The sequence below is a fragment of the Gasterosteus aculeatus genome, chromosome 20, assembly GCF_964276395.1.
Source record: "Gasterosteus aculeatus chromosome 20, fGasAcu3.hap1.1, whole genome shotgun sequence".
Lineage (NCBI taxonomy): Eukaryota > Metazoa > Chordata > Actinopteri > Perciformes > Gasterosteidae > Gasterosteus > Gasterosteus aculeatus.
The window spans coordinates 960,843-1,077,293 of NC_135707.1; the positions used below are offsets into that span (position 1 = coordinate 960,843).

The 116,451-nt window shown below is 47.6% G+C and overlaps 15 protein-coding genes, 1 long non-coding RNA gene and 1 other non-coding gene across 27 annotated transcripts; 6 read left to right on the top strand and 11 right to left on the bottom strand.

Moving 5' to 3' along the window:
- Positions 1-7,655: 7,655 nt before the first annotated feature.
- On the bottom strand, positions 7,656-13,781 carry LOC120810949 (beta-2 adrenergic receptor). The gene is made up of 3 exons (XM_040165982.2): positions 11,083-13,781; positions 10,785-10,843; positions 7,656-9,457 (listed from the first exon to the last, which is right to left on the bottom strand). Exon 3 carries the CDS (start codon positions 9,424-9,426, stop codon positions 8,392-8,394), a length of 1,035 nt encoding a protein of 344 aa, XP_040021916.1. The 5' UTR covers positions 9,427-9,457; positions 10,785-10,843; positions 11,083-13,781; the 3' UTR covers positions 7,656-8,391.
- Positions 13,782-13,937: 156 nt separating this feature from the next.
- plekhf2 (pleckstrin homology domain containing, family F (with FYVE domain) member 2) lies at positions 13,938-21,071 on the top strand. The gene is made up of 2 exons (XM_040165128.2): positions 13,938-14,113; positions 18,445-21,071. Exon 2 carries the CDS (start codon positions 18,456-18,458, stop codon positions 19,188-19,190), a length of 735 nt encoding a protein of 244 aa, XP_040021062.1. The 5' UTR covers positions 13,938-14,113; positions 18,445-18,455; the 3' UTR covers positions 19,191-21,071.
- A 1,418-nt stretch (positions 21,072-22,489) lies between these two features.
- wdr73 (WD repeat domain 73) lies at positions 22,490-25,013 on the bottom strand. Of its 2 annotated transcripts, none has more exons than XM_040165126.2 (8): positions 24,879-25,013; positions 24,519-24,586; positions 24,286-24,371; positions 24,116-24,204; positions 23,847-23,914; positions 23,472-23,645; positions 23,017-23,364; positions 22,490-22,792 (listed from the first exon to the last, which is right to left on the bottom strand). In XM_040165126.2, exons 1-8 carry the CDS (start codon positions 24,947-24,949, stop codon positions 22,566-22,568), a joined length of 1,131 nt encoding a protein of 376 aa, XP_040021060.2. In that variant the 5' UTR covers positions 24,950-25,013; the 3' UTR covers positions 22,490-22,565. The 2 variants fall into 2 exon arrangements, with proteins under 2 accessions (XP_040021060.2, XP_040021059.2); XM_040165125.2 differs by having other exon boundaries at positions 24,459-24,586.
- LOC120810528 (uncharacterized) lies at positions 24,365-25,142 on the top strand. Its single transcript, XR_005710242.2, has 2 exons — positions 24,365-24,597; positions 25,007-25,142. It is a non-coding gene; the product is annotated as an uncharacterized LOC120810528 (long non-coding RNA).
- A 4,036-nt stretch (positions 25,143-29,178) lies between these two features.
- cfap418 (cilia and flagella associated protein 418) lies at positions 29,179-32,690 on the bottom strand. 2 transcript variants are annotated; one of them, XM_078094321.1, is made up of 8 exons: positions 32,564-32,690; positions 31,970-32,220; positions 31,533-31,611; positions 30,967-31,031; positions 30,526-30,591; positions 30,363-30,458; positions 30,050-30,236; positions 29,179-29,719 (listed from the first exon to the last, which is right to left on the bottom strand). In XM_078094321.1, the coding sequence occupies exons 2-7, from the start codon at positions 32,104-32,106 to the stop codon at positions 30,077-30,079; spliced, it is 603 nt and encodes a 200-aa protein (XP_077950447.1). In that variant the 5' UTR covers positions 32,107-32,220; positions 32,564-32,690; the 3' UTR covers positions 29,179-29,719; positions 30,050-30,076. The 2 variants fall into 2 exon arrangements, with proteins under 2 accessions (XP_077950447.1, XP_040021063.2); XM_040165129.2 differs by lacking the exon at positions 32,564-32,690 and having other exon boundaries at positions 31,970-32,426.
- On the bottom strand, positions 32,543-32,624 carry trnas-aga (transfer RNA serine (anticodon AGA)). The gene has a single exon. It is a non-coding gene; the product is annotated as a tRNA-Ser (tRNA).
- Positions 32,691-33,704: 1,014 nt separating the features above from the next.
- Positions 33,705-37,582, bottom strand: LOC120810269 (CD83 antigen-like). Its single transcript, XM_040164672.2, has 5 exons — positions 36,708-37,582; positions 36,167-36,285; positions 35,207-35,435; positions 35,019-35,113; positions 33,705-34,926 (listed from the first exon to the last, which is right to left on the bottom strand). Exons 1-5 carry the CDS (start codon positions 36,748-36,750, stop codon positions 34,750-34,752), a joined length of 663 nt encoding a protein of 220 aa, XP_040020606.2. The 5' UTR covers positions 36,751-37,582; the 3' UTR covers positions 33,705-34,749.
- A 339-nt stretch (positions 37,583-37,921) lies between these two features.
- Positions 37,922-50,719, bottom strand: LOC120810363 (uncharacterized). Its single transcript, XM_078094312.1, has 28 exons — positions 50,604-50,719; positions 50,369-50,536; positions 49,660-49,922; positions 48,614-48,698; positions 47,960-48,019; positions 47,454-47,626; positions 47,084-47,197; positions 46,821-46,874; positions 46,554-46,607; positions 46,240-46,293; positions 45,654-45,707; positions 45,455-45,508; positions 44,672-44,725; positions 44,284-44,337; positions 43,977-44,030; positions 43,589-43,633; positions 42,278-42,331; positions 42,133-42,186; positions 41,507-41,560; positions 40,971-41,042; positions 40,814-40,849; positions 40,301-40,345; positions 40,177-40,209; positions 39,857-40,003; positions 39,556-39,732; positions 38,836-38,926; positions 38,647-38,724; positions 37,922-38,515 (listed from the first exon to the last, which is right to left on the bottom strand). The coding sequence occupies exons 3-28, from the start codon at positions 49,678-49,680 to the stop codon at positions 38,310-38,312; spliced, it is 1,977 nt and encodes a 658-aa protein (XP_077950438.1). The 5' UTR covers positions 49,681-49,922; positions 50,369-50,536; positions 50,604-50,719; the 3' UTR covers positions 37,922-38,309.
- Positions 50,538-54,001, bottom strand: snrnp48 (small nuclear ribonucleoprotein 48 (U11/U12)). Its single transcript, XM_040164671.2, has 8 exons — positions 53,604-54,001; positions 52,653-52,713; positions 52,050-52,130; positions 51,727-51,909; positions 51,484-51,605; positions 51,233-51,363; positions 51,029-51,151; positions 50,538-50,734 (listed from the first exon to the last, which is right to left on the bottom strand). Exons 1-8 carry the CDS (start codon positions 53,862-53,864, stop codon positions 50,656-50,658), a joined length of 1,041 nt encoding a protein of 346 aa, XP_040020605.2. The 5' UTR covers positions 53,865-54,001; the 3' UTR covers positions 50,538-50,655.
- A 175-nt stretch (positions 54,002-54,176) lies between these two features.
- On the bottom strand, positions 54,177-57,517 carry LOC120810270 (uncharacterized). Of its 3 annotated transcripts, none has more exons than XM_040164674.2 (4): positions 56,822-57,517; positions 55,268-55,525; positions 55,048-55,117; positions 54,177-54,360 (listed from the first exon to the last, which is right to left on the bottom strand). In XM_040164674.2, exons 1-4 carry the CDS (start codon positions 56,979-56,981, stop codon positions 54,342-54,344), a joined length of 507 nt encoding a protein of 168 aa, XP_040020608.2. In that variant the 5' UTR covers positions 56,982-57,517; the 3' UTR covers positions 54,177-54,341. The 3 variants fall into 3 exon arrangements, with proteins under 3 accessions (XP_040020608.2, XP_040020607.2, XP_077950446.1); XM_040164673.2 differs by having other exon boundaries at positions 54,177-54,365; XM_078094320.1 differs by having other exon boundaries at positions 54,177-54,422.
- A 36-nt stretch (positions 57,518-57,553) lies between these two features.
- On the top strand, positions 57,554-61,446 carry sri (sorcin). Its single transcript, XM_040164676.2, has 9 exons — positions 57,554-57,670; positions 57,812-57,883; positions 58,973-59,023; positions 59,119-59,188; positions 59,423-59,466; positions 60,234-60,381; positions 60,680-60,793; positions 60,896-60,954; positions 61,178-61,446. Exons 2-9 carry the CDS (start codon positions 57,842-57,844, stop codon positions 61,202-61,204), a joined length of 555 nt encoding a protein of 184 aa, XP_040020610.1. The 5' UTR covers positions 57,554-57,670; positions 57,812-57,841; the 3' UTR covers positions 61,205-61,446.
- Positions 61,447-61,814: 368 nt separating this feature from the next.
- Positions 61,815-68,457, bottom strand: LOC120810266 (uncharacterized). The gene is made up of 11 exons (XM_078094313.1): positions 67,083-68,457; positions 66,491-66,856; positions 65,237-65,596; positions 64,689-65,042; positions 64,594-64,611; positions 64,171-64,234; positions 64,043-64,086; positions 63,700-63,844; positions 63,485-63,598; positions 63,020-63,087; positions 61,815-62,111 (listed from the first exon to the last, which is right to left on the bottom strand). The coding sequence occupies exons 1-11, from the start codon at positions 67,458-67,460 to the stop codon at positions 62,088-62,090; spliced, it is 1,935 nt and encodes a 644-aa protein (XP_077950439.1). The 5' UTR covers positions 67,461-68,457; the 3' UTR covers positions 61,815-62,087.
- On the bottom strand, positions 68,156-72,288 carry mettl25b (methyltransferase like 25B). The gene is made up of 8 exons (XM_078094314.1): positions 71,589-72,288; positions 71,030-71,148; positions 70,715-70,922; positions 70,561-70,623; positions 70,163-70,300; positions 69,220-70,016; positions 68,942-69,126; positions 68,156-68,833 (listed from the first exon to the last, which is right to left on the bottom strand). The coding sequence occupies exons 1-8, from the start codon at positions 71,676-71,678 to the stop codon at positions 68,745-68,747; spliced, it is 1,689 nt and encodes a 562-aa protein (XP_077950440.1). The 5' UTR covers positions 71,679-72,288; the 3' UTR covers positions 68,156-68,744.
- Positions 71,319-76,386, top strand: isg20l2 (interferon stimulated exonuclease gene 20-like 2). Of its 4 annotated transcripts, none has more exons than XM_078094317.1 (4): positions 71,319-71,634; positions 73,382-74,175; positions 74,812-75,012; positions 75,406-76,386. In XM_078094317.1, the coding sequence occupies exons 2-4, from the start codon at positions 73,516-73,518 to the stop codon at positions 75,520-75,522; spliced, it is 978 nt and encodes a 325-aa protein (XP_077950443.1). In that variant the 5' UTR covers positions 71,319-71,634; positions 73,382-73,515; the 3' UTR covers positions 75,523-76,386. The 4 variants fall into 4 exon arrangements, with proteins under 4 accessions (XP_077950443.1, XP_040021047.2, XP_077950444.1 ...); XM_040165113.2 differs by lacking the exon at positions 71,319-71,634 and adding an exon at positions 72,314-72,397; XM_078094318.1 differs by lacking the exon at positions 71,319-71,634 and adding an exon at positions 72,345-72,732.
- Positions 76,387-78,738: 2,352 nt separating this feature from the next.
- Positions 78,739-91,012, top strand: bcan (brevican). Its single transcript, XM_040165115.2, has 14 exons — positions 78,739-78,907; positions 82,193-82,275; positions 82,601-82,996; positions 83,590-83,764; positions 84,677-84,804; positions 84,961-85,254; positions 85,551-86,129; positions 86,523-87,713; positions 88,128-88,232; positions 88,317-88,475; positions 89,281-89,363; positions 89,584-89,728; positions 89,822-90,004; positions 90,260-91,012. The coding sequence occupies exons 1-14, from the start codon at positions 78,882-78,884 to the stop codon at positions 90,373-90,375; spliced, it is 3,663 nt and encodes a 1,220-aa protein (XP_040021049.2). The 5' UTR covers positions 78,739-78,881; the 3' UTR covers positions 90,376-91,012.
- hapln2 (hyaluronan and proteoglycan link protein 2) lies at positions 90,725-96,868 on the bottom strand. 4 transcript variants are annotated; one of them, XM_040165117.2, is made up of 6 exons: positions 93,738-96,868; positions 93,468-93,579; positions 92,909-93,265; positions 92,136-92,252; positions 91,879-92,061; positions 90,725-91,446 (listed from the first exon to the last, which is right to left on the bottom strand). In XM_040165117.2, the coding sequence occupies exons 2-6, from the start codon at positions 93,547-93,549 to the stop codon at positions 91,166-91,168; spliced, it is 1,020 nt and encodes a 339-aa protein (XP_040021051.2). In that variant the 5' UTR covers positions 93,550-93,579; positions 93,738-96,868; the 3' UTR covers positions 90,725-91,165. The 4 variants fall into 4 exon arrangements, with proteins under 4 accessions (XP_040021051.2, XP_040021050.2, XP_077950441.1 ...); XM_040165116.2 differs by having other exon boundaries at positions 93,468-93,585; positions 93,738-93,878; XM_078094315.1 differs by having other exon boundaries at positions 92,909-93,268; positions 93,738-93,876.
- Positions 96,869-99,979: 3,111 nt separating this feature from the next.
- Positions 99,980-108,537, top strand: rhbg (Rh family B glycoprotein). Its single transcript, NM_001267652.1, is given in 10 exon segments — positions 99,980-100,272; positions 102,888-103,074; positions 103,280-103,430; positions 103,588-103,735; positions 103,986-104,152; positions 105,786-105,923; positions 106,296-106,429; positions 106,540-106,661; positions 107,091-107,164; positions 107,915-108,537. Coding segments are annotated over 10 exon segments (1,371 nt in total). The 5' UTR covers positions 99,980-100,094; the 3' UTR covers positions 107,987-108,537.
- The last annotated feature ends 7,914 nt before the right edge of the window (positions 108,538-116,451 follow it).

Here is a 116,451-nt window from a genome sequence, read left to right on the forward strand (position 1 = left end):
TGGTCGTTCTATGAGGTGGGGGTTCTATCTGATGGTGGTTCTATGGGATGGTGGTTCTATCTGATGGTGGTTCTATGAGGTGGTCGTTCTATGTGATGGTGGTTCTATGAGGTGGTCGTTCTATGTGATGGTGGTTCTATGAGGTGGGGGTTCTATCTGATGGTGGTTCTATGAGGTGGTCGTTCTATGTGATGGTTCTATGAGGTGGTCGTTCTATGTGATGGTGGTTCTATGAGGTGGTCGTTCGATGTGATGGTTCTATGAGGTGGTCGTTCTATGTGATGGTGGTTCTATGAGGTGGTCGTTCTATGTGATGGTGGTTCTATGAGGTGGTCGTTCTATCTGATGGTGGTTCTATGAGGTGGTGGTTCTATCTGATGGTGGTTCTATGAGGTGGTCGTTCTATGTGATGGTGGTTCTATGAGGTGGTCGTTCTATGTGATGGTGGTTCTATGAGGTGGGGGTTCTATCTGATGGTGGTTCTATGAGGTGGTCGTTCTATCTGATGGTGGTTCTATGAGGTGGTGGTTCTATGTGATAGTGGTTCTATGGGATGGTGGTTCTATCTGATGGTGGTTCTATGTGATGGTGGTTCTATCTGATGGTGGTTGTATCTGATGGTGGTTCTATCTGATGGTGGTGGTCCCTGCAGTGGTCCTGCAGTACACCTGCTCACTACTCCCATTATTTGAATCATCTCTGTCATATGAATTGAATGTATCGTTCATCTTCCACATTGTTCATTCTGTCCTCATGACGTCATCGTAGTCTGTCCATCAGGAGACGGATCCTCCTCTGACGTTCTCACTGAGGGTTCTTCCCTTTTCTCCCCATGGAAGGGTTTCATTGTTTGGGGAGTTTTTCCTGTGAGGGTTTCTGGACAGAGGATGTCACATGTGTACAGACTCTAATACCCACTGAGGCAAATTTGTAATTTGCAATTTTGGGCTCTACAAAATAAAATAAATTGAATTGAATTCATTATTTTCTAATTGATTTGTGACTTGGTCAACGTTTCTCTTATATCATAATCAATTAGATATTTTTATAGCTCAACAATCCAAAATCCCACATTTCCCTTAGAGGGATTTTAGAATCTGTTTCAGAACATAGAGACATGATGGAGCCTCACGTCTCTCATCCGATCTCCTATAATAATCTACAATAATACAGGAGAACTCTATTGGACCGAGCGGATGTGTTTTAGTGATAAACCACACAGGTGACCTCAGCAGGTCGCAGGTCTGCCGTGCGTTCATGGTCCTCTTGATTGTTCACCCTACAGATGACTTGTTAGGCCACAATTAGGCCTGACCTCTGACCTCACCTGCCACCAGAGTGCCATTCAGGTTCCATTTAAAATCATTTAAATGCCTTTTTAGTAATACACCAATCATATAATAATACATACGTTGAGGTTCAAGGAGAAGAGGTTTACATTACGTTTCCATGAAATATGAGATCATTCTGTCAACACAGTTGACAGAATGATCCATAAAGAAGAAAACCCGTCTGTCTTCCCGCAGCCTGACCCTGCTCCGGTGCGCTCTGTTAATGGGCCCTGAACGCCTCACGGGGCCCTCTCTTTGTCCCCTCCATCTCACCGCCTCCGTCTCTGCAGAGAAACACCGACGCTGAGAGCACGCATTAGTCCACAGGAAGCGCCTGCTGGTCACTAATGTATGACCCGCCGACCTGTAATGGAGGTCTGTTTGATACGCGCACGGGGGCCGCTCTCCAATCACAGCCCATTAGACACGAGGGTGCCACACGAAAATGTAGTACTGCATCAGTACCTGCAGAAAGCTGTATGTTGAGGGCTCTTATTGTGAAAGGACAAAGTGGATCCGGTCTGCCCGAGGTAGAAGAGATAAAGATAATGTTTCTTTATACGGACTGAGAGGGAACTTCTAGTTCGTTTTGGTGAAGCTTCATCTTTAAAATCTGCATCCTCTGTAGTGACCAGCAGGGGGCGACTCCTCTGCTCCCATAGACGTCTATGAGGAAATGACTCTACTTCTGTGTAGTGACCAGCAGGGGGCGACTCCTCTGCTCCCATAGACGTCTATGAGGAAATGACTCTACTTCTCTGTAGTGACCAGCAGGGGGCGACTCCTCTGCTCCCATAGACGTCTATGAGGAAATGACTCTACTTCTCTGTAGTGACCAGCAGGGGGCGACTCCTCTGCTCCCATAGACGTCTATGAGGAAATGACTCTACTTCTCTGTAGTGACCAGCAGGGGGCGACTCCTCTGCTCCCATAGACGTCTATGAGGAAATGACTCTACTTCTCTGTAGTGACCAGCAGGGGGCGACTCCTCTGCTCCCATAGACGTCTATGAGGAAATGACTCTACTTCTCTGTGGATTTATTCCCTCAGTAAACGTTGTAAACATGAGTTTATGGTCTTAGTCTCTAGTTTCAAGTCTTCTTCAACACAACATGATGTTCATTTAGTAAATTAAAGTCCATTTAGAGTCAAACAGACCATAAAGAAGAGATGCTTTAGGGCGGGGCTACAGGCTGATTGACAGGTCAAGACGTCCTGCTGAGTTCATAACGTTCACTTCCTGTTCACTGGTTGTAAAATGATTTCACACACTGAATAAAAAGGAAATAAAGTCGCCGGTTTGTCGACTGACATTTTGAAGCGTCGAGGCGCAGATGAACCCGTCCTGCAACCTGATTGGTTGATGATCGTTCCACAAACGTCATCGTGCAGAATCCTGACTTCGTCGCTTCAGGCTCGTCGCTCGGACACTTTTAATTGGACCCTCCGAAACATGTCGACATAATTGCTTAGATAAGGCGCCTTTGATTCTGACACGCAATTATTTCCACTCTTTGTGTTTCATTCAAAGCGCTTCCACGTAATAAGTCACAGGAGCCGCGAGGCCTCGACGCCGGTACATTAAAGCATCGCAGTGAGAGGAACCGGTAGAAAGCCTCCCGCACTAGTGAGGGCTTTTCCGTAATGAAAACTCCATTTCTGGCTCTCATGGCTGCAGCCGTTGAGTCAGAACTAATGTGCAAACACATTACGGGTAAACGAGTGTGAGGAAGCTGCTTTTTACTCCTAATCAGTTAAAGTGACCCTTTTCTACCAAAGTAACAAGTTACAAAGACTAAACCCGGAGGAACACAGTGTTCACAGTATTAGCTTTTATCACACAATGTAGAGGATGAAAAACATATTCAATAGACTTTAGACCCTGAAAGCATCCCAAACACACCACCTGCGTCTGGTAGCACCTGAAGAGACGCACGCTCTGTGAAGACATTCTTCTACAGAGTCCTGGGAATCTAAAAGTCAAATAAAGGTTCAGGCTTTCAGTGTATTTCCCTTCTTCTAGTTTATGAAATACACCCTGGACCATCTGAGAAAAGGAAGGCGGGGTTAAGTCAACAAAAACCAACAACATGTCACTAAATATTATAGATGTTACAGTCAATGAAATACTTTAAAATCATTTGGAAATCTACAGCAAAAATATCGGGACTGCGACTCTAAAAAAAACTGAGTTGAGAAAGTGAAGCAGGAAAAGTGAAGAAGAGCTGAACATCTGCTGGAGGTCGCCAGCAGTTTGATTCATTTATTCAAAGTTGTACTACTGTGAATACAACGTATCTTGTGTTTTTATCTATACTTGGGTGTAAAATACTAGTTGCATTAATAATAATTGCATTAGTATTTGAACAACTGATCTCTTCTGGTTTCACTTGAAGGGAGCGATCGCCTCTGAGAAGCCACTTTGCGTCTCACACCTTTGTCCCTCAGACTGGAAGAAGGAGAAGAATCGTTGCTCTGTGAGATTTATGGATCGCTGGAATCGAACCAGCAGCACGATGCTCTTCAGAGACTCTCCATGGCTGCTGGTTTAACAGAGTCTCCTTCTGCCACTTGATCAATGCTGCCTCCCAGATGAATAGCAGCTCCCTCCAGGGGGGAGCTGCAATGATCCTTCATTGTTTGGTGTTTCAAAGCCACAAAAATCTATGAAACACATCTGAAAGATGTAAAAGGTTCTGCACTGAACTCGTCTTATAGACTTATAGACAAACTCACTGCGTTTAGGGGACAGACTTTAACTACCACACAATGTCACCCGGCGAAGGAAGCTGCATCGGCCAATCACAGTCAAGCCTCCCTTTGATGTGAAGTAAAACATGGAGTTCTGTTAACCACAGAGCCTGTTCGCCACGGGAAACACGACGGCAGAGACCTGTCAATCAGCCTTTAGCCCCGCCCTAAAGCATCCCCTGCATTATGGTCTGTTAGAGACCTGTCAATCAGCCTTTAGCCCCGCCCTAAAGCATCCCCTGCATTATGGTCTGTTAGAGACCTGTCAATCAGCCTGTAGCCCCACCCTAAAGCATCCCCTGCTTTATGGTCTGTTAGAGACCTGTCAATCAGCCTGTAGCCCCGCCCTAAAGCATCCCCTGGTTTATGGTCTGTTAGAGACCTGTCAATCAGCCTGTAGCCCCGCCCTAAAGCATCCCCTGGTTTATGGTCTGTTAGAGACCTGTCAATCAGCCTTTAGCCACGCCCTAAAGCATCCCCTGCTTTATGGTCTGTTAGAGACCTGTCAATCAGCGTGTAGCCACGCCCTAAAGCATCCCCTGCTTTATGGTCTGTTAGAGACCTGTCAATCAGCGTGTAGCCCCGCCCTCAAGCATCCCCTGCTTTATGGTCTGTTAGAGACCTGTCAATCAGCCTGTAGCCCCGCCCTAAAGCATCCCCTGCTTTATGGTCTGTTAGAGACCTGTCAATCAGCCTGTAGCCCCGCCCTAAAGCAGCCCCTGCTTTATGGTCCTTTTAATTTATTTTCCAGATTAAAGAGAAGTTGTACAAGCTCAATATTTGAGTTGCTTCTTTCTCAGACTGTAATCTTGGCTTCACCAGGCGCAGCTTAAAGTCTGTCAGTCAGATTTAAATTAAACACATGACTGACGAAACTCCCCGTCCCCGACATCTCTGTGATGTTTCCAAGAGCTGAGAGCTGTTTGCTGGAGCTTCTTCACCAAACTCCACCCGGACGGAGCTCCGCTGCTCTGTTGCTGGAGCACATACACAGCACATGTTCCGTCCTCTTAATCCGAACCACCTCAAATACACATGACTAAGTATTTCACCACCTCAAATACACATAACTAAGTATTTCACCACCTCAAATACACACAACTAAGTTGTTTCCTCTGAAGACAGACTTTTATTGTGAAAGGTATTCACGTAACGAGAAAGACTGGAAACGTTTTGCTGGATTTTGAAGAGACGTTGACACCGGATGTCAGTACCGGCCCTATCGATTGGTTGTTGGGTTGTTGATTGGATCATTGATCAGCTGAATTCACACGCTGAGGCCTCGTCTGCTTGCAGGAGGTTCACTCAGTTGAAATGTAAATGTGACCTAACAGGATCTTAATCATAAGATCGTCTGAGAGTCACTGGCATCATTTTGTCCTCAGGATGCTTTGTTGGACGAAGACAGACTTTTCACAGAAAGTCACTCACGTCTCTGCAGGATGTAAGAAGCAGAGTGAAGTGAAGTCCAATGGAACTAGTTCATTGATTTGATTGAAACGGACTGAGAGATGATTTAAAACAAAGTTGATTAAAGCTTTAAATTATTCAATAACAATATTAATAATCTGCAGCAGGAGGTGCTTTAGGGCGGGGCTACATGCTGATTGACAGGTCTCTTCCATGTACTCCGTCATTTCGGCCTCCTCAGTCCTTATTTGCTGACTTCCTGTTAATCGGTTGATTGACGTCCACTTCTTACACACAGTGTGTGTTTGCGTCCAACGTTCCTCCCACTGAGGTTGCGAGGAGCATTTATGGAACATGGAAACATCTTGTTATTGAAAAATGTCTTCTACGATGTTTTTTTTTACCATTTGTTCCGGTTTCTAAACACTATTTCATTTGTTTCATCGTTCTCATCCTTCGGCGGTGAAGTGAGAGCGCGGTGCTGGAGGTCCATTCGCTCAGCTTTCTGCTGCGTTAGGGTTCATCTTCATCATCATCGCCCCCTCCATGGAATCCCCTCATCCACTGCAGTGGGGTCTGAGGGTCCGCCCCTCTCGCTCCTGGTCCTGGTCCTGGTCCTGGTTATGGCCCTGGTCCTGGTTCTTGTCTTGGTCTTGGTTTGTGACCTGGTTATAACCCTGGTCCTGGTTCAGTTCATGGTCCTGGAACTGTCCCTGGTTCTGGTCCTGGTTTTGGTCTTGGTTCTGGCTTTAGTTCTAGACCTGGCCCTGGTTCTGGCCCTGCTCCTGGTTCTCGTCTTGGTCCTGGTTCTTGACCTGGTTCTAACCCTGGTCCTGGTTCTGCTCATGGTCCTGGACCTGTCCCTGGTCCTGATGCTGGTCCTGTTTTTTGTCTTGGTTCTGGTTTTAGTTCTGGACTTGTCCCTTGTTCTGGTCCTGGTTTTGGTCTTGGTTCTGGCTTTAGTTCTGGACCTGGCTCTGGTTCTGGCCCTGGTCCGGGTTCTTGTCTTGGTCTTGGTTCTGGCTTTAGTTCTGGACCTGTCCCTGGTTCTGGTCCTGGTTTTGGTCTTGGTTCTGGCTTTAGTTCTGGACCTGGCTCTGGTTCTGGCCCTGGTCCGGGTTCTTGTCTTGGTCTTGGTTCTGGCTTTAGTTCTGGACCTGTCCCTGGTTCTGGTCCTGGTTTTGGTCTTGGTTCTGGCTTTAGTTCTGGACCTGGCTCTGGTTCTGGCCCTGGTCCGGGTTCTTGTCTTGGTCTTGGTTCTGGCTTTAGTTCTGGACCTGTCCCTGGTTCTGGTCCTGGTTTTGGTCTTGGTTCTGGCTTTAGTTCCGGACCTGGCTCTGGTTCTGGCCCTGGTCCGGGTTCTTGTCTTGGTCTTGGTTCTGGCTTTAGTTCTGGACCTGTCCCTGGTTCTGGTCCTGGTTTTGGTCTTGGTTCTGGTCCCGGTCCTGGTTCTACGTAGGGCTTCCCCGTATCAAAAGCGCCCTGAGCGGATCTCTTGTCTTGTGACCCCCAGAATGAGTCATCGTCTTCATCCACGTTGAAGCTGAATGTCGCTCTTGGTCTTTCATCTCCTCTGTGAGTCACCGGCGTCGACCTGCGCGACAGGAAGCCGCTGGCGGCGATGGGCGGCTTCCTCCCGTCCTCGCTCCGCGGTGACTGCGGGATGAAGGTCACCGCTCTGCTGTGACGGGACTCGTCGTAGCTTGTCGAGTGTTGAATCAGAAAATAAAAGAGCGAGAGGAATGTGCTTTCAGGGCCGTGATCGAGTGTTTGAAATAATTCGACAGCCTTGATGTTTCTCCCAGAACATCAGAACACACAAGATGCTGCACGGGTTTATTTTCATGGTCTTTTTGAGCACATCTGCTGATATGAGCTCGTGCGACTTGTGCTTCACAGCCTCCTGCTGACTCTATTTCAATGCTCTAACAGTAAACTCTGGGTCACTTCGACACAAAGATCTGCAGCTTCTTTCTCCATCTTCCCAACATTTTACCGGCGGCGGGTAAATGTCGTCGCAGTGTCATGGGCGTGAGAACAGAAGCTCACGTAGCCACGCCGTCCCGACCTCGTCTAGTGTGCTGATATCTGACACCGTTAACATGATCGGCCGCTGTGCTTCGTGCTTGAGAGACAATCACCTGACGCGATGAGACAAAGAGATGAAATTCAAACTTTCAGTTTAATGTTGAAAACACAAAGTGTACATTTATTATCCGTCGCTCAGCCAAACTTAACAATGTGCTAAACAAATTCAACAAAAAGTTGTGTTCAAGGTACAGTGTATTTAGGGGATCTATCCAAAGACATTGAGTAAATTATCAACAAGTTTCCTTTTCAGGAAACCTGGATTTTGTTTTGTTTCCTTGTATCTACATACACAGTTATTCTTTTCTAGTCCGCCACCATGTTTGTAAAGTAATCTGTTTGGTCTTTTCACTCCAAAGAAAGTGCGCTATGAAATGTACATGCTTCCATGAATAACGTTAATATAAGAATTAAGTATAAGAATGTATTCCAATAAGTATGTCACATGTATTTACTCTCATGTGTTGTCTGATGGCTTAAAGAAGTCAGTTAACCCGCCTGTCCGTGTGTCCTTGGGCAAGACACTTAACCCACATTGCTCTTGCGGCTGTGAGTGTTAGTTACTGACGGCGGGTGTCACTGCGTGTGGTTCTCCTGTCATCCGTGGGTGAATGATGTCATGTAGTGATACAGTCCATAAGGATACAGATTTGGTCTAAAAACATGCTTTTTATCAAGGTATGTTCACAACAGCAATCCACAAAACATGCAGACTCGCCCCTGAACCCGACAACACAACACGTGTGTGTGGAGCAACGACTTTGAGTGACAGGTGAGCAGCTGAATGACGCTCGACCCGAGTCGTCCGATTTCAGCTCACTGTTGCATCGTCTCTCCGGAAAGGCACGAGGAGCTTGTGGGCGCAAAGTCTGAACTTCTGATCCCTCACGCTATAAATGATGACATTCCAGCAACTGTTGGTGGCTAAAATCCAGAAGGCAAAGAAGGAAAAGTTGCACCATTTATTCCCCAAAACGTTTCCGACCACGAAGACGGCGATGGGGGCGAAAGACGCGGTGAACGCCACGGTCAGCGTCCCGATGGTTTTGGCCGCTTTGATGTCAGAGAAGGTGGGTTTGGTGGTGCTTTGGTGGTCCCTCTCGGCCAGCTGCTTCCTCCGCCTGGAGTGCTGCCTGATGCTGGACATTGAGACCACGTTGATGACCACCGTCCCACCGAGGAGGGTGAAGTCAAACACCGGGAAGAGCAGCAGGATGTTCCAGGCCGGGCTCGGGAACTCTCCGATGGTGCCCAGCGCGTAGTTGCACATCCGGCTGCAGGAGTTGTACTCCAGGACGATTTCGCCGCTGAAGACCATGGGAGACACCGCCAAGAAGAAGCTCCCCACCCAGGAGAGGACGATGAGGATCGTAGTCCTTTTCCGCGTGATCACGGAGCCCTTGTGCAGCGGCCTCAACACGGCGATGCTCCTCTCGATGGTCAGCAGGAAAATGGTGGTGATGGAGACCAGGGTGCAGCCGGCGAAGACGGGGCCGATGACGTTGCACGGGTGGAAACTCGCCGACTGCGAGTTATGCAAGGTCCACTCCGGCGCCGAGTCGGTCGCCATGAGGTGGACCTCGGCGTAGACGGAGAGCGGCACCACGAACATCCCCACCGCCAGGTCGGCGACGGCGAGGGACGCCTTCAGGTACCCCTGCGGCGTGTGGAAGTGTTTGGTCCCGAGAACCACCGCCAGAGTCACCAGGTTGCCGAACAAGATGGCGAGGATCAGCAGCGCCATGAAGACCACCATGAGGACTCTGTTGGCCAGAGTGCAGCAGCACACGGTGCAGCGCGCCGGTTCGGTTTGGTCCATGACGGTCGGAGTGCCGGTACCGATCATCGGCTGAACCCGACGCTGCAACGATGGTAACCTGAAGTTAAAAGCAACAGAGACACTAAAGTCACACAACTGGTGTTTTTACCACAAATAAAAGGAGCAAAGAGAGAGTAATGGATGGATGGATGGGTTGTTGATGGTTGGATGAAGGATGCATGATGATGGATGGGTTGTTGATGGTTGGATAAAGGATGCATGATGATGGATGGGTTGTTGATGGTTGGATGAAGGATGCATGATGATGGATGGGTTGTTGATGGTTGGATGCATGATGATGGATGGGTTGTTGATGGTTGGATGAAGGATGCATGATGATGGATGGGTTGTTGATGGTTGGATGCATGATGATGGATGGGTTGTTGATGGTTGGATGCATGATGACGGATGGGTTGTTGATGGTTGGATGAAGGATGCATGATGATGGATGGGTTGTTGATGGTTGGATGCATGATGATGGATGGGTTGTCGATGGTTGGATCAAGGATGCATGATGATGGATGGGTTGTTGATGGTTGGATAAAGGATGCATGATGATGGATGGGTTGTTGATGGTTGGATGCATGATGATGGATGGGTTGTTGATGGTTGGATGAAGGATGCATGATGATGGATGGATTGTTGATGGTTGGATGAAGGATGCATGATGATGGATGGGTTGTTGATGGTTGGATAAAGGATGCATGATGATGGATGGGTTGTTGATGGTTGGATGCATGATGATGGATGGGTTGTTGATGGTTGGATGAAGGATGCATGATGATGGATGGAGGGATGATGGATGTGTGACGCATGGGTAATGGATAGATAGATAATGTGAAATGGATGGGTGATGGATGATGGATGGATGATGGACAGCTGGATGGGTTGTTGATGGATGAAAGATGAGTGATGACGGATAGATGATGTAAAATTGATGCATGATGGATAGATGATGGATGACGCATCCAATGATGGAAGGAGGATGGATGGATGATGGATGGATGGTGGACTCTACCAACATCAGCAGGAGGACAGATGACATCATAATCCGGCCTTCAAAAACAGCTGACGTAGTAAACAAATCACAGCTGGCCATGGGGGCGTCTTTAATCCGGTTGAAGCGGGTCCCAAACATCCGTCAATGAATCTAATTTTATAAATATTTAACAGCCAGCTTGCTTATTTAGTGTTGAGGATCAGCAACATTTACACCAGCTTTTAAAAGCCTTTCACAGAGCACAATTTGATTTAAAATATCCTGCTTATTAATACTGTTCAGTCAAAATGTCCATATTTCTTAAATAAATGTTAAATAAAATGTAAACGTAGCTCTCTGTGTGTAGACAAATACAAAGACGCAGCTTCGGGCTCTGCTGCCGTACCGTGTTTGTCTTTTCACTCGTCGTATCCTCCAGCTTTTGTTTCCCTTCCCATCCGTCCGCTGAAAAGACCAAAAGATAAATAAAACCCTCGTCTCTGCGTCTCACTGGACACTTTAAACACGTGACAGTGACATTACTGAACACAACTCATCATTAATAACTTATTACACGTCTCTGCATTCCAGTGAGACTCTCTCCAGAAGCAGATTTTATACACGATGACAGAAGGTAAAGTCACACACTTACAGTCAGTTCGAATATAACAGAATAAATCTAAATCAATAACAAATCGACTCACTTCCGTCTGTCGAGCTCCTCAGTATTTCCCTTCTGACAAAGAGTCTGTAGTGACGGCGAGGAGGTGGACGAGGAGACGCTCGAAGTGTCTCCACTGGCTGAGGGTGCTGATGACAGAGGACCCCCCCCCCCATCCCTCACTGGGTGTCAGAGGATGAGGATGGTGGTTGAAGAGTAGCAGCCCTCCTCCTCCGAAGCCTCTCGCTGCATCATGCAGAGGCTCCTCGCTGCTGCTGACCGGCTTCAAAGTTTCCTTTTCTCCTCGGTGACGTTGTGGCTTCCCCGTGAATCACCCGGACGTTTACGTGCATATTTGTAAGGCAACGCAGTCACATGATCACATGCCGCATGACTGCAATAGAGACGCATGCAGGGGGGGGGGGGGGGGACACATTTTCTGATCATCTTTAAAAACAAAAACCCAATCAACCGCTCCCACCTGGAGAGCTCGTTCACCCAAAGTGCTCCATAGCAGTTGCAGTGTCAGTGAGCCACAAAACACCGAAAAGTCACAAGGAAGTGGAATTTAAATGTATAGACAAACAGACAACAGCGTTTAGACAAATTCAACGTGCACGTGGTGCCAGAACATTCCAGCTGCCTTCGCAGAGAATGTGGATCTGCTAAACGAGGTCCACCTTTGTGGAGTTACACAGTCTGCTGCTTTGACTGCTCCGTTTATTAAAATGAAGAGGAGGCGGGGCCTACCTGCCTGCCGACGTTTTCCTCCGAGTAGATTTACAGGGAAATAAACATATGGTGCAAATTATTTTTGAGATTGTGCAGCAGGTTTGTGTTTTCATTCTACCAGAGAGGAATAATCCTCATAACTTATTAATTTGCCCCCATGTGTATTAACGACGCCCTCGTGTTTGTGTGTGTGTGTGTGTGTGTGTGTGTGTGTTCTCCCTGTTGACTATTTAATGTTAAATTAAATAAATAAATAATAAATAAATATTTAATTAATTAATAAATATTAAAATAGGACAAAACAAACTGTCGACTCTTCCTTTGAGTCAGTGAGACGGCTGGAGAACAAAACAAATCATCACCGTTATTATTTTGCACACACGGTCACATTTTGGGAGCGGACAGCTGAAGTAGCAGGTGTGATGAGGAAGAACCCACTGCATCCACGGAAAGAACACACACACAATTTCACAGACACACACCATCACATCTTCAGAATAGATTTTATTACTGAGCAAAGACGCAGAATCATTTCACCGTTGCCATGACAACAGAAAACAGCGATTGACGTCCACCTGGAGGTTCAAAACATCCTCTACTGGACGAAAATACAGTAAAATAATAATAATAAAAGAATTCAGGTGAAATTTTGCGGGCACAACGAGACCCAGTAGGGAAATGGACAGCTGTGTGTTTTATATGTTTTATCATTTTTATAGTGGGAAATAAGACGTCTTCTTTTCATATAAGAAAACTAAGGTGTCTTCTCTTAATATGGAGGAATATAAAACCAGAAGAAAATACTTGTTGAAGTGAATAATCACATAATCAAGTGGAAAAAGATGTTAATCAAGACTGAAACAAGAAAAATACAAAAGCTTTCATCGACAGATTCCCCATTGGAATTTAAGTGGTTTCTGTTATCCAACAAAATAGAGCTTTAACCAGCGTGATGAAAACTTTAGCACGGCGGTCACTTCCGGTTTGGTGTGTGTGTGCGTGCGTGCGTAACTAAATTGTGCGGCTCCAATGCAGACAACATGGTGAGTTTTCTTTTGTTTTAATCGGAATTATGCGAAAATACCACCGAGGTCATTCAGACGCACCTGAGGAGATGCGCTCTCTGCACAACTTGCCACTTTTTAATACATTGTATTTGTGTCCAGGTGACGGAGAATAAAACACCACTGAGAGAAAGCGAAGAGGAGGCCGCGTGGCTCTTTATTTGACTGTAGTTTGGCGTAATTTGAGGCCGCAGCGGGTCCTGTTCTCCTCCGATCCGGGATCAGGTCTCCACCCAGTGCGCTGCGTTCACGGGGCGTGGGAATAAGTGAGCAGAGCATTTGGTGCCGCTTGTTGGGACTCGCTCCGATGCGTCAGGACGCAGTGAAGAACTTCTGCTCCTTCACTCCCGCGAGAAACGCGAGGAGATCTGTCCCAACGCGCCGAGTTATTTATCAAAAAGAGATCTTGATCTTCACAGTGCTGCTCCCACATCGGAGGATTAGAAGTTCTTATTAGTCATTCGAGAAGAAGGGCGGTAAAGCAAACCTCTACAGAAGTATTTGCTCCCTGATTTAAACAGGGCTCTCACTCACGCCACACATCCAATTCCTCACAACAAGAAGTCGGACTCCGGTCCGACCCCCCCGACAAAATCTCACTCCAAGTTTACTTGAAAACTTGAGAGCCCTGGACTCAAATAATAAATAAATGTATAATTCTTGTTGCTGATCGGTGCAAATACTTTGGTTAATGTTTTTCCACCGATATAATGTTATTAGCCGGAATAAAATAAACACTGCTGAAATACTGCTCGTCCGGGAAATGAGAACATGTTACTACATTTGAAATGTGTCGACGAGAGCTACAAAATAAGATATTAATTATTATGAATTACAAACTTTTATAAATAGAAATACTAAAACTTAACTCTGACCCACTGCGCAATGTATGCTTTTACCATATAGCCAATAAAAATACCCCAAAAGGGATGTCAAATATTTCAATACCCCTTCCCTTGTTGTTGTTTTACGTTGCTTGGATTACGTAAAAGTTTGAGCGTGAGATTAGAGTTGTTAAAAAAAGAGCACCGACGTTGATATCCTACTACATCGAAGCGAGCAGCTGAGTACTCGTATTTCCCGACTGTCCAGCGTGTGCCCTGAACGCGGCGCTGCCATGTTGTCGTCCGTTTGGTCGGTCGGAGCTTCCAGCCGCGGTCGCTGTCTGCGGTCTCTGAAGGGGGGAGAGGCACTGCTTCACAGCCACTATCTGGAATTACAACCGGGCGTCAGGTCGCCGACTAAAGCCATCGGAGCGACAGAGCAGCCGTCGCGTGTGTAAGTCTATTCTTTCTCTACTTTACAAACTTTGCCGCAGTTATGCCACTCGATGCTAAAGGCTAGCTTGAAGCTCCCTCCGTGTGTCGCTGCTACTTTTCCCCATTCATGCTAACGGCTAACTAGCTCACAGAAGCTAGCGGGGTTGAAGTCCTTCACTTCCTTCACGCTTCTTTAAAGGTGTCAACTTTGAGGTGGAGATACCCGGATGTGTATGGGGGGGCGTCAGAATATCGCGTAGCTTCGATGCAAGTAGCAACGAATGAGTTTTGGCATGCTAACAGCTTTGCTAGCGCGGCTAACTGACGTCAAAGTTGGTCGATAACTCTGAAAGTCCACGAGGAGACTTCAGATAATGTTGTTGGCCGAAAGTGTGAATATTTATGTCTATAAACTGAGACGTTAACTCGCGATGACTTTACGTGCCTCTCTCTTCGCTCGGTGTGTTAAAAGCGTTATAGTTTGGTCAATTACGACACTTCTCGACGGACTAAAACGCACCATTCGTGTGGATTGTGAGTACTAATGAGTACTTTTCAAAGTAACGTTACGGCGAAGTTGAGTGTCTGTGCGCCCCGCCCACCTGCACGCCACTGCACAGGTAAGCAGTAAGGTCTCAGGTGACCTTTCCACCGTTTAAGTAGGCTGTTTTAACTCGAGGTCAGATTTGTCTGAAGGCCTTTTCACTGGAACTCTCTCGTGTGTTTGGGCCAAAGGTCAAAGGTCGTTCACATTTAGTTTACCCAGCTGGCTTTAATCTGACCTAAAACAGGCTTTCTAATCAGTTTGTTTTTTTCATTTCCAATCATTTTATTGGAAAAAAACAAATTACACACATAAGGCTTGTTAGACATAAAAATATGGAAATGCTTTATTTAGTTCTACTTACTATTAGTTTAGTAGTACTATTACTACTACAGTATCTAATTTATATTCCATTTTCCTCTTTCTTTAATTATATTCTTGTTTTTTTGCAGCACTGTGGCTGTGTTTTAATGACCCCTTAATGTTTATTTGATGTCAAAGCTCTTACCTAACCGGACAATAAACGTGCAATGAGGCGTCGCTGCATTGAAGTGCTTGTGGTAATGAGACTGAAACCACCCTGTAGGGGTCAGTTTCTGTTTTAAAGCTGCTGCCTGAGGCCTTTAATGACGTAACCGCTGTCCCACGTGACTCACCTGGTTGCTTAGCCAGTAACGGGCATCCAACCTGTGACCTTCCTGGTTTATGAGCCCTGACTACCGGATATTTATTTTATAATTGTACTGATAATACTGTTTGTGTTTCATGTTGGGCTGAAAAGTGAGCTGCTTTTCACTCACTTTACATCTTCAGATAATCAATTAACGGGGATTTAAGAACAGAGATCAGAGAGAGTCAAGAAACCTCCAGACTGAAGAGTCCGGCGCTCGTGTCGTGCTGTGGAACCAGTTCTGCCACAACTAAACCGGTTTAGGCCGCGAGAAGAGAACTACTTGTCGGATAATCCCCCCCCCTCCAGGTTCTTCTCCCTCCTGTCATCCAACACATAATCCAACATGTGCCTGTTTATAAATGGATGCAGATTAGACGCGTAAGAGGAGCAGGTTACTTTCCGTGTGACGCGTCAGGTGGTTCTCAGGTAAATGGAGCGGGGAGCGCTTCATTCGATTGCGCTTGTGTGTGATTGGCTTCTTGGATATAAGCAGTGGAGGCCCTAATAAGGGCCGTCCCTGAGGACTTGCCACATACGGACACTTCTGCTTTCAATCTGGCTGCAACGCTTATTTAACAACAGCTTGTGTCGTAGTAAGTCCCACTTTCACTTCTTTATTTTGCTTCTCATTCAGAGAGAAACGCTGAGGACGACGACACGTCTTCTCCACATATGAACACGTGTTCTCTTACTTGTGTCTTAGCGGCGACCATCACGCTCTAAATCGCATTAAATAAGAAAACCTCCGTGTCTTTGGGCCGAAAACATTATGTGAGAAACTCAACATTGTTCTTCCCTCATGCGTCCCGTCAGGACTCCCAGTAGAAACTCCAGAACCAGTAAGGCCTTAACCTTCCATCGGGTGGAGGGTTACTTTGTATGTTAGTACGTGGTGACATGTTGGAATGAATGTGTACTGGGAGGAGGTGAACGCAGCGGTTGCTAGGCAGGATAAGCGCCTCCTGCTGGTTGCTAAGCAGAACAACATCTTCAGCACAAACACATATTTGAGAAAAACATTACGGCCGATCCAGGCTTGTCTTGCAAAGAGGACGGTTTCCACGGTTACCGGCAGGTTTGTGGGGCTGTTCAGGTCCGTGTTTTACTGAACTTCTCACGGTGAAGCTTGACGGGACGTTATGAACACAGGAACATTCTATAAACAATTAAGAAAAGCTGCTACAGAAATACTACAAACCACTTGAGTTCATATTCTTTTACAACCGTCAATAAAGGATTATTTAAAAAATCAATGGTTTTTAGTAACTTTGAGTAACCCTTTGAACCGATGATTTTAAGATATTATTTAGAATATTCTAAAGTAAATCATTAATAATCGACAATGAGGCTTTACTCTTTCACTCTGATTCGGATTCAGAACCACCAACAAACAGCCTTTTCATTTTGTGCCTCTGCTCTTTTTCTGAATTGTTCAAAATCAACGGAAGCATCTCTGCGGCTCGTGTTGTTGGATAAAAGCTGCTGGATTCATACTATGAGCATAATAACAAATAGTGATTGAGCTTGTCTAACCTTTATAAGATAACAAATTCATCGTTTAAGTCCTCTTAAATGTTGTTTTTTTTAAAAAATTTTAAATATTGACCTTTGAAAAAGAAAAACAACGTGCACTTGTAGAAGTAATAAAATATTAGTTTTGTGTATGTACAAACATACAGTCTATTTTCCTCTTGGGTGGATGCCACTCTGCCTGTGATGACTGCGGTTGGGTTCTGCCGGCTGTGTTCCCCTCGGGGTCTGTGTGCAGATCACTGGGCATCTACCGGCGACTTAGCGTTCATTTAGCTCTGCGGTTTGTGTCGAGACGGACGAGAGACCAAAGCGCCTGACAGGCTTGTTGCGTTGCCGGGGGTTAACCGTGGTTACCGGTGGTTACCAGGGTCACATTACTCCCACTGCCGCCCGGTGTCTTTATAGAAGAAGTGAAACCTTTTAGTTAGTTTTTATGTTTCAGTGCCGTGTTCTTCAAATATAGATCTCCTAGTCCGTCCAAGATGGTGAACACACCTTAATTGTCAGGTTTAGGGCTGCAACTAAAGATTATTTTGATAATTGATTAATCGATTAAAAACAACATTAAACCACTTTTTAACCCTTCATTCTAAAACAGAGCTGCAAATTCACATTGCAAAAATACTTCAGAAAGTACAAGTTGCTCCTTGAAGATAAGAATTTATAAAAATAAAGAAAAATACAAATCAGAAAATTTAACGTCAGAATTTGTTCTCTACACTCACAGACGACACTCAAAGTGTATAAATGTATACACCCCATCTAAGTACAGCTAAAAAACAACCACGTGCTATGAGATGAATTTCAAATGGCATTTGTAAATAAATGTATTAAAGGCGTCTTAGTTGCCGCGCTGGTTTAATGGATCACAGTGTAACACTTATAACACCTACTACCGTAAAACCCACAGTATGTACACTACCGTATGTGACAGCACTAAAAGGTACAACACACACAAATACATTGGTCAACAATAACCAAAAATATAAACAAGACAACGGATTGAAAAATAAATCCAAAAGAGGCGAGTGAACAAAAACGTGTCTTAGTCGTGCTAACTGCTTTACTGTCGTTGTTAGCGAGCTAACGCTAGCTTGTTGCCTGCTGGAGGCTCTTTATTTTCCTCACGTCAAAAACATCACATTACAGGTCATTTAGCTGATGCGTTTATCCAAAGCGACCTACATTACATTTTTAACCCGTGGCTTTTTACATTTTTCCTGGGGAGCAATTAGGGGTTTGGTGTCTTCAGGCTCAGGGACACTTCTTTCCTCTGTCGGTTCGCCTTTTTATCTCTGCTCCGCGCGCATCTCCGCAACTCATTGAGTGACGTAATAATTGCGCGACACAACGAATCAATAATGATATTCATTCGATTTGTTTTGGCAACTAGTCAGGTTGAAGTTATTCAAGGAGCTAGCAATGTTAGCTTACCGCTAAGAGCTAACCAATGGCGCTTCAGTTGCTTGTGATGCGTTCAGGCTCTGCTCAGGTTTTAGGCGTGCAGCGTGTTCTCGGTGTTCTTCAGTCTTCCCTTCGAATGCAGCCTCTGTGTCTTCGGGTGTTTTCAGAGAAGTCTGATCTCTCTCTGCGTCTCCAGGTGAGCTGAAGATGGTGGACCGGCTTGCCAACAGCGAGGCCAACTCCAAGCGCATCGCGGTGGTGGAGGGCTGCTTCGGCGCCGCCGGCCAGCCGCTCGCCATCCCCGGCCGCGTGCTGATCGGCGAGGGCGTCCTCACCAAGCTGTGCCGCAAGAAGCCCAAAGCGCGGCAGTTCTTCCTCTTCAACGACATCCTGGTCTACGGCAACATCATGATCCAGAAGAAGAAGTACAACAAGCAGCACATCATCCCGCTGGAGAGCGTCACCATCGACAAGGTGCCGGACGAGGGCGACCTGCGCAACGGCTGGCTCATCAAGACGCCCACCAAGTCCTTCGCCGTGTACGCCGCCACCGCCACTGAGAAGTCCGAGTGGATGAACCACATCGGCAAGTGCGTGGAGGACCTGCTGCTGAAGAGCGGCAAGGCGCCCACGGGCGAGCACGCCGCCGTGTGGGTGCCCGACTCGGAGGCCACGGTGTGCATGCGCTGCCAGAAGGTGAAGTTCACGCCGGTCAGCCGGCGCCACCACTGCAGGAAGTGCGGCTTCGTGGTGTGCGGGCCGTGCTCGGAGAGGAAGCACCTGCTGCCCAGCCAGTCCTCCAAGCCCGTGCGCGTCTGCGAGTTCTGCTTCGTGCAGCTGACGGCGGAGGGGGCGGCGGCGCGCTCGGACTCCCTCGGCCGCCTGGGGTCAAAGTTCCACAACATGTCGGACGACGACGACGATGACGACAGCAGCGACTGAGGATCCTTCTTCCTGTTCTTCTCTGCCCGAGTCACTTCGAACCAAATACACGTGACCTCCTCCTCTCGTCTCGGGACTCCTGATTGGACGATGAGTCACTACAGAAGCTAACGGTCGAACCCTTCCTCCTCCAACTATTACTTCCTGCCCAGACCCCCTAAAGGGCTCCTTGTGTCGGGGGGGCATGCTGGACCCTTCGTCCGCCGTCACTCCGGATGGTTCGTTATTCATTTTAGACGTCGGTTTCTATTTCTCTATTTTGTCAAAATGTAGAGATTTATTTTTCTAAATAACAGAGTAGAAGCCGAAAATCCACCGCTCGCCTTCCCCCCTCCCTCAAGAGAGAGAGGGAACATCAGCAGCAGCTTTCAACCAGGGAAATGGACCAGCACGCCGTGTGCCCCCCCCCCCTCAACCCCGCAGGTTTCAGTCTAATAGTTTGCGCCAAATGTGTGTATAATTTTATAGTTCTTAGTTGATTTACCATCAGGTCTGTCAGGTTATTTATATTTGATTTAATCATCACACAAAAAATCCCAAGTAAAAAGTTGTCGTCGATGCAGGCAGCCAATCAAATTGAGCGGGAGGCGGGCTTTACCGCCTCACTTCCTGAGAGACGCCGGTCTTTATATTAGCCGGGTTTTTTTTTTCACAATGAGCTACATCGTGTTTCTTCTCCACGACAACCGTTATCTATATTATATATTATGAATAATATTACTTTACCTTTAGTCGTCTCAGACCAGCCCAACTGATTGTTTCCATGACGACGCTGAGATGATGGTTGAGCCTCCTTCATCACTAGAGGAGAATTGAAATCCAGGTGTTTAATGATGTCAGAGATGGATCCTTCCTTCCGCCTCGATTATCTGCAGGATTCATCGTTGACGCTTTCAAACGTTTATTTTTTGCTGTTTTTATCTCCACTTTCTTTAAAATCCCATCGGCTTTTTACAGGTTTAATGTTGATGGAATCAGAACTAACAGCTGTCCTGATGAAGATGATGACGATGGAGGACTGCATGTCAGTTGTTCCGATGACTTAGACTTTTTCTCAGTGACTTTAATCCTTGTTTTTGTTTGTACATTTGTACAGAATTAGGTTTTGTTTTGTTTCTGTTGTACAGTTATGATCGGCTCTCAAATTACGTTGTGTCATAATTCTTGCTGTTAAATTTATTTGACTAAACGTTTGTTAAATCTGGAGCTTTTCTGCTCCTTCTGAGAAACCTAAATAAACACAAAGCGGAGGGATTTACGGGCTTCCCAGAGTGCACATGAACGCACCGTCTGTCTCCTCACGTTAATGATCTTTTCAGTTCTAACTAAATTTTCTTGTTAACTTTGTTTGTTTTAACTGAAGGGGGCGGGGCTTTACTTCTCTATGGCGAGGAACTACATCAGGGGTGTTTCAGGGTGCTGCTCCCAGCACCCTTATCTCCTCACTGGGGGGGGTCGTCCAAAGTTTCCTTAAGCCCCGCCCCCCGAGGCCCAGCGCCATCCTTGTCAACGCAATGATGCAAAGTCAGCGTTTAGTGTGTGTGGGACGGACTGTACGACTACAAGCTGCTGGAGGTCTGAATTAGTGCAAGTCAACGGGTCCTCTCCTGATCCTCAAATAACAACCAATGGAAGTCAACGGCACGAAAACCACAAATTACAGCTGCATTTCATTGAGTCGAGTGTGTAAACGGGATGTTGTTTTGTTGATTTGTTGTTTAATGTTTTGTCTTTGTTGTCATTTTTTCTCTTTAGTTTTATCTTGTATTTTGTAAACAAAAAGGGCTTGAATCAGAATGTAACCCAGAATATCATTGTTTGATACTAATTCCTTCAGAAATCTTTGAGTATATATTATATATAAATGCTTTGCTTACAGAACGGAGGTGTTTTGGTGTTTTCTTAATTCAGGTCTGTTTAAGTTAAGAGAAAAAATCTTTTTACCAACTAGACTTAATCTAAAATCCAACAAACTGGGATTGCTTGACTATTTCTTTGGATTTTTAATCATAACTAAAAACAATAATGAATGTCTGAGAGAACAAAAGAATGATCAATAAAATAACCTTTAGACATAAATCGCACAAACTAAATGAATGTGATTTAACACTTGAATATATAACTAAGAACTATTTACTTTACACACACACACACACACACTGTGTGTATATGTGTGTGTATATATATATATATATATATATATATAGGCACGGTTGGCAAAGGAAATTAAAATTATTTTAATTAAGTAAAAATAGTAATGCTAACAAAACAGTCCTGCATCCAAAACAGTACTTTAGATAAATATTAAACGTTAGCTTCTAAATATCTTTAATAAAAGATAGTTTGCAGACGTTATCTCACATGGATTCAAAATGTTTCCACAGTGAGTCACTGCTTTAAATATTAAAATGACTGTAAATGAAGAGGATTTGGCGGTTGGGTGAGCTAATGGAGGATAATAGCAGTAATCACACAGGTTATTTTAAAGGCATGTTAATCATACATTACACAACTGCTGGATGATGATGATGATGAAGGTCACTCAGCGGTCACATTTTCTGCAGCAGTTATGAAGTGTTACAATTTCCACAGAACTGCTTCTCTTCAAATATATTCATTTTCCTCTGAGGCCAAAAGTTCTTCTACCGATGAGAGTGTGATTACACTTTTATTTAGATTAAAGGTTTAATATTCAACATTTCCCCATAATGTCCATAAGAAGACTGGACCTGCGTACATATTGTAATGAGTTTAGGTAAAGTTACATTTTATTTGGTCATATTTCCATATAATTGGTTAACAAATTGCATTAAAAAGCTTAACATGTTGTTGCATTGTGTGTGTGTGTGTGTGAGAGAGACTAACTTTTTCCTCTGTCAGGAATACAATGGTGGCTTTAGTGAAATATTATATATATATATATAATATATAAAATATATATTATATATAAAATATATATATATATATATATAATATATAAAATATATATTATATATAAAATATATATATATATATATATATATATATATATATATATAATATATATATAGGTCCAATATTTTAAAACTTGAATATATATATATTCAGGTTTTAAAATATTGAACCTTTATTATAGTAGACGAATCCCTATGATATTCCCAGAATAAATATTAGAAATATCATTAAATTATGCTTCATGCATTGGATTTATCTGTTGAAAGGACATTTATTGTTTGGACACTTTCTAGACTTTTTCGTGACCTTTTTGACCTCCAGAGAATATTGAACAGTGACTCATGAATGAACTCAGGCTCCTTTCGTTACATTTTCATTACAAACTTTATTTTCATCCCTCTTTAATCTTTCTCTTCTCATTGGACTTTGATGTTCCGTTCTTCACTGTGACCCGTCGATCCAGTCCCACAGGTGGACCGACCCGTCCGAGGCGGCGGAGAGCAGCGTCCGAGGCCGCTCGGGGTGCCAGACGTGGGCGGTGACGAGGACGGCGGCGGCAGCGGGCTGTGAAGAAACGGCGTGCCCGCGGTGCTCAAACAGCGGCGGGACGTCCCGTGGCTCAGTCGGCCAGGCCGAGGTGTCGTAGATCCGGACGGCTGCACCGAAACCTGCACGGAGAGACGGGGAATCGAACTGACGGGTCACGTCTGGGAGGTTGATCCAAAAATGTGTGGATTTGTAATAAATAAGATCGTAGCAAAAGTTTATATGAGCAACTTTTCTCTCTAGCTTCATTTTTATACAAGTCAATGTTTGCCTTTGTACGGGACAAAGCTAACCCTTCCCTTTGTTTCCAGTCCCTATGCTAAGCTAACTAGCTGGTTAAACTCACCCGACACCGCGATGCAGCCGTCCAGCGCCGGGGCCCACGACACGCCCCCCTCCGGGCCACGGCCCCCCGGCGGGACCTCCAGCCGAGCCCGGCCGGCGGCCCCCCCGGGGCTCCTCGTGTCGGACACCACGGCCCGCCCGCACGCCGACAGCCTGACGACGGCGCCGCCAGGGGACGCCTCCGTCTGCCAGAGGGCGGGGTCACCCGGGGACGTCGGTGGGGGGTGGAGCCGAGGCGGGGCGGGAGTCCGGGTGTCGGCCACGTAGACGTTCCCGTTGGAGCAACCGGCGAGGAAGACCGCGTCGCCCACGAAACGCAACGAGCTCAGAGGTTCGTCCGAGTCCGTCTCTGTGCGTTCATCACAGAGCGTTATGGCCACGCAGACAGACGCTGCGCTGGAATGTTTTACCGTCACGGGTTCATAAACTCTTGTTACGTGTAACTGCGAGCGTTACCCAGCGTGTAGAGGACCTGACCCGAGGTCAGCTCAGTCAGACGCACGTCGCCGCTCGCAGCGCCGTGAAGAACCTGAGAGGAGCGTGTAGCCGCGACCCTGCAGACTGCGCCTGGTAAGCTCCTCCTCCTCTGGTTACTCCTCCCCTTGACACGCCCCGTCAACTTGATCGCGTCTGTCATTGGACGAAGAGACGCAGTTTTTATTCCACATTATATTATGAATTTTAGGCATTTCTTATTGACTTTCTATACTATGACCTGTTTTATTAAAGTTTACGAGATAATGTATATTATTACTTTTCCTATTTCATTTTAAATTGTTTTGTATTCTGGAAACTTCAACGTCAAATTATCTTCTGTTGACTGGAACTAACCGCTGTCGTCTCCTCCCACGCTCCACACCTGCAGGTCGGAGGTCAGCCCGTCGTTGGTGACGATGCACCTGCAGGAACAGCGTGACGTGAATCCAGGAAACACTTCAAAGTTTTACTAAATTACATCTAAATGAGTTTGCATATTGTGTACAATATCTGTCCGTGTATACTTTCTATTTGTTTGCACACACACACACAAACACACACACTAAATGTGGCTTTCAGAATAAAAGCACAAGCTTATAACGAATAAACGGAGGGAAACTCGCCTGGTTCCTGGGACGTGAGTGAGGCAGCGGACCGGACCGTCCGTGAACCCACCGTGGACTACTTTGAAGTCCCGCTCTGCACAGAGACCCTGAACACAACAGCACACAGATTAGAGGCATTAACCCACATAAGGACGTTGTGTTTGCACGTGTGCAATAATCTCTCTTACCTTATTTTCATCAGCCAACAGTTTCCGAGGCAAAAGCAGCTGGAGGATTTCATTCTTAGAGGGATGGAATCCTGCGACGCACACGGCTGGAAACACAAAGAGCTTCATTACCGTTCACATGCAACGCTCGCAAAACATTATTATTACAAGAGAAACAAATACAGTCTGCTTACTTTTGAATTTGCATTGAGAGGTTTTTGAAGTGTAATATTTTCTGTATTTAATGAACTCACTCTTCCCTGAGGTCCACTCCAGCACCTGAGTGGGATCCTCCAGCTGATACACATGGAGGTCTTTGTACCTACAACAAGAGTAAGCACGTTATCTACACACTTTTACAACATTACACTAATATTTCCAGATGTACGCGCCATTGTTAGCTTGAGTTAAGTCTATATTCACATTTGAAGGTTGTATTAATGATGCGCTACTTCAGGGACAAGTAAACACACCGTAACTATGGAATACGGTTTATTTTTCTTAGCAATATAATCCACTCTACAGATCGTAATGCATTTAATGGGAAGATTCATCGTCAGGTTTCATAACTTAATAAAAGCCGGACTGAAGGAAACGGTTCAAACTCTTCTCACGTCTTCATGGACTCCATGAACCAGTCGTCCAAAGCATCCTGGAAGTCGGTCGCTTCCATCTCGCTTCTCATTGCCGCTTCGGTCCAAATCCGTTCATCTGTTCACTTCCGGGATTTCTTCTTCTGCAGCTGCTTCAGTGGTTGATCCAACCGGAAACAGCGCCGCCTGCTGGACGGAAGCTACCGGATTCATTTATATATTTATTGTTTAAAGAGGGAATTGTTTTACCTTTTAACAGTTTTCTACATTAAATGTTCAACTACCAGAGGATTATTATTACGGGAATAGTGTATTAAATAGGACAAGTACTAAAATACAAATACATACATGAAGTACCAACATGTTTTACGTAGAATAATGTCTGAATATTATCATTACATTACATTACATTACATTACAGGTCATTTAGCAGACGCTTTTATCCAAAGCGACTTACATTACACTTTAAACCCATGGCATTTTTCACATTTTTGCCCGGGGAGCAATTAGGGATTAGGTGTCTTGCTCAGGGACACTTCGACATGGAACATGGGGCAGCCTGGAATCGAACCAACAACCCTGTGCTTCCCAGCACACCTTCTCTAACCCCTGCACCACGACGACACCATCATTATCACTTTAATGATGAAGGAAAAGTGGAGCTCAATTTAATTAATTCATAGGCTGCCAGATAACTTGATCTTATTTAGTATATCAGAATGAACTGTTTAGTTCATTTTCCATTAATACAAATCTGTAAAAAGTTACTAAATATTACAAGTAGAATATTAAATACGATCAAATATAAAAAGCAGCTGAAAAGTATAGTGAAATAATATGAACAGAACTTGATATTATGATTCATAGTGTCACGGTGTGGTTCACTTCCTGTCTTATTTTGTAGTTTTCTGCCACTCGTGTCCCCGGGTAACTTCACTTCCTGCCTTGTCTCGTCATCCCCTGTGTTCGTCTAATAGTTTCCACCTGTGTCCAATCACCTGCACCTCCCTTGTGTATTTAAGCCGTGTGTCTCTTGTGTCACTTGTCGCGTCATTGTCTTTCGCCACGCATGTCTTTCGTCTTGGATCGCCGTAGTCTCTTGCCTGTGTGCGTTTGCCCCGTTTCCTGTGTTTTTTGACCCTTGTGACTATTAAAGTCTTTTGTTTCCCGCAAGTCTGCGTCTGAGTCCTGCATTCCACCCCCATCCCTGACAGAATGACGCGACCAAAGAAGGGCTCAGCAGACCCGCTGCCAGACTACGGTCCGGACTACCTGGACGTAAGGAGTCCCTTCTGGCAGCGGAAAACAAACTGTGTTTTTGGTCCCAGGAGCTATCAGCTCGCCTGCCTCGAGCTCCGGGACCTCCTTAACCCTAGGAGGAGCAAGCGGAAGAAGCGATCTCCCGTTCCCGCTGGGCCGCCGCAGCGTTCTCCCGTTCCCGCTGGGCCGCCGCAGCGTTCTCCCGTTCCCGCTGGGCCGCCGCAGCGTTCTCCCGTTCCCGCTGGGCCGGCCCGACTCTCAGCCATGCCCCCGACCCGACCAGTTCCGGCGCCACGCTCCATGCCCCCGACCCGACCAGTTCCGGCGCCACGCTCCATGCCCCCGACCCGACCTGTTCCGGCCCCACGCTCCATGCCCCCGACCCGACCAGTACCGGCCCCACGCTCCATGCCCCCGACCCGACCAGTACCGGCCCCACGCTCCATGCCCCCGACCCGACCAGTACCGGCCCCACGCTCCATGCCCCCGACCCGACCAGTACCGGCCCCACGCTCCATGCCCCCGACCCGACCAGTACCGGCCCCACGCTCCATGCCCCCGACCCGACCAGTACCGGCCCCACGCTCCATGCCCCCGACCCGACCAGTACCGGCCCCACGCTCCATGCCCCCGACCCGACCAGTACCGGCCCCACGCTCCATGCCCCCGACCCGACCAGTACCGGCCCCACGCTCCATGCCCCCGACCCGACCAGTACCGGCCCCACGCTCCATGCCCCCGACTCGGCCAGTCCCCGCTCCGAGACTCAGGCTCCCTCCCTCCCATCCCATGGTCCTCTCCCACCCTCCCGTTGGTGATTTGAGGGCCGTCTGGGATCCGGCCCTTGAGGGGGGGGGGCTACGGGGTGGGTTATGGGGGGGGCTGAGCCGCCGCCAATTGCGGAGGTGTTCCGTGTCCCCGAGGCGGAGCCGACTGCGGAGGTGTTCCGTGTCCCCGAGCCGGAGCAGACTGCGGAGGTGTTCCGTGTCCCCGAGCCGGAGCCGACTGCGGAGGTGTTCCGTGTCCCCGAGCCGGAGCCGACTGCGGAGGTGTTCCGTGTCCCCGAGCCGGAGCCGACTGCGGAGGTGTTCCGTGTCCCCGAGCCGGAGCCGACTGCGGAGGTGTTCCGTGTCCCCGAGCCGGAGCAGACTGCGGAGGTGTTCCGTGTCCCCGAGCCGGAGCAGACTGCGGAGGTGTTCCGTGTCCCCGAGCCGGAGCAGACTGCGGAGGTGTTCCGTGTCCCCGAGCCGGAGCAGACTGCGGAGGTGTTCCGTGTCCCCGAGCCGGAGCAGACTGCGGAGGTGTTCCGTGTCCCCGAGCCGGACCTCACTGCGGAGGTGTTCCGTGTCCACGAGCCGGACCTCACTGCGGAGGTGTTCCGTGTCCACGAGCCGGACCTCACTGCGGAGGTGTTCCGTGTCCACGAGCCGGACCTCACTGCGGAGGTGTTCCGTGTCCCCGAGCCGACGACGACTACTAACCCGGACGTTTCCCGTGTCCCCGAGCCGACGACGACTACTAACCCGGACGTTTCCGGTGTCCCCGAGCTGCCGACGACGACTACTAACCCGGACGTTTCCCGTGTCCCCGAGCTGCCGACGACGACTACCCCAGACGTTTCCCGTGTCTCAGAGTCTGCCATTCTAGAGACGTTCCGTGCCCTGCAGTCGCCGCTCCGGAGCCGGATTGGTGACCGCCCGCCGGGCCGACCCCCAGAGGCTCCCCGCTCGTCTGGCCGCCCGCCGGGCCGACCCCCAGAGGCTCCCCGCCGGTCGGGCCGCCCGCCAGGCCGCCCGCCAGAGTTTCCAGGGTGGTCCGACCAACGTCTCTGGTTTCCCTCCCCACCCACCCCTTGTTCGCTCTAGTGTTGGCCGTCTGGAATTCGGCCCTTAAGGGGGGGGTACTGTCACGGTGTGGTTCACTTCCTGTCTTATTTTGTAGTTTTCTGCCACTCGTGTCCCCGGGTAACTTCACTTCCTGCCTTGTCTCGTCATCCCCTGTGTTCGTCTAATAGTTTCCACCTGTGTCCAATCACCTGCACCTCCCTTGTGTATTTAAGCCGTGTGTCTCTTGTGTCACTTGTCGCGTCATTGTCTTTCGCCACGCATGTCTTTCGTCTTGGATCGCCGTAGTCTCTTGCCTGTGTGCGTTTGCCCCGTTTCCTGTGTTTTTTGACCCTTGTGACTATTAAAGTCTTTTGTTTCCCGCAAGTCTGCGTCTGAGTCCTGCATTCCACCCCCATCCCTGACACATAGCATCATCCTTCCTGCAGAGCTCCATGTCCTTTTCTCCTCCTCCGGTTGTCCTGCTCCTCCTGCTGTCTGAGAGGAGCGATGTTGAGTCACTCTCAGAGAGACGACAGCTGCTTGATTTGTAACATATCTGTTAAGGTTTTATGTGTTATTGAGTCAATTGTTTACAGATAATAAACAGAAAATATAAAATGTATAGCATTTTATGATGTATTTTTTAAGTGTATATTTACAGCACTGTCCTGGGATTCCCAATAATTATCTGTAAATACACACGTAAATATTTTACAGTAAAACTGTTAGTTATATTTAGTAAAACTACAGGAGGATTACTGCGAAATCATAATACGCTGTAAAACTATCAGAAATTAATCTCAAATTTACCTTTAACATTCTTTTTCTACTTAATGTTGTTTTGGGAGAAGTTGTGAGAACATCCTGTCAGGTATTTATGTTTTAAAAAAGAATTATTGAAAAATCAGGTCGATAAGTACTGGAATCCAAATTCATTGGAGAAGATCTAACACACCTGAATTATGACGACCAATCAGAGAAGGGCATCTGTGACGAAGTACTCTGATGTTAAAAAGAAGACAAATACCACAGTGTAGAAATACTCTGATACTAGCAAAGAAACAGTTTTACTTGCATTCAGTGTTGGTGTTGGTGCCCCCTGTGGATCAACGTGGTATTGCGCCACAGCGCAACTGCAGCAGGTTTTTTCATTATAATCGGAAGCTACAAAGTAACCAGCACACAGGATGAAATAAGAAGTTAAAAGTATTAAGTATGACTAAAACTACAAGTACCTTTCTCCTTTTATTCGGTTAACGTACAAAAAAACTCACCAAAAGAAGACTTCAGGCCACAAACACAATGCTGCTCGAAATCAACAAAAAACACAGTACACATTCACTCATATTCTAATTTATAATAATCTGTACCGAGAGGATCCTCTGAGGGACATGAATGTTCAGAGTGGATTCAGTAAAAATCACGTTTTGACCAAGTTGATCGATCCAAAAACTCAAGTTTTCAGGCTCCTTTGCTCTTTAAACTTGGAGCCACACAACATTTGTAGCGCTAGGCACACAAATCGTAGTTAATAATACAACTTTTACTTTTTCAATTCGGCATCTGTACAACTAACCCAGTCCAAAAATGTGTATTACTTATAAATGTTCATCTTTAAGGGAAAAAGGGGGTTTGTAAGTCTAGTGAAAACGTGGCTGAACAGCTGCTCGCTCTTCAATAAACACGTGTGTGTTTTTGAATCAGCGTCACACGCTTCTTCTCGTCAGGTGACGTGAGGTTTGCTGGAGCTGTCCTCCGGCAGAGCGTCAGTCAGTCCTGAAACAGAGTGCGATCTTATAATGGATCCTCTTATAATGGATTTTTTTAAAATACAGAATTTTGATAGTAATTTTGATCATTTAGTGTTTTGATTTTTCTAAAATAATACAATAAACAAAAATGCTCTTGGTCTCCATTTGATCTATTTATCCCTGTTATATTACTGTTTAATAGCTTTTTATAGTTTGATTTCACCACATGTTGGTTAACTTTCTAAATGTGTTCTTCTTGTTTAAAAATCTAAAAAAAAGAAAGTGTGAAAAAAGTCACAGCCTTTAATCAATAAAAAGGAGACAAGAGGAACGTGCCCTTGTTACGTTCACTGACCCGTGGGACGTAGCAGACTCTCCGGCCTCAGGCCTGGTGCTTCCCACAGACCCACCGGAGCCGAGGCTGCTCCCTGAGGTCCGTCGGCTCGTCGGCTGAGAACCAGCTGCACTGGCAGGCGAAGGCCCGAGAGCCCCCGCTCCTCCTCAGCCGGGCCCCCAGCTTCTCCCGGTCCGGGACGTTGTTCCTTCACAACACACACGCACGCACACACAAACAAACACACACACACACACACAAGTTTGCGTCTCGCGTCCCAAGGGGAACTCAAACGGGAGGGAAAAGAAACGGAGACACATGTCCTCAGACCCACCTGAGGAACAGGTAGTCGCAGGACGGGTCCCACGCGCGGTCGTCAAACGTCAGTACCCGGAAGTCGCAGGACGTGCACCTCAGCTGGTCACATGACCTGCGGATCCGCGATGGTGAGATCCGTGTGGCGACGGGAGCAGAAATGGGGCGGGGCGGGAACTCACCTCTTGGACGTTGCCGTGCCAACGCCGCTCGCGACGGCGCTCCCGCCGACGAAGACGGGGCAGCACCTGGACGAGCAAAACAAAGACCGAGTCCCACTTGTTTACGATGCGCACGTGTTTACAACACAAAAAAACTCTTTGGGAATAACAATCGTTCATCATTATGAGTCAATGATTCATTTTACTTCGGTTCATTGTTAAAAGACAATTATATTCTACATAAATCCAATAGTTTATAACATGCTATTGTGTATGCACAGTGGTTTCTCTGTTCATTCTTGCTTCTATGTTTGTATCTTATTTTATTCTTATATTGCACCAATGCACCAAGTAAAATTCCTCTATGTGTAACATATGTGGCAATAAATGGCCTCTGATTCCAATTATTATTCCCACTTGTACTTCTTTTATATCTTATTTAGAGTTGATTGATGAACTCACTTTCTCCCTCCTGACTGAGCGGAAGGCTTCGTCTCTACTTGGGGTCCTTCGGGAAACGCTTCCCTCTGGAATGAAACCGCACAGTAAAACAACACGTTTGTGTTCTAAAAGGATCTCAAGTTGCATTTACTTTCATGTTAAAACTAGTGACTTTATTTTTGCTGCAAAGCGAAGGCAAGAAAGAAAAACCTTTAAAATACTCAAAGATGTCTAATACTTTACGGGGGAGAACGTGTACTGCACTTGTTTGTGAGATGCCAAAGTTACTTCATGTAGTTGTATTTCTTTGAAGTGAATGAACAACAAAAAAGGGAACTATTAATAACACCTAAATAAAAAACAACAGGTGATTCCCGTTATTTTGAATACTTTTAACTTCACTAAAAATGTAACTTGGCTTCTTTCAATTCACTTTTATCTTACGTGCATATTTAGAAGCTGACCACGCGGAGAGAACTAGAACGTGACAGCGTGTATTTGTACGTCTCGTACAAGAGGTACACGTGAAGTACACGGTGGGGTACGCGTGAAGTACACGGTGGGGTACGCGTGAAGTACACGTTGACCTTGAGCTGAGGGAAGTCCTCCTCCAGGAGTTCCTCCAGAAGAACGTCGATGTCGGCGGCGAGGCCGGGGCTCGTCGTCCTGAACCAGAGGAAACGGAACCGGTCAGAGAAGCTTCACCACGCAGTAAATTCCGACGTTCGCTTTAAAGGAGCCTGCGTTACTTTAGGGTTTATAGAGCATGATACAGACTATTATATTATGAACTATACAATGACAAGGTTACTATTAGTCTAGGATGTAGTTATAGAGGCTGATGAACAACATTATAACATATTATAAACTGTATAATAAGGTGAATCTGCGTTTAGGATGCATAGAGCCTGATACACAACATTAGTTGACGTTGAAGAACTTAAAGCCCTAGAACATACAGTTCATTATCGAGTGTTATAGTTAGCATTAGCTAGCATTGGCTAGCTAAATTATCATTGTTTACTTGTGTTTTATTCTTCCTGCGTTGTCTCTCCCGCATTCTCCCGCCGTCACGCGAGCCGAGGACGAGACGGAGACGTTGCGACAGAACTTTTGTTCGACTTCGTCCAGCAGTTCGTCCAGGTCTGCGTCTTCGTCCATGTTCAGGGGAGCTAACCCCCGCAGCAGCTAACGCTAGCCAGGCCACCCGCTAGCTCTCCCGTAGCGTTCGTCGTTGCTCGGTAACGCGAGAATGGACCGGAAACGGAGCGACGCCTTTCAAAATAAGTGTGACAAAATGATTGTGACGTCAGCTCCGACGGAGACGGACTTTCTTCGACAGTTTTGTTGCCTTAATAAAAAGCTCGTGAATTAAGACTGTATGACCGCTGGATTCCTGTATCGTTACATTCGGCTGTTGGCGTGACTAAACGTTTCCTTACATTATTGTACATATAAGTCATGTGGCATTAAGGAAATACAGTCACTCGTTAAAGCCGACGAGCTGCCACGTCTGAAGAGACATTTAAGGTTTAAATGTCAGCGAAACACTATCGGCAACGTCCGAGAGACAGAAACAAGCGAGAAAAAGATCCGTCGTTGTCGGCAGGATTCGAACCTGCGCGGGGAGACCCCAATGGATTTCTAGTCCATCGCCTTAACCACTCGGCCACGACAACCAACGACAGAACCTCCCAGATGGACCAACTTGTCCCAACATGGTCCAACTGTTCTTCAGGCTCCTCCTGATGCTGCGATGCTTTCTGGTGTTTGGAGGAAACTGTGACGCATGCAAATCAATTCATCTTGTTCACACCTGCTCAAAATATGACATTAGCACTGAATATTGTACAGAATATTTAGTGTATTGACTGGGAATGCAATTAATCCAGTGTCTCAAACTGGGGTTAGCAAGTTATATTAAATACATACATACATACATACAATACATGTGCATACAACACATTCTGGTGAAAGATAATAAGAGCTGAGAGAATTGAGAGAATCAGAGAATCAGAGAATTAATAGAACGTAACAACAGACACAAAACCACCACAAAGAGACACGGAACCAGAACAAACAGGTCAACAGCTGTAGAGTAACGTATGTATACATTGATAAAGCTTCAATTTATTTTATGAATATTATTGATTTTATTTTGACAGTTTAATGTTGTATAATGTATCATGTATTTTTTAAGGATGAATATAAACATCAAGAACGCTTTTATAAAGGTTATAATAGTAATACCATTTTGTAAAACTGTTAATTATACCATTTAACCACCGTTAAACATTAGTTGGGTCTTTTATACTAAATGATAAGACTATTGTTACAGACTATACGGCTGGGATGTGTGTGTGTAAAAGTCACAGAATGTGTCACATGAGCACACAGATTAAAGAAAAGATATAAAGACATTGGGATATAATGTTCTTTATGCTATTGTGAGTTTTAAAGCGTGGGTGGAAACTAAACTATGTTTAGAAGGAAAGGGAAGAAAAAAAGGTTTTACTTCCTGTTAACTTCATAAACATTGCAGGTTTCACATCTCCAAGAACCTCCCAAAGGTCACCAGGCTCACGTTGCTCAAAGGTCAACCGGGGACTTTAAGAGAGAACAAAATGAAACGGTGACCCTTGAGCACAAAAACTGGTTCTATTAGTTATCCACCAACTGTAGCTGGTGAAAAGGTTGTCGTGTTGCATTGTGGGATATGTAGTATGCAGTGTTTGTACTAATGACAAGTGAACACACTTCAAATACAGATTTACGTTTTATGAACAAACAGCTTTTTCTTCTTCAACACACTTCGTCTTTATGGGGTCAGAATGTTAAAACTATTCAAACGTCAAACACAGTTTCTATGCTAGCGTCTTTAATTCAACGTGATTTCTAGATTCAAATCTCAGCCGCCACCATGAAGACAAGAACACGAGGTCACACCGATCACAAATAAACAACAATGATGATGAGGAGTCCAAACGTTTCAGCGGATCCTTTTGTGCAAAACTACGTAACCTTGTTCCTCTTCTTCTCTCCTTATTAATGCTCGACATGCAAAGTCAAGCAGAGAACACGAGGACCAGCAGAAGTCACACATTTTACATTCATGGGATCACAAAGGTCCCCCACTGAGGGGTCTCCCCACTGAGGGGTCTCCCCACTGAGGGGTCCCCCCACTGAGGGGTCTCCCCACTGAGGGGTCTCCCCACTGAGGGGGTCCCCCCACTGAGGGGTTCCCCCGTGGCCTCCTCCGAGTTCCCCTCTGCTTCCCACACAGGGAGTTTTAGAGAACATCATAAAACATAAAAGTCTGGCTTCTGTTTGGAGACAGGAAGTAGAGTAGTAGTGATACTTAACTACTAACATTAAATAGCAGCGTCTCCTGTCTGTGGTCCCTTCTGCAACGTCTCTGATTTATGGTCACATGACAGCTGGTCTGAGTCAATAAAATAAGATATTCTTTTATTTGTCCCACAACGAAAGTCTTGACGTCGAGTAGATCAGGATTAAAACTTCTCTCAGGATCTGATTAAATTGTAAAGTAGAAACCTGAAGAGGACGAACAAGTAGTTTTAAAGAAAACGCTATTTTCAATCACGCCAGCGGTTTTTGGCGTTCAGAGAAAAAACGAAGAGTCAGCAGTCAATGACGTAAAAAAATATATGTATGTATATACATGTTTAACAAATACGCTGATACAAAGATAAGCTTTCACATTTTACGGGTTTGAGAAAGAACAAATTCATAAATACTTTAGCACACACACACACACACACACACACACACACACACACACTCTCACACAAGCACCCTTGAGGACCCTTGAGGACCTTTGAGGACCTTGTAGGCCCCTTTAGGACCCAGCGTATAAATGGACCGGAGGTCGTCCTCGTTCAGCGGTCCGAGCGGCGCGTCCAGAAAAGTCACTTTTCTCGCTGTCCTGTTTCTGTCTCTGAGGACGTTCTTTAAAATGACCTGTGATGAAGAAAAGGAAGAAGCGAGCGGTATGAGAAAGGGCCTCCGGGTCAGCGGAACGGCGGACGGGCGGCTGTGGGGGTCAGACTCACGTAGCTGATGAGGAAAATCACCAGGGCAAACATCAGCCCCAACATCGCCAGGACAACCAGGTACGTGTCCGTCAGCCGGTCCTCTGCGGGACAATCTGAATAAGGGAGACAGGAAGTCAGTCCCTAAACCGTGACCCCCCCCAGTGTCCCATAAGATAAGAGGAAACTTTTGACCCCGAGGTCCTCACCTGTCGGCGTGAGGAGCACCCGGCCCTCGCGGTTCTGCTCGCCAACCGGCGCCGACAAGTGACACACGTAGTAGCCGGCGTCGGCGCACGTGGCGTTGGGCAGGTGGAGGTCGCGGGACTCGCCGCGAAGCTCCGCCGCTCGCTGCACGCCGAGGTATCGCCGCACGGTGCCGTTGGCGAGGTCGCGGGTCAGGACGCCGGTGAGGCGGGACGCCGGCGGCGTTCCCTCCTGTGACATCATCAGTGACGCGTTAGCTTTGTCGTCTGTGACGCAGTAACTAGTAACTTGTGTGAGTGTGTTCAAATAAAAACTCGAGAATAAAAGTGGAAATATAAAGAGGATGGAATAAAATAATAGAGAGTAAATATAAAATAATAAATGACATAATAACATTTTATTTATTTAACATTATACTTCTACATTTACTTGAATATTTATCCAAATACAATCAATCGATACCTTATCCTGGGATATTAAAGATATCATAGACAATATATAGGGATTATATTGATCCCAAGCTACTTGGAAGGCCTTGTATTTGTAACAAAGTATTTTTACACCATGTACTTTTTCTCCAAAAAGAGATCAGAGTACTTCTACAACCACAGTGAGAGAAAGATACAAATACAGCTGATAGAATTCTATGACAAAGGCAGTATTCAGAAAAATATATAAATATAAATATTGTTTATTTCAAAAGTCTCTTACTAGTCGCTTTTATTTGAATGAAATCTTTTGGTTTCTCAATGGAACTATTGTGAACATATTGTATCTTATCTATTACACTTAACGCTCTTTTTGGAGGGAAATGAAACAGGAAGTGACATCTGCACACATTTGAATTTAAACAAAGCCAATGTCACGTGTCTCCTCCTTCCTGGAACATTTGCTCACTACAACACGTATCAAATGACGAGCACGGGAAGCGTTCCGTCCGCGAGGTGAGGGGCAGGTTTTACCTTGAACCACTTCACCGATAAGTACTGCACGCCGGGCCGGTCCGCAGCGGGGCACCGGAGAACACAGTCGTCCCCCAGCAGCACCCGGACCTCCAGCAGCGCCTCGCTGAGAGCCACGCCTGAAGAGATCACCAGAACACAGGAGAGTAGAAGTTATTATAGAGCCCATAATGAAGATATGACCAGAACACTGGAGAGTAGAAGTTATTATAGAGCCCATAATGAAGATATGACCAGAACACAGGAGAGTAGAAGTTATTATAGAGCCCATAATGAAGATATGACCAGAACACTGGAGAGTAGAAGTTATTATAGAGCCCATAATGAAGATATGACCAGAACACAGGAGAGTAGAAGTTATTATAGAGCCTATAATGAAGATATGACCAGAACACAGGAGAGTAGAAGTTATTATAGAGCCCATAATGCACTTAAACATATATGAAGTGAACACACAAGAATACCGGATATTTATCATACATACCATAATATAAAACAATAAATCAGAGCCCTACGGCCGGGGGTAAAGGGTTGCACTCACTCAGTGACAGCAGCAGGGTCAGCGTCCTGGTACGTGGCAGCATGATGGCGATGTGCGATGTTCCAACGCGGCTCCATTTATATGAACTCCGCCAACGCAGTGAAACCAAAAGCACGCGACGCGGCGTCCTCGCGCTCCGCCGTGTGACCACGCAAAGGTCACAGTGCGGCGACCTCTGTCCGTATTCCGCTTCGCCAGTTTAACCCGGCGTAAAAGCATTATGTCGCGTTTATAGTGTTTTTAGTGAAGTCTCGCGTTACTTTGTGAGGACGAGACAGCGAGAAAAGGAAAGAGCAGAATGCTTAATAGACGTTTTAATACTTTACTGATACAATAGCATGTTTGTGTAATGTCATTTTATGCGTTCGCCTCTTGCTTAAGATAAACAAATTAAACATTATTAGCCGGAACGAAAGTAAAAACAACCCGCGGGATTCCCCGTGATTTCCATGAAACTGGAGGCGGTTTCTGTTTCCACGAAACCGAAACATCCCCAGAAATCCCCTTTCTGTAATTAACTTAATCCGAATATCATGAATCACTCATAGAGGAAAGTTAACGGAACCAGCAACAAGTCCCGAAAGTCTAAAACAAGCATTTCTTATTTTTTGTCCGCTGGATTTTAAGTTAATAAATGGGTTTATCTATAAACATAAGAGCGGGTTTCGGATCACGGATCTGCACATTCTGATATTTTGAGAGAAAATGAGTAGAATTATTAGTAGTATAAATCCTGCGATGTGGTCTTTGTGTTCCTGCTGTGAGAACCCGACAGTCCATTGTATAAAACAACAGAATAAACACGATACACACGGTAAAGACGGCGCACGGCGGCACAATGCAACTCACCCGGAAGCTCTTTCACAATAAGAGCGGTGATATCGAGACAAAGGTAAAAGCACCTGTGACGAGGCGAGCTGTGGTGTCCGCAGTCTTTACGGTTTCGTTTCATCCGTTCATGTTTGCTGTTAACCTTGTATTTCAAACAACACGTTAGTATGTTTCATTCTTTTTATTCCTTGCATATCGTGCGTGTCTGCCTGCCCCATTAATATTTAAACAAACATTTCGTTCTTTAAAGAACTGAAATTATTTCTTTAAACTGGAGTTTATTTTCTCAGGTGCTCAACAAATATTTATATATTCAATAGTAAATGCTTAAACACTTAGAAATACATAAAACGACGATAAGATGACTGGTTCACTTCGAAAGCTTGATAATCACAATATGACTGTTTATTATTATTTATTACTTTTCTGGAATATTCATTTTCAGAAACCAAAGCAGAACACTTGCTCAAAGGTTAAAATATTTTTATCTGAAACATAATGCACAGCACAGTTCATGTACAAAATATTTACATCGCTCTTTGTTATTTTTGTGTATTTTTCATCGTGAGTTTGTGGAAACAGAAAATGGAACCAAACGAAGGATCCAATGGGGAAAAATGTGGTGTGAGTTTATCAAATAAAACAAACACATTTCATCAAAGCTGTGAAAGTCTTTTCCACATTCTCAACAAACCCCGCCCCCAGCGGAGCCCCGCCCCCAGCGGAGCGTCCCGATTTCAACCCGACTGACGTTTTCTTTCGTGGTCGTCATCACATCTGTGAGCTGATTGGTCCTTTCACCAGACCCTGCTCTTTGCGAGTTACTGGCGCGTGGATGCTGCAGTCTCGCGCCTCGCAGATACCCGGCACGCCCGCCCCCCCAAGCGCGCCGGACTGCCCGACTGCGCCGGGGAAGCCGCGGGGCCCCCGGGGGCCCTCTGTGCCGTTCGTGGGTTCCGCCGGGTGACCCGGAAAACCTGCGGAGAGGAAATGACAAAATGTACGAAACCATGAGGGCGACCGGCCGCTCGCTGACGAGGAGATTCAAGTGAGACAACGTGAGACGACGTGAGACGCGTGTCTGTGTGCAGCTGGACACCTGCCGCACCTCTGACGCCTTGTGGCCCGTCGGGTCCCGCCAGGCCTTCACCTGGATCACCGGCGCTGCCTTTAGGCCCCTTCTGACCTGTGGAGAGACAAACACGAAGACACGGGACGTTTCTCAGTCCATAACAGGTGGAAGATGTAAATGTCTGCTGAAGGTCAACATGAAGGAGACAAATAGCGTAAACGTCACCTCTGTCCCCCGGAGCTCCCGTCTGTCCCTCCAGTCCTCGGTCTCCTTGAGCTCCTCTGGCTCCTTTTGCTCCGGCTTTTCCAGCTTTTCCCTGATTGGAGGAAACAGGAACGATCCAATTAGTGCTTCATTCATTCGTTTGATGTCGTGACGTCGGCGTCTGTGAAAGACGATCAGCGACCATCGAAATCCAACGTCACTGGAGAGCAATAACATGTGACTGTGACTAGTAACCCTATTGATTGTTGATCAGTTTGGTTCACCATCAATACTCTTATGGGTTATTTCTGATTGTTTGTGAGAAAGAGTCAAATGATTAGGAAAATAATCCACGTTACTTTGTATTATGTTCTCTCTCAAGTTCTGAACTATTGAAACTACTGCGAGAAAGAGACAGAAACAAGGAGACACACAGACGAGGGAGAGACACACAGAGACACACAGAGACACACGGAGACACACAGAGACACACGGAGACACACGGAGACACACGGAGACACACAGAGACACACAGAGACAAACAGAGACACACGGAGACACACGGAGACACACAGAGACACACGGAGACACACAGAGACACACAGAGACACAGGAGGGGCTCACAGTTACTAATACAATTAAGAATAAATGTGTGCTTTTTCGATGCTGAACTAAAAGCAGCGGCCTGACATCGACGCCTCTCCCCCAGGAGGACACGTCTCCACCAGCAGAGGGACTCACCGTCTTCCCCGGGGACCCTGACTGCCCCGGAGGCCCCGGCGGTCCGATGAGGGTCCGGCTGTTGACGGGGCAGCCCTGGGAGCACTTGGCCCGGATGGAGGAGGCGTACTGGGAGATCTGGGCCGTGACCACGCCCCTGCAGAGCTGCAGGACCTGCTCGTCGCTCAGACCGGGACCCTGCAGGGACGGAACGGGGACAGGGAGTGGGACAAAGCCGCTAAAAGCGTTAAGGGGACAGTTTGTCTAAATCGGATCCTCCTTTGGAAACGACGTTTGAGAGGCCGCACAGACATTCACTCACAGAGGGACCAGGGCCTCCTCTGGGTCCGGCTTGCCCTTTGACCCCGAGGTCACCAATGGCCCCGCGCTCTCCCCTGGTGCCCGGCAGGCCGGGTGGGCCGACCGGTCCGGGGTCGCCACCGCGACCCGCCGCGCCTTTTGGTCCACGCTGCCAGAAAGAACGGCAATTATATAATAACATTAAAAAATAATGTATATATATTTTTAAAAAAATCAACTTTCTTTTACACCTTTAACTTCTCTCATGAACATTTATCATTTAATAATAATATATTAATCTGCTCCGTGACAGAGTTATAGTATAATAAATGAGGTCACTACCTGTCCTTTGTCTCCCCCGTCTCCTCTGCCTCCCTGAGGAGACAAAGACAAGGAGGACACTGGTCAGTGACGCAAACAGGAAGTGAAATGATGACATCATCGGACCGCAAACGGGAGACGTTACCTTTTGACCTTTAACACCTCTGAGGCCTTTTTTCCCCACCGCACCCTGCAGGGACAGAGCATGACATCATCCACATCAATGAACCCCACCCTCTCCACCTGCCACCAATAACTAACACCACCCTCTCCACCTGCCACCGACAACCAACACCACCCTCTCCACCTGCCACCGACAACCAACACCACCCTCTCCACCTGCCACCGACAACCAACACCACCCTCTCCACCTGCCACCGACAACCAACACCACCCTCTCCACTGCCACCGACAACCAACACCACCCTCTCCATTGCCACCAATAACCAACACCACCCTCTCCACTGCCACCGACAACCAACACCACCCTCTCCATTGCCACCAATAACTAACACCACCCTCTCCACCTGCGACTGATAACCAACACCACCCTCTCCACTGCCACCAATAACTAACACCACCCTCTCCACTGCCACCAATAACTAACACCACCCTCTCCACCTGCCACTGATAACCTGATGTGGGGTCGAACACTCACCGCGGTCCCATCGGGTCCCGTCTCACCTTTGGACCCCTGGAAGACATTCAGGTTACAGTTTTACTCGTTGATCACGTTACGTATTGTTATTATTGCACTTAAAGGGAAAGCTCGTCCAATAAGGGATCAATAGGAGATCTGTGTATTGATAACTAACGGTCTGGCCCTGCAGGCCCTTTGATCCGAGTAACCCGGGTACTCCGCCATCTCCTCGCTCTCCTTCGGCTCCCTGTGGAACAAACAGAATAAAATGAACAGATATAAAGTGATAAATATTTCTTGTTTCTCTCTTTCCTTCCTTCCTTCCTTCAGCCAGTGACACATTTTATATCTCCACCACAGTTTAACTTCACATCTCTCAACTTTTGCATTATATATATATATATATATATATATATATATATATATATATATATTCTTTGTATTTTGACGCTTTTCTCTCTTTGGCTTTCTTTGTCAAAGGTGAAAGTAACTGTTTATTTGACTTGTAATAGTCATTAATATCTTTTCTAAAAGGAGGAAAGCCCCTATGACATTTGCTTGGTTTTAGATTGATGGCATCATCGTTCCTTAAACTGAGCCTCTAAAGTATTTAAAAGTCAAATCAGTGGTGAGCTGCTGGCTGCGGTTCCGGGTGGATGTGAATGTGGGCTGCGTGGAGGTCCTGCTCCACCGGGCAGGAATGAAACACACCGCGGCGCCCGCTCGGCCTCGAGGTCCTCTCACGCCGGCGTCGCCTTTGCTGCCCTAAAGGAGGACGACAGGCGATCAGAGGTTTGCGGCTTCAACACATGTAACAGTTTTATGTTCACGCGCTGCAGAACCTCGGGGGAGAAGAAAAGACCAACTGAAACACCGGTTAAACCAAATAATGAACTCAAGTTTAACTGGAACTGAGGGAAGGATGAGGAGAGGAGACGGGAGGAAGGATGAGGAAGGGATACTTCAGACTATTTGAGGGGATATCAGGTAATAAATATCTTAATAAATAATAATAACAGCAAAAACTATGCCAGAAACCAAAGAAAAATCAACAACACACATTGCTGCTTAACGGCGGAGCTGCTGCCCCGCGGCCTCCGTCTGGCGTGACTTTGGTGATTGTAAAGTAACCCGTAAACACCTAAATCACACAATAACACCACCTCACACACAGGCGGAGGTGGAGCAGCTCCTGCCGTGTCCTCAGCTGTAAAAAGTACTGTGAATGGAGCGACACACACACGGCGCTACTGTCCCTTTAAGACGAGAGCGCCGCGGTGGCGGCCGAACGTCCGTGAAGGTGCTGATGAGGATCATGAGAGTTCTGCGTTTGTCACCTTGGCTCCAAACTGCCCCGGCTCTCCCATCACACCCGGGACGCCGATGGGCCCCTGAGGAGGACAGACAGCAGGGGGTGAGCACGGGCAGTTAGCGTGTGGGGGGGGGGGGGGGGGGGGGGGGCAGAACTCTCATCAGACTCACATCTTCTCCGGGGTCGCCGCCGCTGCCCGGCAGGCCGCCGAAACCTCCGGCGCCCTCAGAGGGAGAAAAAGAGCGAGAAGTTGAGCAGAGGAAAACATCTGGATCTAATGGGAGCGAAGAGGCTGATGGGAGCAGATGTTTTGATCGGAGGAGAAAAATCACACGGAATGAAAGTTTGCAGTATTTTACCAACCTCTGAATTCCTATTAACTTTTCATAAAGCAGTGATTTGATTACGGCATCATTGAGGTGAAATGTCGGTTTTTGATGAAGGGAGGTGACTAATGGGCGGTTTGTCTTTACTTTAATGTCCCTTTATGAGCTTTTACATCCGCTTTATGTCCACGTGGTGAGAGAACAGTCCGTTATCTGTTGTTCATCTTGGACCAGAGAGGAACTGGGAGTGGACCAGTTTGACAGGCGACCCCCCCCATAAAGAACGTCATGAGAATACAAAACTTTTCTCACGTTCACTTTTACTGCCGTTTTGGTTTCGGGGAGATTCTCTCTTTTATTGTGTTTTCGTATCAATGAGGGAAAATGAAAGAAGCGCAGTTGAGGACACTGAGGACACGTCTGGGAATGTCCAGCGTCGACTCCCCGGCGTCTCTCTGAGGACATCACCTTTGACCGAGGAGACAAAGGATAAAAACCACAGAGCCCCTCGAGGCAACGTGGGGGGTTTTATCCAGAGGGTCTTTTTGTTCTTCCCTCCCCTGGACAACCTCATGGAACAATAAGAAGCAGCTCTAAACACAGACGTCACGCTGTCAGTCAGCAGGCGGTGCTTTGCTCAAAGGCACCTCAGCAGGGAAAAGGTCAAACCTGTGACCTGTGATCAATAACAGAAACACCAGCTTTCACATTGCTGTGGTTTCAGTTCTTTCTTTTTTTACCATAACAACGGTTTCCCTCTTAAAACATAATAATTTAATAAATGTTTCTAGCGATCTTTTCTTCTTCACACAAACAGACATCTGGAATCCCTCCGGTGCCCCCTGGAGGCCGCAGTGCTCCTCACGGTTCCTCCTAAGGCCTTCAACCAACCAGCATTTACGCATCTGTTCATTTATCTACCAGGGACGGAGATCCACCTTTCAGCGTCCGTCTGAATGTAAATGCCCGGATTCAGTTAGAGACATTTCTCAGATTTCCACTGAAACAAGCAGCCGAAACGACGCTTAAAATGGTGACATCTCATTTTTCACCCAACTAAAAAGTCTCCCTTTGAAAGATGTTTATCACACACACACACGAGGAACTGAGCATCAGTGATGTTTAATAATAACGGATATCAAATGCTGTTTGTACCTTGGATCCAGACGGTCCGATGGATCCCGGTTGTCCACGGTAACCCTGAGGAGGACAAACATTAACAAGTATTTATTATTAATAATTCAGGAGTAAATCACTAATACTGATCAAGGGAAAATGTTCAATAAGAGAAGTGAATGAATGATTGCTTAATGAATCCTCATTTCAGAGGCTTCAATCTGAGTGATGTAATCAGAGTTAACAGTTTTTAATCGCGTCATCGTCACCATGGAAACACCATTAAGGAAAAATCGCCGAGGCTCTCAGACGATTTAAACGAATCCTGAAAGTAGAAGCTTTGTAATCAGTAATGAAACGTATCAAACACTTAGACGTAGAAAGGAAAGAAACAAACAACAAACAACAATGGCGGGGGGTCTCTCACGGTGTAGCCGCTGTCGCCGAGGTCACCGGGGAAGCCGGGAGCTCCGGTCTGACCCTGCAGGAGGAGACTCAGAGGTTACCGGTCCGAGCGAGGCGCCCGCTCGTTTAACACCAGAGGAACCACGTGTGACATCTACAGTTTACTGTTAATCCATACACACAAAATGATACAGGAAAGTAAAACATGCGTTTGATTTGATAAATAAATCAAACATCATGAAATAAAATCTTTGTTAAATTTGATACATTTGTTGTTTTGTTTCCCCGCTGGTTACGCAGGAAGTGCTGCTTCTTCTGCGTTTCCGTACCTTCGCTCCGTCTCGTCCCTGAGGACCCTCCGAGCCTTTGACCCCTCGTGACCCCTGAACACAAAACGAAGGAACGCTTCACAACCAGTGACTAAAACACAAACATCGATCTCTAAAACAGGAATCCAAAACATCCAGAAGCGGATTTGTTTTGTGGAAAACACAAATGCACCGACATTAAAATTCAAATTAATAAAACAACCTGATGAGGAAATCTGAACAAGACACAATGAGACACAACATCTTGTCCTCAAACTTCCAACTTATATATTTCAAAATAAAAGCTGACATTTTCGGACAGTTTTGAGAACAATAAGACACGAAACACACGTCAGTCACCTCTGTACGTTTTTAAGCATAAATGAGTTTGTTTAGGACTTTTCTTCACCTTGATACCTGAACCTCCGTTTGGTCCTGGAGGCCCAACGTCGCCATGACGACCCTGAAATACAGCCGAATAAATGACATCATCATCATTGTAGAGGTTACGTAACAAAACGCAGAGCTTTAATAGACGTTAACTTACTAGTAAAGTTTATTCTAAGTTGCTAAAAGTAACTTTAAAGTGAATATAAATGCCATGTTTTAACTACTTTTCTTTCTTAAAATAAAATATAACAAAATAAATAATAAACTGATCACTTACAAGACAAAATGCTTTATTTTGACTAAAACGAACATTTATACAAATCCTTCAATAATCTCTATTTTTCCTTTATTTCTGTTCTCACTTGTAAACTTATCTTGTAAGTGTTTCTGTAGTTGCTCCACTATACGTCTTAACCTTTATACTTAGAATGTAACTCTTATTCACTTTTTATTCTTCAGATATTCTAATGTTTCTGTTGTGTAATTCTCTCGTACTGTAAAGCATTTTGTATCGTTCCTTTGTAAGAGCTTCATCATTTAATATATTGGTACAATTAGTATTATGATTATTTCATGTCAAATGTAATCATAAAAATTAAGTTAAATACATTATAATAACTTAAACACTCAATAGCGCAAATTTCATTAAAATAATCAATAAAACCACATTTCAAAATTAATTTGGAAATCATTCAAACTAATTAAACGGATTTCTCTTCTTCTTTTGTGATTGACAGTTTTTATTTCATCTTTGATTCTACCGACGACGCTACGAAGAAGGAGAGGGAGGTTGAGTCCTTACAGTCTCACCGGGACCCCCGACCCCCCCGCGGGGTCCGTCCATCCCGATGGCCCCCTGACACGTGAAACAAGGCACGTGTTAACAAGGCACACAACACTCAGCCAGACAGAACGCATGCGCGTGAACGGTATGATGTCGTCGTGACTCGGGCCGCCTTGTGTGCACGTGAGAGTGCACGTGAGAGTGCACGTGAGCGTACCTTCGTTCCCAGCTCTCCCCGTTCGCCCGGGTCTCCCGGGAGTCCTGCTTCTCCCTGAGAACGATGAATGAGGTCTGATGTTTCAAACGAGTCACTAACAGCGATAAATGATATTCTATCTGAAGTTCAGGAATCAGGAAACGTTTATCGCCGTAACATGTCACATACGAGGAATCTGACTTGGCCGTTGGTGCGTAACAGCAGACAGTAAGACGATGGACGACAAGATAACGGTGTACGAGGAATAAAATAAAATATAATGCTATGGGTTAGTTTAAAATAAAGGTTATATAAAAGTTAAAAAGGTAAAAATGTTTAAAAATGTAAAATAAAGTGCACCAGCGAACAGAAAGTATTGTTAGTAAAATGAACTTAAAGTGTCGTAATGTGTGGAGGTTCATTATTAAAGAATATTATTTAATCTTTTTACACATAAGAGGATTTCACTTGTCGACGTGGAGCCAGTTTGAGAAACTTAAAATAAATCTATCGTTTCCTCAGAAAAGCACATCCAGGTCTCATTAAATGTAAGTTGTATTTAAATATCACAGTACGTATAATGTTAAGATGAAGGCTTTATGCTCACCGTGGCTCCAGAGAAGCCCGACGCTCCGTCGTCTCCTTCGGGTCCGGCGCCGCCCTGAGGGTCGATGGGTCAAAGGTCAAAGTGAGACACTAAACCGAGAAGGCGATCAGCTGTTTGCCGTGAGAACTCGAATGTTTCAATCATTTACACACATGACGGGACGCCACCTGTTTGTTGATCAAAGCATTTAAAACATTGAAACATTGGTTTCATTTTCTCTGCAGCTTGTTGTCTGTGTTTTCTCTTCCTCCCTGTTTCGTCTTATAATAATATATAATATTTATTAAGTGACAACACATCATGGATGTACTGACCACTGGTCCGGTGTCTCCTCCTCTCCCCCGAACTCCTTTGGTGCCTTTGTAGCCCTAAAAATAACAAACAGGTCAAACTCACGGAGACGCACTCGGCTGCATCATTAGAAATATGTATATGCATACATACATACATGTACATATACATACATACATGTATGTATATATATATGTAGATATATGTATGTATATGTACATACATATATGTACATATATATATACATACATGTATGTATATATATATGTAACAATGTGTCGGTGTCTCACCTCTCGGCCTTGAGTTCCTGGCTGCCCAGTTTTACCCTGCAGACCCCTGGACCCCTGACAGGAAGTACAAACATAGTGGTTTATATTGTGTGTGTGTGTATATATATATATATATATATATACACATATATTGTATATATATATTCAACCATAATGACTGAGTGCTTTGACCGATGAACAAAGTCAAAAGTTAAAGCAAAACGATAGAAAATAACTAATAAAGTTGTTTATTCTCCAGATGATGAGAAGAACCGAGTCGGTACCTTCGGACCCGCGAAGCCAGCGAATCCAGGCTGACCAGGTTCACAGTCGCACTCAGTGGGCCCCTCTTCTCCAAGACCTGCATCGGCTCCAGACCCCTCAGAGTCATAAGGGACCTGGGGACCAGTCTCAGGTTAGTCCTGATCCTCTATGTGAACTAGTCAGTTTAGTCCTGATCCTCTACATGAACCAGACTCTGTTTTGTCCTGATCCTCTATGTGAACCAGGCTCAGCGTAGTCCTGATCCTCTACGTGAACCAGGCTCAGTGAAGTCCTGATCCTCTACGTGAACCAGGCTCAGTGAAGTCCTGATCCTCTACGTGAACCAGGCTCAGTGTAGTCCTGATCCTCTACATGGACCAGTCTCTGTACCTGCATGGTCTCCATGTCCTCCTTGGCGTAGTGGGACTCGACGGTGGTGGTGTAGGGGAGGGGGTCTTCGGTGATCATGGTGACCCGGGTGGGTTGGGGTCCGTAGGGGTCCTGGTCCCCCCCCGTGGGCCTCTGGTCCTCGTCGTAGTCGTAAGTCGGCTCAGGCGGGTACTCTAAGGGGGACGACATTCAGACCTTTAGTCCTGAGAACCCGAGGTTCTTCTACATGTACCAGGTACTTTTGCGTAGCAGGTACTTTCGCGTAGCAGGTACTTTTGCGTACCAGGTACTTTGCGTAGCAGGTACTTTTGCGTAGCAGGTACTTTTGCGTACCAGGTACTCCACATAACGCTTTACTTCTCTCTCATACTTTCTCTGCCAGACTCCTTTGATAAAAACGTTCCTCATCAAACAGATAATGTGAGCAAACAAGTCCCAAACAAACTAATATAGAACGAAGGACTCGGGTTCGGACACGTATGACATCATCAGGTAACGACGCTCACCTGGTCGAGGGGAAGCTGCACTGTTGTAGCGGTCGGAGGCTTCATAGGTGCGTTCCTCACCTGGACACACACACACACACAGAGACAGACACACACACACACACACACACACACACACACACACACACACACACACACAGAGACAGACACACGCACACACACAGAGACAGACACACACACACAGACACACACACACACACACACAGAGACAGACACACACACACAGACACACACACACACACACACAGAGACAGACACACGCACACACACAGACACACACAGAGACAGACACACACACACACACAGACACACACACACACACACACTATGTGGCGGCTCGTTGGTCAAAACACAAAATGAACCATTGACAATCACACAGAATCAAAGTCAAACTGCAGTTCTGGATTTCAGGAAATGATTCTTGTGTTGATCAAACACCAACTTCCTCTTTTAAGCCATAAAGATGATTCAGGAATAATAATTATTAACTTGTTAACTTATTAACTTGTTAACTGGTTAATACATTCCGATGGTCTGAGAGGAAACGTCTCGGACACAAAGACATATTGAGCATCGACACGTTTCTCCGTCTCACAGTGGAAATAGTTCACAGCATGTGGTCAAAGGTGGCGTTTAATGAGCGTCGGCTCTGACCTGAGGGAGACCCGGAGTGTTCGTCCTGGCAGAGAGACGACAGGACGCACAGAGACAACACCAGCAGCCCCGAGACGGGACACGTCTGCAAACAGACAGACGTGTGTGACACAAATCAGAGAAATGAACTCACGTGAGAGCGAACAACACATGTGGACAAATATCAGGACAGAAGAAGTGCAGATAATAAGTGGGACACCAGCAACTTTAAACCACAACGCCTCCAATTCAACGTGAACGTATAGAACAAATGACGATGAAGTTGGACGGGAGAGATCGTCCCCGTTGTCCCGGATATCGGATCCAGTTATTTGGGTGAGAGGAGTTTGTGTCCTTTGGAGCTTAAACGCATTCGTCTCTGTTAATGTCCCTTCATCCTTCTACGGAATCCCAGAGCAGCATCACTGAGTTTGTGTCCCACTGAACAAGTGATGTCGGTCGGTTTCAGCAGCTCGATGGCGTGAAAACGCAGCAAGTCTGCAGGACGTCCGGGGAGCTGAGCAGAGACGTCTGTCCTCACATGAAAGGAAGACGTTCACTCCTTCATACAAACGTCCTGTTGTCTTTATAATGATGATTATTATCCTCCACCGCAAAGCGCAAAGACCCAAAACAAGCTCATAACGTCCCGCGTGAGGCGGCGCATTTAGAACTGAAGGAATCAGAATAATTGAAAGAGGACAAGCAGAGAGTTTTGTTAATTTTTTAATTCCAAAACCAAACTTAAGACCTTTGAACTACGTTTGTGGTTCCAGCTGGATTCTCTCTGCAGATCACAACAGTTTAAAATGATAATTAAAAAGATATTTAAGTTTATGATGGTATTAAACATCTGATGTCGGCGCTAAAAACAAACAAGGAAACAAAGACTTTGAGCTGGTTGGAGCCAATGATAATAATAATAATAATAATAATAATAATAACTACTACAGGACTAATAACTAATTAAATATAATAAGCGCCGGACTAACAAGACTGTAAACAACACATGTTTAAACAGCAAACAAACCTCCACAAATGATGAATCCTATTTAAATGATCCTCACCGTGGCGCTGGAGGCTCTCATGCTGCAGATTCTCCTCAGACCAGAACCGACCCGCACGGCAGCTTCAGGACGAGGACAAAAACCACCCGAGCAGCTCTGCTCACAGCGTCATGTCCTCCGTCTCTCTATGTCCTCCCTCTGAGCGCTCCACTCTTCCACTCTTACTCTGTCCTCACTCCCAGTCTCTCTCCCTCTTTGCCTCGCTGTCTCCTTTCCTTACTGTCCTCTCTCGTCTCCGGATCCTCTTTGTCCTCCCGGCGTCCCTGCGGCGTCCCAGGAGCAGAAGGTATTTTCTCTCTCAGTCTCTCGCCATGGTGAGAAATACCATCATCGGCAGAGGAGACGGACAGAGAGACAGTGGGAGGAGGGGGGTTGTGAAGAAAAGACTTTGCTGTGAAGTAGACATTAATTTGTCATGTGGATCATTTTAATACCTGAAATATCCACAAAAACGTCTCCTTTGCTTATTAAAATGTTGTTAAAACATTTAAGTAACACATCAGAAGAACTAAACCCGTGTCAACATCAAAGCACTTTCTTAGTATTTTCTTCGACATTGAGGAAGTTGATAAAGATGGAAAAGATTTAAAGCAATTTGATTTAAATGCGTGAGGATGACCTTCAAACTGCTGTGAAGTAGAGATGAAACTGTTTAGTTATCAAAAGTTAATAAAAGTTCCACTTCTGCAGAAGCCTTGTGTGAACACACCAAGTGTAGACTCCTAACAGGAGTGACCTTTGACCCCGTGGTGAAAGTGTGCCAGCTATGACACTCCCCATCAACATTCCATGTGGTCTGCGGAGGAAAACTGCTCCCAGCCAATGAGGCGGGGGTGCGGGGGCGGGACATGTTAGACAGACAAGCACAAAAAAAAAGCTTTTTCAAAACTTTATTTTATTTTTTTACAAAATCTCGTTGTATATGAATTTCAAACGTGTAACACCTTTTAAGCCGTGAGGGCCCGATGACCTTTGACCTCATCCGATCCGACTGCATCACCTCTCCTTCTCCCTCTCCTCTCGCTTCTTCTTCTTCTTCTTCTTTCGATGGTGTTCGTCCGGAGAGCAGGAATCCCTGAGAACATCAATTAAGCAAAAGGTGGGAGAAAGTTCTTTTACTTTGATGACAAGATTTAACTTTGAATAACTGTTTCCTTGACAAACACTTTGTATCCAGGCTGCAACCAGTGAGGTAACATTCTGTGTAGTGACCAGCAGGGGGCGACTCCTCTGCTCCATCGACGTCTACGAGAAAATGACTCATCTGCCGCGAGGCTGCGGCCACCAAACCCACGGGTCACGTCACCATGACGACGAGGTCCACTTCTCACATACAGTCCAGCGTCGAAGCAGAGATGCAACCGCTCACCTCTCTCTCTTCTTCCTCTTCTTCTTGCTCTCTCGGCCTTGGCTTCGCTCCCGGCTGCGACGGCGTCGGCCGTGCGAGCGCCGAGACTCCGATGACGCCGAGCGCTTCTCGTCCGGCCGCCGCCTGGCGGGAAACAACAACAGCCGTCAGCTCGCCGCTTAAAAGCCGTCCCAATGTCCCAAATAAACCACGTCCCGCTCGTACCTCTGTGAGGAGAGTTCAGAGCTGGTGGCTTCCTCCTCCTTCTTCTCCTCCTCCTCCTCCTCCTCTCGCTCTTCTTCTTTCCACTGTCTGGTGAGCTCCCCCGAGTGGACATTGATCACCTCCCTGATCACCTGCAGGGCGATCAATTGATGTGTTTCCACCTCATTAATCACGCAGGGAAGAGATCTCTACTTTGCGTTTCGTCACATCCACTTGAAATGACCTCCGGAGGTCAGCGATGACGCCATTACCTCGGTGTAGGACTTCTTGGTGATGTGAACGTTCTTGGCCCGGTAGGACTGGCGCCGCCTCTTGTAGTCCCTCATCTCTGCCATGAGCTCCAGGTGAGTCTTTGGTTCGTTCTGCTCCTCATCTATGGAAGACAAAGACGCCGATGGAAACCGCTTCACCGGTAAAACGCACCGCGCAGCCGCGCGATGAGGAAGAGGCCGTGCGTTTGAAGCGCTCCTCTACGATCGCCAGGCGAGACTCACCCTTCTGCAGCTTGGACACCAGGTCGACGTAGAGGTCCTCGTTGCCGGCGGCGACGGCTTCCTTCTGCCGGCCGAGGACGTGGACCACGTGGTCGTACAGAGCCAGCCGGTCGGCCACGGTGAGGTCGCACACGGCGCGCTTGTGGTTCTGAGGCACGTCGACGGGCTGACCCGAGTACTGACCTGGTGAGGGGGCCGGGGAGACTTTACAAACTTACAAAACTGCTATTGTTTCGTGTTGAAGAAGGAACTTTCATCGGAGGAGTAATTTCATCCGATCCCATTGATAGTACGGAGGGGAACCCCTCTGACGAAGCTCCCACCTTGCCAGAAGACTCCCTCCATCCTCATCAGCGGCGCGGCGGAGCGGGCCTGCAGGATCACCTGGTGCTGGGCCGATTTGTCTGCAGGAAGGAGATTGAATTGAAGACAAACTGAGGAAACGTTGACAGTTTGTTCAACTTCTACATTTGATGCAGTGATTTCTAATCAAGAATTTTGTCGGGTCGTAAAAACCTAAAACCATAACAAAGAAGAGTTAAATATTGTTAGAGCTCAGTAGTATTTGATACCGACTTGTGGATCTTTTTATATTTTTTTCTTTGCTGTAGACGTTATCCAGGATGGATGAAAACTATTTGAAAGGGTTCCAGTACATCTTTACTTTGATCCGCCGACCATTTTAAAGCTCTTCAATTGAGCAGAAACATTTTGTGCCTAACAAGCAGCAACGTTTCACAACAGTGGCTTTATTTATTTATTTATTCATTCATTCATACACATGTTTCTTCATCTAGGAACAAAATCCTAATAATACTTTCATGGTATTCAGGATATTTTTCTGGTGACGGCTGCTGAAACCACTGACCCCCCGGTTCACGGGACCACGACCTCGTTCAGGCACTCGGTCCTCGGCGGAGACTCACCCATCGTGAAGCTTCTGACGCTGCTGTTCTCGTAACACGCAGAGGTGTCGAACATCTCCGCCTGCAGGAGCCGGAGGACACGTTGCATTAATCCCTGATTAATCTGAAGAAATTCAACCTGGCAAAGACGATGATGGTCCACTTCTACGCGGCCATCATGGAGTCCATCCTCTGCTCCTCCATCACCGTCTGGTACGCTGCAGCCACAGCCAAGGACAAGGGCAGGCTGCAGCGTGTCCTCCGCTCTGCAGAGAGGCTGATCGGCTGCAATCTGCCGTCCCTGCAGGACTTCTTCGCTTCCAGGACCCTGAAGCAGCTAAAAAGATGGTAGCCGACCCCTCTCACCCCGGACAAAACCTGTTTGTGCCCCTTCCATCTGGCAGGAGGCTGAGGTCCATCAGGACTAAGACCTCCCGCCACACCAACAGTTTCTTCCCGTCGGCAGTCGGGCTCATCAACAGAGCCGGTCCCCCACTGACTGACTATAACACTCCACCGGTCACTCCCCTTCACACTGCACATGTCACTATAACTGTTATTCATCACTTTGTCGTCACTCGTCACTTTGTTACTTGTTAGTGCACTTTATGCTTAATATTTTTCTTTTTAACTTTTTTTTTTTTAATATTTAAAAATGTTAACTTTATTCCCCTGTTTTATACTAACCCATAGCCTTATTCTACTAACCCATTGCATTAGCATTTCATTCCACTTTATTTTATTACTTGTGCACTGTTGTCTTGTCTGTCTACTGTCGCGCACTAACCGCCAAGACAAATTCCTTGTATGTTTGACATATTTTGGCTAATAAATGTTCCCTGATTCCTTGATGCTTGAGGCAGTAAAGTGGCAGCGAGTTATATCTTCAAAGCCCGACATGCTTGAGGCTGCTGTGTTAGTTTCCGTGCGTGTGTGTGTGTGTGTGTGTGTGTGCGCGTGCGCGCGCGTCACCTCCTCCTCAGCGCAGTAGCCCATCTCGCGGCGGCCGCAGCGGGCCTTGTGCGTCTCCAGGCTCCTCGCCGGGACTCGGTGGTCGGAGTCGTAGGGACACTGCTCCATCGCGTCCGACGCTACCTGGCCGCGGTCCTCGGACCATCCCAGCGCCTCAAACGCGTCGTCGAGCTGCTTCCGGCAGCTCTCCGTGAACTCGGTCAGCTCGCGCAGGCGGTCCAGGCGGTCCTGGAGGGTTTTTGTTCCCAGCGGGTCCGACATTTTGAGGTTTTGTATCCAAATTGTGGATGTTTAAGGACGGTTTGTCTCGAAATCATCCGTGTTTTGCCGTCGCTTCTCTTTCGGCAGCCATATGTCGTGCGCGGTGTTATGACGTCACCACGCTGCTGCCAGTTCAAAGGAGGTGATGCATGCTGGTATTTGAAGTCCGCTATAAATGCATTACGCAAAATTATATCATAGAATACATTATGTCATGTTATATTATATTCCTTTAAATGAAAACAGTCAAAATAAATAGTATTTTTGATCCTTTTGTTTTCTGTGCAGCTAAAAAAAGGAGCTATAAAGACAAACAGAGACAGGGATTTATTAAATACAAAGAATACAAACACCTTTGACAAACATATAAATAAAAGCTGTTTGCATGGTATCCAGTGACAGCAGGACATGCTGGAAGTGGCTGCGTCTCATGTGGGGAACGTCTGGGCGTTTGGCGGCAGCTCGGGAACCAGCCGATCATGTGTGTATATGTCCTCTGTTCTGAGAAGAGAAAAGACATGCAAACGTGTTCCTGAACCCACACGCATGATTGTGTTTCTGTGAATCACAGTGACGCTGCGTTAGACAAAGGGTGAGGATGGAATCAAAGTCTAAACGATTGCATTAGTAGATTTAGCACAACTGTCATAATAAATGATGGAGCCGGCCTTGTTAAGAAGGCCGGCTCCATCATTGGCTGCAACAGGACGGCTTGGAAAAGGTGGTGGAGGGGAGGTCACTGAAGAAACTGTTATCCATATTGGATGATCCTGACCACCTGCTGCAGGGACAGCGGAGCACGTTCTCCAACAGACTCCTTCAGCTCCGCTGTCACAAGGACCGATACAGGAGGTCATTCCTGCCCAGTGCAATAAAACTTTACAATAAATCATCCCAGGCTAAATAATGACAATAACAACCCTGTACTGGTGTGATGTTGCTGCTCTTCCTCTTCTCCTTTTCCAAACTATCATTATTGTCTCTTTTGGAAGGTCATTCTTTTGTTTCAGTTTGAGTTTATTTAATTTAATTTAATTTAATAATTTAATTTCTATCTTATTATATTGTATATAATGTGTATCTTTTTATTCTATTTTCTTCCCTGTACATGCTGCTGTGATACCAAAATGTCCCTCTTGAGGGATCAATAAAGTATCTATCTATCTATCTAAATCCTACTTACATTACTTCGAGAGTGTCTTCAACAGCGACCTCCTCCACCACCTCCAATGCAACCACCAGGTTCCTCCTCACTGCGGGAGACAAACACAAGAGGGTCCTTGAACATAAACCAACAGGAACATCCTGTATCTTCTCACCAGGTCCAAACTCAGGTTTGAGGGACCACTGGTGGACGATGATGTTTTTAAATATATTATCAGATTGTGCACGTGGCTCCTCACCTCCGTAGACGTATGGACATCCAGGCCAGCAGGGAGCTGGACCTCCCGCCCCCCTCTGCCCGCAGACACAGACGCAGCCCCGGGTCTCCGTCCGTGGACCCTCCCAGCAACGACCACCGCCATCCCTCACAGTCCGGGGCCGGGGAGCCCCAGGACCCCCCGCCGCCGGTCCGTAGCCGCCGGGGATCCCCGAGAGGGTTGGAGGTCGGGGCGTTGACCACTGAGCCTCGACAGCTTGACCCACGTCACTATGGCAACCTGAGGGAGGCAGGGGAGGAGCTAGCTGCCAGATAAAACCAACACAAATTCTATCAAGATCATTTTTACCAATTGAGGATTTTTGCTGATTTTTACCAATTAAATTTAAAACAGAAAAGATTGATTTTGGAGAGACTGTTTAGAGTTCTTTAAGCATCTTCATCAGCAGCTGATGTGAGGAATATTTTATTTTACATGAGGTGAAACTGTGAGGATAAAGCAGTAAATTGGAATGAAATTGAAAAACCAAAACCAAAGGAAATGAGAAATGATTAATTCAATCAAACAACTTATGGAGAACAAGCATGTTGTGATGATGTTGGGGATGGCGTTGCCTTTTTGAGGGATCTTGTCACAAATGTAAAATTGTCCAGTCTATAGTTATTGTTTGCTTCATTTAATAAACGTATCTGCAAATTCAAATGTAAAAACTTCAACTTGTTCAAAAAAAAATTCAATTGTCTTTGCGAATTTTGATTTTTCAAAATAACAAATCTTTTCTCTCTAAATTATAAATAAATTAAACATCCAAAAACAGTAGTTATCACCCCAGTCACCACAGTGGATCAAATGCTTATTTTATATCTTAAAAAGCATTTCCATAAAGAGGCATTTTGCAGCTTTAAAGACACAAAGAACACACGGCTGGTTGATGACTTCTGGCTCAGAGAGTCATGAGTCGTGTGTCTCAGCCGCCTGCTTCCTGGACCTGCTGCTGAGACCTGCTGGGTTTGGACCAGGAAGGACGTGCAGACACACACACACACACACACAATGAGCATGCACACACACACACACACACACACACACACACACAGACACACACACACACACGATGAGCATGCACACATTGCAGGGACAAAAACAAGCAGCCAGTGAGTGAAAATAAAAGACAACCTTGACGGGATCAACAAGCTCTTTTATAATTTAATTTGGTTCCCATTGAGATCAGGATGTTGAAAAAGACACAAGATGCACAACAAAGCACAGACGTGTAGACACACAGCGCCTTGTGTCGGTTGGGTTTTAGTTGTCAAACAATCCCAGACACACTTAATATTAAATATATTAAGATATTAGGTATATTAGGTATTAAATGACACGTTTTAGTTCCCCTAAAGGACGAGACGTCTTGAAAGTCCTTTTTGACAAAATTATAAATAATTAAATAATAAAATTATTTTTTTCCATGACATTTAACATTATAACATAATAAAACATCTTCGACCACATATTTTTTCACTTTTGTTTCTTATCATGACTCACATCCTTTTGTTTAATCTTATCTCATGTTACCTGTGGAGCAGCAGCAAGCAGCGGGGTGCTGTCCTTCCTCCTCCTCCTCCTCCTCTTCCTCCTCCTCCCTCTGCATGACGAGGCTCCCCGGGTGCTGAGGGAGGAGACACAGCGGAGGTCTCGCAGACCGAACCCAACAGTCCGGATTCAGTCCGTCCATCGCAGCCGCCTCCGAGTGCTTAAGGGCAGAGAGGAGGAATCTACGGAGGTCTTCCTCCCCTCCTCTTCCTCCCGGGAGGGGCGAAGTGAGGGCCACCTCACCTCCGTTAGTGACGTAATGCAGTTTACTGCGAGCTAATTACATTTTAAAGCAAGGCGACTTCCTTTTATTGAGCTCAAGAATAGAATAATCTACTTTCCGGTAATCTATCATTACTCCCATTAGTAATAAGGTTAATGTAGTCATATTGTTTATAATGCTAATGTATAGTAATAATGTTGATGTTTAGACTAAACAAACTTATCCTCTTTAGGTCTTTTCACAAACACAATGATCACTTGTTTGATGGATAAAATAATAATTAGATGAATCTTTAAAATTGTATTAGGATATCCATGATTTTCCTGATACACTTTGAGCGTGCTAACATTTTAAATACATGTAAAGTATGGTATTAGTACTTTTACTAAGTATCTCAATACTTACGCTGTAAATCTCATCACTCATTGTTTTTCAATGATGCAAAGAGCCGCGACCCTATTGGTCCGTTACCAGTCACGAGGTCCCTCGCAACCAATCAGAAGGCACCACCGAAGGAAACGGGACGAAACGTTTAACTGACATTCTTCTGTCCGTCGTCTTGTCGCTTATTTGCGGCATATATTTCCACTCGGACCCGCTTGTTCCAGGTTGATTTATAAAACGTTATTATCGCACGTGTATCTCCATTGCTGCTTCGTTTTACGTGTTTTACGTCGGGTAGACACGCCCACTAGAGCTACGGGAGTAACCGCGCTGTCCATTTCCCACCTCTTCTCTTGCTGTGGTAGAGTTGTGATACACCTTTACCTGCGACAGTGATGGCGTTTCCAGGATACGGCGCTGCTCCCGGTGGAGTCGCGGTAAGAGAAGCGTTGACCCGTCGGCCAGAGGCCGAGGACCGCCGACTCGTTCCCGGGACGGGCCCCCGTCCGATGGCGGAAGTCGTTGTTTTTTATCGGTGATTTTAGGGTTTAGTCACAAACAAATGTTTCCATGTTTACAGTGGTATTTAACCGGTTATATAGCGTATAACGTTATACAATATATTCAATACGTCAAACAACCATTGTCTGTTAGAATCATTAAAGGTGAAGTTCCTGAGTACTAGAATAGAAGTATTCATAGTATTTATACATAGATATATATATAAAGGCTAGATGTCTGTCCGCGTTGCCGGACAACGGAGTGCAACGCCCGCACATGGCGGCCATCTTGCCACAGGCAGCTCGCTCACCCATAACGTTCTAGACTGCGCCGTAAGACACCCAGCCTGTGTATATATATCTATATTTATCTATAGAGGTGTTAGCTATCTGCACTTTTCTACATTCTTATTTTCTATTTAAGCTTTTTTAAAGCTATTTAAGCGTGATCAATTATAACAAGTGTGTGTTGGGTGGGGTTTTCTATAGTAGCCCAGTGAGGAACACACACACACACACACACACACACACACACACATACACACGCTAACCAGTGAAAAAGAGTTTTGTGCAATGATTCTCCATTTATGAGGAGATAAGTTGGAGGAGATGTTGCTCAACCTGCAGACTTTGTTCCTTCCAGTCGATTTACAGGAAACAACAATTACAAAAGCGACAAAATAAAGGCTTCCTGAACATTGTTTCATCACGTTATCTCACTTAGTTTGACATTTCCATTCATTAGAGCTTCCTCGACTGGTGCTTCGACGAGGCGCTGTGCAGAGCGATATTATTAGCTTAATGCACTTCATTATTCATTATAAGTATTAAAAGTAAAAGTAGCGATATTTCTGTATTAATTAGCACGTTGCATTTTACGGCTGTATTAGTTTAATGATGTAAATCCACAGCAAAGCATCATATTCTGGTGTCTTTTAAAAGTTGATCCATTTTAAGAACTGGGTGTGAGATAAATGAAGAACTCGAGTCGATGGTCTCAGCACTGACCAGCCTCTCCTCTTGCAGGCCATGCAGCAGGACCCTCTCTACGGGTATTTCTCAGCTGTGGCTGGACAGGTAAACCCCCCCCGGCCCCCGTTTCTCTGGATGCAGATTGCTGTTGTGATCCGACTGCACCTGACCTGCATCTTCTTCTCTCTGTCTTCTTGCAGGATGGACAGATCTCGGCGGAGGAGCTGCAGAGCTGCCTCACACACTCCGGCATCTCGGGCACATACAAGCGTAAGAGCCGCCCGGCATTTACCAACTTTTTATTAAAACTTTAGTACAAAATAGGGATTTTAAGGGAAGCTATCCAGGGTAGAGACTAATTAAATATCATTCAATTGTCTGAGTAGGCAGTCAGAGTTAAACAAGAATCTATTTTAACCTCAGGCCTTTCCTGTCTTACTGTTTATCGATAATGCAACGTTTGACGGGTAAACAGTGTTTTTATATCAGTTTTTTCCTTTTCAGCCTTCAGCATGGAGACCTGCAGACTGATGGTCAGCATGTTGGATGTATCCTGCGCCCATCGGCCTACAGGCCTTTTCTTCTTCTTCCTCACACAGTAGACAGGCAGCACGGCTGTAAATGATGGAGGAATGAATGCTGTTGTTTTCGGGTTCCTGGGGTGGTGCACGCCGGCTCACTGTCATTCTCATTGGGACCCTTGAATAGAACAAGTAGCAGATAAGTGTAAAGGCCGCCGCGTGTTTCTGCGTCGTTTCACTTCCTGGTTGTAAAGTCCTGCGTGTGTTGCAGAGCGATTCACCTCCAGAACAACAGGTGGAGTCACGTGTTTTGTTGAAGACGACCTGGAGAGTCACGTCTTTGTGTGTGGAAGTCGTTGGTTGCTTTATTTATCGATCATAGACTTTATTGCCCCGTGCATCCACACTGCTGCTCTTCATCAAGGACACATTTGTCCCGTATTTTCCTCCACGACTTTGAAAAGCTTTGAAAAATGGGTCGACGCACGCAAGGAGGTGTGAAAAGACACGCAAGGGACTATTGCGTCTCTCTGAAAACGCAGAAGCATAAACTAGGCTTTAGTGACACCTGTGTGCGTATTAGCAAAATCTGCATGCTCTGTAGTGACCAGCAGGGGGCGACTCCTCTGGTCCCAAAGTCCCCAAGTGCGACTCTACTTCTCTCTGAAATTAATTCCCCAGTAAACATGAGTTTGTGGTCTGAACCTCGAGCTCTTTCTCTGATGATCTCTCGTGCGAGTGGTGTGAATACTGGAGACGTGTTGGTCGTGTCCTTGACCGACCTCGTTCCTCAGAGGGACCACTCCAACAGCATGGGCTTCCCCGAGTTCAAGGAGCTGTGGCAGGTGCTGAGCGGCTGGAAGACGACCTTCATGTCCTACGACGGGGACCGCAGCGGGACGGTGGAGGGCCACGAGCTGCAGCACGCCTTCAACGCCATGGGTACCGGCGCGCTCTGACTTACCCACCTAACACCATAACACGTGGTTTAATGTGAGGACGCTCCTGGCTTAGCTGCAGGGCAACAGGGGTAAAGGACAACGGGAGGATTATTTATCATAGCACGGGTTTAAATATGCAATTAAATTACAACATTTGGATGTGAGTCTCTAGAATGAGAATGAATGTGTTTGTTCTGGTCTTAATCCGTCTATTAAGACGGTTACATGTGTATTACACGTATGAGGCGTGTCACGCGTAGCTGCCAGCGCTCATGTCGGTTTTATTCATGTTTCTTCAGGCTTTAACCTGAGCCCTCAGGCCATGAACATTATCATGAAGCGCCACAGCTTCGGCGGGAGGGTCGGCTTCGATGACTTCGTGGGCTGTTGCACAAAACTCCGTGCTCTGACTGGTGAACGGCCCCCAAAAATGAAACAAAACACGTGCGTTTGGTTGGTGGAGAATGAAAGTGTTCAGAAAGGTCAACGTCTTTTTTTTAACTCTTGTTTTTCAGACCAGTTCAGAAGAAGAGACCAACAGCAGACGGGCACGGCCTTGTTTCAATACGACGATGTGAGTGGTCACGACCTTTATGTTCAATGCTCATTAGAAGAGACTATAAGTGGAGCATTTAGCAGCTAGAGAAATGGTGGCGACCAAACTAGAGCTAAAAGGACTGCAGCTGTTTGACTTCTGTGCATCAGGCGTACAGACGTGACTCCAGGTGATCATGTAGCTGGTAGGTGACTGATACACGGTGGAGGGCTGTACACTAACACTGGATATGTGCCTCTAGTTCATCCAGGTCACCATGAGCATATGAAGAGGAAAGGACCGATCAGAAGGGAGACAGCGGCCTTTTAAAACCATCTTATAAATCATCACGTCTACTTTCACTGTGTATGTGTTTTTACTGCTTAATGATTTTCCATTTTTAATACAAAGTCAGCTGTAACGTACCAAACTAATACAAGTATAATAAGCTGTGTACCAATGACGAACCACGTGCAACCAACGAGCTGCATGTATGAAAGTCATAAATAAAACAAACCTATTCAGCACAAAGTGGCTCTCTGGGTGTTTTCCTGTTGCCGTAAGTTGGATGCAGGAGTCATTGAAACAGTGATTCTGCGTTTACATTATTAATAAGTCGACCTAGACTGAGAAAAAGTAATAAGAATAAATAATAAGGATAATGTTACAAAACCCACAGTTGATATACATTTACAAATATAAAATAATGAATTGAAAAAAAATTGATGTTAAATTGAATAGAGTAATATACTATACATGTATATAATTAGATATCTAAACAGTATATATATATATATATATATATATATATATATATATATATATATATATATATACACTTTAATTTAACGTCAATGCCTTTAATTTAAATACAGATGCCCTAATTGATTGACAGGTCATTTCTTCAGATGTTTTTTATTGAACGTACATTATAAAGTACAGAGAACATTTTAATATAAGTGAGAGGAAACAGTTTTTTCAGAAGTCTCAAGCGTGATCTCAAAATACAAACGCACACACAGAAAACTTTACTGAAGACAAAATTCAGACATCGATGACAAAACGTTCCTGAACGTTAAGAAAGAGGATGATGAAAACAATCCTCAAGAAGCACATCTGGCCTTAAAGCTGCAAACAGATTCACTCCTGATCCCTTTTCTCCGGTTTGGTCTTCAAATTATCGCTGATTTCATGAACTGAAAGGAGAGACAAATGTATATTATTTAGAGCAGCTATTCCCAAAGTGTGGGCCGCGAAGGAACTGCAGGTGGTAAATAAACAATAAATAAAATGTTTTTAATTTTCAATTTTGAAAAGTTTAAAATTAATATAAAAATATTTATGATGTTATTCCGGCCTTGATTCTTGCCTTGCCCTTTTGGACCTATTTGTAACACTTGTGTATTGTGCAGGGAAGAAGGAAGTTTGATCTGTTTTTGTTAGATAGGGAAGAGCGGTGAATACTGATTTTATCTTTTGTCTGCTTAGGTTACTTAGTTTCCTTTTAAAAGTAAGAGGGGTTTTGTTTCTTATTGTTGGCTCCTGAAGCTGTTCAGTTCAGTTTAAGTATTATTTGAACAATTCTAGCGGCACATTAGTTATGTGAAACATTAATTGATGAAGCACAAACAATTCAAACAAACAGATTAATGAAACAATAAGGCTCTTGTCCGCCTGGCGTTATTCAACCAAACAATGTCAAATGTCAAGAGGCGCCTCGCCTCCTGTACTATTAAAGTAAATATACATGAGCTCCGGAGAAAATGGTACACAAAACATACATTGTAGATTAATACATTTTTAATCGGTTAAATTCTTAAGGTCATTTAATCATCCCTAGTTTATGTTTTGAGTTGTGATTAAAGGTTTGGGCCGCAAAAGACTTTCACATTTCAAAGTGGGCCGCGGCGTTCTTGAGTTTGGGAACCGCTGGTTTAGAGTGTTACGAGACAATAAACAGACTAATGTGTTTATATTCTACATTGTTATAATATAAAGCAGGTCTGTAGCAAGCAGAGTCCTGGGAGGTGACTATTTCTACCTGCACAGGTGAACAAAACGGCCGTCTCTCGGTGAGCGGATGGAGGAAAACGGTTGAACTTGCCTGCTTGAAGGAGAAGCTGGCGACCTGGCAGTCGCACGGCAGCCTCAGCAGGTTGGCATGGAAACGCTCTGACAGGGAAGAAATGGTGATAGTCACCAAAATGTCTCCAACATCTGGAAATGTGACAAACTCCTGAAGTCCTGATGTCCTGAAGACATGGATTGATAGAAAGATGGATGGACAGATGGATGGATAGATAGAAAGATGGATGGATAGATGGATGGATAGATAGAAAGATGGATGGATAGATGGATGGACAGATGGACAGATGGATGGATAGATAGAAAGATGGATGGATAGATGGACAGATGGATGGATAGATAGAAAGATGGATGGGTAGATGGATGGATAGATAGAAAGATGGATGGATAGATGGATGGACAGATGGACAGATGGATGGGTAGATGGATGGATAGATAGAAAGATGGATGGATAGATGGATGGACAGATGGATGGATAAATTACCTCTGAGGATCTGAAGCTTCGTCAGGACGGCCACAAACTCGTCGTAGTCGATCCCGCGTTCGCTGCTGTTCTCGCTCCACAGAACTCTGAAGGTTTCATCGTCCAACTCAAATTCTGCACAATGAAGACAGAGAAAACGAGGCTGATCGAAGCGCTCGGCCAGTCAAAGCCTCCCTGGATAACGTGTCGAGGTGACTTCTTGGCTGAGGTTTTACCACGGAGAGCCTTTTTCATTTGGGTTAGGGGGATGGAGGGGGGGTTCCTCTTCTCGTAGCTCTCCACGTACTCCCTTCTGACAACAGCCACATAGTGCTCCAGCTTGAAGACCTCCGCCACGTCCAGGTACCCGGTCTTGTCGGTCTGAAAGGGCTGTTCAAAGAGCTTAACAGTAACCTTAATGTTGCCAGAGAACCTGTAGCTCAGCACCTTGTTGCATCAGCAACATCCAAATGAAGCATCAAAAAGGTGAAATATTTCATCCTCTGGGTTCAGAGGGTAAATATGGCTGTAAACACCAGAGCAGATCATCAGAACCGGGTGTGAAGTCGCAAAGGATACGTCCATGAAAGTCAGCAGCAGCCGGGCGGTTTTGATACTCAGCGCTAAATCAGGAAGGAGGAAAACAAGCCTCCTCATTTAGATGATTAGATACCAATGTTAAAAATGAGAGAAAGAGAGGAACTCACTTTTGCCACGAACAGAGAAGCCGCCGGCGATCAGCTTAGCAAGAACTCCCTCGGCATACAACATCTGTCAGGGACAAAACACGTGTTCACAAGTCGCATACAGGTTCCTTGAAGGGAAGTTGCTGAGTATTGTTTTTACTGCAGCACAACCCTTGCTAGTCCCGCCCCACCGTGCTGTGATTGGCTGATTGTCTGGCACCAGCGTGTACAAGCGCCTTTTGTTTGGATGCAGTTACATTTCGCTAAGCTAGCGTTCTAATTCCGTCCTCCCGTCACGCTATATTTGCTTTTCCACGCTGTGACGAGTTGAGTTGTACGTTTTTATTCGCTGGCTGGGTCACACATTCCGCCTTGCCTTCATGCAATATTCCATGCAGGAAATGAGAATAAGTGGTATATATAATTTTTTTGATAAACCCTTACCTCAGGCTTGCGGTCTTCCTGTGAAAGAGAAAGAAAAGAATGTCACGTGGAGACGGACAAGCAGGTCGGAAGCTTCTTCCATCTCCGTTACTCACCGATATACAGTCGTCCTCTGGGAACGCGTTACACTGCAGCTCGTCTGGCCACGAGACGCCGAAGCTGGTCATCAGACCCTCGCAGCCCCGTTTGGCTCTCTCACAGAAAGACCTGCAGGGCCGCTGCACCTCCCCCGCCGAGCACTGGGGGGCGTACACGGTGCACACGAACAGGCGGATGTCCACGGAGCACATGCTCTGCACCATGGCGTTGAAGAAGGACATCTTCACGACCGCCTCTCTCTGACTGGTGTGGCCCAGGAGGTTGGGAGTGACGGTCTGGTTGTAGGCCAGGCCCTGGCACATGGGTATGGTGATGGGCTCACAGACGCCCCCGCCGCGGCCCACGCCGTACTGGAGGGGGAGAGACGTGCGTCACGCCGTCGCATTGACGCAGCCAAGGGACAAACTGAGCTAATTGCTCAGTGTTACATTCACATCAACAAGCAGTAACATTATCATTGATAATGTTCATTGTCTAGTTTGTGACTGAGAGAAGACGAGGTCCACGATCAGACGTGGAATGTCTCTTCTTGGGCTCGACTCACGTGTTCGCAGGACTCCGTGCTGAACGCTTCACACTTCAGGGACTCGGGCCACCGGAACCCAAAGGTGTTCATCAGGGATTCGCAGTTGGAGCGCGCGTGCTCGCACAGGGTTCTGCAGGGCGGGCGGGGCCTCTCCGACACACACTCCGGGGTGAAGACGGAGCACAGGAAAGGCTTGAGGTGGGGGGAGCAGCCCACCTTCACGAGGGGCAGGAACTGAACCACCTCCAGGCCCGCGGCGTCCTGCGTCTGGTGGCCCAGGACGTTGGGCAGGGCGGTGTCGGCGTACGGCAGGTCTCTGCAGAGCGGCACCGTGATCCTCTGGCACGCCGACGTCTGAGTGGAGCCGAAGCCTGGAATCTGGGAGGGAGGAAACACAAATCGAGGGGGGGGGTATCTTCTCGATCATGGATTGAAAGTGGGGTGCGGGCTTGTAAACCTGCCCTTCGTAAGGTTACAATTAAAAATGTACTGTAAATTCGAGAGTTAATACTCATGTCTCTTACTCGCCAACGTTATCTCTCTCTCTGCTGCCTGACCCCCCCCCCCCCCCCCCCCCCTCTCTTCATTCATGTCTGTGCCACTATTTCTCCTTTACGTGGTTTACTGTGTTTAAGTCAGAACCGCTGTTATATGATGTTATTTCCGTTTGCAACTTCAGCTTGTGATGTCACAATACGTCTCCGCCCTAAAGCCCCCCCCCTGCTTTATGGTCCGTATGACTCTAACTGGACCATAATTCACTACATGAACATCGTGCTGTGTTGAAGAAAACTTGAAACTAGAGACTGAGACCGTAAACCGTCTCCTCATAGACGTCTATGGGAGCAGAGGAGTCGCCCCCTGCTGGTCACTACACAGAATGCAGCTTTAACTCATGAAGCCGATGTTGCCCATTGAATAACACTACCACGCCGCCCCGCACTAAACCGCTGCCACGCCTGCAGCCCGCGGGTTGGCTCGCGCTCAAACACAGACATACCTCCGGTTCTTAAACGAAGCCAATTCAGGAGTATTAGAACCTGCATTTTTGCTCCCTTTGAAGAAAAACGTTGACAAAAACCAGGATGGTGGCTGACAAAATGCTGAGCTCAAGGCTTGAAAACTGTAGTCAGCAAACCAACGGAGGACGTCACAATGACCACGTCCTCTCCTTCTGCACTCTGTGCTAACATGGTTGGATTTTAAACAGTTTCTTTGGGAGACACTCTTTACCCAGAGGCCTCCTCAGCCGCCATAGAAGGTGGGACTCACGTGTTCGCAGGACTCGGTGGGGAAGGCCTCGCACCTCAGGGCCTCCGGCCACTGCGAGCCGATCCTCTTCATCAGCGACCCGCAGCCGGTCCGCGCCTGCTCGCACTGCGCTCTGCAGGGCGGCCGAGGGCTCCCCGACACACACTTAGGGGTGTAGACGGAGCACAGGAAAGGCTTCAGCTGGGTGGAGCACCCCACCTGCATGAGCGATGCGAACGCTTGCAGGGCCGCCCGCGCCTCCTCCTGAGTGGCGTGGCCCAGGAGGTTGGGCAGGACGGTCTCGGTGTAGGACAGGTCTCCGCAGAGCGGGACGGTGATCGGCTGACAGGAGGCGGGAGGCGGGTGAAGCCCGGTGGCAGGTGGACCCTGAGAGCAAATGAAGACAAACCAGGGAGGTCCAGGTAATCGATTCAGGCGCCAGAGGGTGAAAGAAGTCGACATCTTCTACGGGCGTCAAGTACGCATCCAAATAGACAAGTGACAGTAGCCCTTATGACCCACGCAGGGTGTCAAACATACAGCACTACATGCACATGCAGTATTATACTGATGCATTTGTATAAGCGGCACGTTGAAGTGACGTCCCACTGACCTGCACGCAGTTGGCCTCCGGTAGAGCGTCGCAGCGGAGCCTGGTGGGCCAGCTCAGCCTCTTGGCCTTGAGAGCGGACTCGCAGTCCGCCTTGACCTTCTCGCAGAGAGCCCTGCAGGGCCTCTTCTGGCTGCTCTCCTCTGCGCCGCACTCGGGCACCACGACCCGGCACACGAGCGCGGCCACGTTGGGCGAGCACGCCGTCTCCACCAGCTGAGCGGCCTGCTGCAGGCTGTAGCCCGGCGCTCCGGTCGGGTGGGACGTCGTGGCGTATCCCAAACCTCGGCAAAAGCTGGACGTCACCGGGTTGCAGTTGGCCGCGAGCGCCTGCCGAGGAGGCAGCAGCAGAACCCAAAGCAGCAGGAAGAAGCGCCTCATGGCTGCGGAGTGGTCGCTCTGCTCTGGAACGAAGCTTCAGGAGGTTTTGGGGAGCGGGGTGTCCCTGCTGCTCCGCGTAGGAGGTGGAGTAAGAGTCAACGAATGAGGTCTCCACGAACAAGGCGCTGATTTAGGACCACCGCTCAGGTCACATATCAATAAGATGCTCAACCCACAGTGAGCAACCGACTGGTCCCAGAGCAGCTCTCTTCTGAGAAGCAAGCCAGCATCTGGTTGTAATTGTATGTTTTTCTGTGTAACCTTGGGGGGGGGGCGGCTTTTGTTTCACAAAGGCTGGCACAATAAACCTGACTTCTGGGTGGAGGAGGAATCAACACTGATGGGAAACGAGTAAACATGGTGGGATGTTTCTAAGAAAGAAAGAACTCAGTGTTCAGTTCCCTTGATACTTAATTTTCCTAATTAAAATGTTTATTTTACCGTAAACACGACTCATTGATTGGCTGACCTAAAAAAACCAGTAGGAAAGAAAAGGGTCTGATCCCTGATTCTTCGCTTTGTTCCAGCGGCATGTTGACAAAGTACATGCAGAATGCATTCAATTGGTACCTCCTCTTTGCATTAACACTCTTCCAGGTTGTTTGCTCATATATCTGCTGTGCACAGCATTGTGGGAAAGAAAAGCATTCTGGCTTGCTTACTGCAAAATACGACCAACTGCAGCAAGACAAAGAAAAGCTGAAATGAATGCATTTAATCACAGAAAAATCAAAGACATGTAGCAGAACAGGACCTGTGGAGGCAACAAAGCATTCCTTATACAACCTGGTGTAATGTAGCCGAAAGGTACCAGGATCAACGTCCAGTTTATTGTTTCAATGCCAGTGTGTGGCTGTGGTCCATACTGAAACATTTAAAAACACGATTCCTCGTGACTCATCTGCAATCCCTGGTTCTTCACGTTAAGATTCAAGTGTTAAAGCTGCATCCTCTGTAGTGACCAGCAGGGGGCGACTCCTCTGCTCCCATAGACGTCTATGAGAAAATGACTCATCCGTTCACTTTCTCTTGACCGGTTGCATAAACAAAAACAAGATGGCGGCAGTGACATCGGCGACCTCTGCTGATTTATTCCCTCAGTAAACACTGTAATTATGAGTTTATGGTCTCAATCTCTAGTTTCAAGTCTAGAGTCCACTTGTCACGTACAGTCCGCACCTTGCTGATCATGCGGTGGGTTTTCCTCGTTAACATTCATTATTCTTTAAAAAAAATGTGTCTTTAGAAAAGTTGAGAGCATTCTGAAAACGAACGAACAGGTGATTAATGACTCCGCGGCTTCAGAGCGACCAGCACCAAGTTTCTAGGAGAGAAGTTTGGGTCAAAGAGAGGAACCAGCTGGCTGTCGACACCTGCAGGAGAGAGACTTCAGTTTGAGCTGGCGGGCGTAAATGTGTGTGCGTGTGCGTGCGTGCGTGTGTGTGTGTGTGTGTGTGCGTGCAGGGGAAGCAGCGGCTCACCCTGCTCCTGCAGGTAGATCATCCGGTCCAGCAGCACCAGCGTCTCCACCACCGGAGCCAGCAGCAGCGCCAGGCTGAAGTACACCACCACCCGGCCCTGCTGCTTCAACATGGCCTCCACGCGCTCCGGGTCCAGGGGCAGTCCGGGGGGCAGGCCCACCCGAGCCAGACCCAGACGGGCGTACCTGAGAGGGGGGCGAGGACGGAGACAGAGAGGGGGGGGGGGTTAAAGTGGCTTTCCTGTGAGACGCGGGACCCGGTTGGGCGGGTGGACTCACTCATCGAAGGGCAGTAAGTGGGCTCCCTTGATGGTCTGGATTCCCGCCCTCCGCAGGTCCGGTCTGGCGTCCGCGATGAAAGCCTCCAGCGCCGCTCGGTAACAGTGCGTCCTCAGCGCCTCGCCGCCCACCCGGAGGCGCCGCGCGTAGTCCTCCGCGGCGTGACACGCCCCCTCCCTGGCCTTGTAGGACAGCCGGTGTCCTGGCAGCCCCCCCACCCAGGAGCTCATCGGGTAGCCAAACCCCGATGGAGCGCCGTCCCGGGCCGCCGGCCGGGCCCCCGCCTCCTCCACCAGGCCGGGGGGGCTGGGGTCCTCCTCGGTCGTGATCTTCATGTAGCAGCACGCCACGGAGGTGATCCCGCGCACGTGCGGGCAGTGGATGAAGTGGCGGAGGAGGGTGGCGCTGAGGTCACCGCAGGCGTGGAGGCCGGTGAGGACAAAGTCCGGATGGCCCGGTTTGGGACCCGTCACCTCCTGAGGGGCGCCGCAGACCCGCGAGCGGCAGCATGCGGCAGAAGACGACCCGGACCCGTCCTCTCCCAACCGGTGCTGCGATGTGGGCTGGCAGTCCGGCGAGTCCGTGGAGGTCTGGACGGCGTGAGAAGATGGAGGTCCCGCGTGCTCAGCGCCCCGCAGCCTCTTTCTGCTGGATCCAGGGGGAGTCGGGCCACTTTCCTCGACACACTGTGCGGCACTCAGCTGCGCAATGAAGGCCTCCCATGATGCTTTGGGGTTTACCCAACCGGCCAGGTGGCGGGGAGATGGCTGTGATCCTGTGACCAGAGAAGAGCAGTTCTGGGGATTGCAAGGGATTGATATTTAGTGGTGGTTGTGGCGCCCCCTGTGGACTAAAGTGGTAGTGTCTCCTGACGTAGAGGTTCCTCACAATAACTTTGCTCTTCATAAAACAACCTTTTTCATAAGTTAAAAAAAGTACTGACCCTTTTCTGCTTGTCCTTCTGCAAGGCCGCCACTAACTCTCTGTCAAACTTGGTCGCCGTGGCAACCAGGGTGCGATCAGCTTCGATGGCGGTGACAGAGAGGCCGAGCCCGAAGGACAGGAAGCGAGTCAGATGGCCCTGTGTGGAAGGGAAGGTTTACTGTGCGATGATTTTAAGTGTTAATCATGTGACCTGAAGAGGATCACGTGACCTGCAGCAGCAGGTGTTGACATCTCTTCTCCTCCTCACGCCATAAACTCCATACTAGTTTATTTTGTCCCCAACAAATGCAACACTTCCTCCTTTTTTGTTTAACGAAGACAACAGTTTTAGGATACCAACCAGCTTATTTGTGTGTTTGACAAAAGACAAATGATGTGGGGGAAATAGAATGGTACCTGTCCAGAGCCCACATCCACCACGCTGTTGCAGTCAGTCTGGTCACAAATCTGTTTTACCAGCTGGGATTTAAATGAATAAATAAACAAAGAGAAACAATCAAATATAAACTTTAAAAAAGTGACAGCAGCAAAGAAGCACGTGAACCCGTACCGAGCCCAGTCGGCGGATCTCGTGCTGCTTCTTGGGCTTGACGTGTTTCCTGAATATGTGTCCCAGCAGTGCGCTCTGACTTTGGTTCTCCAGGAACTCCTCGGGCCTCGCCGCGCCGCCGCGCTCCGGCCGGTGACCTCTGGGAAACGCCAGCGCGTGAGCGGCGGCCCGGAACGCCAGCAGGGACAGAGGCCACGCCGAGGGGTACCTGCATGACGTACAAATACAATATGAAGTGAGTGTGTGTATATACGGCTGACTCGACTGCTCTTTGAAATAAAGGGTGCACAGGGCCCCGTTACGACCCAGCAGTACCTTCTGTCTCTGTGTGCAGCATCCAGGAGCAGGTCTGCAACCTGATGATACGTCAGATCCTGCAGCGCCGGCTGCCACGAGTTGGGCAACTTGTGCCAGTGATCTTTGGAGAAGAACTCCTGAGGGCAAATGTACAATGGGAGAGTTATTCATATTTGGGAGATGTGGATAGAACTGTTAGTTCTTCAAACAAATTACATGAATTAATTCTGAGGTTTTTTAAAGAGTTCAATGGGCTGAAGACCGAGGGTTATCTCAACGCAAAAAGGGAAGCGCACCTTCAGTTTGTCACACACACATCATCAACACATCTGGAGATACGGGTTTTTTCAAATCGATACATTTATTTTTAATTGAAACAATGTAATTAGTGACACAAAGTGCCATGCTTTTTGGACACCCCACCCAGCTACTAACTCTAATATAGTTACACAATCCAGGATGCAATAACATTGTGTTGTCATGGAAACTTGAGTTCTTTAAAAACAAGTATTCTCTCAAAACTCATGGGGAGTTTAATCTGGAACAACCGCAAACTGATGCAAACTTCGATACGCACAATTATATAAGAGTCGGACAGGCGGCTGTACTGAGACAGGAACGCGGTGAGTCTTTCTGCCAGCTCTCGCTGCTGCTCTGCTGGAAACATCACCGGGGCTGCTGGTTAGCTAAAGTAGCTCGCTAAGCTAACCGACAGGTCTTTAAGGCAAACTAATATCACGCTTGCTGGTTAACACTGCATTAGTTCCCCGGTTAAGACGAGGTCCGTCCAGACAAACGACCTCCCTTAAACTGAAATTAGCATCGATATTAATAATGGGAATTCCGTGCTTTTAATTTTCACAAAGGTTTGGTGTGGTTGGCCACTAGCTAGCTAACGTTAACGCTAATTGTAGCGTTCACGCGTAGAATGCGTTCACGTGCTTCCAGAAAACTCCGCAGAGGAGCTGGGAAGTCGTAACGTTACGTTACAAAATATGTAACATTACGTTTACAATTAGCCTAGCTAAAGTTGAGTTTCTATGGTGGAGCTCTATGCTATTTTCAATAAAAACTTGCATATTAACAGTGTTTTCAGCGTTCAAATTATCTTCTTATTTCTATTAATTCAGTATATTGAGAAATGGTGCACACATTGTTTTATTTTTCATATCGTGACATTAATTGTGTTTTGAGTGTTATTAGTAATCGAAATATTCTATTAGTAGAACTAAAGAGTCACCTTATAAGCGTAAATGCGATGAAAAGTTAACCGCGGACATATTAAAAAAAAACAAAAAGTATTTATGGGCTGTTCACGAACGCAGCACAACCCGGAAGTAGACTGTTGAGCAGGAAGAGGCGCGAGGTCCACAATGTGTGCTGCAGGTCTGGATTTCTTTCCATAAAGTTATTTTGAGACATTTTTCTAATAAGGAAAACTATCGGTCCCAAGCTACGTATGTTCACAAACACACTAATCCGATTTTTTCCGTTGAGAGACAACAAATTAACCGCGGAGTTGGCATAGTCTCGGCAGATAGCACTTAGCAAGCTAACATTAGCTAGTGGCTAACGTCAACATCCGCTAATGGCTGATTAGTCGGAACTAATTAGCATTTATTATTTATATTACAAGCTTATTCAATACATTAGTTATAGTGTCAATAGCTTGTAAATCCCTTGCAAAGTAATATGGAACGTTTTTTCAATTCAAATATAAAGTAAGTTAACTGTTTTGAGTTTGATTTTCTGCTGTTGTAAACCTGCTTCTCACAGACAGTTTTAAGCTGTTAAAAGTGTAAAAAAAACTCACAGAAAAGGAAAACTAAACACGAAAGAGAACATTTGACTGACTTGAAGATGTCGGCCATGTTTTGTTTTTGTCGTCGTTGCTGTTTACATTCCTCATGTTTACACTCAATATGATGCAAGTTTACAAAAATGTACCACAGGGTCGAACCGGCCTGTTGAGGACCATTCAATGATTAAATGATCCATGAAGGCTTACTTCATTACTTTCATATGGTCTACTTTTTATAATTTTAAGTTACCACCTAGGTTAATTTAGCTATAATAACTAGTGTAGTAGGGTTATTATTACTTAAGTAATAGTATTTGAACACGCTGGTTATAACACACATTTTGGTCAATGAGAACCCTCTTGTAGTAGAAAATAACTCTGTCTTACAGAACAAGATCATTTCATTACATCAATGTCAAAATGCCTGTATCCTAAAAACTAAGATACGGTGATGCGTTGAAGGGAATAAAACACAATGGCGCTCTCTTGAGTTCTTGCTTTTCAGTCTGTAGATGCAAGTTACACAATAAAAGCGAGACATTCAGTTCTGGTACTTTTGTTTCTTGCAGGACGGAACTTTTAAACCGGGGTCGGCTGTTTCAAAAGGGACCGCAAAGGGTGAAGATCGCTTGAGGAAGTCGACGTCAGCAAACCTACCGGCTTGCTCGGAGGAAACATTTGACCTGACCTCCGCAGCGCCATAATGTCCGACATCACGCTCAACCTGAGCTGTGCTGGTGGAGCCGCACGGAGGAGGCCGCCGCGAGGATACCGAGGGGGTCACAAACGGGTTCCCAACAGGACGCATCAAATGAGCTTCCTGGGGCACGCCAGAGGCAGAGGCGCGCGGCCCGAACACTATGCTCCTCCGCGCCAAAATGGCGCCTTTGCGCAGCTGGTGAGTTCACCCAGCGTGGGGGCCGGTGCGGCCCGGGGGGCCGGCGCCGCCCGGGGGGCCGGCGCTCCGCGCGTCAGCCACAGCGCTTCATCGTCTGCACGTCAGTCGCAACCTCTGATGGCGAGCAGCAGAGGCTGCGGCGGGAAGCCGAGCGAGCCGGCGGGGAGACCGGCGAGCGCCGCTGCCCACCGTCCCTCGCCAGCGGGCAGCCACAGGGCCGCCGCGCAGACGTCGACGGGAATCCCCGCCAAGTACCTGGCTCTGGACTGTGAGATGGTGGGCACGGGGCCAAAGGGGAGCATCAGCAAGCTGGCCCGCTGCAGCCTGGTGTCCTACGACGGAGACGTGGTCTACGATAAGTTCATCAACCCCCCCGTGCCCGTCACTGACTACCGCACCCGCTGGAGCGGCATCCGGCGCAGCGACCTCGTCAACGCTGCGCCGTACTTAGAGGCCCGGAAGGAGGTGAGGAAACGTCTCGATTGTTTCCTCTGTCGCCTGCGATGGGAAGAAAATGTGCAGAAAGATAAGATCACAGGACACATGTGGGGAGAATGTAACATGAATGCGTGTGGAAATCTTACTGGATTCTTGTTGTAAGTCCGCCTGCTTTGGCCTTTTTAATAACGGATATCTCAATCGTCCTGGTTTGTAAAAAAAAAAAAAAAAGGGCGTATGGCTCCGCAACCCGAAGGGAAACAACATCAATAAAACTGTCACAGTATAGAGAAGAGCTAATATCTGTTTTCATGTTAATGTCAAAATAACTTTGTAAAGTCAGGAACATCTTTCTGCTTCAACGCCGTCCTGCAGGGACGAACGCCATTGTGTTTTATTCCACGATTAAAATATAAAGCCAGCGAGTTTAGGCCGATGTTAATATCTGAGATGCATCTTACCCCATCGGTCAAAACTTTACACTTTGAATGCGGCTACAGAACAACAGCGACGGATATTAGTGTTGTTTCCTGTTCTTCCCCATTTGCTCTGATTAAAAATAACAAACTTGTGTGTTCAGTTTGCTGAAAGTGTCCCCCCCGTTGAGTTCAAAGAGTCGTCCGTCTCTCAGTCGCCCCCTCCCTCCCCCCGCTCTGTCAGCAGATTCTGAGGCTGCTCATGGGGAAGGTGGTGATCGGCCACGCCGTCCACAACGACTTCAACGTCCTCGGCTACTCGCACCCGGCCGCGCTGACCAGAGACACGTCTCGGATCCCCCTCCTCAACCAGAGGGCCGGCTTCGCCGTGACCGAGTGCGCCTCGCTGAAGAGACTCACCAAGGCCATCTTCAACCGCGACATCCAGGTGAGCGGTCTGCTTCCTGTACGCAGGGGGCGGTCGAGGGTTCCAATAAATGCACATTCCAAACAATGAACGTTGTTGATAAATCCAATTGGACACAATTTCTTAAACACAAAGTCTCTAAAAAGTTGTACATGCACTGATCAAATTGCAGATTTGGGGCGATTTTTGTAAAGCATTAAATTATTTTTCCATCTTCGTCTAATTGCATCGGTAGTTTTTTCCAAACGTTAGCATGATATAATGCCTAATTTGCATTTAAATTACCTTTATTAAAGAGGACTTAATGAAGGTAAACAATACAAGCTGACCACCACTTTAGTCCCGCCCCTGCCTCTGATTGGTAAGGCCTGCAAGCAAGTGTTTAAAGCCCGCCCCCTTCTCTTGTGTCCTCAGACCGGAAAGAAAGGCCACTCTTCTGTGGAGGACGCCAGAGCCACAATGGAGCTTTACAAAGTGGTGGAGGAGGAGTGGGAGAGGACCCTGGCCTCCTCCGGGTCTCAGGCCTCCTAGTGGCAAATAAACTTTAACCTTTTAAATGGACGTTTTTGGTGAGGCGGGCGTGTGGTTTGGAGCCGACTGGTCTACAGCCTCCGCTGTCCACTCAACAAGAGGACGAAACTAAGAAGACTCAGTCCCAGCAGTTCTTTCTCAGGGTTTGTGTCTAAAGGTGCTCCTGACACGAGGGGGCAGTCGTGTCTTAGTCCCATCGACAAAACTACACCACGAACGCCCAAAACAAACGCGGGGCAGTGAAATCAGCACTTCAAGTCCACAGAACAAGCTCCCTTGTTAGTTTAGATTTTTTATAGTGTTAATCCCTTCAACGTGAATCATTTAGACAAAATGCTGCATTGATCTTCTTCAGGGAACTAACCAGGTTTTAAAAATAATGCTCAGTCCTATATTGGGCTTTTATGGATAAGAGATTGTCTCTGTTCTTTTCCTTTACAGACACTTACAAATGTTACTGAATGTTTTTTCCCCATGTAAATAAAAAGGCGAGAATAGAGCGGTGATGGATAAAGAAGGCAGCGTGGAGCAAAGTAGGACAGGACGTGATTAAATATTCCCATTATTTCCACGTGGTCTGGTGTGTTTGAGGAATGGGAGGATTCCCCGGTAATTATTTTAACAGCTGATTTCGGCAATAACAGAAAGGTGCACTGGTAAGTTGACCTCTGTAGCTCCGCCCCTGATGATTTCCATAATCTGTCTAATGAGACTTTTTACACTCCGTTGAGGTCAAATCTGCTATTTTGAGACACACAAGTGCTTTTCTTGTGAGTTTGTGCGGTTTCCCAGGCGACGGCGCCTGTGTTTGATCCTCTGCAGACTCTCGGTGCTCCGGTCCCAATAAATCACTCGCACACACCACCTCGTCTCCACAGTAATAGTGACCGAGAGCATCTTGGGTGCACAGTTCTTCTGAGGTGCTACACAAGAAGGTGTGTTATCAAATCCCCCAACACAAGACTGTTTACCTGACTTCATAGGTATTGTTGCTACTTCAGACTGACACACTGTGTTTCTGGTCCTCACTTTCTTTTCTTTAAGTCTGTTTGATTTGGGCAAAGTTATTTCTTTAACAAAAACGCATCTGTGTGGTTCAGCGAAGCTGGGAGCTAACTGCTAACATCAGAATGCTAATATCGTCGCTCCTCTTGCTGTGGTGCTGTTTGTCCCTGGAGGAGAGCGATCAGCAGCCTTTCCTGGCTGTGAACCGCTCATTAATCATGCAGCACGCATCCGCCCTGAAAGCAGACGAGCTCCTTTTAAACGGCAGAGGAACCTCCCGACGGTCGTCAATGGGGGACGCGAAAAGGTTTAGATGAAGCGAGAAGAAATGTGAGTCTGTCCCTCCGTTTAAAACCAGCCATTTGAATATAAATGGTTATTTTTCAAGCAAGAGAATGCTCACAATGCTATCAGCAGATATCTGCAACACGTCCGGAGTCCTGACCGACATCTGTGGAACTGTCCAGTTACCAAGTGCTTCAAAGATGACATATTATCCCCTAACCTGCATAGACGTCAGTCAGTAGGGATGGTTATCAGGAGGATTTTACCGATACTAATGAAGAAAATCATCCTACTCTTTTCTTCCTCCTCTAGTCAATGATGTCATTGAACATGTTTCCTTGGTCCTCTAGTCAATGATGTCATTGAACATGTTTCCTTGGTCCTCTAATCAATGATTACAGGACCGATAGCAGAAGCAGGACCTTTATACTCTGTTTTTACTCATTTAGAACCAGTAAAGTTCTAAAGAACCGTAAGAAAGTTGCTGTTGAGAACTCGTCACTTGAGGCCTTAGGTGTCATAGGAAATCCTTCACTTTAGTAACCTTTGACCCCTCCAACCTTTTGGGTTACAGACAGAAATATATTGCACAGCATCATGTGATTAAAGTCTAGATAATCCGCTGATCTAAATCTCCTTGGTTCTGGCTAACAGTGTGAATAATCTGATGCTCCATGAGGGATTTGTCTGTGCAGGTGTGTTCTTATGATGAAAACAATATGTTCTCTTTCATATTCAACACCAAAAATCGATATAAACATATATTTTGGCTAATTGATCCTTCCCCTTGGTGTATTTAAGACCCTGTTGAATGTATTTATTGATTTAGATACCACCCTCCACGTTTGAACTGCAAGAAGATTAACGGTTCACCTGCTGCATTAATAATACATGAAAGAGGTTTTATCCCCCCGGGGGGGTAAAGTTAATAAGTTAGGGGGAGCTGGACTCTGCAGGTTACCTCTTCATTCATGTGTTAGTCACGGCCTCGGACACGTTTATGGCCAACGGCACAAAGCCGTGTGGAATTTTTCCATTTTTGCACGTTGGCGGTTGACCTCTACCGGAGGTCGGTCGGGACTTCTCGGCTTTCAGGGTAAACGTACAAAACATCATTTTAAGGAATTCCAATGCACTTGCTGTGCGTTTAGCTGGTGGCTAGTTGCTAACAAGCTGAACGCCAACTGAGCTCCCAGTTGGGAACACAGTACATTCCAGGTGAGCCGGTGGTAGAAATACCGGTGGGTTGTGAACAGAAGGCGTCTGGTTTCGAAGCCTTGAGTTCAGCATTTTGCACGTTGACATCCTGGGTTTCTGTCATCCGTGAACTGGAGGTGAAGATCTATGGATCGAGGAGATTAAGAGGAATAGAGACCTCGGCTCTAGTAGAGAGACCTGTCAATCAGGGTGTAGCCCCGCCCTGTTTGACTCCACATGGACCATGACTTACTAAACGAACATCATGCTGTATTACAGAAGACGTGACACTGGAGATTGAGACCATAAACTTTACTGAGGGAATAAATCAAGAGATTTGTTCAGACAAAAGGATGGAGATGAATCAAAACTCCACTAAAACACTTGTACTTATAACGACTCTTATCTACAGCAAGTTGTAGATCGGCACTTTCTTGTTTCTTGTTCTTCTGAGTTTGTGTCCTTATGGTCGAGATCCACTTATTGTAAGTCGCTTTGGATAAAAGCGTCAGCTGAATGACGTAATGGAAGTCTGCTCCGCCCCCTCGTGGCCATAAAAAGTCCGATAGTGCAGCTTTAATTTTGATATATTCTTAATCAAGCAGTTGAAGGTCAATGCACAGAACACCTCGTTCAATCAAATCCTTCTCGTCACAGAAGAAGGTCAAATCCCCCAGAAGCACCTCCTCTTGTTCACCTCCCACTCCGTCCTTCACTGAAAAGGATTACGGTTTTCCATCCTGGAGGAGGAAGAGGAGGAGGTGGAGGAAGAGGAGGTGGTCTCTTAACACCGCACTCCCCCCGGTTCCTCCTCTCTTCCTCCCCTCTCCTCCCGGTGTTCGGTCCTCTTCAGGAGGACTCTGAAGACGGAGATGTCCACCTGTCCGCAGAAGATGAAGTGAGTCCGATGCGTCGCTCCGCGTTCACCGAAACATGACAGATGAACGATGCTTCTCCTTCTCCTTCTCCTTCTTCTCCTTCTTCTCCTTCTCCTTCTTCTCACATCCAATCCCAAGTGCGTTAAGCTGCATTCACGCGCTCCTTTGGATGCGCGTTTCTCCTTTAACGAGTTCCGGTCGCGGTGTCGTAAATCAAAGGAAATGCGCGCGTGGACTGACAGATGCAAAATACAGATGTTTCCACACACACGAGTTATTCATCTGAGTTAAAGTAGTGATTCTGAAATGTAAAAACACGACTCGGAACACCTCGAATTTAAATGCAGACTCAAAGCATCAAATGTGCTGTTTTGTATCTAATTGTATTATTGTGTTCAAAGCTATACAATTTATATTTTAGATCTTTTTTTAAACTTAAAAGTTGCATCAAAAAGGTGAATCTCAAAGGTAAGGGCGTCATACAGGAAAGAACGTCGCTCTCTGGGGGGTCACAAACATCTACAAACAAGCAAACAATGAAGGCATCCCGGATCTCTCCTCTGATTGGCTCCTTGTGTTCTGACGTCAGTGAGTAATCATATCTGTGTCATATGAGGACAGTACAATAAAAAGAGGGATTATAGCGTTGAGGTTGTAGACGCACTTTATTTCAGAGACTCGAGCAGCTCGACGTCAAAGCGACTCTTTACTGTTACTTTGTTCCTGACATCAATGTTTCCTTCTGGCTTTACTTTTATAGTCAGTTTCACTTGGATTTATTATTATTGGATTTATCATTTATTGTAAGTGGTGGCAGCTCACAGACACGTCATTTCGCAGATAGACTGTAATTTCACCCCAGGAAGTGGAGGAGAGAGAAACACTTAAAAACACAACAAATAGTAAATTACAATCAATTAAAAAAAGATCATAATTTGATAGTAGAATCCTGTTGTGGCTCATGAAACTACACGAGTTTGGTAGTCAGCAATGAGTAATAACTTGGTTGCAGAATGCAGTGATTTCCGACCTTTAGGATTTATAATAACGGACACATGAGAAACCTTTCTGTGCGCACAGGCTGCAGCGTGAAGCTTGAAAACAACAAAACGGAGACAATCAATGGGAGAGAAAATGAGTAGAAAGCATCAGAGGCATTTTCTTAACTTTCCTCTTAGGTTTAACTTTAACCTCATTAATAATCTTTAAGTCTCCACAGGAGGTGACACACACACACGCACACACACGCACACACACGCACACACACGCACACACACTCGTGGCTCGTTTCACTTCTGTAACCCGTTCAGCACTCGGAGTCGTGCTCGCTGCAGGCCGACTCGTTTCTTCTTCCTCTGTGAGGTCTCCAGCCCTCCCCGGCTTGCTTCCTGTCAGGTTATGTCACTCGGGGGGGGGGGGTTGCCCCTGGAGACGGCCTGGCAAGTCGCGGCGTTGGCGTGATGTGGATCCCTTGTCTGAGAGCAGAGGTTGATTCTTTAATCCCGGTTGGAATTTGCGTATTTAAACCTTTACTTGTCAAACTCCTTTAGATTCCTGGTTGCATCCTTCCAGGTTCATCTGCCAGTTACATCTGCAATTCAGAGTTCAAAATAATGAACATTTCTAATAATATTACATGAGCGGCTGCCCAACGTATGAAACATCTCTGTGGTTCCATTTGATTAAATATCCTCCCTTCTTTCATATGAATGTGTCAACGAGCACACGGGTCCCTGAATACGAGCCGTGTTCTGTGTTAAATGCGTGAATGGAACTTTATTAAACTCCATCGCTGCTAGCCTAGTTAGCACACAGGCTAGCAGACGGGTTAAATGGACCCGTGTCGTGTTTAAATCGGAGAGGAGCAGCGGATGGAACTCTTCTTATTCAGCTGGTCTGAGATGGTCTTCAGGAGCAGCCGGCCTCCCATTAAACACTCGGGGTGAACGTACCCCCCCCCTCCTGGCACACAGAGCGGTGGAACTCTCTCTTGGCCTCAAGGTGAACTCATTGACATTCAGCCACTTGTCTTTGCACATTCATGGATGAATCTGGATCCCGAGTGGCGCCTCTGACCGACGGAGCCGACTGTCGCCATTAAATGTGCTGATTAGACACTAATCCCACGTTGATCAAAATGTGTCTTTGCTGAGGACGAGCTCAGATTTCCTCCTTCATGTCGGGCGCCGATGCTCCCGCCACTCAGAGCGAAGGGAGTCTCTCCTCACAGTCTGCCTTCCTCCAGGTGAGCCGGGACCCAGGTGACCAGGTCCCGCCCTCGTTGCTATGGGGACCGGTGAAGGTCCTGAACTTTAAACCAGATTTCTGACTCGGTAACGGTGAGTATTGGAGCAGGAAGCGTCCGCTGGGACTTCTGGGATTCTTCGTCTGGAGATTCTTGGCGTTTGAGTCAAGCTCCTCTCGCCAACATTTGGGACCCTTCCTCATTGTATCGAAGTCTTTCTCAAGAGAAGAAGAGAAAAGTACAAGCAGAAAGCAAAAAACTGTTAATTGCAACGGGGCAAAGAAAAGAAACAGGATAGAACCCCTCAACCCCCCCGGGGCCGAAAGGAGCCGTAATCATGGTATGAATCGAGCGGAGCCGGAGGTCGGGCTTCGGTCCCGACTCTCCGGGGAGGGTTTTTAGGGGGGATCAGGATTCAGCTCACGTCCTCCAGCTCCTCAAGTCTGAATCGCCATCCATCCATCTGCTGAGCTCCAAAACTCTCATCTCCTTCACCTCCACTTCGTCTCCTTCACGTCATCACTTCATCTCCTTTCATTCCTAATTGAGTGAAATGACCCGGGAGTAGTGGAAGTGGCGCCATGACGAGCTGTCTGAATTCTCCAATCCTCTAATTCTAAGGAAAGGAGCCTCAATGCTTCCTTACTGAGCTCCTTTAGCATAGGAACCACTGGAGCATCCTGGGACGGTTCTATGTGATGTTGTGACCACGGAGGATAGAATGGCTGCTTCAATTAATCAATGTCAGACTTTGCAGAGAGAACGTCCACTTGTGGGGCTGAAAGAGGTTTAAAAATGTTTTGTTTTGTTTGTGGAGAACCTTTTTTAGTTCTGCTGTGTGCTATTTTCATTGACTTAACCAGTAACAAATCTATTTCTATCCTATTACATCACCAAAAATATTCAAAGAGACCTTAAGGTTGCAGAGATATACGCTTTTAAAAAACGGGTATGCAAATTCTGAGCAGAGACCTACAAAATGGGCGGGTTTTAAGAGGTAAAGCCTTTTAAAACTTCTTCAAATGAGTTGGCTTTACATCGTCTTGTCCTTCGCCTGCAGACCGGATGTGTCTCTGGCCGTGCTGCTGTCTGCCATCTGTCTCCTCTGCCTGCCTTCGTCATCTAGCCACCACCAGGAGTCAGGTACCCCCCCCCACTCATTAGACCATCCACGACCTCTGAGGACGGCGGCCGCTGGGATTTCGCCGACACGCCACCTGTGGAGGACGTTTTAAAGGCTCTGTTCACAGATTTATTATATGTGGTCATGTGGTTAGTGTAAACCAATCAGAGCGTTAGGGGGCGGGCCTAAGACTGCTGCAGCGGCTAACGATGTAAATGCGGTGGCAGATTGCTTTGGTGCTATATTTGATTAAATTCATTTTTAGGTTTGCGATTTACAATAGATAAGTTGTATGTGTGACTGGACTGACTGTCCCGTGTTCAGTAGAGCTCATCCTCTCCTCAGATGAGTCCAAGCTGCTGCAGGTGACCATCCCCGCCCCCCCGCCCGTAGGCGCCGTGCTGGGCGGCTCCCTCACGCTGCCCTGCTTGGTGTCCCCGGCCCACCCGCCGCCGCTCCACTCCGCCGCCGGGGGCCGCCACGCCGCGCTGTCCCTCCCCCGGGTCAAGTGGAGCGTTCTGACCAACGGCAACGAGGCGGAGATCCTGGTTGCCCGCGGCGATCGGGTGAGGGTCAGCGAGGCCTACAGAGACCGAGCGACGCTGCTGAACTACGCCTCCTCCCCCGCCGACCTCACCCTGCAGCTGGAGAGACTGAGGCGCAACGACACGGGCTTCTACCGCTGCGAGGTGCAGCAGGGCCTGGAGGACGCCCACGACGTGGCTCAGGTCAAGGTCAAAGGTTAGAGAGCCTAGAAGTCATGCACGCAGACACGGGGAGAACATGCAGACTCCACACAGAAAGGCCAATGAAAGCATTATTTAAGAACAAAGTAAGACCTGACGAAAGAAGCAGTGGGTTCTGGGTCTCTGTCAGATAGTGGAGATACAAGGAAGTAAACGCGGACTGTTTATCCAGGAACCTTTTAGTTTGAGGGTTTGGAGACTTTTCTCTTTGTTCTGAAAATACTAAAACCAAAGTTAGTTTTGCTCTCGTCTTCCAGAGACAAAAATACAACAAGTGAAATAAGTGTTTGGAAAACAGTGTTGAACCTTGAGATCAACAGTCCATCAGAAAAAAGTAAAAAATATTCTTTTAGTTCACAGAAAATACTTGAAAGAGCTGGATTTACTGGTGGAATTGTGCCGCAGGGGAAGGCGCTCGTAAGAAACAGATTAATAAATAAAAGAAATGACGTCTGAAGTGGAGACAACTATAAAATGTCCTGATGTATACTTTACATTACATTACATTATGTATACTTAAAGGTGATTGATGCAAACCATCAGAATTAGAAAAACGAGTGATGTTATTGTTCTCCTTGTTCTTTCCAGGGGTGGTGTTCCATTACCGCGATGCATCCAGCCGCTACGCCTTCACCTTCGAGCGAGCCAGAGAGGCCTGCAAGGAGATCGGGGCCGAGATCGCCTCCCCCGAGCAGCTCCTGGCCGCCTACCACAGCGGATACGAGCGCTGCGATGCGGGCTGGCTCGCAGACCGCTCGGTGAGGTGAGGCGGAAGATTCTGTTCATTTGGTGCGATCATCAATCAAGGTCTGATGGTCCATCACTCAGAGAAGGGCTCAAACCCGGCAGCAACTTCCCCCGAATAAGTGAAGCCAGAGCTTCATGTGGTTAAAGCTGCATTCTCTGTAGTGACCAGCAGGGGGAGACTCCTCTGCTCCCATAGACGTCTATGAGGAAATGACTCTACTTCTCTGTAGTGACCAGCAGGGGGCGACTCCTCTGCTCCCATAGACGTCTATGAGGAAATGACTCTACTTCTCTGTAGTGACCAGCAGGGGGCGACTCCTCTGCTCCCATAGACGTCTATGAGGAAATGACTCTACTTCTCTGTAGTGACCAGCAGGGGGCGACTCCTCTGCTCCCATAGACGTCTATGAGGAAATGACTCTACTTCTCTGTAGTGACCAGCAGGGGGCGACTCCTCTGCTCCCATAGACGTCTATGAGGAAATGACTCTACTTCTCTGTAGTACTCTACTTCTCTCTGGATTTATTCCCTCAGTAAACATTGTAAACATGAGTTTATGGTCTCAGTCTCTAGTTTCAAGTCTTCTTCACAGACTATGAAGCAGGGGATGCGTTAGGGCGGGGCTTACTGTGATTGACAGGTCACTACCACGGCGCCGTTGTCTGGTCAAGGAGTTGTCTGTGTTTTAGTCTTTAACCCTTTCAGAGTTTGTTTTCACTTCATGAAAGTCGATTGTAACATTCAGGCTGCGTGTAAATGTCTTCTTCTTCTGGCGAAAACCAAGATTGCAATGGACGTAAAACTGAACGGGGACAGCCAAAACCAGGCTGCCAAAAGACAAACTCAAAGCTTCAAACCAACAGTCATCACGGTTAGCATTGACATATCCAGTCGATGGCTTGAAGAGGCGTGATGTTTTCTTCCACAGATATCCCATCCAGAGGCCGAGGGAGCAATGCTTTGGCGACATGGAGGAATTTCCGGGTGTGAGGAACTACGGACTGTTAGATCCCGACGAGATGTATGACGTCTACTGTTACGTGGAGAATATCCACGGTAAGTAAAATTCAGTGTGTCTTTGTAGTTGCAACGGTAACATTGATGTTAGTAGTTAGTAAGGTCAGTAGGTCACCTGAGCCTAGGACCATTCAAAAATGCTTTTTGCAAAAAAAGGTATTTCTTGAACAATGACACCCGTCTGCCTGTGTGAAGGCGAGGTGTTCCATGGCTCCGCCCCCCAGCGCTTCACCTTCTGGGAAGCCAGGGCTTACTGCCTGAGCCACGGGGCCGAGCTGGTCACCACGGCCCAGCTGTACGCGGCCTGGAGCGACGGGCTGAACCTGTGCAGTCCCGGCTGGCTGGCCGACGGGAGCGTCCGCTACCCCATCGTGACCCCAAGGGAGCGTTGCGGGGGCGGGGAGCCCGGGGTCAGGACCGTCTACCGCTACGGCAACCAGACGGGCTTCCCCGAGCTTCACGCGCGACACGACGTCTACTGCTTCAGAGGTAAGGAACGCCACGTTCGACGAGTGTTCCCGGGACAAAGAGGACCAGGACCTTTAGAAAAGGCATCGAGACTTAACCCACGGTTGAGGCTTCATTGCCTCTAAATCCATTCTGACTGCATTTATTCACAGTTGTTTACAACCAAAAATACTGCTGCCAGTCTCTGTTACGTTGAAGGTGCCACTTGTTCCCTCTAATGAAGGTTGCACTTCTTCCTTATAGCCTGTGACCTCCTGAAGTATTTCTTACCCCATCAAATCCTGGACATCCTACGTAACATCTGCTCTTCATTCCAGGTAATGACGGCGTCCACACAGAACCTCCTCTGGATTTTCTGTCCACTGAGCCGGAGGACATTGGACAGGACATTGACCCTGCAGCGGAGGAAGAGGAGGAAGGGGAGGAAGAGTTACTTGTGAGCGAGGCAACCTTAAAAGAGGGTGACGAGGTCCAACGTGCCCAGGCGACCAACCCCGTAAAGCGTGGACCCGCCGACTCCTCTCCACCCGCCAGGATGGGCGCAAGCACGCCGCTGGACGGCGAGCCGCCAGAGGGCCGCACCTCTGAGACCGAAAGCTGGGACACGCCCGCCTTTAGCGTGACGCCCGTCACTGGCGAGCTCCGAGCCGGCTCTCCGGGTTCTCCTCAGGGTGGAGAACTTCCCGTCTCACGAGAGGACCCCACCCTGGGAGTCCACCCGGAAGCCGCCTTGGAGGCAGAGCTCGTCCACTCGACGGAGGAGGCGACCACATCGAGCCCTCCGACAGAGGAGGAATCTGGAGATGGGAGTGTGAATCCTCCTTTGGACGAGGAGACTCAAGGCTCCACGACTGCGAGTTTGGTTGGTGTGGAAACCACAGCCGCCTCCCATTCAGGTGAATAGGAGTAGCAGGTCGCTGGTGGCTTCGTGAGGTGTTGGAATGTACCAAGTACTTCCTGCACCGCTGCCATCGGGTGGTGGACCTTCTAGAATATTATATTAGCGCATGTGCCCCGAAGTAAAGGTGTCATCGTGCTGACCTCCAAGGCCTTGACAAAGCGAGCATCGATCACGTGGTGAGGGTCAGGTCGAGCTCAGTCTCAGGGTCAAGGGAAAGAACTCCCACTTCTCTTTCCAGTTGTTGTCAGGTGGGTTTAGATGTTCAGCAGGAAACCCAATAGACGGGAACCAAGGGCCGCAGAGCTCTCCTCAAGATCATTTGTTGTTTCTAAACAATAATCATTTGTATTTGGCCTAGAAAAATCTCTATATATTGCATCAATTACAGGTTACGATCCCCCTCCAAAGCTCCCGGGTGCAACCGCGGAGACGCCCGTCACGGGTCCTCGTGGTGACGACGGCTCAAACGGTACAACCGACCGCGGCGGACTCGTCCATCCTGCGGAGACCCCCGCTTCAGAGGTCACCGCAGAGACCCCCGCTTCAGAGGTCATCGCAGAGCCCCCCGCTTCAGAAGTCACCGCAGAGACCCCCGCTTCAGAAGTCACCGCAGAGACCCCCGCTTCAGCGGTCATCGCAGAGACCCCCGCTTCAGAAGTCACCGCAGAGACTCCCGCTTCAGAGGTCACCGCAGAGACCCCCGCTTCAGCGGTCATCGCAGAGACCCCCGCTTCAGAAGTCATCGCAGAGACCCCCGCTTCAGCAGTCACCGCAGAGACCCCCGCTTCAGAAGTCACCGCAGAGACCCCCGCTTCAGAAGTCACCGCAGAGACCCCTGCTTCAGAAGTCACCGCAGAGACCCCCGCTTCAGAAGTCACCGCAGAGACCCCCGCTTCAGAAGTCACCGCAGAGACCCCCGCTTCAGAGGTCACCGCAGAGACCCCCGCTTCAGAAGTCACCGCAGAGACCCCCGCTTCAGAGGTCATCGCAGAGACCCCCGCTTCAGAAGTCACCGCAGAGACCCCTGCTTCAGAAGTCACCGCAGAGACCCCCGCTTCAGAAGTCACCGCAGAGACCCCCGCTTCAGAAGTCACCGCAGAGACCCCCGCTTCAGAGGTCACCGGCGTTGCGGGTGTAAACTATCCGGTCCCGAGCGCCGTGCCTGTGACTTTGTCGCCGCCCTCTGAATGGAAAACCTCAGATGTCACGACCTCCGTGCCTCAGGGCCACACCTCCCCCGCGGCCGGGCCTCCAGAGGATGTCCGGGGCGGACTCGGACCAGATGCGTCGTCCCTCGGCGCGACCAAGAGTAACACGGGGGCGGAGCAAGGCGCCGGAGAGGGATCGGGCGATTCGTCGGGAGACCGCCCCCTGGAGGGGAGCCCGGATCCCACCCCAGGGGAGAAGCGCGGCGGTGAGGAGGCCGCCGTGCGTCCAGATGTGAGGATCGCGCTGATTCCTTGCTTGACAGTGCAGGGCCGGGAGGCGGAGCCGGCGCCCTCCTCCACGACGCAGGAGTCCCGCCCCAACCCCGTCCACGAGGAGCGTGAGGCTGCCGCCAACGTCTCTTCACACAGCGGTAACATCGCTTCTCCTCACTTCAAATTAATACAATTGTATAAAACTAATAAAACCATTTAGTTATGTTTTCAAAAGATGAAAACTAAAAGCTCAAAAACACTTAATGTAGGTATTGTTTGAAATAATAAGTTACTTTAAAAGCTTTTTATTATTATAATGAAATGAAGAACGCTGATACTATTCAGTGATTTCTCATTAGAGGCTTTTTCTAACATCATTAGTTTATAAAACCACATCAGATTATTGCTCCTTATTCACCTCCTGTTAACATTCAATATATTAAGTTTTAAAGTTTTATTTATTTTTCAGAAAAATGTAATAAATGATACATCGGCGCCCCCTGCTGGTCCATGTAAAACATTGTTATGATCAGGCAGCAGATCTTTATTGATCCGTCCTTATTGGCCCCCAGACTCCTGCCTGCAGAACCCGTGTCTGAACGGAGGGACCTGCGTGGAGGGCGGGGCGGCCAGGTGCTTCTGCCTGAGCGGTTACGGAGGAGACTTGTGCCAGACAGGTACGGGGTGGACTGCTTGTGGAGCTGTTTGATCCCCCAGGAAGCCCCCCAGCTGACCCCCCCCCCCCCCCCCCCCTCTTCTAGACCTGGAGGCGTGCGAGTCCGGCTGGGACAAGTTCCAGGGCTTCTGTTACCGCCACTTCCCCCGCAGGCAGAGCTGGGAGGCGGCGGAGCAGCACTGCCGGATGTGCGGAGGACACCTGCTGTCCGTCACGACCCCCGACGAGCAGGACCACGTCAACGGTGATAAGCCCCGCCCACCTCCGCCCACAGCGCGTCCTTCTGCTGCTTTGATTTGATGATTTGAAAGTTTTTTTGGGTTGAAACCAAAGCGGAAGGTGGTGATGAGGATCAGAATATATATAATATATCTATCTATATATATATATATATATATATATCTATATCATATATATATGTATATTATTATATACGAAACAATGTAACAATGATACAATGATACTAACAATGACGGTCGTTCTAATCGTAAAAATATGATAATATAAATAATGATTGTATAGCGAATCATGGTAAATAATTATATAATAATAAAATTAGCAATGACGATGAATATTAAATTATATTTAACATAAATTATATTAAAATAGTCATATGATACTGAATAGGATATTAATGATGATAAAAAGATTATGTGATAGAAAATAGTAATGATTATGATAATGTCAATAATGAACATAACGGTATCATGAGAATGTGTCCGGCACCTTTTAAATCAATGTGTTAAGAAACCTTCCTCTGATGGTGAAAATAAATATTTATATTTGCAGATCTGTAGATTTAGAGAAACAATGTGATTTGTACAACACGTAAAATAAAAATAACAACTAATACATGAATAAACATTTATGTCGCTTACAGCTGCTCTATCATGTTCATGTGTGGCTTCTAAAAGTGAAAGAAGGGACTTTCGTCTCTGTTGTTTACTACTTTCAGACCTTTTGTCTTTCATTGCGGCTTCTGATGGATTAATACATACGACTTCTACTTACTTCACTTCCTCTCATTGTGTTCACTCTTCTGTCTCCAGACAAATACAGAGAGTATCAGTGGATCGGACTGAATGACAGAACCATCGAGGGGGACTTCCGCTGGACGGACGGGAAGCCGCTAGTGAGTCAAAGCCTCAATGCTCCAATCACAGGAGGGCTGTCCTCTGAGACATGGTGTCTTCCTCCTCTGAGACATGGTGTCTTCCTCCTCTGAGACATGGTGTCTTCCTCCTCTGAAACATCTTCCTCCTCTGAGACATGGTGTCTTCCTCCTCTGAAACATCTTCTTCCTCTGAGACATGGTGTCGTCCTCCTCTGAGACCTGGTGTGTCCCTCCCCAGCTCTACGAGAACTGGTACCACGGCCAGCCGGACAGCTACTTCCTGTCGGGCGAGGACTGCGCGGTGATGGTGTGGCACGACGGCGGCCGCTGGAGCGACGTGCCGTGTAACTACCACCTGTCCTACACCTGCAAGAAGGGTGCCTGTGAGTTCCTTCTAAAGCTCCTACTGGTCTTTTCTTCACGTCTCCTGGGGGGACAGTCCTCAGTCGTGTCTTTTCGTCTCCTCCACCCAACAGCCTCCTGCGGCCAGCCGCCCGAGGTCCCCAGAGCCACCGCGTTTGGGAAGAAGCGCCTGCGCTACGAGACCGACACCAAGGTGCGGTACTACTGCGAGGGGGGGTACGTCCAGCAGGGGAATCCTGTGGTCAGGTGTCTGCCCGGCGGCCAGTGGGAGGAGCCTCTGATCACCTGCGTGCCCAGTAAGTACGTCCACGGGCGTTTTAGTTGAAGCCACAACGAGGAACGACCCCCCGTGGGGTCACGGAGAGGTCGAGCAGCGCGAGCGCTGGTCGACCTCCAGTGATGTCACTGGAGTCAGAAGATGAGAACTAATTCGTAGGTGGGGGGTTAAAAGCCCAACCAGGTGCATTTGGGGGTTGAGTTGCATTGTGGGTAATGCAGGCACCACGTAAGGGAGAGAATGAATTTCTTTTCTATTTGTCTCCCACCTGTAGCCCGTTCAATGGAAGGAGACCCGGTCACAAAGGTCACAGGGGTCACCGAGGTAACGGGGGTCACGGACACGGAGGAAGCAGCTCCGCCCTTCTGGAACGTCACGTGGAACGCATGAAGCCAACCCGCCTCTAATGTTGTTAAAGATTTACCCGGAATAAAGAGACAGTTTGAGCAAATATGCAAAAAACTGCACCGACTGTAGCTTCAATTTCACACTTAAGATTACTATTAATATTAAAAATCATTCTTCCAATTTCTATCCAACATGTTTTCTGGTTTCATGTTGATATTTACTTTTGAATTGAATAAATGCTCCTCTTAATGTTGATGTGTGATGAAGTGGTGACGTTTCTGGTTGATATCCAGGAGAACATGCACATCAGAACTACTGTCTCTCTGCAGCACCGAGAGACATAATTAACATCTTAAAGTGAACAAACACAAATCTTCAGACTTCAGAGAGATCTTTTAAATCATGCACAAATAATTTATTGACATGTGAATACATCTTTGGAATAGAATGAATTAAGTGCATCGTTGAAGGAGCTTAAAGTCGTTGAGCGTTAGTGCAGAACGTAGTCGGCTCTCGTGTTAAATGAAGCGACCACCTTTGACTGAACCTCAGTTAGTCTCTTCAGAAATGTCATCACCTTATTAGTGAAAGAGGGATGATTGTGGAACATGTTCTGTTCATTCATGTTCACTGTGCCAGAGTGGTGTGTGGCTTCCAAAATAAAAGACTGCTTCCTGTTTTCCTCAGCCAATTATTTATCAAATAAATGTGGATTTTGAAAATCACATTTTAAAAAAGTGCAAACATGCACTTGTGTCTCGGTTTAGTGTGGATGTGTCTTTTATCTCCAGAGGACTCTGATGAAGCGGGTGGACTCGTGCTTTGTTTCGGGCTACTTATAGCAATAGGCGCCGTACAGGTGCTCCATCTGGTCGGGGAACCCAAAGGAGCGCACCCCCGCCTCGGGGACGCCGCCGCCGCAGTGCTCCCTGGGGCTGCGGACGGGAAACCGCACGCTGCCGTCTCTCAGCCAGCCGCCGTCACACCGGTCGTAGTCACGGAAACGCCAGGCGGAGTAAAGATGGCCGACCAGCGCCAGCTCGCCGCCCTGGCGTTGGCACGCGAGTCCGGCCTGGCGGAAGGAGAAGGGGCCCGGGACGTAGGAGACGGAGCCTGAGGGAGGAGGAGACGCATCGGGGGTTCAGGCCACCGGCAGCAGAGAACCCTCCCACTGACGTCCATCACATAGAACATAGAACAGTGCAACGACCGCTCTGCTTCCTCAAGTCATAAAAACATGTTGGTGTATCAGTGTTTCATGATGAAATGTCTGTCCTTATCGTCCCTTCTTCTCTGCCGGACCGGTTTCCTCTCCCTGCAGCCTCAGGAATGGTGTCTCAATAACCGGATTTATTGTCCTCAACCCACAATCAACCCACAACACTGAGCTACCGAAGGTCAAATCGCTGCTGCAGAGTTGGCGATAAAAATGGAAACATCTTTTGTTCATTGTATCCATTTTTAGACCCATTTTTCAGAATCAGACTCTCGCTCCAGTCGGCTTCCATCGGACGTTTTGGTGAAACGAGGCCGCTCGCAGCTTACCGGACGTCAGCGAGGTGAAGCAGAAGGCGTCGAATCGATCCTGCGTCTTATCCTTCGGCCCGTAGCTGCGAATGCCGGGCAGCAGGTCTCCTCCGCAGGCCGGCCGCGGGCGGATGATGGGGTAATGAACGGTGCCGTCGTGGAGCCAGCCGGCGTTGCACCAGTCCAGGCCCTCCGTCCACGCTGCAACCAGGAGACACGCTGCTTAACAGAGAGCCGGCGGGCCGGCGGGAATCACGGGGTAGGTCGGGCGGTACCTCGGTACAGCTGGCCGAACGAGGCTAAAGTGGCGTCCTGCTGAGCACAGGCCTCCTCCGCCTCGTGGAACGTGAGTCTGTAGCGGCCACTTCCACTCTGGTACGGGAACACCACACCTGGGGGGGAGACGTCTGTCAGGGGGGCTCGTTCACTTTACTTGGAATCAAAGACGTGATCCACAACCCAAAACCGCCGTCTTCCATCAAATCAAATGCCGTCATGAACCGAAGGTTAGGAGACGAAACCAGTGATAGTCTTTCAGTTTGACCGGTTGAGAAGACTCTGGGCTTCTTATTGCTTCAATTAACTGTTGGAATATTGATGTGATTAAACACAATAGTGCGCTGATTCTGGCAATCAAATGTTGCTTTCATTGTTCATATTCATCCATAAGCTATTTGTTAGCTAACGTTTGAGCTTGGTTTGGTTTTATTGGGTTTGTTCTCCTTCTTCTCACAAACATTCATCATTATGATTACGTGGATTAAATACAGATTGATTTTTGTGGGATATCAATGAATTATGAAACATTTATTCTTGTAAGTGGCCACAAAACCAGCAGTTGGGTTTCGGAAACAAAACCAATGCAATGAAACCACATTGGTTAAAAGCCTTCTGGTCCTCACGTCATTCACCACCAATCAGGCTCCTGAATTACTTTCCACCCCCATTGTTTCTGTCATGAGGAACATGAAAAAAAAAACGCCACGCACGCCAGAACAACCCAACGCATGCCGCCTGCCCCATTGGGCGCTGGAATATGGCGACTTACCTTCAATCCTCAACGTTATGACCACACTCTCGTCCTCGATGCCGTAGACCAGCTCGCAGCGATACGTGCCGCCATCCTCCAGTTCAAGGCCGCGGAGCTGCAGGGAGGCGTCCATGTCGTGCGCCTTGGAGAGGGAGGCCCGCCCGCCAAGGCGGCCGTAGGGCTTGAAGGCGTGCGCGTTGGATACCATGACGACGTCCTCCCGACCCACGCGCTGCGGCTCCAGCTTGGTCCATTTCACTTTGTACTGGCTGGGCTTGGCTCTCAGGATACACGGCAGGGTGGCGTTTTCGCCCCTCCGGGCGACGACGTCGGCGTGCAGCAGCGTCTCCAGGAGGTACTTCAGCTTCTTGGGTCCTGCTTGTGAAACAGGATCCAGGAGGCGTCAGTGGAGGGAACGAGTCCTAAAACCTGGATACCAGTCAGCGCTCTTCCACATCTCCGCTGTGACTTGAGCCTTTCGGTTTAAACTCTATTTCGTCTGAAAAACGCCTGGTCAATCGCGGCGTTAAGTGGGTGCGTTTGTTTACCAAAACCTCCTTCATCGTCTTTCCCGTACCGTCTCTGTTGGAGGAGTAGATAGCCGAAGACCAGGCAAAGCAGCTGGCCGTAAACAGAAGAACCACGGCGAAGTTCATCATGAAGGGAGTCCTTCTTCTCTCTCTCAGCTCCTGCAGCTCACAAGAAGAAGCACATCTCACTTAAGACGCCCGTCCTGTTTGGGGCATTAAACCATCACGCGTGTCTTTGTTCTCACGTTCACGCAGAGAGAAATTTCTATGTCGGCGTACAAATCAATATTGCAAAAGTAAGAGAAATAGTTCAAAACCTGTGACGTGAAGAAGTGTGATCATCGTCCTGCGTCGTCCCACATGAGGAAGACGTCTTCAAAGCTTCTGGACTTCCTCATTAACTCCTGACTTCTGGGAGTCAAGTCCTCGTTGCTGTTGGCTCTTCAGTCCGCAGCCGTGAATGTTCAGCAGCTGTCGTACCCGCAGGATCTCTGCCCCCCCCCCCCCCCACCCCCCCTCACGCTCGCATCCTCACTGTGGTCATATGGTCCAGTCTGTTGACGGCCAGATGAAAGTGCGACAGGGTCCCTTTGTCTTCTTCCTCCTCATTTAGAGACATGAACATGACTCCAACTGGTGCCCTACATGTGACCCAAACCCTATTTCACACTTTCCCCTCTTACTGCTGTATTGGAAGTGAAGCTGATGATCCTCTCCTGCCCGTACCTGGACCAGGAAGCACTTATTAGCACTCACCTTCAGCTCTTTGTACTCTGTGCTCTGGGTCCGAACCCTCTTGGTTGAATTCACTCATAGTCGCTTTGGGTAAAAGCCTCAGCTGAATGATGTGAATGTGAACTGCGTTCTCTGCACTGTCCACCAGGGGGCGACTCCTCTGGTCCCATAGACGTCCATGAGAAAACGGCCCCTCTCTTGATTTATTCCCCCAGTAAACAATGTAAACACGAGTCTACACCAAACAGCATGATGTTCATGTAGCAAATGATTTACAGCCAGACGGATGAAGCAATGTGGGCTCTTTGCTTTTGTTCCACAGCCATACTGGGAGATTGCATGTTGCATTGGTGCGTGACAGCAAAGGCAGTGATTTAGATTAAGGCAGATGACGAGGTTAGTTCAACACAAATCAACGTGTTTGCCACAGACTCTAATATCCCGTAACAAGAGGAATGAATGTTCAATGGGCTCCAACAGCTGCTGCTGTCGGACGACATCACCTGGACAAACCTGCCTGTGTTTCCTTTCCCAGAAGGCCGCTGCCAACGAGGACTGTGGCGTTCATTCAGCCGTCTCCGCTGCCCACGCGGCTCCGGGGGCGGCGGCGGCGGCGAGGAAGCCGGGTCGGCTCTGGTTTCCTCTGCCGCCGCGGCACAAGGGCCGCATTGTGGCGTCCGCAGTGACGGCGGGCGGCCGGTCACACAAACGCCGTCCCATGCGGAAACAAAGAGGAAATAATGGGATTCTTCTGTTTTCTTTGCTGGTGTGGCCTCTCCATTGTGCTCCGTCGTCAATGGGGCTCTTTCTTGCCCTCCAATTAGTATTCAGCCAAACACCTCTAGCTGAAAATGGCCAAGCGTCTCCGTCAGCTGCATATGAAGAACATTGCTTTATTAATTGCACATTTGAAACACCCGCAAATCACGGAATACACCACATTTAATATGGTTCATGATGAGATGCACTGCAAAAACTAAAACCCTGCAAAGAGCATAGAATAACATTTGAGGAGAACTTGAACGTGAATATTATGCCGTCTTTTCAGAACAGGGGGAGTTTTTCTGGACTTTCGCACCAGGATTTAAGTCCTTCAATGAGCTTGTTGGACGTGGAGACGAGTGTGATCGCCGACGTGGAGCCCTCGTAGTCCGAAACGATACGAATTCTCCTTCTTTTCAACATCGACAGAGGCAGTGCAGCCCGGATAAACCTCCCGCGATCTTAACTTTCACAATAAAAGCCCTCTAAATATGCACGGTGTAAATGTTTACCAGAACTAAAGAGAAACAAACTGTTCATTGCATTGAGATTTGAGAGCGCGTTTCCCTTTTTAGAGAGGCGAGTCATTTGTTATCGTGCATCGATCTCCTCGTGCTCCTCCTCTCTGGGTAACTGCAGGTGAACCCTCTCGCGCCCTGCAGCGCTGCATTGACGGATGGCTTTGTGCTTCGCCGTAAGTGAAACCCCTGAAGCTGTGAATCAATCACGAGTATTTTGTTCTGATTGTTCTTGTTCATCCTGTTTTCGATCCTTGTGAAGTCGGTGAGAACAGAAACCTCTTCTCGGCACATCTGCCCAAAAGAGCCATCTTGAATGCCCCCCCCGTTCCTCGGATGAGTGAGGCCGATACGGGGGCCTGTCGGCCCTGATCGAGTATCAGCTTGCGTGTCTCTGCAGATAGAAAAAGCGTGACAGGCTCATGAAGGTCCCGTGGGTTAAAAGTATGTACGTTCTGACAGCTCTTGCACCACTGTGAAGCCCCCCCCCCCCCCCCCCCCATGCAGGTACTGCAGGTACTTCTTTGTTGTCCGTGCAACACAAGTGTTTAGCGAGTCTAAATTTCACCTTTGACCCCTTCGTTGTGCAGCAAACAGCGTCCTGCATTCCTCTCCTCAGACGCACAGGGACGTGGAGACGAAGACGCCCCCCCCCCGGCCGCCCCTACCTTTCATCCTGTCACGCTATGAATGCTGGGTAACCTTGAGCGCCAGCTGAGGAGTTCTAGCGCGTTGGTTTAGAGGGAACACCATCCAACGTTCACGTCCAACAGAACCCACCCGGCTTTCTACGGTCCCGCAAACCCACGAGACACGCGTGTGTTTCTGTGTGTATGTGAATGTGTTTAAATGTTACTGTACATTCACCCGGAGCCGTGACATAAGACGCCACGATTCACTTTGGTTTGGCAACAAAACCTTTTTAAGGTTAGAAAAAAACATCCTGTTTGTGTACAAGAAGCAACCTAATAATGTCATGTTACCACCAAAACAAGAGACATCCGCCGCTGCCACGTGGTCGCGCCCTACGCCGACCCTTCCACGGTCATGTGACTCATGCTCGTCACTGAGTTCACTTCATAAGCGCTCAAAGAAAACTGCTCGCTTCTTCCTTTTAGGACACGAAACGAATAACGAATGTGAGAGAAAGACACGAACAAACGAGCGAACCTTTGTCCTTTTGACCTCGACGTGCGGCGGCTGACGGAGGAACTCGAGGCTCTTACCGGTCGAGTGGTGTTTGTAGCATGTGACAGTCACACAGGTAGATATGGATCTGAGGGCGGAGCCACGGCAAACACACATCTGCATTCCTCACCTGTCTCAGCCTGCAGGGGCGAAAAAAGAAAGAAACAGATATTTCATCTCATAAACGTTAAGTCTAATAATGTAAATGGTAAATGGACTGTACTTGTATAGAGCTTTTCTAGTCTTCCGCCCACTCAAAGCGCTTTAACACTACATGACATCATTCACCCATTCACACCCATTCACACCCATTCACACACTGATGACAGGAGAACCACACACAGTGACACCTGCCATCAGTAACTAACATCCACACGCTGTAGTCGCAGATAAAGGAGCCATGTTGCGTTAAGCGTCTTGCCCAAGGACACATCGACATGCGGGCATGCGGACATGCGGGCCTGGGATCGAACCCACAACCCTCTGATTGGAGGACGACCTGCTCCCCCACAGTGTGCACACGTAGACGGGTGAGACAGATGCTGGTTTCTGCAAAACAGAAATTCTTCCTTATTTTAGTCGTTTTTTATTGAGACAAAAGGTTCATAGTAGAAACATAATCATTTGGCCACAAGTTGTCACATCACATCACCGTGTCTCAAAAATAAACAACAAGAAAACACACACACAGTTTTCACAGTGAAGGAATGTTCGGATTCGGGGATAAAAGTGCTATTGTTGCGCACACACACACGCACGCACGCACACACGCACACACACGCACGCACACACGCACACACACACACACACGCACGCACACACACACACGCACGCACACACACACACACACACACACGCTCGCACACACACACACACACACACACACGCACACACGCGCTTGTTTATTGTGAAATACCTGTTGAGCCTCCTGAAGTGTGGTGTCTTAGTGTTAAGCAGCAGGCAGGTGCAGACGTGCGTTTATCACTCATCTGATGCCAGACCCCCCCCCCGTCCTCCCCCCGCCCCCTCCCCGTCACCCCCCCCCCCCGCTGGCAGCCTCGGATCGGGAGATCAGATCTGCTGATAGAGGCAAAAAGAAAGAAAGACTTCTGCAAAAGTATGAGAACTCACGAAGCAACCTCCCCATGCAAGAGTTCTGTTATTATATCTATTATATGCGTATCTAGAATCTAGAATCTAGATGTCTAGACGTCGATGAGGAAACGACTCCACTTCTCTCTGGATCTGTTCCCTCAGTGAACGTCGTAAACATGAGTTCATGGTTCTTCATACAGCGTGATGTTCATGTAGTAGATGATGGGCCATGTAGAGTCCAACAGGGGACGCTTTAGGGCGGGGCTACGCGCTGATTGACAGGTCGATCCCGAGCACGTTGCCGTGTTTCGGTGCTGAAGTGAATACCGAATAAACGGTCGTATCTGTGGTGTTAAATCCAGAAGTCGGCTGCTTAAATCCGTTGGAAAATAAACAGTTCAAGTTGTCGGACACTTTGATCTAAACGTGATCTTTGGATTTTAAGACGTTGTGTTTGGATTCGGTTCGATTCATTTCAGCTCCACTTAAAATCTTATTGTGGAAACACGTTAAGCTGTTCCACTAGTGGGCACATGTGTGCCTTCTAAAGAATGCTCTTAATGAAAGCGATTTGAATCTACACAGCAGCCCCCCCCCCATCCGCTCCCCCCCCACCTGCACAGGCATCATTTACGCTGCAAGTTAAAGCATTTGAGGAATTGTTGAGATCTATCTGCAATCTGTGAGTGTGTGAATGACGGCGCTTTGTGCTTCACGGGACAGGAAGCAGCGCAAAGTCATGTGGATGTTGTTGCATAACTAATAGAGAGGGAGGGGGGGGGCTTGGGGGCCCCGCATGTTGTGAGGAGGAATGTGAAGAGAAATGACGGACATCAAGGTTTGTATCTCTCTTCGCTTCTTTACACTCACATTCAACTGAGAGGCCAAAGGTCATTGTCTTCACCTGTTGCCTCTCAGTTACCTCACCCGCACCGCACCTCAGGGCCCCTCCAGCAGCGGCCGGCCCGGGAGGGGGGGGGGGGGGGGGGGGTCGGCGTGTGAACCTCGGCCTGTTGACTCAGGCGTAACTGTCGAGACGAAGCCACGAGGAACAAGAGAAGCTCCGCAGAACGGACCTCGGTGGTGATGTCATCGATGGGACTACAATCAGGCTCCGCCTCCAGGAGCCACACGGTTCAGTGTGCAGGAACGCCGCTCCTACCTGGTCAAATACAGGTGTTTCTCACCACCTACAAAGCCCTGAACCACCGGGCCCCTCCCTGCCCCCCCCACGCCCCAACCTGGTGCCTCCGTGTGTGTGTGTGTGTGTGTGTGTGTGTGTGTGTGTGTTGATGCTGTTGTTGGGTTGGACGTGTTTAAATGTGAATAAACCGCTGAATTAAAAGCTTATTCATGATTCATCGGTCACATGACGCAGCGAGGCCTCCTCCTCGCCGGCAGGAAGCGGAGCAGACGTTTGTCTCTTTGACGCCTCGTGATGGTTTTGATAGTTTAGATTCTCCTGGAATCACAACAACATTCCTGCCTCTCTGAAGAAGACGAGGCTCCGTCTCCACTGATGGAGGACGAAGATACGTTTGTGACTGTGAGCGGTTATCAGCAGGAGGAAGAGGCGCGGAGCGCGAGGCCCCTTCTCCTCAGCCCCGCCCTCCGCTCAGAGGCCACGCCCCTTCCCTTCTCTGTTGCCTCGCAGGTTGAGGCCCTCCGTCCTGCCGGAGACGTCGTGCCGTCCTTAACGGCACCGACAGCGGAGCATCTGAGCGGTTTCCTGCTCCCCGACTGCAAAGAATCCAACGGAATTCGTAGACATTCCACTAAAGTTGGTCCCATAAAAAAACTGTCATTTGACAGCAGAATGTTCTGACCTCTAGATGTGAGCTTGATGATGTTAATTTAACGCCTATTCATTCATTGCTTTTTGAACTTAAGTAAAAAGAAATGATTTGTAGAATATCTGTCTGGTCTCAGGCGCATTATTGCCTGTTAAACACGAGCAGGCAGTGATGCAGCTGTGAAAATGTGGTTTGAGTGGATGATCAATTTCTGCGACTTTCACCTGAACTCGAGTGGAACTGGAGAGTTCCTTTCATATACTTATTATAATTAATTATCACTCGTTCCTGGTGTATAAAAATGAGCTAAAGAGCTTCAGTCCACCTTAAAAAGTCCCGCAGTGAGGGGGCGGGGCTTACCGTGAGGTGGGTCCGGTAGGTGTGACCCAGTGAGAACACACGTAAAACCGGCTCTGCTGTCTGCTAGGGAGCTTCTTCTTCTTCTTCTTCTTCTTCGCACACAGCAGCCGGCTGGCTCTGCAGCGAGGACCCTCCGGCGTGTGTGTGTGACAGACAGATCTCGTCGCGCCGGCTCTTTAAAAGCTCCTCTCTCGTCGCCTCCCCCCCCAGGCAGGAACCCACCATGACGGACGTGGCCACCAACATGCGGCTCAAGCTGCCGATCGCCTGCTTCATCCTGCAGATCATCCTCATCATCCTCTTCGGCGTCCTGGTGGAGTACGACCACGACACGGACGCCCGGCTATGGCACAGCAAGAACCACTCCGACTACGAGAACGACTTCTACTACCGCTACCCGAGTGAGTGACTGAGGGTCAGGGTCAGAGGTCACAGGGAGGCCACGGCCCCCCAGTCTGAAGTGACTTGCTGTAGACGAAAGGTTGCGTGTGGAGAACTTAAAATGATGAGTCCAATCCGGCAAACTGTAAACTATTGTTGGGACGTCAAATACAATCCTCATAATGTCATTCTACCGCTTCTTTACACACACAGCGATATGCGACAGTTTTTAACTAACTTCAAATGTTCCTTAATTAAAGGAAATGTAGGGACAGCTTGTGGTTGTGTTCACACGGGACACACTATGAATATAATATCGAATATCAACTGTGAGCGAGTTACGATTTTAAAAAGCTGAACAAACGTGTCAACACATTTTGGGAAATCTCGTGCAGCGTTGAAGAATAATCCCATTTACTAGTTTTTCTTCCTCACGATGGACAGGCCTCTGGACCTCATCCAGGGTCCTTTTTGTCCTCCTCTGGCGTCCCCTAATTGGAACATGTCCCCTTCTTTCCCAGCAAACATTTGCTGGAGATGTCTTCCAGTCCGCTGCCCTCCAATGGAGGCCGATGCATTGATCGCTAATGTCCTGATTGATGGTGTAGAAACAAAAGGCCGCTAAACGCTCATTACCGCTTCCATCAAACCTCTTCCACCACTTCAAATGGCTTCATGGCCACTGAGTGTGTGTGGAAGATCTAAATAGACACGATTCTTACTTCTGTTTGCATTACAAAAACGGAATATGTTTGATTGATTACCTCCACCGCTGGGGGGCGTGTCCTAACCTGTCAGACGCAGTTTGAGGTTTACCTGGGCGTCGCCCTCTCGCAGGTGTGTGTGTGTGTGTGTGTGTGTGTGTGTGTGTGTGTGTGTCGGGGGGAGCAGAGTCACTTAACATTGTTTGAATCTCTAACCTGCGGTTTGAATGCCGCCTTCGTGTTGATGCGTCAAACTCTCTGCAAAGCTCCTCTCTGGTTTAACTAATGTTTGGTTCATCAATTCATATTTTGGACGCTTTGTCCGTCCAGACAGAAAAAACATTTCTGTTCCCCAGAGGACAAACCCCACTGTGTTGGGCGATCGCCTCCCTTTCATCCAGCGCACTTCTTTTTACTACCAATTACCTGCAAAACCAGTAACATCAGCCTCAGCTGTACTACGTGTTTTAACGTTAGCAGGCTGCTACGGTAAAACGTGGCTAACCAGACACCTTGCGGCAACGTTGCGGCCACTAGTTAGCATGCTAATGCTAGTGTTCGGCGCCACGCATCACCGTGCAAAACTCCCACAGAGCAGTTTGCACCGTTTCCTGTTTAGTAGCTGGTGATATGTAAACTAAACTATTTCGGGGAGGTCAGACAAAGGTCGGCGTCAAAGGCGACCGATGTTGACAGTTGGTGGAAGACGGAACGTGTCATTGTCCCGACATTTACGCCCCCAGCTACCTCAAGGCGCTGCGACTCGCCAGCATCCTCATCACACCTGTCGTCATGGGGCCAAGAGATAAACACTTTCATGTTTCAGCGCCTTGTTTACGCAACCTCCATCCTCTGTCTTCACTGGAAAAGAACAATCTGCAGGTCATCGGCGGGGCGGCGGTGACTCCGCCCCCCTGCTGGCGGTAGCATAGCATCGGTGTTGTCGCCCCGAAAGGCTCCTCTGAGATAAGGGTGTTGTTTCAACTGAAAATATGTCTCCCTCCTACGGGTCCCCCGGGAGCTGGTTGCGTCCTGGTTTACATTCGATCACCAGGTTCTTTATTTTTGTGATAAATGGAGGACTATTCCTTTAAAGAGACGCAGCTAAGACGTCTTTACACAGATTTGAATGGAAAGCGGGTTAAGATGATCTAAATAATCTTCAAGTGGTTTTATAAACCTAAATGTAAATTTAAATCAAATAGAGATTTGAGAAAAATGCATTGATTGAAAGTTGTCAAAATTAATCTGGACGGATTCATCTTTATTTTCACTATTTCCCACTTTCATTTTGTGAAAATTCACGGCCTCAAAAAAACGTCACAAAACTCCCGGGGGGCATCTGCGAGACATCCGACCAACCTGCGGCGAAGGACCGTTGCCCCGGCAACGACAAAACACAACGCAGCGTTGGTTGTGCGCCAGCTCGGGACGAACGGGCGTCTGTGAGATTGTCCGTCCTCTCCCGCTCGACGGCGTCCGGTGGCGTTGCGGTGGTGAGAGAGGAATGCACGGCCGGTGGAGGAGGACCGGCGCGGGTCGGGGTCCCGGCTTATGTAACTGTGCTCGTTCACTGTTCTCAGTGACAAGGCCTCTCGTGACCCGGCTGCTGGCCGTCATCGGGTGTGTTTGTTGATGGGGGGCCTTTGAGGAGCCGATAATACGAGGTCGCTCTAAACGAATCGCGTCCTCGCTGAACTGCTCTCGGCACTCGGGCAAAAGGTTCTTCACAGAAAAAGTATGAATGGACCTTTTAACGATTCGATGGTTTATTGTTTTCATCACAGCTCATTTAGCTGAGGCTTTTATCCAAAGCGACTCACGTTGCACTCGCATGGCTTTTTACATTCTTGCCTCGTGGAACTGGAATATAAGCTGGAGACAAAACTAAGCCAAACACACATATAATGAAACTGGTAAACATGTTCTAGGTTTCCAGGACGTGCACGTGATGATCTTCATCGGTTTCGGCTTCCTCATGACCTTCCTGCAGCGCTACGGCTTCAGCAGCGTGGGCTTCAACTTCCTGATTGCGGCCTTCTCGCTGCAGTGGGCCACGCTCATGCAGGGCTTCTTCCACGGCATGCATGAAGGCAAGATCCACATCGGGGTGTTGAGGTACGTGAAAAATCACACGGGTCATGTATAAACATGTATATGCTTTGTTGGACAAGGTGAACCAAAGACAATAATTGACCGTCAATTTTTTTGGGAGCCTCAAAACTTCCCATTGAGTCAAACATCTGAACACACGGTTCTCTTTGTGGAAGCCCTGCACACGATACTCCAGTGACGTTTCCACTCAAACGCCTTCTTCTTTCAGCATGATCAATGCAGATTTCTGCACCGGCTCCGTGCTCATCTCATTCGGAGCCGTTCTGGGTAAAACCAGTCCATTCCAGTTGCTGGTCATGGCCATTTTTGAGGTCACGCTGTTTTCTGTCAACGAGTTCGTCCTGGTAACTGCCCTGGGGGTAAGCTACAAATAAACAGACCTACCATAGGGGTAATTAGCTGAAGATTGTGTGATCTGTAAAACTGCCCCCAAAGAACTGATCACGACCAGAGACTAAAAAAACAGAATGTGAGGTGATATTTTTATTAAGCACATTGTGGGTAACTCTGTTGCAGGCTAGAGACGCGGGAGGCTCCATGACCATCCACACATTTGGAGCCTACTTCGGCCTCATGGTGACCCGAGTCCTGTACCGACCCAACTTGAATAAGAGCAAACACAGGAACAGCTCGGTGTACCATTCAGACCTGTTCGCCATGATCGGTAAACACCTTTCAGAGCTGCTTCTATTGTCCACAGGAGCAAATCCTTCTGCTTCCGTCCACTGTCCCACCGTTGGTTGTTCAACAATTCGTAGGACCTTTTTAATTTACCCTTAAAGCATGAATCAGCTAAATAGGACTTCCCAATATTAGATCGTTCTTCATCCTCTTTGCTTTTCTTCGTCAACATGTTGGATGCAGTTTGCGGTGAATTTGTAACGAACCGACCGAATGCCGCCGTGCCTCCTCAGGTACCATCTACCTGTGGATGTTCTGGCCCAGCTTCAACTCGGCCATCACGGCCCAGGGCGACGACCAGCACCGCACGGCCATGAACACCTACTACTCCCTGGCTGCCTGCACTCTGTCCACCTACGGCATGTCCGCCCTCACGGCGCACGACGGCAAGCTGGACATGGTGAGAAATAAAGTCCACAGACTCCCTCCAGACAGGAACGCAAAAGAGAGAAGCGTTTTGGTGGCGTCTTGAATTCCCGTCGGCAAAAAAACTTCAGAGCTGAAGGGTAAATCCCCTGAAGACATCGAACCCGAGACCGAAGTCCCACGCAGGTTGGAGCAGTCTCAGCTGTCAGCAATCAATCATCCAGATATCAAGATGGAACATTCCAGCGCAGATAGTGATCGAACCCCAACAGAGAGGAGAGGATAACGTGTGTTGATAGCAGGGAGAAGCTCACCAGCTGCTGTTTATAATACACAAGATGAGGGCGAGCACAGAGAATATATTTGATCATTTATATGATTAAGTGATCGTGATGGAAATTTGAGTTAAATGGTTTGTATTCTCACACTTATCCAAACAAACCCGTATTCATAGTCGATTGAAAAAGAGAGTTTCTTTAACAGCCTAAAACAGTCCGGCCTGAGGTTACAGCTTTTATTAAAACATCTGAGTTTTACTTTAGTTCTTTAGTGAAGCTCCATGAGGCAAAGCTGCATTCTCTGTAGTGACCAGCAGGGGGCGACTCCTCTGCTCCCATAGACGTCTATGAGGAAATGACTCTACTTCTCTGTAGTGACCAGCAGGGGGCGACTCCTCTGCTCCCATAGACGTCTATGAGGAAATGACTCTACTTCTCTGTAGTGACCAGCAGGGGGCGACTCCTCTGCTCCCATAGACGTCTATGAGGAAATGACTCTACTTCTCTGTAGTGACCAGCAGGGGGCGACTCCTCTGCTCCCATAGACGTCTATGAGGAAATGACTCTACTTCTCTGTAGTGACCAGCAGGGGGCGACTCCTCTGCTCCCATAGACGTCTATGAGGAAATGACTCTACTTCTCTGTAGTGACCAGCAGGGGGCGACTCCTCTGCTCCCATAGACGTCTATGAGGAAATGACTCTACTTCTCTGTAGTGACCAGCAGGGGGCGACTCCTCTGCTCCCATAGACGTCTATGAGGAAATGACTCTACTTCTCTGTAGTGACCAGCAGGGGGCGACTCCTCTGCTCCCATAGACGTCTATGAGGAAATGACTCTACTTCTCTGTAGTGACCAGCAGGGGGCGACTCCTCTGCTCCCATAGACGTCTATGAGGAAATGACTCTACTTCTCTGTAGTGACCAGCAGGGGGCGACTCCTCTGCTCCCATAGACGTCTATGAGGAAATGACTCTACTTCTCTGTAGTGACCAGCAGGGGGCGACTCCTCTGCTCCCATAGACGTCTATGAGGAAATGACTCTACTTCTCTGTAGTGACCAGCAGGGGGCGACTCCTCTGCTCCCATAGACGTCTATGAGGAAATGACTCTACTTCTCTGTAGTGACCAGCAGGGGGCGACTCCTCTGCTCCCATAGACGTCTATGAGGAAATGACTCTACTTCTCTCTTGATTAATTCCCTCAGTAAACATGAGTCTATGGCCTCATAGTGATGGTCATTTAGTAAACGTTGAGTCAAACGGACTTTCAATTATGTTTCTTTTCACAAAGGGGACCTTTAGCGGGGAGATGAGTCCTGACCATGAGAGGCTTTGGTTACAGGATCAAGGTGTACTTCACTGATGGGCCGCGTGGTTTCCTCTCTCCAGGTGCACATCCAGAATGCCGCTCTGGCCGGGGGAGTCGCAGCAGGAACGGCCGGTGAAATGATGCTGACGCCTTACGGCTCCATGATCGTCGGCTTCCTGGCCGGCATCATCTCCGTCTTGGGCTTCAAGTACCTCTCAGTAAGGTTCCCTCAGTTACGAGGATGAGGGGGGGTGCAGGGGTGGGGGGGGGGGTGGCGGCGGCGGCGGCGGCAAGAGGGGCAGCGAGTAGAGGGGTTAGAGACCTTAAACTGCACTTAAAATAGTATACATATAGATGTGAAATATCAAATATGTTACATCACATGTCGTTTAGCGGACGCTTTTATCAGAAGGGACTTACAATAAGTTCATTTATACCATAATGAGTCAACAGAATGCACCTGTTTGAATGAATATCACGAAAAGTTTGAATAAATCTAAATAATATGCACAATATTTTATTTAAATTAATGTGTTAATAGTTTCCACAGTTACCCAAAAGACCCACCTCGTCTCTTCTTCTTCCCTCAGCCCGTCCTGGAGAACAAACTGAAGATCCAGGACACCTGTGGAGTCCACAACCTGCACGGCATGCCCGGCGTCCTGGGCGCCATCGTGGGGGCGGTCACTGCTGCCGTGGCAACCACAGATGTCTACGGGGGAGGGTGAATATCTCATATTGACCCTGAGGAAGACCCGGGGTCCCTGCGTCCCTCCGTCCTTCCACCCCTCTGTCCTCTCCGTCCCGGTAATTATTTCCTGTCGTCTGTCTCAGGATGAAAGACGTCTTCCCCGACGTGGAGAGCGGTGCCATCACCGCGTCCTACCAGGGCCTCGTGCAGGCCATCTCCCTCGCCGTCACCCTGGGCATGGCCTTGCTGGGGGGGCTCATTGTCGGTAAGTGTCCCCTCTTCCTCAGCTAGTCCCAGTTAGTTTTTACAGAGATTATCACCATGAAAATTCACCAGTTCCTCACTGCATTAAGAGGAGCATTTATTGAATTGCACGTTTTATAAAATGTGATGTCTTAATATGCAAATGAGGCTTCATGAAATAGTAACGTTTGGTGAATTTACGGGAAATCTACAGACAGAAACAGGCAAAGTCGGATAAGTCGGAAGTATAAATGTAAAATATAACATTTGTATTTTGTAGATTTTCTTCCCACTGGTCTGAAAGAATGAATATCACACAAGACAAACATTTCATCCACTTGAAGAACTTTGTGTGAAGGAATCTTCTCTCTGGGAAGATGTTTTCTGCGTCAACCACTCGTTAACTGTTTAGTCTTCTTGAAGATATGAACCGCCTTCGTTCTCCTCTCAGGTTTCATCTTGAAGCTCCCCGTGTTCGGAGCTCCTTCCGACTCCATCTGCTACGAGGACAACGTCTACTGGGAGGTGAGTCGCTGTGACTTCACCTATTTATCAGTCACAACTGTTTTTTGACATTTCTTGCTCGGCACAACAGACAAAGAGCAGAACCGTGACTCATTATTCATTTGGCTTTAAATTAATATCCCACATAGTGCTTAAAATAAACGGTTGCCTTCGTACTTAACAGGGACGATTTATTTTCTAATGTCTTCCACACAGACGTCTACAGGAAACAGACGTGTCCTTTGGTAGCTTATTTCTTATTAGGGAAACATTTAAAAAAATGTAATGAGCACCAAACGTTTTTTTTTTAGTTGTGACCACGTGTTTCCGCTCTGTAGTTTCCTGGAAAGGGGCGTGGCATATCAATCAATCAATTATAAGCAGAATACAAATAGCGCTCAATAAAGCATCACATGACACATAATGACCTCCAGGGGGCGCCGCCCCGCTGAGCTCCATCGGGCCGGGGGAGACGGGCTGGTGTGACCCCCTGATGACGTCATTGAGATCTCCCCACAATGCAACGTGCAGCATCTTACGTCTGTTTCTCGCTCGATAGATCTATTTATAGTAGAATATGACGATTTTCAGCAGGCTTTTGTCTCAGAATTAACAATGAATAATAATGTGCACGTGTGAAAAGACACAACGCCATCGCGCTCAGGCGGGAAGAAGGAGGCTGCAAAGAAACGGGTCACGGAAGTGCACTCAAGTGTGTGTGTGTGTGTGTGTCTGTGTCTGTGTGCGCGTGTGTGTCTGTGTGTGTGTCAGGTACCGGGAGAGGAGGATCACGAGGAGCAGCTGACTGCCGTGCACGCCGCGGAGGCCGAGAAGCTCAATTAGATGCGCACGTCACTCACGCACCTCACGCACCATCGCGAGCTCCTGAGTGTTTAAAACAAATAGACAATAAAGTCCGATGTAGAAAAACCCTGAGATATTCTGTGCAGAACCTTAGCCCCGCCCCCGCCCCGCCCCCCCGCCGGTGCAGCCTGTTGGCCACTAGAGGGCGCCCGCGCGCTGCGGCGTCGGTCTTAGTTTTTCTACCAAAGACAATCAGACTGCATTCAGGAGGCGGAACAAGAAGCTTTTACAAATGTTTTTTATGCTTTTTCTTACTTACGGGATTTCATGTAAAACAATGCAGATGTTTTTCTAGGATGTTTATTTCTGTTTATTCCCTGATACTTAACGTTTGGGCCTTGATCAAACGCTGCATGATTTTATGACCCTTTTATATGAATTGTTTCTTGCAGCAAAAGTCAATGTATTTTAAAATGTATTTTTGGCCATAACTGATGTGGTGAAAGCTGCTTCCAGTTTTAAACAACTTCATGGAAATTAGAACAATATTGGATTAAATACGTTTTTTTTCTCTCATTTCATATCTAATATTAAAGAGTATTGATGGTTCATGTAAGTCCCAATGTTATCAGAATGTTCTTTTTCTTTGCACTCACTCTGTGAAACCAGAGACAATCAAGCCCCAGCTTGTGGTGACGGAGGACGGCCATCTTTAGCTTCTTAATGATGGTGTAGAGGTCCCCTGGGGGGGGGGGGGGGGGGGGGGCTCTACAGCATGGTGGTGTGGTGGTTCTCCCCGTGTCTGCGTGGGTTCTCTCTAACTTGCCTGTGTGAGTGTGAATGGTTGTGTGTCTCTGTGTTGGCTGGTGACCCGTCCAGGATGAACCCGTCTATCGCCTGAAGTTGGCTGGACAGACTCCAGCCCCCCACGACCCCGTGAGCAGGATGAGCGGTTTGCAGATGGATGGAACAAACAAAACTATAGCAGACCTCGTGAATCAGCCTTTGGGTTAAAATGGTGAATACAATAATAATAAAATAAAATCATGAAAATAGAAATGAGCCACGGCTACTTTCAAGTTTGAATAAAACCTCAGAAGCATCACAGGTGCAGCTGCTCCACCGGGCGGAGCCACAAGAGGCATTAAAGCACATTGGACTAGACCTCGACAAGTGGGCGGAGCTACAACTGTGCGTAATTGGTCAGTAATAGTTTACGAAAGATGACGTCATTTTTTGAGATTTGTAATCTCTTACCGATTTAGGATATTTACTTGATGTCTCAAACATACATAATCACAATGTTAGTGCTTTAAAAATTTAATTCCGTATGTTAATATCCTTTAATTTCAGCCGTCCAGCATCCTTTAATGATGCGCCTCCTCCTGCCTCTCTGTGGCATTAATCCCCCCCCCCCCCCCATTCTGGGGATGGTAGCGCTGCGTGAACAAGCGCTCGGCCTCTTCCCAGGAAGCTGCAGACAGGTGGACAGCTGTTTCCTGAATAGGCCTCGCGCTGAAGAGCTTAATTGAGCTTCATAGGGCTAATTAAAATACAGAGAAAAATATACAGGATTATGGAAATGATTCTATTGTCTACGACGTCTTCTGCAAAAGAGCTTGTTTGGCATCATACCTGCAGTACATGGGAGCAGCATATATTCAAACAGCTTTCTGTGTGTGTGTGTGTGTGTGTGGTTATATGGATGCACTGTTAATTGTTTTAATTTCTTTTGCTTAAGATGTGTTCAGCAGGGAGCTGCTATAACGACTTGCATAATCACGTCTAATTAGAGGCTGCAGAACAAATCGTCTCTTCGCTTTGACCTAAATCATCATGTAGAGAAGAGCTCGTAGGAAACGTTCCAACTCGAATGCTCATTAGTTCAGTTTGGACGTAACATCGGTTATTATTTTCGAATCTGCCCCTTTAACTTTAAATGTTTTCAATCCGTAGCAAAAGTTACCGGTGACCAAATTTACTTTTATTTTGAAAATATATTCCGATACTTTTCATCTAAATTATTTTTTTACGTCTTTTTTTCAGCGTGAGGTTCCGGATGTTCGAAGAATAAAATATAACCTTTAAGGGCTCGTTTCTTTACATCAGTACAATAATATAAAGACTATGTTTGGAAATGATAGCGGTAACATTCATATTCATTTATATTTATATTTTTATTAAATGAAACCAACCATCCTGTAATTACACATTGAAAAGAATATGGCGTGTAAATCCAGAAGGGGGGCGTATTATCCTGTTGACCCTCGAGCAAGGCACGGCGTGGGAGCGGTGGGGATCGGCCCCCCGGCCCTGAGGCCTCCGTGGCTCGTTGTGGCTGATAATGGGTTGATGGGCTCCCACGGGAGAGGGGGGGACCACAATGGGGGTCCGCCACGGCGATCCTAAGCACATCTCACTCATTGTAGCGAGGACGAGCTGTCCTGCTGGTGTCCGCTCACCGCCACAACCCGTGTAGTGGTGGATGAAACAACATGGCGTCCTCACGCCGTCTTTATGGCGTCTTGTGTGTTTTATTTGACTTTTCTAGCTGAGGTGTGAGGCAGAGAGGTTGTGACTGACGGGCTGACGGCAGGTGGGGGGGGGGGGGGGGGGGGGCTAAATGCAGGAAGTTGTTCAGCTAGAGAGGGTGTTAGCCACTTGACCGGGGGGGGGGCAGGAGTACTCGGGTGCCTCACTTGAATCCTCTTTAACAGGCTCCTCTCCACAAACCCTCCGCGTGATTCTAAATTAGGAGGATTGGGAATAATTATCGCAGCATTTAAACATTTAGGGATTTGATATTTTCCAAGTGAAGTTTGCAAAATGATCCTGAATAAAGTGAATAAAAGAATATGAGCAGATGAGTTTGATCCTTTCACCAACAACAACACGTGTTTTGTGTAAAGAATGTTAATTGAGTGAATCATCAGGTGATCACAGGGGAGAAACCCCCATGATGACCATTGGGACCGGGGAGGGGGGGGGGGGGGGTCGCTGCCTCTAATCCCAGAGCTCCTGGCTCAGCCCCCCCACGGACTAACCAGGCCTCCCACCGGACCCATTACAAGAGAAAGACCAACAAAGGCCGGTATTACACACTGCTTATGGAAGGTTGGGGGGGGCTGGACCAACACCCCCCCACACCGACCCACCCGCTGCCCTCACCTTCAACAATCCAACTACGTCCACCGATCCCATGCCCCCCAGCTCCGGGCATTGTGGAGGTGTGTGACTCAGGGGGCGTCGGGGGGGTCGTGGCCTGTTAATTGAGCCCATTGACGGAGCATGTGGCTCGGGGGGGGGGGGGGCCCTTAACTGACAAACCCCTCAACACTTGTATGATATGCATCTATATGTATATAGATCTATACAAACATAGATATACATCTATACAGAGCTATAGAGATACATATAGAAGCATATCTATAGATGTAGATGACAAGACGTCTCGCTGCTGATGGAAGAAAATCCAACGAGATGACGGGAGGAGGCCGGATAGATGGAGGGAAGAGGAAAAAGGTGGGGAAGAGATGGAAAAAGATGGAGGAAAGATGGAGGAAAGATGGAGGGAACTGGCGCTAATTAACGAGTGAATAATCTCCACCAAATGATCTGAGAAGAGGGGGGGGGGTGATGGGAGGAATGCAACACGATGTCTGTGGGTTTGGCCGATGGGAATGTGGTCCGTGTCCTGTCCGCCCCCCCCCCCCGCCCCACTTTGGGCCTCTGCAGATCACAAATCTTTATTGGACGCTCATTTGCATAAAGGCCACAATTATGAAAACACACACACACACACACAGACACACACACACACACACAGACACACACACACACACTGGAGCATACGTGCAGGATGACATCACGATGAATGTGCTTGTTTTATGATTCCCTCGGTGCCCACACACACACACACACACACACACACACACACACACTGACAGACACACACACACACACGGTCGCTGCTCATGCATTAATAAATGCAACACACACACACACACGCAGCTTCCCTTTTAAACAGGAGGTGCTTTTGTCTTAGCTCGCGGGGGGGGAGGGGGGCATACGGGGGGGGGGGGGGGGGGGTCGTCGCTGCATGTTAATCAGGAGCCGCGGTGTGAAAGCCAATCAGGCGCGTCCAGCAGACGACGCACTGGTACAAATATGGCACTACTTTTCGCCGCTCACCCACCACGGCGCAAAATCTACGGTTTTTAACAACAAGAAGCGTAGATTTAAACTCCAACGCTTGTTATCAATAGTGACGTCCCCCCTCCCCCACCCTCCCCCCCCCGTATGCCCCCCTCCCATTCAGGACTTAGAGGAACAATTCAGGTGTTATAACTCAGCGAAAGGAGCGAGGCAGTGAGAGGCCGACAGGAGGGACACCACAAATAAATGTTTCCTGATTCCTGATTCATGTTTTGTGAAGTCGGGCCTCAAACGTGCCAATTGAATGTGTCTCATTCGGTTAATCCCCCCCCCCCCCCCCCCCCTCCCCCCTCCCCCCTCCCCCCTGTGCCAACCCGTTCTCACCCTCCCTCCCTCCCTCCCGCTCTGCCATCTCCCCGGTGACGGGGCACTTCCTCAGCTCCTGTCTCTCGATCTCCGCTGTTGGCACTGGGTTCTGAGCGGCCGGCCCGGTGTATGGGGGGGGGGGTTGGGGTTGGGGGTAGGGGGGGCTGTGTGTGAGCAAACGGGGGCCCACGCCGGCCCTCGGCGCCACAAAGGAGCCATTCTTCTGCCCATCAATGGGCTCCATTAACGCCGGGCCCTCTGCCTGTGGAGGGGATGTCGGGCTTCCCGAGGTGGCACAGAGACGGCCATTAGAGGCAGGAAGCCGGCGGCGGGGGCATCACGGGGGAGCTGCCAGGGCAAGGGGGGGAGGGGGGTAAGAGGGGGGGGGGGGCATGAGGCGGCGTTTTGTATTTTGATCTCAGGTCTGTGTGTATACAAACCTACACACCCAAAAGGACACATGTAATCTCCCACACGGAGAGTTGCTTCATGTGTGCGTGCGTGTGTGTGTGTGTGTGTGTGTGTGTGTGAGTGTGTGTGTGTGTGTGTGTGTGCGTGTGTATGTGCGTGTGTGTAGTTGTGTGTGTGTGTGTGTTTTAGCTAACACAATTATTTATTGTACTTACTTGTTTTTTAAGGCAACAGATAAAACTTCTTCTTTTGATAAAGCGCCTCATTTCATTTCGTGTCTCCTGTCAGATCACTTCTTCTTCTTTCCTGCTGCTGTGGCTGTTAGCCCCGCCCCTTATTACCCCCCCCCCCCCCCGCCCAGTGTCCCCCTGTCCAAAGGCTGTCACTCTTACAGGTGAGACATGAGGAGAGAACGACTCCACGTTGATGAAGCTGAAAGGAGGCCGGTCTGAGGAGGGAGGGGGGGGGGGGGGGGGGGCGCTGGAAGGGAGGGTCCGCTCTCAGCAGGGCGGGGGGGGGTGGGGGGGCGTAATGAGAGAGCAGGTGGGGCGGTGAAAAGGGGAGGGGCCCCGGGGGGGGGGGGGTGCAGATCACAGGCGTGTATTGCCGGGCCGGCGGACAGCCAGCGTACCGATCTAATGGCGGCCCCTCTCTTTGCACCGCGCCAATTAACTCCGAGGGGGGGGGAGAGGGGGGGCAGATGATGGACAAGTCTGTTATTGGCGTGTGAGGAGCGCGGCGAACATTCCCAGAGAAGAAGAAGGTCTTGAAGAAGGAAGTGGGGAAATGAAGTGAATACGGCGCAACATGCTTCATTGGCTCAATTGAGGTCGTATTCTTTCTCCCCCCCTCACCCCCCTCCCAACTACCCCCCCCCCCCTCAATCATACCACTCTGTGAAAACAATAAAGGAGAACACACTCCTGGGCTCAAAGGTACGTCCTCCCCGCTGGTCCAGCTTTCAGTGTCTCACAGCATGGCGAGCGCTCCATTTCAGTTCCAAAAGGATCCAAAAGGCCCAAAAGGAAGAAAGCTGTGATTTGAGATATTTGGGTTTTACTCCACTTCATTTAGAAGTTAAGACCACACAATGAACTTAAGTATTAACTAATATTAACTAATACGTCTATTAAGATCACCGAGGTCAGACTTTAGCTCGAATGGACGTATTTGCATGTTTTGATGTTGCTACTTTTAGTAAAGCAAAAGGTCTGAATAGAGTTCAGATCATCTTTAGTTTAGCACATTTTTATACAAACGTTCCTTTGAAAGGGCTTCAAACAACACAACGTGTCCCCGCGTGTCCCCGTGTCCACGAGAGACAATCAGGAGACGCCCACGACGTGAGAAGCATGAAGGACTCTCCATGGTAATGTCCGCTCAGCACCGTGGGGACGCACCACATGTGCGCCGATTAAAACGCTCGAAGAGACGTGGAGGTCCATCCTGACTGTTAACAGGCGAAGACGTTTTAGAATGTCCTCTGTGGGCCGTCAGAAACCCAACGTTTCTCAAAAGTTATCCTATAAGAAGCAGAATTGGTATTAATGACGAAAAAGGGCATAAATATTATTATTTATAGATAATAGGAGGAATAATGAATAGCGCATGTTTATTTGAGACGTTTTAAGGAGACATCGTGATACTTTGAGAGTCAGTCAGATTAAACATGTGTGTTTATTGGCCTCATTGACGTCTCCTCTTCCTCTCTAATCTCCATTAGAACGCATCACAGAGCCCACTGTCTTTATTCTGATGCAGAACAAAGGCCCCACGTCCTCCTTGGGGAAAAGCCTCAGTGGGAAGCGGCTTCAGGGGAACGCTGTATTTCACCTGTGAGTTATCAGAGATGTTCTCACCTGCAGGGGAAACAATGGGCCAAAATATTGCTGTTTATCCTCTAAAAATCCCTTAATATTAAACTTATTTCTAAATTAGTTTGGAGGTGAATGAATAAATGACTTCATCTCAAAAGGAGGTTCAACATGACTGTTTGTTTCCCCTCAGGAAGGAACATGAAATAAACCCGCTGGTTCCCGCGCGTCGTGAGGAGGCGCCTTTCTTCTCCTCCTGGAGGCGGATTAACGGGACGCTAATCTCCTCCTCCTCGGTCAGCCTCCCTGCAGCTGCCCGGTGGCTGCTCCTCTTCTCGCGGCGGCTTTATTCATGAGGCGGGGGGGGGGCAGGGGGGGGCAAGGAGAAATTGAAAATGGCAGCTGTTTGTTTACGCGTTCCCACGACTCCATGCCAATTACGCATCGTCATTCCGTCAGCCGCTTGTCTTCCCTGATTAGACGCCCCTCAGCAGACGGGGGGGGGGGGGGGGGGGGGGCTGCGGAGGAGAACTGGCCGCCCACCAGCGCGCACGGAGGCCCTCTTCTGGTTCAAATCCCCCCTTTTCTTCCATCCTCGTATGTAATATTTAGAGTCATCCAATGAGCTTCTCTTTGTGCACGCCGGCCTCCTCCGTGCGCGAGAGATCCACTCGTGCAATAAACGAATGAAACGCACGCGCTTTTTATTGTGCAGCTTTTAGTTGCAGATGGAAGCGCTCGATGTGGATCAACCAATCACAGTGCAGCGCAACATTTAAAGCGTTTTATTTTAGAAGCGCAGAACTCGGTCCGATGTGAAATGTACTTTAGGGAAAAAAATAGATTCAACGAGCAAACGTGAAAAGAAAAAATAATAGTTTCACTTGAACAGTTTTTCCTTTTCTGCTCCTTTATTTGTGTTTAATTATGAGCCCACTATGAAAGTATTGTAGCATCATCTAAAATATTAAAAACACAGCACTTTACATAAATTACGTCCTCTTCTGAAATTATAATTTTTTTTAAACCTGAAACTAAATGTTTGTTTTTTTACAGGGTCGAAGAAATAAAACTTCATGTTCAATTCATGAATGAACCTCATTTCAGGATGTGACTCCTTCAGTTGGACGCACGTGCGCCCTGACGTCATTTCTAAACGGGCCAAAATGATTTAAAAAAAAGTTACCATGCAGCAGACACACTGTTCTTCCTCCAAAAGTATCTTTGAACGGAACAAAAACATTATTACATTATTACCAAACCCAATAATTACATTTAAATAATGAGAATGAGGCACTGCTGTATTGTGAGTCCAGTTCTGTTAAACCTGCTCTGTTATTATCCCCATGATAATACAAATAACAATGATGCTATTAATAATACTTTTAATAATATTACGCCTCAAAATAATTAGAAAGTAATAATCTTGATATAAAACTACTGAAAATAATGTTATTAGCATTCTTTTTTTTCATGATAATGTACTTACCACTGAAGATAATACTCATGATAAATACCATGATGATATTGATAAAAATACTACTAAACTATAATAACAATAAAAAATCATTTAAAAAAATGAAAATGTTCATGCAAAGAATAACGTGGCGGTGGTTGACAAAGCTGAAGGTCAATGTACACTTTTAAATGTGTTGGCTGTGAAAGCGTATTATTTATTTTAATAATAATAACAATTTTATTAATACTGCTGATAATAAAAACAACAATAGTAATAGATTTAATAGAAGATAGCTCATT

Bases quoted from the DNA above. Each gene is read 5' to 3' on its own strand.
- LOC120810949 (XM_040165982.2), bottom strand. From the start codon at position 9,426: ATGATCGGTACCGGCACTCCGACCGTCATGGACCAAACCGAACCGGCG.
- plekhf2 (XM_040165128.2), top strand. From the start codon at position 18,456: ATGGTGGACCGGCTTGCCAACAGCGAGGCCAACTCCAAGCGCATCGCG.
- wdr73 (XM_040165125.2), bottom strand. From the start codon at position 24,949: ATGAGAAGCGAGATGGAAGCGACCGACTTCCAGGATGCTTTGGACGAC. The intron at 24,587-24,878 runs GTGAGAAGAGTT...CTCTTGTTGTAG, and splicing joins TTCATGGAGTCCATGAAGAC to GTACAAAGACCTCCATGTGT. The intron at 23,915-24,115 runs GCGAGTTTCCCT...CTGTTCCTGCAG, and splicing joins ACTCACGTCCCAGGAACCAG to GTGCATCGTCACCAACGACG.
- cfap418 (XM_078094321.1), bottom strand. From the start codon at position 32,106: ATGGACGAAGACGCAGACCTGGACGAACTGCTGGACGAAGTCGAACAA. The intron at 31,612-31,969 runs GTAAACAATGAT...CCTCTGGTTCAG, and splicing joins GCAGGAAGAATAAAACACAA to GACGACGAGCCCCGGCCTCG. The intron at 30,237-30,362 runs GTGGGTCTGAGG...TGTGTTGTGAAG, and splicing joins TGCGACTACCTGTTCCTCAG to GAACAACGTCCCGGACCGGG.
- LOC120810269 (XM_040164672.2), bottom strand. From the start codon at position 36,750: ATGCTGCCACGTACCAGGACGCTGACCCTGCTGCTGTCACTGA. The intron at 35,436-36,166 runs GTAAAACCTGCC...ATGATGTCACAG, and splicing joins TATCGGTGAAGTGGTTCAAG to GAGGGAACGCCGCCGGCGTC. The intron at 34,927-35,018 runs GTGAGTCTGACC...TCTTCATCACAG, and splicing joins TGATTTTCCTCATCAGCTAC to GTCATTTTAAAGAACGTCCT.
- LOC120810363 (XM_078094312.1), bottom strand. From the start codon at position 49,680: ATGAGAGCCTCCAGCGCCACG. The intron at 46,875-47,083 runs GTACCGACTCGG...ACTTCCTGTCAG, and splicing joins CTGGCTTCGCGGGTCCGAAG to GGGTCCAGGGGTCTGCAGGG. The intron at 39,733-39,856 runs GTGAGTGAATGT...CCGTCCCTGCAG, and splicing joins GAGGAGGCCCTGGTCCCTCT to GGTCCCGGTCTGAGCGACGA.
- snrnp48 (XM_040164671.2), bottom strand. From the start codon at position 53,864: ATGTCGGACCCGCTGGGAACAAAAACCCTCCAGGACCGCCTGGACCGC. The intron at 51,910-52,049 runs GTGGGAGCTTCG...CCCCCTCACCAG, and splicing joins GGAGGGAGTCTTCTGGCAAG to GTCAGTACTCGGGTCAGCCC. The intron at 51,606-51,726 runs GTGAGTCTCGCC...TGTCTTCCATAG, and splicing joins GGTGTCCAAGCTGCAGAAGG to ATGAGGAGCAGAACGAACCA.
- LOC120810270 (XM_078094320.1), bottom strand. From the start codon at position 56,981: ATGGACGGACTGAATCCGGACTGTTGGGTTCGGTCTGCGAGACCTCCG. The intron at 55,526-56,821 runs GTAACATGAGAT...TGCCTCCCTCAG, and splicing joins TGCTTGCTGCTGCTCCACAG to GTTGCCATAGTGACGTGGGT. The intron at 55,118-55,267 runs GTGAGGAGCCAC...TGTCTCCCGCAG, and splicing joins ATGTCCATACGTCTACGGAG to TGAGGAGGAACCTGGTGGTT.
- sri (XM_040164676.2), top strand. From the start codon at position 57,842: ATGGCGTTTCCAGGATACGGCGCTGCTCCCGGTGGAGTCGCG. The intron at 59,024-59,118 runs GTAAACCCCCCC...GTCTTCTTGCAG, and splicing joins TCTCAGCTGTGGCTGGACAG to GATGGACAGATCTCGGCGGA. The intron at 60,955-61,177 runs GTGAGTGGTCAC...ATGTGCCTCTAG, and splicing joins CCTTGTTTCAATACGACGAT to TTCATCCAGGTCACCATGAG.
- LOC120810266 (XM_078094313.1), bottom strand. From the start codon at position 67,460: ATGAGGCGCTTCTTCCTGCTGCTTTGGGTTCTGCTGCTGCCTCCTCGG. The intron at 65,043-65,236 runs GTGAGTCGAGCC...CTCCCCCTCCAG, and splicing joins GCACGGAGTCCTGCGAACAC to TACGGCGTGGGCCGCGGCGG. The intron at 63,088-63,484 runs GTAATTTATCCA...CTTCCCTGTCAG, and splicing joins GAAGCTTCAGATCCTCAGAG to AGCGTTTCCATGCCAACCTG.
- mettl25b (XM_078094314.1), bottom strand. From the start codon at position 71,678: ATGTTTCCAGCAGAGCAGCAGCGAGAGCTGGCAGAAAGACTCACCGCG. The intron at 70,923-71,029 runs GTACTGCTGGGT...TACGTCATGCAG, and splicing joins GCTGCACACAGAGACAGAAG to GTACCCCTCGGCGTGGCCTC. The intron at 70,017-70,162 runs GTCAGTACTTTT...TGCAATCCCCAG, and splicing joins AGAAGGACAAGCAGAAAAGG to AACTGCTCTTCTCTGGTCAC.
- isg20l2 (XM_078094317.1), top strand. From the start codon at position 73,516: ATGTCCGACATCACGCTCAACCTGAGCTGTGCTGGTGGAGCCGCACGG. The intron at 74,176-74,811 runs GTGAGGAAACGT...CTCTGTCAGCAG, and splicing joins ACTTAGAGGCCCGGAAGGAG to ATTCTGAGGCTGCTCATGGG. The intron at 75,013-75,405 runs GTGAGCGGTCTG...TTGTGTCCTCAG, and splicing joins TCTTCAACCGCGACATCCAG to ACCGGAAAGAAAGGCCACTC.
- bcan (XM_040165115.2), top strand. From the start codon at position 78,882: ATGTCCACCTGTCCGCAGAAGATGAA. The intron at 82,997-83,589 runs GTTAGAGAGCCT...TGTTCTTTCCAG, and splicing joins GGCTCAGGTCAAGGTCAAAG to GGGTGGTGTTCCATTACCGC. The intron at 88,476-89,280 runs GTGATAAGCCCC...TTCTGTCTCCAG, and splicing joins CGAGCAGGACCACGTCAACG to ACAAATACAGAGAGTATCAG.
- hapln2 (XM_078094315.1), bottom strand. From the start codon at position 93,549: ATGATGAACTTCGCCGTGGTTCTTCTGTTTACGGCCAGCTGCTTTGCC. The intron at 93,269-93,467 runs GTACGGGAAAGA...CTGTTTCACAAG, and splicing joins CTACTCCTCCAACAGAGACG to CAGGACCCAAGAAGCTGAAG. The intron at 91,447-91,878 runs GTAAGCTGCGAG...CTCCTCCCTCAG, and splicing joins CTTCACCTCGCTGACGTCCG to GCTCCGTCTCCTACGTCCCG.